A 137,142-nucleotide genomic window follows, 5' to 3' on the forward strand; every position below is an offset into this window, starting at 1 on the left:
CATAAACAAACAAACAAACAAATGAAGTCCAGGGCTGTCTGGGCATGATAGCACATGCTTTAACCCAGCACTCGAGAGGCAGAGGCTGACAGATCTATGAGTTCAAGGTCAGCCTGTTCTACATAAAGAAATTCAGGCCTGCCAGGGTTGAATAAAAATAAAAAGAAAGGAGCTGGAGAGATGACTCAGCAGTTAAAAGCACTGGCTGTTCTTCCAGAGGACCGGGGTTCAATTCCCAGCACCCACATGGAAGCTTACAACTGTCTGTAACTCCAGTTCCAGGGGATCTGATACCTTTACATCAATGCAATAAAATAAAGTTAAATAAATAATATTTAAAAAAATAAAAAGGAAAGGAAAAAGAAGTCCAAGGGCTGGAGAGATGACTTGGTGATTAAGAGCACTGGCTGCTCTTCCAAAAGACCTGGATTCCATTCCCAGCACCCACATGGTGGCTTCTAACCCTCTGTAACTCCGGTCCTAAGGAATCGGATGTCCTCTCCTAGCATCCTTGGTCATTGTGCAGACCAACATGCCAGTAAAACACTGGTACACATAAAATAAAATTAAAAAAAAAAATACAGAAGTCCAGGGCTGGGCACATAGCTCAGTGGCAGTGCATTCATCCTCGGGTACATTATGTACCAAGCCTGAATCTGTCTGTCTGTTTGTCTGTCTGTCTGTCTGTCTCTCTCTCTCTCTCTCTCACACACACACACACACACACCACACCATGGTGGTGCACACATCTATAATCTCAACACTCACAAGTCTAGATGCTGAGTTCCAGGGCGGCCTGGGGTGTTTAGATAGAACATGTCTCAAAAATTAATTAATTAAATTTTAAAAAAAGTTCAATGGCTCAGAAAGTGGAGAGGACTGTCTTCTACCCTCTCTTCCTTCTTTCCTTCCTCGCATCCATCCTTTAGTCATCCACTCAATATCTTAGAGAGCACAGCCCCTGCTCAGAGCCTGTGAGCAGAGCCATGAGCACGTGATGCTGTCTGCTCACAGATCCTCTCCTGGAGAACACAGTGCTGGCCGCAGGGACGGGGCTGTGCCCAGCGCATGCCTGCAACAGAGAAAGCATTTAATAAGATTTGTGGCATGAGTGACTAAATGCCCTTTTGAATCAGAGATGACACCACAACCCTTGGGCTGATGGGAGAAAAGAACCACTTGTTTAACCCTTTCCTGGCATGTCCCCTATCTTCTCTCTACCCTCAGTGGCTCTCGAGCCAGAGTCTGACTAGAGGGTGTAAAGGACAGGTGAATGTGGCAGCGTGGGCAGGTACCAGGCTCTAAGACTGCCAACCTGGCACCACCACTTGGCGAAGGGCACCTTCTTAAAACAACAAAGCCATGTCTCTAATTCAGTACTTCCTGTCTGTCTTGATAACATCACTTGTCGTGGAAGCCCACAGGTAGGTCCAGGGGTTGAGCAGACCTCTGGAACTTCGGGGACTGAGTAGCCAGGTAAGGGTGCTCTCCACAATAAGTTTCTAGCTGTGCCCAAAGGCACTGGGCAGAGGTAAGGTCTAATGCTCCAGGGAACAAGATGAGAGACCTGAGTTCCTTTGACATTGCCCTACAGGGAATCCCTAGATGGCTTCTAGTTGTCCCAGGTCCTTAGATGCTTCTCTGTGTGACTCTCAGGTTTCCTGAGACTGAAGAATAGGCCTGACACTGATTAGGAACCATCAACCTCAATTCCCAGTATGGCTGGGAAGTTCTTTGATAAGTCTAACTTCAGTATGCTTTACCATCTTGTGAGAAATTCCTGGACTTTTGGGGTACTTTATTACCCAATTCTCATCTAGCTCCACTTCCTGACTCAATTCTGTATGTTAAGCGTCTTCTTATACTTTCAAGATACTGGGGACCCATCAAATCAGCTCTACAACAGTGTGAATATGTCCATCCCGGTAGACATTAAGATGGCTGCCCCGTGGGTGGTAGGACCCGGGCAGACTCCAGACAGGCCCCCACCCCGGCCAGAGGGGCAGCCTGTGCCACCCCCAGAGCTCCAGGTAATAACCTAGGGGCCACGCCAGGCTCGCCAGCACCTGAGCCACCGGCAGCAGATAATGACGGGGGAGCTGGGCAGGCAGAGCCAACCCCTCAATCAGGAAGCAAATTAAAAAGGGGAGGAATCTCCCAGACAGACCACAACAATGAGGCCGGCCCCCTTTGCAGGCCATTGCCCGCTCTCCCCTCCCTGGCCCATTCTGCCTGCCATCTCTTGATACCCAACTCCTCTTTAATTGATCTTGCATGGGATCCAGCTCAGGGGGCTCTGAGTGGACCCTGGTTGCAGGTTAGCGGCTCTGCCTTGCTGTTGAGGATGGCGGCCTCTGATGGAGCCTTGTGTGCCAGACTGGCTTGAGAGAGGGCACCACATAGGATGAAAGATTATGGGTGGCCGAAGTGTAAAGATTCATAGAGAGACCGCCAATCTCTGGTTTGGCTGTCTCTTATACTCTATAAAGGAAGCCATTAAATCCAAAGCAACTCATAGCCATTACTTACGGACCCAATATCAGCCATTGAGACACCAAGGGAGAGCCAATGGCTAGCAGAAAACAAAAACCTCCAGTCCCTCAAGCTCACTTCTGTCCGATCAGCCATCAGACAGCTCGGAGACTAGGAGAAGACTTCACAGAAGGAGGGGGATGGACATGAGTTGAGTTTCAAAGGCTCTACATAGGTTCATACAACAGAGATCTGGAGGAAAAATGGGGAAGAGCATTTCACACAAGGGGCAATGTAGAGAATGGAAGCGTGTGGTCTGTAAACGTGGAGCCTGTGTGCCCTGTGGCTGGGCACTGGACAGTCAGAGGGAATACGGCTGGAAAAACAGCCTGGAGGCAGATGGGGGAATGGCACTTAAATTCCAGGCCAGAGAGCCTGGGTTTTCTCTAGTAGGTAGTGGGGGGATACTGAATGGTTTTGAGCTGCAGCATGACGTGAGCAGGCTGAGGCAACATTAGGAGAAGAGTTTTAACTTACCCAGAGGGGGGAAGTGATTTTATTTCTGCTTCTGCCTTTTTCTGTGGCTGCTGCCCAGCTAGCCTTTATCCCAGATCCCATTCCCCCCACTTTTGGTTGGAATCAGACTGACAACATGGAAACTTTCAACCTCCTTCAATTCTCAACCAACCCTTTCTGCCCCTGATCGCCTCTGGCTCCTTCCGCCTCCATCAGGTGATACTATCCCGCTAAAGGAGATAGGGGAGCTATTTGTCCACGCTCATGATAGATCTCTGGGGTTCAGACCCCCTGCCGTGTCCCCAGAGTTCTGCCTTAACTGCCACCCTCTCTAACTGAGGGGCTTTTAGAAGCTTGGGTGGCAAAGAGGCCTTTCTCTTTCTCTTGGCCATGGCTTCTCCACTCCCTTCACTAAGGAAGGCCCTGGAAGCAGACCTGTGTGGTATGAAGAGATAGTTCTTGCCCCCAAGGAGCTGCAACCAGCCGGGGAGATAAGACAACAGCCCCGTGGAAACAGAGCATGAGGCAATTCAGCTAGGGAAATTCCAGGAGCAGGCCACTGATGTTTGGATAAGAGCAGATTCCTAGAGAAGCAGACTCGGAGCCTGGAGCTTGGAGGATGGTCGACTTTCCCCAGGCCGGGACGGGTGCCAGTGGTAGACATGGCCTGAGCCACAGAGCGAGGACCACCGGGTGGGTGTATGGGAGAGCACCAGGGGATCCAGCCAGCTGGGGCCGTGGGTTTTTAGAGGAAGCGGAGACTGCAGAGGTTTTAAGGTCAAACCGTAGAGTCTGTGGTGTCACAGCAGAGCAGAGCACTGGCTGGGTTTGTTCGCAGGAAGGGAGTGGCATCTTAGGATGATGAATCTGTTTTTGGTCTGCAGGACAGCTTAGGTGGTAGGCAAGGAGGTTATGGAAAACCCATAGGAGGGGTTAGGGAGGTAGCCCGGTGGCTGAGTGCCTGATCAGACCTGATGTTCTGTCCTCAGCATGGCGGGGACAGACAGACAGACAGGCAGGCAGGCAGAGATGACATAGGCAACCAAGAACCCCATCAGGCAACTAAAGTTCCTCTGGCAGCAAGTTGGCACGTTCCTAGAATTTTCCCAGGACAGTGCCTAGTTCTTCTTCATTTGTTCATTTAATAAATAATTAAGAAATACAAAATGCCAGGCACTGGTTGGCTTTCTTCACCTCTAGCTGTCTGAGACCAGGTGAGAAGACAAAGACTTTCCCCCACACACACCTGGGGGACTTCAGCACATACCCCACTGCCCCCCCCAGCTAATCCATCAGCTCCTCCTTAGGAGCTGACCTGTGGAGGAAGCTCAGAGACATTCAGGCAGTGGGGAGCTTTGGGGGCAGGAGGCAGTCAGAGGGCGGGAAAGCAGAAGGGACAGCAGGATGCAGGAAGAACCTGTAGGTCATGGGGCCTGGAGAGCAAGGAGAGACGGGGATGTTACAGATAGGCCTCTGGGCTGATGGCAGGGGGGTGAAGGGAGGGAGGGGGAGAGGAGCGATAAATTAGAGATCTGGAGAAGGAAGCAGAGTCTTAGCAGGTGGGGTGGAGGGAGGGGGACAGGAGGCAAGCTCAGAGGAAATGGGCCCAGGCTCTGGAGACAAGAGTCTGGGTGTCTGAGCTGCCTAGGAGCCACCTGGAAGGTGTAGGCAGCGGCAACATCAAACTTGAGTTGCAGGGTTGGCTGGGGAGCGAGCTGGGGCTGGGGCTGGGGCTGGGGCTGGCTCCAGTGGGAACTGAAAGCCAGCTCCAGGGACCCGACTAGACCATTAACCATGCTGGTCTTCTAGCTGCTTCTCATTCTTCCCTTAAGACCAGGATGGGACTGAGGGTAAGGGCTGACTCCGGGGTATTATCAATGCCTCGCTCTCCCGCTCTGAGCCCCCTGGAGCCCATCCTATCCCCCTCCCATTGGTGGTGGGAAGACACATTATTAGGAGGGGAGGATGGAGGTGGGAAGGGAGAGGTCCCCTGGCAATCAGGGTCCCCTCCCCACCAGGCCGGCTGGCTTCACACCTCTGCTTCTGGTCCACTGGCCCTGGGGGAAGATAAACAGGCCCTGCAGGTCCACATCCAGAGCTGCGTCCTTGTCCTCTCTCAAATTCCCCCAGCCCCAGATTCTCCTGTCTTCTGGACTGGACCTGCTACCTAAGCATATGGAACCGATTGAAAGAATTTGTATGCTCACCTTATAATTTATGCAAATCAACTCTGTAATTAACTATAATTTGGAGGCATCCTTTGGTATTTCAGACATTTATCCATGAGGAAATGCCCTGGTGATAATACTCCTGTATTAACATTATTTACTCCACCTGTGTGGTCTCCTGAGCGCCGTCCCCCCCCTCACTGGGATTTTCTGGGCTGGAAGGTGGGGAGGGACAGGGAAGCCCCTCCTTGGAGCCAGCTTGGGTCTTGCCACACAGTCCCCTCTGTGCTGGCCCTGTCCTTTTCATTTTGTAAAAGACTGAAGGTGTGGCTTTGCCTCCCGAGTCCCCCCATCACTTTCTTCTCTCCTGCTTGATGGGTGGCTTTCTGCCACCTCGGTTTTCTCATCTCTGAAATGGGGAGAGGAAGAACCTGTTGGGGCCTTTACTCGATAATTACTGAAAAGCTAATGAAAAGACTGGGAATCCCCAGTCTGGAGACTGCTGGGAGGAGATGGAGGAGGAGTTAGGGAGAGGGTTCCCTGGCTCACCTGTGGGAGGGAGGTAGCAAGCTAGCTTGGGGATACTGGGGGTTCTGTGGGGGGGTGCACTGAAGCACCTGTCTTCAATGTTGAGGAGTGTGTGTGTGTGTGTGTGTGTGTGTGTGTGTACCCTACATGCCTATTCCCCGTGGTTGGGAATGGGACATGTCCTATGGGAATGCTCTCCTGTGTGGGTCAGAATGCCCAGCTTCAGAGACCTTCAGGAGGACAGCCTTAGGTATCACCCCCATTCGGCTTCCAGTCTCTCTGCTCCAGGCCATACTCCAGTCAGCCAGTGGGGCACTCTAAATTAGGCTCCTCTAAACATCTGGATTCACCTCTGGGCCCTTGCTCCCTTTCCAGCCTCAATCTCTTTGTTTTCCTGTGGGTCAGGGCCCACTGTCTGTAAAAGTCCATGGAGGGCATCAGTCTTACTTAGGGGACCCTTTGTCTATCCCAAGCCACCCAGTCAGTCTATGGGGCCTCTGTCCCCATTTGAGAATGAGAGGTTCCAGGCTCAAACAGTTTTCCATTGGCTCCTCCTAGGGTCTCCAAGTTGGGATTTGAACAAAACACTGCAGGGTGGGGGTGGGGGGAGGAGAACAGGCTCCTAGAGGTAAGCAAGACTTGTTGGAGTAACCAGAACTCTCTGGCTAGGAGCTTTTTGGGAAAGCCTGGCTTGGAGCCGTGTGTGTGTGTGTGTGTGTGTGTGTGTGTGTGTGTGTGTGTGTGTGTGTGTGTGTGTGTGTGTTTCGGGTCTTAAGAAAATGGAACTCCTTTTCTTTCCCACCAAGTCCAAGTCAATGGAAGAAAAACCTCAAAAGCCAGGGAGGCGGGGGTGGGGGAGGGAGAGAGGGAGAGGCTGGAATTCCGAGAGCCCCAGCACCACCAGTGTCCTCCCCAGCAATGTGCTCATTCCCTCCATCCCACAGGAACCACGGGGGCCCCTCTCCCACTGCCCACCCTGGACCCTGGAGAAGGAAGTCCTGTGCAGCACTCTGCCCCCACCCCCCAGCTGCCTCTTCCAGCTGCAGCCCTCCGTGCCTGGCAGCCCCGACAGACTCAGATCTCACTCACTACCGCTCCCCCCATGAGAATCAGGCCACTGCTTCCTGGATTATCCTAAAAGCTTCTGAGGCCGTGAGGACTTGGCAGCATCCGCCAGTGCTCCCACCTCCCTCCTTGTCTCTGACTGTCGCCTCCTTTATAAAGCCTGGCTCTCCTGTCACCCCACCTGCCCCTCACTGCTGCTGCCAGCTCCGGGCTCCATGGACTGGTAAGAAAGGCTGTGCCCTCTCTAGCACAGGGGACCTCTGCGAAGAAGACCAGGTCTCCACTCTAAAGAGACCACAGAGTCGAGTCTGGAGAGCTTGATGCTTCCTCAGCTGAAGAAAGGGGGTAAAAGGGAGATCTGTAGGGGGAGGGTGGACCCAAGAGGATACCTGGGAGGTTTTCAGAATGGGTTGGGCTGAGATCTGGGCAAAGATGTGGGGCAGGGATTCAAGACTGGGGACTCCAATTTGAAAAAAAAGTTATGAGTATATGTGAATAGGCATGCAGGGAACACACACACACACACACACACACACACACACACACACACACACACACGGTGTTCTAAGAGGTGCTCATCCTTTAGACTAAAAACAGAAGATAGAGTCTAGTGATATTTGGATCTAGCCAAGAATCAGTACCCAGCACACTCCCTGACCCTACTGGACTCCCGATGTCTGTTAGATAAGTGGGGGGTACATAAAACAATTTGACCCATATCTGGACTGTGCCTGGTTTTCAAAGAATCTGGGAGAGTTGACAGAGACAGGAGGAAAGTGCTGGTGTCCCAGGTCACCAGCTTGGGGAAACCTGTGTGGAGCTGGGAGTGAGGGACTAGGAACCCAGGAGGTAGGTAGGGTCTAGCCTGCTCTGCCTCTAACTTGATGTGTGACTTTGAGCTACATGTCTCCCTGTTAAGGGTTTCAATTTTCCTGTCAGTACTCGGATCAGACCATTTTTACTGTTAGAACAATTTTGTTGTTGTCTTTTGAGATAAGGTTTCATGTAGCGCAGGCTGGCCTTAAACTTACTCTATAGCTAAGGACAACCTTGGATTCCTGAGCCCCTGCCTCCACTTCCCCAGAGTTGGGATTCCAGGTGTTCATCACCACATCCAGTTTTCTTAGGCGCTGGGGACTGAAACCAGGGCCTCATTCATGCTAAGTAAGTGCTCTGCCACCTGAGCCCCATCTCCAGCCCCGCATGGGGTGATCTCTACAGGCAATATGGGAGTCTGGGAAGGAACACCTGTGTGGAATGTGATTTGTTCAGTAATTCAAGGTAGATCAATCCACCCTATCAGACACGAGATGTCAGTGGCTTGGACCCAGGGATCTGCTAAGGATGCTGTTCCCTTCATCTTAGGGACCTAGGGAGCAACTCCCAGAGCCATCACTTCCGTCATGGTGAAGCCAGACAGAAGAGCAGGTAGAATGTGGGTTTTGGAGCCTTACCTATCTGGACTCAGTTTCCTCTTTTATCTGTTAATATCGCTCTAATCTTGGGCAGGTCACTTAGCTTCTTTGATCCCTAACTTCCTCATCTGTACAATGGGAATGATAATAATAATTACTTTGTTGCATGCTCATGAGAATTAGAGGTATTTGTGGGAAGTGAGTACCTGGACTACACATAGTAGGTGCTCAATAAAGAAATGCTGCTTCTGATGAACACCCCGACCAAGGAGGCTGCTGTGGCACAAAGTGGATCACTTACTATACAAGAAGTTTGAGATAAGGGCTGGCAGAGACTTGGGAACATCTGTCTAAGACTGAGAGAATGAGAGGAAGAAATAGAATCGGACCACGTTCTGAGCACACCTTGGTTTGTGTGAAGGGCAGTTCGATACGGAGTCAGGATGAGCGCACAGGCTGTGGTGACCTTGGCAATCAAGTCAGTATTGGATCACAGCTCTCATTTGGTAGGAAAACATCGAGCAAGTAGGAAATGGAACTAGTTGGAAGCAGAGGAATGAGGTCCAGGTTGTCTGAAAGAAAGAGAGCTAGGCAGGACAGAGAGGTGGAATGGCTGAGCGGTCCTGGGGTGACTTCCCCACAGCTGAAGTTCAGGCTGAGGAGCCCCGCGGGCAGATGCAGGGTCTCTGCTCCAGGATGGGGCGGTGTAAAGGGGAAAGCGAGGTGGGGTTTCTGCCGTTCTTTTCCTAGTTGCTTCCCAAGAAAAGATGGACAGCGCTGGGGAAATAAGGCAGACAGACACCTGTAAATGGACCTGTGGGGATTCAGGCTGACCTCAGCTTAGCTCATGCCTGCCCGGCTGGAAGAACAGTAGAGCGGCGGTTCTCAGCCTTCCTAATGCTTCCATCCTTTAATACAGCTCCTCATGGTGTGGTGACCCCCAACCATAAAATTATTTCGTTGCTACTTCGTAACTGTAATTTTGCCACTGGTATGAGCCATACTGTAAATATCTGATAGTCAGGGATATCTGATGTGCAACCCCCAAAGGGGTGGAGACCCACAGCTGTGGGGACTGGAATATCAGGGTCTGATCAATATTGCTCCAGGAAGTCTTGCTCCATATTCACCCAAGTCAGGCTCTGAACCCCCCCACATTATGACCCCTAACTGGGCTCTAGAGGTAACTAAGGACTGAGAATGAAAACCCCCGCTAGTCAGGATTTGGAGGTTGGTTGAGTACACCAACCGTGTTGATAAGAAGTGTGAGTCTGGACACAAAGAGCCAAAGGAATTCTTAAGAATTTTTGTTATGTAATCCTAAGGGCAGGGAAGAGGGAAGAACAGTAGATCCCAGATGATCACCAGTCTCTCCCTAATATGTCTTCCGCTTCCAAACGCCCATCCTTCAGCCCGCCAGGTGTGCTGAGGAACCCAGGCATAGAACAACCTATAGAACAACCTAATCCTCGAGGGCTGGTGTAAAAGACGTATTGATGGGGCCAGAATTTAGGTTTGTGAACTTCGAGTCCAAAGATCTTTCTGAATGTGCTTGAATCTGCACGTGTTTCTGGGAACAAATTTATTGTGAAGATGTTTAAGGGTTTATTCTGTTTCTAGCAGGGGCTTCGAGGAATTTGCTCTTCTAGGTACGATTTATTAAAGCCTCCGGAACCCCTCAGAGCTTGTACCCACGTTGTCCAGGTGAAGGACTCCAGTTTTAGAAAATACAAAGGTGTTCAAATAGGTAAAGCGCTGACCGCTGGGTACACGCATTGCCGGTGAGAAGGCGGATGGATTCAGTTAAGCTGGATGCTTCAGTGTGTCTCAAAAGGGAACAGAGGGCAGATAAACTAATCGGAGTGAAATGAGGACTGAAAACCCGGCACTAGTTAACACCCGTGATCCTAGAATTTGGGAGGTTGAGGCAGGAAGATTGGTGCATAGCGAGGGCAAACGAGTGATTTCCCAGCCAGCCTGGGCTACAGAGTGAGAGCCAGCTTCAAAAAGCGAAGAAAGAAAAAGAAAAAGAGTCCGTAGTGGCGAGATTAAATCAGTTAAATTACAGAAGTCTCGGAAATGGATTGTAAAGAGGGCGGAAGGAAAGCCAGCCGCGATAAGGAAAGAAACAACTTCTGAAAATCGCTCAGAAATTCCGTGTCAAAAAGGGTCACCTAGGGAGGTCAACCTGCGGGATTGGGAGGCAGCGGGAAAGACACGGGAGCTACTTCTATTCAGGCCACCAGGGCAGAGAGTTGGGGGGACTCTGGAACCCACCTGAGTTCGAGGTAGGGATCTCAGAATTTCCACCAATTCGGATCTTGAGAATTTTGTTTAGGCGAGTGGCGCCGTGGATGCCCTGAAAATGTGGCTTTGCGTACGTGCGTTTCTTTCCTCCAAGGAATCCAAGACCTTTCTCTAAACTTAGATACTCGGCTGAGACTCGGAAAGAGCCCGTGGCAAAAAGACACGCTCAGTCCGTTGCTGAACTGTTCCTTCCCAGGGCCATTCAGGTGCCTGCCCAACCCTCGGATCCAAATGCGCGGCAGCAACCCCGCGTAAGGGCTGAGCAACCCGGACTCGGAGGAAGGCGGCGGGTTTACGCGGTGGACTACGATGTCGCTAGGCTGGTCACCTGAGGGACAGTGGAGAGGGCACACTGAAAGGATCTCGGGACCAGTGAGACCGGAGATTGGGGAAGACATTGAGGGGATGGTGATCACCCAGAAAGTCCAGTGACCAGATAGAGAGGAGGATCTCAGGAAAACGGGAGGGAAAGTACGGCGCACTGTGGTGGCAGAGGGAGGGCAGCGGCGTAGCCAAAATACACTTCTCATGGCCTAGGCCTGGGGGTGGGCCAGGCAGAAACTTGGTCTTTAAGATTCCTTTTTTCCTCAGTTCTAGCACTGCGAGGCCAGGACGCGTGTGTCAAAAGCACTGGTAGCCACACGCGTCCTAGGGTAGGCTCGATAGCTCTGCCAGGACCCTTGGTCCTTCCTCCCATCCGGGGTCTGAACCGTGTCCCCCGCCGGACCGAACCAGCTGCGGGCTAGATTTCCGCGGGATCGCACGGGTCTTTGAACATGGGAAAAACTCTCAGCTCAGGCCCCTAACTCGGGGAGTGGTGGGGACCTGGGAGGAGCGAGGGAGAGGAAGGGAAATGGCCTGGTGAGCCAACCTTCTCGCCCGCCCCCTCCTCGCACTGGGCTGGGCCTCGCCTCCAGCCCAGCCAGCCAGAGCCAGCAAGGGTTAAAGGCGGCGGCAGGTGAGGTGGGCGGGGCCGCGGGTTCGGGGGGGAAAAAGGAGCGCAGGGGAGAGGATGAAGGCACAGAGCGCGGTGAGTCACGGGCGGAGCTGGCCTCGCTTGCTCGCTTACTCGCTCACCGGCGCCCGCCCGCCCTCCACCCTCCCGCCGGCTCTCACCGCCTCCACCGCCGCCGATCGCCGGGTCTGGTCGCGGCCCCAGCTTGCCCTCGGCTCCTGTCCCACGTCGCTGAGAACCGGCCAGCGCGCAGGGCTCATGAGCGCCCGCCTGTAGCGCGCCAGCAGCCTGCGGTGCCCGGAGCCCGAGCGCAACCGCCAGGTAGGAGCCGGGGTCCGCTGGGCCAGGGGCGCGCGCGCGCGGCGGACATCCGAGGGGAAAGGTGCTCCCAACACATGGCAGCCTGCGCTGGCCTCATGGGGAGGGTGGTCTTAAAGGATCCGAGGGGCTGAGAGCCCAGGCGGAGGAAAAACCGGGAGGACGGGAGGGACTGGAGGGACCAAGGGAGTTTGGGAACTGGGGAAACTCGAGCAACTGGGACAACCGGAGGACTGGAACATTGAAAACGATGTTTGAACGGAAGTCCCCACCGCCTGGGCACTGGGAATCGGGAAAGGCAGACGATCCAATGGAACTTAAAGACGTCTCTACCCTCTTTCTCGAATTGGGGAGTCGGCGTGCTCGCTCTGCTTTCTGTTAGGGCAACCTTGATTGCAGGCCACTGCACTCTAGGCCTGGGCTCAAGCTCTCGGTCCAGAGAGGCCCCTCCGCAGCCTGGGTCATCTTAGCCTTCCCATCCCCCCCAGACCCTGGGGCAGTTCCCAGGCGCCAAAAGCTATTAGGGTCCCAGGCCTCACTGCTCCAGCCCAACCCCTTCTGGGCTACCCCGCCCCGGCCTAAGGCTCCGTTCCTGCTGCTTCACCCTGTTCCTTTCTTGTGGTAAGGCTGCCAGAGCCTGAGTAGGCACCCGGGTCCTCCTCCTCCCTGCCTCTCCCAGACTACCAATGCTACCACCTTGGTCCCAGAGGCCCGAGATTGGTACGGTCAGCTGAGCCCTGCTAGGGGAAGGCCCTACCTAAATCATTGGCCTCCTCCACGTCAGCCCACACACAGGCAAGATTCCAAGGCTCTGGGGAGAGATGGAGAGAAGACTGGGACCTTCAGGTCATAAATTTGTGGTGGAGAAAGCGGTGGAGGTTTTAAGGTTTCTTTATTTTATTTTATTTAAAAAAAACAAACAAACAAAAAAAAAAAAACAAAAAAAAAAACCAGGGTCTCATTTCTGAGCCCAGGCTAAACTCAGAAGCCTTCTGTCTCAGCCTCCTGATGCTGGGATTATTTATTAGATGGTCCCCAGCATGCTTAGCAGCTTCTCTCTTCCTTCTCTTCTTTTTCTTTTATCTCCCTCTCCCTCACCCCTTCCCGGGCTGGCCTGGGACTCTGCGTTCTTCCGTTTCATTTTCCTGAGTGCGTAGATTGAAGGCTTGCATCACCACACCCAGGCCAGATCTGTAGGTTTCTGCTGGGGCCCTTGGGTTTCTAATGTTTTGAGAAAGAGAACTGATTCACAGAGGTACTGCACGGTGTAGGCATGTTGACTGAACGAGTCGATAAACATTTTATTCTAGTCATTGCTTCACGTTTTGCTTTCTTAAATAAGCGCAGGCTCAGGACAGTCGCCCTCAACCCTTGGCTGGACATTAGAGTCTTCTAAGGGAGGGGCTTTTCCCAGCGCTTGCCTGCCCTTGAGTTCTGGGATGAGGGATGCCCATCTCCTCCGAACTCTGGTGCTGCCTTCCCTAAGGGAAGAGCGGTTATATTTTTGTGACTTTCTAACAAGCTCTTCTCTGGGTGACCCCTTTCTCTGGTAACCCCTCCCAGATTCATATGGGGGGGGAGGGAGTGGGTTTGGTGGGCAGAGTCAATCAAACTAGGCAGGGAGCCGGGGAGTGAGTGTATGGAGAGATTAAATGCTGTTCCACATCGCTACAGCAGGTCTGTGATTGGCTTTGCCAAAACGCTCAGGACCTGTTCTGTTCTCAAGCAGCCAGAAGCATATGCCCGTCCTATCGGTGTCCAGAGTTAGACTTGGGCTAAGACGAATCTAGATCATCCATTTAGGTTGGTAGCAGGTCTGCAGGGGGAAATCCCAGGCACTATGTAGAGATGGTTCGGGCAGCATTGGGACCAAGCCAACTCCTGGAGGAGCTGAGTCCTAAGGGCGGGGTCACTTAGAGGAAAGGCCATTCTGTGCCCTGACCTGGACTTTCACATTTCTCCTTCCTAGCATTCCCAGGCTCTAACTGATTTGCAGTATCCACCCAGAGGCACGCCCCTCTTTTCCTGTTAGGGGTTCGGAAGGAGCGCTTTGCTGGGAAGGGGTCTGGGTTAGGAGGGAAAGTATGCAGGTCACCTTCCTTACGTCTCATTTTTGCCTCCCCTAGGTCCCACCTGAGGTGCCCTTGACCGTCCCTGCCCTCACCCCACCCCGGATCCCGGCAATGCTAACCGCTGTCTGTGGCTCTCTGGGCAGCCAGCACACCGACGCGCCTCACGCATCACCACCGCGCCTCGACCTGCAGCCTCTCCAGACATACCAGGGTCACACGAGCCCCGAGGTCGGGGACTACCCCTCCCCGCTGCAGCCTGGAGAGCTGCAGAGCCTCCCGCTGGGCCCGGAGGTAGACTTCTCACAGGGCTATGAGTTGCCAGGGGCCTCCTCGCGGGTAACCTGCGAGGACCTGGAAAGCGACAGTCCCTTGGCTCCGGGACCCTTTTCCAAGCTCCTGCAGCCGGACATGTCACATCATTACGAATCGTGGTTCCGGCCGACTCACCCAGGCACGGAGGATGGCTCGTGGTGGGACCTACATCCCGGCACCAGCTGGATGGACCTCCCCCATACTCAAGGAGCGCTGACCTCACCTGGCCACCCGGGGGCGCTTCAGCCCGGGTTGGGAGGATACGTCGGAGACCACCAGCTCTGTGCTCCGCCGCCCCACCCGCACCCGCACCACCTCCTGCCAGCCGCGGGTGGTCAGCACCTCCTAGGGCCACCCGACGGGGCTAAGGCCTTGGAAGCGGCGGCGCCAGAGTCCCAAGGGCTGGATTCCAGTCTGGATGCGGCGGCCCGACCCAAAGGCTCCCGGCGGTCTGTGCCCCGCAGCTCAGGGCAGACCGTGTGTCGCTGCCCCAACTGCCTGGAGGCGGAGCGACTCGGGGCTCCGTGCGGGCCCGATGGGGGCAAGAAGAAGCATTTGCACAACTGCCACATCCCCGGCTGCGGGAAAGCCTACGCCAAGACGTCGCATCTGAAGGCTCACCTGCGGTGGCACAGCGGCGACCGTCCCTTCGTGTGCAACTGGCTTTTCTGTGGCAAGCGCTTCACGCGCTCCGACGAGCTGCAGCGCCACCTTCAGACCCACACCGGGACCAAGAAGTTCCCCTGTGCCGTCTGCAGCCGAGTCTTCATGCGCAGCGACCACCTGGCCAAGCACATGAAAACCCACGAGGGCGCCAAAGAGGAGGCGGCGGCGGCGGCGGCCCAGGGCGAGGCCAAGGCCGGTGGCGCGGTGGAGCCGCCCGGGGGCAAAGGCAAACGAGAGGCCGAAGGCAGCTCGGCGTCCTCCAACTGATCCCCGGGGATGTCGCATCCCTGCCGATCTTTTTAGAGGGGCGGCCTGAGTAAGAGGGGAAGGTGGTTATTTATTGACGGTGAGGGGATGGGGAGAGGGGCGCTAGGGATTTTTTTAGTTTCTGGGGCTAGATGGGAGGCTATTTGAAGGTTTAGGCTGCCCGGAGCTAAACGTGCCCCTCGCTTCTTTTCTTTCTCACTATTTCACCCTCCCCCGAGTTGCTGAAGGGTTAGGATGGATCACCCCGACCGTGTGGAGGGGTTTGATTAGTAGAAATGGCACGTCCCAGGAGCTGAGGGGAAGGGAGACTGGCTCGGGGCGTTGGGGGTAGCTGTCTGGACATGTCTTTCGCTCCTGGGAACCCGGACATAAAAGCGCCTCGGAGCCGCCCTAAGGCCTAGGCCCCTTTCATCCCCCTTCGAGTGCTTCTCCCTCTAAAATTTCCGGAGAGAGAGCGGAGATGAGGTGGGGGAGCCTGGGGTGGTTCCCCTTAAGGGGCTGTCTATCTAGCTCGGAGGGTTGTTACTATAGAATGAACTCCCTTCCAAGAATTCCTTATAAGCCCTTCCAGATTCCGTCTACGAGAGCCAGGGAGGGCACAGCTTCGCAGCCGGAGCTGTGAGCCGGAGGTCAGAGTTACATGGAGGAGAGGAATTTAGCGGAGAGGTCTTCTTACAAAACGGAAGACGTTTGGCATGGTGGGGGGGGGGGTAAGGGACGGAAGAACGAACCCCTTCTTCCCTTTTCAATCTAATTCAACCCTTAACTCTTAGACCTTTTAAAAGAAATCAAATTCAGTCGCCTACTAGGTAGTTTTCTGAACCACCAGCATCAGCTCCGGAGTTGACATGGACCCCCCCACCTCCCCCCCACAGGTCCCCACCCTTTTCTTTCCCTTTAGGGATGGAAGGGAGAGGGGTCCTTCCACGGTTTGGGGTTGTCCTAGCAGAGGACAGTGGAAGACCCTGCCCCTGTCTGGACTCCCCTGGCCCTCTCTTTTTAGATTGACCCTTCCATGTCCCCTCCACGCTGTAGAAACCTCCCCCCTCACCCCCGTGGGAAATCTTCCACACGAGTGGGTCTCTACCGGAGGGATTCTAGGAAGCTGTTTCTTTGTACCCCTTCTTAGATGCTAGAAATACATTTGGGTTTTGATCACAGGGTGGGGAGGGTAGACCTCTGCCCGGCAGACCGCAGGACCCTGAGGCTGGGGGCACTCTCAGGTTTGAGGTAGAGGCCTGGAGTGCCTCCCACCTCTCTCTTGCTCGTTTCTCTCCACCCAGAACCCTCTGCAGGGAATAGCTGTGTGTTAATTTTTAAGTTATAAGCAAAGGGTATTTTATTTAAGAATTAGGGCGTGAGTGTGTATATGTGTGTGTCTGTGCCTGTCTGTCTGTATGTATGTGTTTCTCTACTGAGCCTGGGGTCTCTTGAGACCCCATCTTGTTCATCCCGTCCAAGGTCTGGGGCCTAGACCCACAGTATCTCTTTCTCCATTGGGGATGCTGGAGCCCAGTCCAAGGACTGGGAGCTGTATGGGAAGTAGGGGCTGGGATCTGGGTAGGAATATGTGTCTGTGTAGAAAGGGCCCCTCCTCAAAAGGGACAGGGTGACTCCCTGTGGGACTTAGGGGCCTGAAGTAGTTTAAGAATAAGGTTCTTTCTGTACCCCCTCTTTTCCCCACCTCCTGCTCACCTAGCCAGAGGTCCCCTTTCTTAACCAAGAGGGCCGAGGGAAGAGCAGAGCTGCCAGGCCTGCAGGCTGCCTGGCTAGGTACAGAGGGGAGAAAGAAGGGCACCGTGGGTGGGGTGTGGGGTGCTTTCTCCTCCACCCATCGAAACCAGCCACCCTTCTCCCTGTGCGACCAAGACAACTTTTTCCAGTGACCATTCTTAGGGGAACTCCTACATGGGTGTGGGGGGGGGACGTGCATGCTCCCCATCATAGATGCCCTGAACCCTAAGATCTGCAGGGGGGGGGAGCGGGGGGCTTTGGATAGTTTTTGTCTGCCCTGCCCTTTACCAATCTAGGTTTCTCAGCTGCCTGCCCTTCTAGGCAGCCCTCCCTAGAGGAAAATGTAGGAATTTTTTTTTCTTTAACTGCTGTGAACCCACTTGGGGGGAGGGAAGGAGGAGGCAGAACAGCCTGTGTGTTTTTTTATGCAACAATAAAGTCATCAACCAACCACATTCTTGCTTCATTTGTCGTCCAGCTCAGCATCCTCTTTTTGACTCTGTCCCTCCACAGTGACTGGGTAGGGGGATCCTCGGGCAAGCATCACCTCTATTCAGTTGGTTGGGTCAGAGCTTGGATCTGATCCTATCTTGAAGGGGCTAAGGAGAAAAAGGCTGCTCCTGAATCAATAGCCTCTGGTATTCACCTCATAAGATGTCCTCCCTCCCCTGAGATCCCCTCCCCTGAGATCCCTTCCCCCGGCTGGCCACTTGGCTCTCTCTCCCCACCCCCATGGGAGCATGCATGTCAGCCGGTCCCTCTGGCTGGGAGTGAGATGGGGGTGACTGACGGCGATTTCTTCACCCAGGATGATCCCTATCAGAGACAAGGCGATGAAAGGCAGCCATGGTATCTGATGGGCGCCTGCCCAGCTGGAAAGGCTGAGGGAAAGGTTGCTTCTACTACTCAAAGCGAGAATCCTGCCAGGGTTACGCAACCGCCGCCGTGTGCAGAGACGCACCCTCACGGGACTCACTGGCTTCAGAGAGACCAGAAATGCCCACCCATAGTTGGCACCTAATTCGTGTCAAGTGAGTGAAAGCCTTATGGAGGTGATAGGGGGGTCAGCTTTTGTTTTGTTTCCTGTCTCTGAAGGACAAGGTTGGTCACGGTGTCCTTTCACCGTCCCAACTTTTTACTCATTTTTTTTTTTTTCCTGCAAATGTATTGTTTTCTTCTCATGCGATTCCTAGCCCTAACTACAACCCCTAACATTTCTCCAGCCGCATCTGGTTCTCAGATTGGCCCATCCTATCAAATGTCTGAGAGATTTTGGGGTTTCCGTGTTTAAGGGAACATTGGAAGGGGGCATCGGGATGATTTAGGGTCTGAGGTTGGGGGCCACAGCGCACCTGTTTCCATCTGTTACTGGATTTTAACAGCACAGAGCCTTTGTTTACCTGTGGCTTCCTGCCTGAGGCACTCCTGCGGGGTACCTCTTTTGTCTTCCTGGTTCTGGGGGGAATTAGACCCCAGAAACCTGGTGAGTCCCTCCTCTCCATAACTGCCTCCAGGGACAGGAGGGCAGCTGTAGGGCCGGCTTGGCTTGTCTGGGCAGGGCCAGGGCCCTGCCTGCCTCCTTCTCCTGCAACTCCTCCAGCTGACCTGCATTCTTAGCAGGGGCCTTTGGTGGGGCTCTGATGCATGCTTGATCCTCTGCAATGCTGCCTGGCTGGCCTGGGTCCCCCGAAGGAACCCAGGGTCACCTATGACCCCTCAGAAGTGGCGCCCGAGCAGGATTGTAATGGAGAGGCTGAGAGGGAGGAAAATCATCCCGCCTGGACTGACCCTCTGTACGACCTCTCTGAGTCTTCTCAGCGGAGAAGTGAAGTTGAATACCTCTAGGGCAGGTGAATGAAGTCAAAAGTGGAAACGTGACAGCAGGCAGGCCCGGAACGCAGCCTCCACCTCTTCCTGCTCTTCCGGCTGCCTCCTTCTCCTTCGGCCTGTCCCGCCCCCCAGCGGACATCTGGGGAAGTGCGGAAGAGGAACCCGCTTTCCCCGTGGGGCGCCTAGAATGCTGCCGGCAGGTACAGCCTTGAGGTTTGAGGTGGACCCATGTCCCATGGCAACCTCGTACCCCTCCTCCAAGACGCACCGAAGCAGCTTTTATATCCCCAAGAATCCTTTACTGCCTTATGGGTATTACCAGCAATGTAAATTTAAAAATTATCTTAGGAACAAAGCCAAAGAACTGTCAGACTAATCAAATAATAAAGTCAAAGAAAACAGTCAACAGACAACAAAAAGAAATGATTTCTTTAAAAAAAAATTTTTTTTAATGTGGCTTTTAATCCTAGCATTTGGCCAGGCGGATCTCTGTGAGTTCAAGGCTAGCCTGATCTACAAAGTGAGTCCCAGGACAGCTATAAAGAGAAACCCTGTCTTAATAATAATAACAACAATTTAATGTGTACGATGTTTTGTCTATGTATATGTGTATACACCACATGAATGCAGTGCCCTTTGAGACTAGAAGAAGGCGTCAGATCCCTGGAACTGACTGGAGCTACAGATGATTGTGGTATCTGAAGATTTGAAAAAACCTCAGCTGCATCCTGGTTTGAATTCCAAAGATATAATCCTAGTGAGGCAGAACGGGAAGCCAGGAGCCATGAGGATAATTTAAGTTACTTAGCTATATTGTTTGTTTTATTTTTCTAAAGTTTTATTTTTATTTAGTAATTATGTGTATAGTGTGCACTTGACTGCAGGTACCCACTGAGGCCAGAAGAGGGCGTTGGATCCCCTGGAGACTGATGTGAACTACCTGGTCTAGGTGCTAGGAACCAACTTTGGTTCTCTTTGCAAGAGAAGCAAGTTCTCTTAACCAATGAGCTGTCTCTCCAGCTCTTGAGAAATATTTCTAGTGCAGTGGTTGGTGGTGCACACCTTTTAATCTCAACACTCAGGAGCCAGAGGCAGGTGGATCTCCCAGTTCTAGGCCAGCCTGGTCTACAGAGTGAGTTCAGGAGGGCCAGGACTACACAGAGAAACCTTGTGTGTGTGTGGTGGGAGGGGTGGGAGGCTGGAGAGATGGCTCAGAGGTTAAAAGTACTGGCTGCTCTTTCAGAGGCCCTGAGTTTGATTCCCAGCAACCACACGGTGGTACACAACCATCCATAATGGGATTTGATACCCTCTTCTGGAATAAAGGTGTACATGCAGATAGAGCACTCATATACATAAAATAAATAAATAAATCTTTAAAAAAAAAAAAAAAGACAAGAAAGACCAAAGTGGGAGAGATTTCTATATACTATCACCAAAAGATTCAAAAAAGGAAATCAGAAAACAATGCCTTTTACCCACACAAACAACAACAACAACAAAAGTACAAAGGAATCAAAGAGGGAAAATCTGTACACTGAAAGACAAATTTCTTTTGACTCAGAGACTTCTGCCCAGGATGGCATTGAACTCCCTCTGTAACCAAGGATACCCATGAACTTCTGATCCTCCTGCCTCCTGGAATTGCAGGTGTTCTCCACCACACCCAGTTTATGCAATGCCTAGGACTGCATAAACTTACATGCTAAGACAAATGCTCTACCACCTGAGCTCCATTCCCAGCCCCAGATATAAAAAAAATTGATTAAAGAAATTGAAGAATGCACACACACACACACACACACACACACACACACACACACACACACTCTGTGTTTTTTGTATTGCAAGAATTAAGGTTGTTGAGGTATTACAGACTGACAGTATGTAACCCCTAGAAGTAACTCCCAGAGGTCATAGGAGCATAAATGTATGAGATGTATTTTCTTCAGAGCTGCCTACAGAGAAGATTCATAGAGGTAAAAGGAACTGAAAACCCAAAACATTTGAGTTCAGAATCTAGCTCCACACCACTGTACATCCCTCTTAGTCCAAATTTCTCCTTTGCTATCTGATTTTCTTAGCACGTAGAAGGATTTGGAATAGAAATTTCTAAGTTTCCTTTCAAAGTTATCTTTCTATAACCTTAAGCACATGTGGGGCAGCAGAGAACCTGGGTTTCTGGAGACAGGAGGCTTGGTGTGTGTCTCCTCGTGACATGGGGGGACTTGGGGGCAAGGGAGACAAGGGTTCAAACAATAAAGTGACTGCCATATGAACATGAAGGCCTGAGTTCTGTCCCCAGAAGCACAGGCACTTCTGATCCCAGCCCCGCGAAGGTGGAACCAGGAGACTCCCTGGGCTTGCCGGCCAGACGGTGGAGCAGAATCAACAAGATTAAGGTTTAATGAGAGGTCCTGTCTCAAAAAATAAGATGGAGAACCACTGAGAGAAACACCCAGTGTTGACCTCTAGTCTGCACTGGCATGCACACACATGTGCACTTGCACACGTGGATACACACAAATCATCTCCCAAAGTCACATTATAAACTATATTAAAAGACAACACCACCAAGGTGGACTGCCCCTAAGATATGACAGCCAAGACTGAAAATCAAAGGAGAGAAGATTCAGCAGTGAAGAGTGAATACTGGCCGGGCGGCGGTGGTGGTGCACGCCTTTAATCCCAGCACTCGGGAGGCAGAGGCAGGTGGATCTCTGTGAGTTCAAGGCCAGTCTGGTCTACAGAGCGAGTTCCAGGACAGCTAGGGCTGTTGCACAGAGAAACCATCTCAACAACAACAACAACAACAAAAAAGTGAATACTGATCTTGTAGAAGACCTGAGTGTGGTTTTCACAACTCCTGCCAGGTGGCTCACAACCACCTGTAATTCCAGCTTCAAGGGATGGAACACTCTCTTCTGGCTTCCTCGGGCATTTACCCTCCCGTACATGTAATGCGCGCGCGCGCGCGCACACACACACACACACACACACACACACACACACAATTACAAAATTTAAAATTTTAATTTATGTGTATGGATGTTTTGCCAGTGTGTGTGTGTGTGTGCACCACACATGTGCCTGTTGTCTGTGGAGGCCAGAAGGCATCAGATTCCCCGGAAGCGGAATTACAGATGGCTACGAGCCACTGTGTGGGTGCTGGGAATCAAATCCAGATCCTCTGCAAGAGCAGCCAGTGCCCTTCAGCGCTGAGCTGTCTCTCTAGCCCCTGAAAATAATTTTTAAAATAAACAGTACTTAACCTCAGCTATCCCTATGCCTCCTGTGTTGTGCTGTGCAGTTTCCCTAGGATTGAGTCTTTGTAATTCTAGTCGGGATTCAGGCCGCTAAAGTTCTTCCTTAATCTCCAGAACCCCCAGCAGCGTTGGCTATTTTATGAATAATCTATTTTCACACAGGCTTCTTTTCTCCTTCAGCTCCACCTCCTAAAGTGACTCTCTCCGATAAGCCTGAACTGGAAGTCCAGGACACCTAGGCAGGGTTTGGAAGGCCAGCTACTTGGTTCCGAGAAGCAGTGCTAGCTAGCGCGCACCCTCGTGGGAAATGGTGGGATTGCAGGTGTTCAGTTCCGGCCCCGCCCCCGGGGACAAAGGCCTTCCAGGTCACCTGGGAATCTGGGTCCAGAGGAACAGATCTGGCCTGAAACAGAGGAGGTGGGGCCCAGAACCGAGTCTGAGGGTCTTGGAGGCAGAGAGGGTGAGAGGTGGAGGTACTGAGGACTTGGAAGTGGTTGGACGGAAGGGGAGCGCGAATGTGGACATGCGCAGGAGCGCGGGATTCTTGGAGCCGGCGTTAGTGCCTAGAAACCTTACAGCCTGGAAGGGCTGAGACTCCACGGCGGACGCTCTGCCTTGTCTGCTGACTCTTAAGCCAAGTGCACGTTTAGTGCATACCGCGCTCTGAGTGTGCGCCCGGTGCCGTTGTCCCGGAGCGTCTGGCATGGACTCTGTCTTCTCTGAGTGCACACGTGGGAGGGAGCGTCCTAGGCCCCACAGGTGGCCAGGATTGTGGAGAGGCGTCACTGGAGGGACCTGATCATCCCCACCTCTTCGCAGATGGCCTCCTCGAGCCCGGATACCCCTTGTTCCTGCGACTGCTTTGTCTCTGTGCCCCCGGCCTCAGCCATCCCGGCTGTGATCTTTGCAAAGAACTCGGACCGCCCCCGAGATGAGGTGCAGGAGGTGGTGTTTATTCCAGCAGGCACTCACACCCCTGGGAGCCGGCTCCAGGTGGGTTAGGATTTAAAAGGAATAGGAAGGTCTAGACATTGTTCCCAGACCTTCGTTTTCTTACCTCGGATCTTGGCAGATGCTGTGAAAAGACTAAGGACTTCAAGTCCACCTGGACCTTGAGTCTCGTTAGCCTCTGCTAACACAGTTTACGCATGCGTGACCTGAGAACAAGCCCTTTCTTAAGGCCATTATATAAAGTGGCTGACAAAGTGCCAGAGCAATGCAGGTTCTGGATCTTTTTTTTCCCCCGTGAATTCTTCTTTTCTCTTCTTTACCTCCAGTGCACCTACATCGAGGTGGAACAGGTGTGGAAGACACATGCTGTGATTCTGAGCCGCCCTTCCTGGCTGTGGGGGGCTGAGATGGGAGCCAATGAACATGGTGTCTGCATTGGCAATGAAGCAGTGTGGACCAAAGAGCCTGTTGGGGAGGGGGAAGCCCTCCTGGGTATGGATCTACTCAGGTACAGACCCGCTCTTCACGCCCCCCCCTCTGCCCCTAACACTCAGGTTCATTGGCCTTGCCTCTCTCTTGGCCTTGTCCTGTGGCCTCTCTAAGAAGGCTGCTGTTTACCTTCTATCTTCTCCTTCTCCTTCTCCTTCCTTCTCCTCCTTCTCCTTCTCCTCCTTCTCGTTCTCCTCCTCCTCCTCCTCCTCCTCCTCCTTCTCCTTCCTCCTCCTCCTCCTCCTCCTCCTCCTCCTCCTTCTTTGATTTGTCAAGACAGGGTTTCTGTGTGTAGCCCTGGCTGTCCTGGAACTTTGTAGACCAGTCTGGCCTTGAACTCAAAGGATCCCTCTGCCTCTGCTTCCTAAGTACTGGGATTAAAGTCGTGGGCCACTAAGCCTGATAAAGAGCCTCCTTTGGCCCAGAGCGGTTTAATTTTTTTTTTTTCAGTACTATTTTTGTTAACTGAAATCTCCCATAGAATTCTGGTTTGTAGAAATTAATAAAGGTGGGGCAGCTCTGACTGAGAAGAAATTCAGGCACTTCTTCCTTGGAAACAGTGTTCCAGACCTTTCCATGGAACTCTCAGTTCAAAGCTTGGAAACTACTGGCGTATGGCTTTTTCATTTTTTTTTTTTTCTTGCTTGTTGTTTTATTTTGTGTTTTGAGACAGCTTCTCATTGTGTATCCCTGATTGGCCTAGAATTCACTATGTAGACCAGGCTGTCCTTGAACTCAGAGAAATCCACCTGTCTCTGCCTCCCAAGTGCTGGGGTTAAAGGTGTTTACCACCACATCTGGCTGGTTTTTCATTTTGCCTTGAAATCTTTCTCTGTTTTGAGATAAGGAATCTTGTAGTATGTAGCTGAGTGTGGAGTTGAACTTCTGATCCTCCTGCCTCCACCTCTGTTGGGCTCACAGGTCTGGGCCGCACACCATCATTGCTGCTGGGTTCGCTGTGTAACATGGGCTTTTGTGAAACCTGTCTGGATCACCTCTGTCCTCTGACCTCTCTGCTAGGCTGGCTCTGGAACGGAGCGGCACTGCCCAGGAGGCTGTGCACGTGATCGCAGGCTTGCTGGAACGCTACGGGCAGGGGGGCAGCTGCCGGGAGGATCCCGTGCCGTTCTGCTATCACAACACCTTCCTACTGGCTGACCGCACAGAGGCCTGGGTGCTGGAGACAGCTGGGAGGCTGTGGGCTGCTCAGCGGATCCAGGGTAGGAGTCTAGTGTGGAGCCTGCCTCCGAGAGGGAACCTAGACGTCCCCAGGTACTGCCCTCCACTTCTGGAGGCTCCCACTTTTGTTCCCCCGACAGCCTTGGGCATTGGGACACCCCAGAAAACTGGAAATGAACCCACTTAGGAACATCCTCCTTCCCCTGGCCAGATGCTCCCCTGCTTCTGCCTGCCCTTTCCTCTGGAAAGCCTTCCTGGGAGGTCATATGCGAGCGACTACCACTTTCCCATCCTGTTCGTCCCTATGACATAGCTCTGATTGATTTGTCTGTCTCCTCCTCACCGGAGGCCCCTTCTGGGCAGGTTGAGTTTTTTAAAACCGTACTCTAAGCTCCTCACCCAGGGCCTGGCATATAGTGGGTGCTCCGTGATAGAGGAATATAAGTTCCTCTTCTCCCGCAGGGGGTGCCCGGAACATTTCTAACCAGCTGAGCATCGGCGCCGACATCTCAGCGGAGCACCCCGAGCTCCGAAGCCACGCCAAGGCCCAGGGGTGGTGGACCGGACAGGGCCCCTTTAACTTTGCAGAGGTCTTCTCCTTGGCCCAGCAGCCTGTGCGGATGGAAGCTGCCAAGGCCCGCTTCCGGGCTGGGTGTGAGCTGCTGCAGCAACAGGAAGGTCTGTGAGTGGTGGGCGAGAGGGTGGCCACGGCACCCTGGCCTGGGGTCTCTCTCGCGCTCTCGTCTGCTGGGTCCCCACCACCTCCTCCTTTGCAGGAAGTATCACGGCAGAGGGGATGATGGGCATCCTCAGGAACAGGGAGAGCGGCATCTGCATGGACTCCGGGGGCTTCCGCACCACGGCCAGCATGGTGTCGGTCCTGCCCCAGGACCCCACAAAGCCCTGTGTCCACTTCCTCACTGCTACGCCAGACCCGTCCAGGTGAGGGCGAAGAGGACATACTGGCCGGGGGACGTGGCCGCACCTGTCCCCCGCTACTACTTCAACCTGTCTCGTCAGGTCGGTATTCAAGCCCTTCATCTTTGAAGTCGGGGTGGCCCAGGCCCCCCAGGTGCTGTCTCCCACTTTTGGAGCCCAGGACCCTGTTCGGATCCTCCCCCGATTCCAGACTCGGGTGGATCGTCGACACTTACTCTATCGTGGACACCAGGCAGCCCTGGAGCTGATGGAGGATAAGCAGGTAGGAAATACCTTTACCTTCTTGATATTCCAGGGCCTGGGGCTAGAGGAGACTGCAGAGCTGGAGGCGGGTGAGGCCTTCAGCTAGTCTTGGATTTCTCCTGCCTGGAGGAGAGGGTCCACATTCCTCGCCTCTGCCTTGCCTGGCAGGATCAGAGGAAACAGATCCGGCAGAAGCAGCAGAGCCTGGAGCAGGAAGGCCTGGAGGTTCTCCGAGGACTCCTTACTGGTGACCAGACCCTCCCTCCCCAGGGGCTGGGCAGCCTCTTCCAGGCCTTTGTGGAGAAGGAGCACCAGGCCTACGCTTAAGCATGTAGCACCTCTTGGCCCACTGGGTGCAGGAGCACTGGGCGGCTGCCATGAGCTGTGGTGGTCGCGGTGGTGGTGGTGGTGGTGGATACAGGCATCCCTTCACTCTGCTCATCCAGGGCCTGGATGGCTGGTACAGCCTTTGGCTTAATAAATGTTTTATTTCCTTATTCAGTGAACTGGATCTCAGGTCTTTTGGGGAGAGCCGAGCCAGGGCAAAGGGCAGCTCCCAGCAGGCTGTTTGCCAGAGCTGTGGTGCCAAGCCATAAACCCTAGTGATGGGTGCAATGGGACCTAACTCGTGTGTCTTTGCATGAAGACCCAAGATCATGCCTCGTGAGAGCTGGCTGCCATCTGGGGACAATCAGGATCCCAAGGTTTAGTCCTTAGCTTGACTGAATGGTGGCATGTCTTTGATCCAATTACTCAGAAGGCAGAGGCAAGTGGATTTCTGTGAGTCCCGGGCTAGCCTGGTCTAAATAGTGAGTTCCAGGACAGCCAGGATTACACAGCAGATCACTATCTTAAAAACAAAACAATAAGCACACACCTTTAATCCCAGCACTCGGGAGGCAGAGCCAGGTGGATCTCTGTGAGGCTAGTCTGGTCTACAGAATGAGATCCAGGGCAGGCACCAAAACTACACAGAGAAACCCTGTCTCAAAAACAAAACAAAACAAACAAAAGAAACCAAAACAATAACATGGTGGAGCTATCTCACCATGAGACAGCATCCTTTGTGAGGTGGTCCTCACTTGTTGCTGAGGCCCAGCAAGCCAGCTGGGGACTCAGAGAGATGCCAGCCCTTTGGGTCATTTCTGAAAAGTTAAGCTGCTTTGGGGGATTGTGTTTTTGACTTCTGGTTTTGGTTTCTTTCCTTGACTTACCCCATGGGACATGAAAAGCATTCCAAAGCCCAAAGATATTTTATTGGGGGGTGGGGCCCCTGCCACAAGTGAGGGGCTGTGCACTACTTCGTGTTCCTTTTGGCTGTAGTTTTTGTCATGCTGGGGGCTGCCCCGGGAGAGGTCTTGGAGGCTGTGGCTGCTGGAGCCCCCTTCTTTGCTGGGACAGAGCTTTTCTGACTCTTGGGAACTGGTTTCTTGGTAGAAGAGGAGGTCTGGGTGGAGGAGGTGGCCCGAGGGGCCGCCTCTTTCCCAGGCTGCGCGGCGACATCAGGGCTGCAGTCCCCAGCCATGGGCACTGCAGGCAGCTGGGGCAGGTCAGTGAGGACAGGCCGGATCTCCATCCTGGACAAGTGCTCTGCCAGGACCGCCTGCTGCCTTCGCTCTTGATGCTGCTGTAGTTCCTGGTCCAGGTCCTTGAAGAATCCTGGGGGAGGAGAGGGAGAGCCCTGGGCTTGGCAGGAGGGCCTGGGACCAGGGATGTCTCTGGTAAACCTATTGGCATCCCTAGTAGAATACATATTGGGCTGGGGCTGGGAAGAGATGGGTCCCCCGCATCCTCTCATTAGATCCTGCTGATTCCAGACTGAGGTGGGTCATTGACACTCTGTCAGGAGTGGCAGGTGGCCCTGAGGCTGATGGAAAGTGATCATGTAACCCCAGGGACCGAGCCAGGCTGGGAAGATGTCACCTTCCACCGTCCTGGCTGGCACTCTGGAAACATGAAGGGCCTGGAGTGGAGGAGACCACAGAGCCGGAGAGAAGGTCCCAGCAGAGCTAGCTGCCTAGGACAGTGACAGTGTCATCCCCGTCTCCTAGGGCAGTGCGAGCCGGGGCAAGCTATAAGGTGTGGACAGTAATCACTTCGCTCTGTGCAGAACGGGCCCTTCAGCTCCGGAAATTCCTCATCATCATCCAAGGATTCCTCATCATCGTCATCCTCTGAGGTCCAGCGCTCCAATATAGGCTGCTTGTCTAGGTCCAAGAGCAGCGGCAGGGCCCCTATCACCATCTTCCTGTAAGGCAGGGCAGCAGAGGTTACCCCTGAGGGCATCCCTGGTGTGGAACCTGGGAGGATACGGTGGCATAGGCTTCAGTGCCCATACCAGGGTGGGTATGACTCCGAGACTAGGAGATGGGCCTGGGGTCAGCCCAAAGAGCAAAAGGCTGGCTCCTGTGAGGTGCTGAATGTGGGACTGGGACAGACTCAGTCTAGGGGGCAGAGGGCACGATGGATGAACCAATCAGGGTTGCAGGCAGAGAGTGACTTCCTCCCCTCCTCACCTGTAGCCATTTTGGTTGGTGCAGGCGTTTCCACACAGGTTGAGGATGAGAAGGCTCTGGGGGAGCTCATCTGTGCCGTAGAAAGAATGAGTGAGGGTCTCGTGCTTGCTCTGCCCTCCCTCCACTCCCGCGGGGGAGGGGGGGAGAGCAAGATCACAAAGAGCTTGGAGCCAAGAGGAGAAGAGGAGGGAGGACACCACATGGGACCCACTGCGTGAGCCAGGGCACGGTGTTCCTACCTAGCTTTAGCACGTCTATCAGGTTGTCAGAAAGGTCCAGGAACTGGAGGTACTGGAGGTCAAGGAGGTTTTCCACCTGCCGGATTTGGTTTCCTGCCAGAGACAGGAAGCTGCCGGGGAAGAGGGAGGGATGAGATAAGATACAGGACTGCTGGAGGAGGGAGGAGGGGGAGGAGGGCACCAGGTCCCCCGGCTCCCCTGTGTAGGCAGCTGGCTAAGTGGGGACACAAAGCCTGTGGGGTGAGGAGGGCAGAGCTAGACTTCTCATCTGACAAAGAGCCAGGCTGAGAGAGCCCCAAGACAGTTCTAGGGGCGCAGCCAGTTTCTCACCACCCACTCCTTACTCCTTTGCTGTTTTGGTGCCACATACCGCAGAGAGGTGATGCATGCCAAGTTCTCAATTCGCTGGATCTTATTCTGTGGGAAGAAACCAGGCGGGGAAACCAAGTTTAAGTCAGCCGGGTGGGGAGTCTTTTTAAGGGACGAAGCCCTGAGACCATGTCTGTTCTCAGCTGCAGCCACTGCACGTTGAGAATGAGCACTCAACCTGACTGTGGCTGGCTGCCGTTACCTCGGGAAGACGATTTGTTTTCTCTGGTCAGTGGTTCATGTGTGAACTTGGAGCTAGTCCAATGAGCAGAACCAAAGGGCTGCAGACTCAAAAGAAGAAAACCAAGGGGCCAATAGCAAAATGGAAATGGCCTCATTGATGGCGCGTGTGTGTGTGTGTGTGTGTGTGTGTGTGTGTGTGTGTGTGTGTGTGTGAACACACATGCCAAGGATGTGTGTGGAGGCCAGGGAACAGCCTGACCGAGAGTTCTCTCCTACTGCGTGGGTCCTAGGAGTGAACTCAGGTCACCAGGCTCGGCAGCAAGCACTTTCGCCCACGGAGGCATCTTGCCAGCCCTATGTTTTTATTTTATTATTTATTCATTTTTATTTTAGTTTTTGAGACACAGTCATACTAAGTAGCCTTGGCTGGCCTGGAAATCATAGACCAGGCTGACCTCCAACTCACTGAGATCTGCCTGCCTCTGCTTCCCCAAGTGATGGGACCAAAAGCGTGCACCACAACACTTGGATCTCTCTCTCTCTCTCTCTCTATATATATATATATATATATATATATATATATATATATATTTAAGATTTATTTATTATGTATACAGTGTTCTGCTTGCATGTATGCCTGCAGGCCAGAAGTGGCACCAGATCTCATTACAGATGGTTGTGAGCCACCATGTGGTTGCTGGGAATTGAACTCAGGACCTCTGGAAGAGCAGCCAGTGCTCTTAAGCGCGGAGCCATCTCTCTAGTCCCTTGGATCTATTTTTAAGACAGGGTTTTGTGTAGGGTAGGCTGCCTGGAACTTCCTCCGTAGCCCAAGCTGACCTCAATGTGATCCTTCGGCTTCAGCCTCTTGGGTACTCAAGAGACTGGCATATGCCACTGTGCCCAACTAGAATGGTGGAATGGCGACTCAAGAGCATGTTCAGGAGTTCTTGGCGGGACTGGGGTAGGAAATCAGTCTTTTTGTTTGTTTTTTTCAAGACAGGGTTTCTCTGTGTAGCCATGACTGTCTTGTCTAGTAACTTGCTTTGTAGACCAGGCTGGCCTCGAACTCAGAGATCTGCCTGCCTCTGCCTTCCAAGTGCTGGGATTAAAGGCCAGCCTGGGCTACAAAGTGAGTTCCAGAACAGGCCCAAAACTACACAGAGAAACCCTGTCTCGAAAAACAAAAAATAAACAAACAAAAAGGCATATGCCACCACTGCCTGGCCAGGAATCAGTCTTTCAGTTCAGGAGGATTCCTGACTCATTTGAGGAGTGTTCTGCTTACCTAAACGCCAGAAATGCAAAAAAGATGAACCCTTTAGCAGTTTTCAGGTTAGACAGACTAGGTTCACAACAGGGAGGGGACAGGAGGCATGGGGAGGCAGGAGGCATGGGGGCAAGATTTACCGACTGCAGGTAGAGGCTGTGAATATTCCGGAGGCACTCTAAATTCCTGATAGAAGTAATCCCTTCCCGATCTAGGCGCACAGTCTCCAGTTCATCCAGAGTACAAAAGCTGGAGAGAGTAAACAAAATGGATAGATAGGGCCCCCTGCACCTGTGGCCTCTTGGTGGCCGATGGGAAGGAGCGGGGAGAAGACATGTCTCAAGGAAAAGAAGGGGACTGAATGGTTTTGATGAGACGTCGAGAACAGCTGCTTGACCCAGGTAGTGGTGTCTAGGTCATGAGACTGGCTAGTCTCAGACACATGGTTCTCTTGGTGGAACTGAGAAAGAGCAGAGTGGAAGCTGACAAGGGCCCTCTGGATAACTGGTGGGTGGCTGCCACGGTCCCTGGAGATTCAGGACAAGAGAAGCCTTCCTTGATCAGTTTGGATGGTGGAGGCAGGGTGGGGATAGATGCAGAAATACTCTCATTTCTTCTGGAAGAATCTTCCTCGCTCCCTTTTGAGTCACCCACTGAGGGGAAATCACTTGTTCCATTCATACCTTCAGTATTTCCAAATTTACGGAGGATCCTCCAGGCAAATGACATAGGTCCTTGCCCATCATTATCAGGGAAGCCAGGCAAACATCTGTGGCCAAGTGGATGCCAACGGCAGGTACAAAGAAATAAAGTGGTTACATGGGCTGTGTACCAACTCCAGAGTGGAGGAACCAAGAGCAGCTTCCTAGAGGAGGTGACCAGTGGGCAGGCCATGGGCAAGGGATCGGGACAGGGCATTTCAAGCAGAGCATGCATGTGCTAATCTAGTCTGTCTTGAACTTGAATGTGCCTGTGAATCCTTTGGGTACCGGAAGATGCAGATTCTAATTCAGTAGGTCTGAGATGGGTATCTTTTTTTCTTTCTCTTAAAGCCAGGGCTTCATGTAGTAGCCCAGGGTGGCCTCAGACTCACTATGTAGCTGCGAAGGATGGTCTTGAACTTCTGATCTCCCTGCCTCTACCTCTTGAGCGCTGAGATGACACCAAGGCCAGTTTTACATGGTGCTCAGCACTCTGTCAGGCGAGCTACATCCCCAGTGGAAAGTCTCCATTTCTAACAAGCTCTTGGGTGGTGTCAAGCTGCTCTCACTTTTGAGCAACAAGGGGCAAGAATGCAGTGTGAGAAATTGCACACTTTTAGAGTGTGGAAAGATTTTTGGTTCGCGCTGTTTGGATTTTATTCTGGATGTAATGGGTTGCTGAGAAAGTTTCTACCAGGGAGTAATTAGATTTATAGTGTATAAAGATCACCTGGGCAACAAGAGTGTGGGGAGGCCAGACTGAGGACTGAACAGAAAATTTTTGAGTTTGCTACAGCATTCTCTAAGGCAGGTGAGGATGACGAGAAAAGAACCATCTTTAAGAAGTAAAAAGCATACCGAGAAACCCTGTCTCAAAAAAAAAAAAAAAAAAAAAAGGGAAGGAAAACCAAGTGGGAAGTACTACTGATTGGAGTGTGGAGTAACTAAAGAGACAAACACGATTTACAAAATCATACAGCTCAGCAAACCCAACATCTGTGCTTTCCTTCTCCACTCACATCTTTTCTGACAGGTCTTCATCCTCAGGGAAGGTCAGGTTCCTCTTGGTGATCAGGGCTTCGGTAATGCAGACTTCCCCTTCCTCTGTACCCTGGGCAGCGTTCTTAGCTGTGAAAAGACCAGCCTCTTTTCGTTTGCCTTCGTTCTAGGGAGACCTGACCTGACTGTCGTCCAACTGTTCTACACGCCAACTCACCTTCCTGCTCGCCTCCTGGCATGACCTAAAACAAACAGCGGCTGATTGAGGCAGGAGACAGACGAAGGGGAGCAGAGAAGCTTAGAGCCGGCCGGTTGGGATGACTGCGCCCAGCTTGGAGAGAAGACGGGAGGGAAGACGGAGGAGGCGGCAAGGACGGGGATGGCTGGTTCAGAGTCAGTTGCTGGGGGTGCGGTGGAAGCCGGAGTAAATCAGAGCGAAGGATCTGGAGTTACAAGTGTGTAGCGTGGCTTTACTGGTCGCAAACTGGAGACCGGAAGGATGAGAAGAACGGTCCCTCGCAGGCTCGCGTCGTTGCTAGGAGACTGGACGCCAGCTCCGCCGGACGGGCAGGCGTGGGGGCGGGCACCACAGGCCCGACTCTACGCATGCGGCTGGCGGCTCCATCCGGTGGCTCTCCCACTGGTTCCGGCCCTGGGCTTTCCTTGCTGCCCCACAATCCCTAGCTCCTTCCGCCTCCGCGCCGCGCTCGTGGGGACTTCCTGTAGCGATGGCTGCGGCGGTGGCGGGGAGGCTCCGAGGAGGTCTCCCGCCCCGGGCGGGTAAGGAGAGGCCCCGGGCCTCGCGGCGCACGGGCCGGCGCTCTCTGGCCCCCGCCCCTCCCTTCCCTCTGACCTTTCCCGTAGCCTGGCAGCTCCCGGTGACCCTGCCGCTAGCCGGTCTCCGATTTGACCGGATCCAGTGCCCGGTGACATCCCCTCCATCCCCGCACACACCCAGGCAAGGACAGCAACGGCGTCACGGACCACAGTGTTTATTTCTGCTTTGGATTTTTTCTAACTCTTCGCTCGGTTCTTGTCCCCGACCCTGGAGCGTCCTTGCTGGGGTTTTAATATATTGTTTCTTAAGGTCAGCGGAAACTCAGCCTCCGCGGATCTTCTCGCGTTATAAAGCAGGTTCCTCAGTGAAATCTTTTGCTTGTACCCTGTTTATTGGCACCCCCGCTCGGTCAATTCTCAGTCTAGTTTTACGTTTTGCCCCGGCGCCTGTCTTCGACTGTGAAACCCCGATGGAGGGACGCACTGTGTCCATTCATCTTGGCTAGTCGGTGGCGTTAGGCATTCAGTGAGTAGATTTGACACCGTACCGTAGTCCAGGGATTGTGGTTCTTGTTTTACACTCACTGCCTGGTTTACATCTTACAGCGAACGCACCTTGGGAAGAAGGCACTATGAACCCCTCGTTACAGATAAGCACACTGAAGTTTGGACCAGTTCAGTGCTGGGGCAAAAAATAACACTAATAATATGCAGAGCAGGGCTTAAAACCCAGTTCCATCTCATTCCCAAGGCACTCTTAACAGGTCTTGTGGCTAGTAGCCGTAAAACCTCTTACCCTGGTAATCTAACATAGTCTCCAAGAGTCTTCTAGCTGATCCTTTTCCAGCCGTACCTGGAAACTACAGTGTTGGTCTTTTTGTTGGGGATGAAAGAGTCACTCTGGCTCAGGGCTTCGGAGTGTTTCTTTGGTTTCTGAGAGAACCTTTCAAGCTTTTCTTGTCATCAGAATGTGCCATTGGGTCACACAAAGGTCAGAGGACAACTTGCATGAATCTTTTCTCCACTATGGGGGGACCCAGGGGATTGAGCCCAAGTCATCAGGCTTGGCAGTAAGTGCATTTACTGTACTGGACGAATCATCTCCCAGACCCTCCATTTTGCTTTTTGAGTCAGGGTCTCACTGCTGATGTTGGCCTTGAGCTCCTAATCCTCCTGCCTCTATTTCCTAGGAGCTTGGATTACTGGTGTTCACCCCCATGTCTGACAGGAAGAAAGACTTGTTTGGGAGGGTCGTGAGGGTGGTGTAATGTGTCTCTCCTCCCTCTTGCTTCAAGTCCTAAGGGCAGACCTCAGGCTCAGGGTGTGTGTGTGTGTGTGTGTGTGTGTGTGTGTGTGTGTGTGTGAAGCCATGCATTTTACCAGAAGGACTTCTTAAACACAACTAGCTGGACTCTGCTCCAGAGTTGCTGATTTCGAAGGTCTAGGGCAGGCATGAGAGTGTATTTCTAGATGAGAGTGTATTTCTAGCAAGTTCCCAGATGAAGCTGATGTTGGCTTGATCCAGGGGCTTGTCCTCCAAGAACTGCCGCTAAGACCGAGGATTGACATTTACAGTAGAGCTGGTCACAGTGTCGCTTTTTTTCTTCTTCTTATTGCTTGCTGGGGAAGAAGGGACCTAGGGCTTGGCACCTACACCAGTTCTGCATCTCCCAGCTGCAGTCCCAGCCCCTGATGACTGTTTCATGAGCAGAGTTTTACTGGAGCATAGTCTCATCTGTTTATGTATTAGTTGTGACCTTACTGGTTTTGGTTGGTTGGTTGTTTTTTTTTTTTTTTTTTTGTACATCTTATTTATTTATCTTGGGACTGGGTCTGACTATATATCCCCAGCTGGCCTGGAACTCACAGAAAATCCACCTGCTTCTGCCCTCCAAGCCTTAGTAGTAAAGATATGCACTGCCTTGCCCAACTTGTTTCCCCTTCCTTCCTTCCTTCCTTCCTTTCCCTTCCCTTCCCTTCCCTTCCCTTCTTTCTTTCTTTCTTTCTTTTTCTTTTTTTTTTTTTTTTGGTTTTTCGAGACAGGGTTTCTCTGTGTAGCTTTGCACCTTTCCTGGAACTCGCTTTGTAGACCAGGCTGTCCTTGAACCCACAGAGATCCACCTGCCTCTGCCTCCTAAGTGCTGGAAGTAAAGGAGTGCACCACTGTCACCCAATTTAAAAATATATAATCTTTTAAACGTCTAGCACTGCACCTAAGAAAGACTTTGAAGGCTGGGTCTGTAGTCCACTTGGTAGACTTGCCTAGCACCCACAGAAGCCCTGCATTTAATCTGCAACAACACACTTACACCCACCCCCCGCCACACACACACACACACACACTGGCAAACACCTGTAATCCTGAACACAGCACTTGGGGAGTGGGCGGACCAGAAGTTGATCTTCAGTTACTCTGTGAGTTCAAGGCATCCTGGGCTATGAGAGACCCTGTCTAAAAACCAGCAAAAAGCAGCAGCAGTAACAAACCTGGAGAAATGAGAGTGGTAAGGGACTGAGCCGCTGATAGCCACTAGAAGGAGAGGAGATAGTGCCGTATCTAGTGCTGTGAGCCGTGTCTCTGTGGGAGTGGGGTGTTCTTTGTCCATCGCAGACAAGCTGGGTCCTCCATGGGGCTGTGTCTTACCGTGCTACCGTCTCCTCCTCCAGCTTGGCTGCCCACCCTCCAGACTGTGCGCCATGGCTCCAAGGCTGTGACCCGCCACCGTCGCGTCATGCACTTCGAGCGGCAGAAGTTGATGGCTCTAACTGAGTATATTCCTCCTAAGCCTGCCGTCAACCCTCGATGCCTACCACCTCCTCCCAAACCCCCCAAGGAGGTAAGGAGACTTGCTTGTGTTACTTGGTGGGAGGCTGCTGAAGTTGGACTCCAAGCCATGTAGTTACTTACATCATTAGTTCACTTTCCCACTTGGAGCCGTGTGTGTGTGTGTGTGTGTGTGTGTGTGTGTGTGAATGTGAATGTGGGTACACACTTGCCACTGCTCATGTGTGGAGGTCAGAGGGCAGCTTTTAGGTGTCCGTTCCCTCTTCCACTGTGTAGTCTGGTTTCTACCATGCTACATAATCCACACTGCCACACTGCCCACAAGCTTCTGGTCAGACAAGTCCTCCTATCTCTGCCTCCACATCTCGCTGCTGGAGTGCTGTGACTGGCAGACGTATCAGCCACATCAGGCTTTTTCTGTGGGTTTGGGGACTGAACTCAGATTGCCAGACTTACACAGTAGGCACTCCAAGCCATCTCACCCAGCCCTGCTTCTTTATCATAAAATGTGCACTGGGTTCTGCATGACGTGGGCTCTGAATCACCTGGGCTGTCTGTCTGCATTTTCTTTATTTATCTGTCTCCAAAAACATATGTGAAAACTCTACAAGGTATGAGGGGTGGGGGGTGGGTTCACTCCTGCCTTTTTCTTTTTTTTTTTTTTTTTTTTGAGATGGGGAGTCTCAGGACCAAGCTCTTCTCAAACTCCTGAACTCAAGTGATCTCCTGGATGCTGAGCTTACAGTGTGAGCTCCCACACCTTGCTCTTTCCAGTTTTCAAAGGAGCCGAAGCATCCCTGTTTCTCTAAGGGGCGATAGAAGTGTTTTGTCTTTGGAAAAGAACAGGAAGAAGCTAGGTGTGGTGCCCCAAACCTATAATCTTTGGCATGGTATGGGCACGTAGGAGGTGGAAGCTGGAGGATTGGTTGTTCAGAGCTGTGTAGAGAGTTCAAGGCCAGTTTACACTATAGTACAAGCTGTTTTGAAAGAGCAAAAAACCTGGGCAGACTGGCACATACCTGTAATTCCAGCGCTCAGGAAGCCCAAGAAAGAAGATTGCTTACGAGTTCAAGGCTAGTGTGGTATATATAGTGAATTCCAGATCGCCCAGGACTGTAATGAAACCCTGTCTTAAAAAAAAAAAAATAGGGCTGGAGAGATGGCTCAGCGGTTAAGAGCACTGGCTGCCCTTCCAGAGGTCCTGAGTTCAATTCCCAGCAACCACATGGTGGCTCACAACCATCTGTAATGAGATCTGGCGCCCTCATTGGACTTAAAAAATAGATAAATAAAGCTTGTTTAAAAAAAAAAAAAAAAATAGTCTATGGCCATACCACCCTGAACGCGCCCGATCTCGTCTGATCTCGGAAGCTAAGCAGGGTCGGGCCTGGTTAGTACTTGGATGGGAGACCGCCTGGGAATACCGGGTGCTGTAGGCTATTTTGCCGGGCGGTGGTGGCGCACGCCTTTAATCCCAGCACTCGGGAGGCAGAGCCAGGCGGATCTCTGTGAGTTCGAGGCCAGCCTGGGCTACCAAGTGAGCTCCAGGAAAGGCGCAAAGCTACACAGAGAAACCCTGTCTCGAAAAACCAAAAAAAAAAAAAAAAAAAAAAATAATGAGGGGCTGGAGAAATGTCTCAGCAGTTACTTGTTCTTACAGAGGTGGGATCCTCAGCACCCACGTAGCAGCTCCCAACTGTCTGTGATGCCAGTGCCACAGGATCCAGTGTCCTCTTCTGGCCTCCTAGGGCACTGCATGCATGGGGTGCAGACATACATACAGGCAAAATACTCATACACATAAATTTTGAGAAAGAGAAAGTGAAGTCCTGGGGTGGTAAGGTAAAGGTACCCTCACTGCCCAGCCTGGGTCCTAGGAATTGGACTCATTTTGTCCAGGCTTGGCATCAAATGCCTTTACCCACTGAGTCATCTTCCAGCCTCCATCACATATCTAAAATTGGTAAAATAAACTGGGCAATGGTGGCACACTCAATTGATTATAGCACTTGGGAAGTAGAGGCAGGTGGATCTCTGAGTTTGAGGCCAGCCTGGTCTACAGAGTGAGTTCCAGGACAGCCAGGGTTACACAGAGAAACCCTATTTAGAAAAACAGTAACAACAAAAAATAATAAAGTTGGTAAAATAATTCACCATTAGTACAGTGTGAGATTGATAACTGAAGTAATTATGTGTGTGTGGTACTGGGAATTGGATGTGGTTTGTTGCATATACTAGTGTTCTGCTAAGCTCTGTCCTGAGCCTTTATTTTAACTTTTATTTTGAGACTGTCTTACTAAGTTTCAAAATTTAGCCTTAAACTCACTTTTCAGTTCAAGCCTAAACTTTTGATTCTCCTGCCTCAGCCTCTTGAGTAGCTGAGTTAATTTTACAGGCTTGTATTACCCAGCCTGTAACTGGACAATCTTGGTTAACTGTGATAACACAGACTGCCTGCCAAGGTGTCTGGAGAAGGGCAGGTGCTCTCAGGTACTCTGAAGTCTGCAGTCTCCAGTGGAAGTAGAAAGCAAGCTCCCGTCTGTTACCCATTCTGGCATCACCACCCCAGTGCCTATTTGGGGAAAGAGAGGGGACCAGGAGACCTTCATATCTCCTCAGCCATCCTGTCCTGTCACAGGAGTCAGGACTTATCCAGCTCCTGCGTCGGGATATAGCAGCAGTTTTTCGAGATAACCGAATGATAGCTGTCTGCCAGAACGTGGCCATGAGTGCAGAGGACAAGCTTCTCCTGCGGCACCAGTTGCGGAAACACAAGATCTTGATAAAAGTCTTCCCCAACCAGGTAGGGTTGCCCTGGCTCAGGCCTGTCTTCCTCCCATGCCTGCTGAATGGACCCGGCTCTGCTCCTCTTGAGGGCTACTTCCAACTTCTGTTCTGGTCAGCCTAGACACGCTGCCCTAGTCTGGTGCCTAAACTGTGGGTAGGGACTGAGGGGACCCTACGGGTGTACTTTCAGCTTGGTACAGCCTGTGACTAAGGTATGTGGCTTTTCCCTCCTCTTGTTCCCCATTAGCCATTCTTTCCTGTGATCCTAGGTCCTGAAGCCTTTTCTAGAAGATTCAAAATACCAAAACCTGCTACCCCTTTTTATTGGGCACAATCTGCTACTGGTCAGTGAAGAGCCCAAGGTCAAGGAAATGGTTCGGATCTTGAAGAGTGTTCCTTTCCTGCCACTGCTGGGTGAGTGGGCAGCCCTGCCAGTTAGAGCCGGGTGAAGTAGGTGGGTGGCACAGAGCCTCTGGCGGATGAGCCTGAGTCAGCATGGTTACTGGGGACTCCCTGTGTCACTCACCACCTGTGCTGTATCTCTGCACACGTCAGTCTGCACTGAGGAAAGGGAGCATAGGGCGTCTCCCGGTGAGGAGACGGGAGGGGACATCAGGCCTTCCGAGTCTTACCTGTCAGGTAGTGGGTACTGGTGAAGGTATCAGTATCTCTTGGACCAGCAGTATGGCTCAGCAGGAAAGGTCCTGCTGCCAGAGCTGAGGATCTGACATCAATTGCCATGACCCACGTAGTGGGAAGAGAGAACTGAGTCCCAGGAGTTGTTTGTGGTACGTGCATGCCCCCCCAATAAATAAATAAAAACATTTAAAAATAATAAAACAAGTATCTCAAATAAAGAGGGCCGAGGGCCAGTGCTGTGACCAGTGTGTTTTGGGGTTCATTCTGTGGAGGAGACTGTCTGTGCCCCCAGAAAGTTCCTGTTTCCTAGGAACTTAGATTTATAGTCATACATACCCCCTTACACTCCAGGATTTTCTTTCCCTGGCATTTCATTGCAAAATACACATAGCATGCGATCCACCGTCCCGTTTGTACGTGTTTAGTTAGGTGGTGTTAGACAGGTCTGTGGTGCTGGGCAGGTGACACCTCCCTCCGTCCCCATGATTGTGTATCTGTGTCATTTAGATGGCAGCTCCATTTCTTCACTCCAAGAGCCTGTCGTCAAAGAAGTTCAGGAGCCACTGACTTTAGGGTGTTTGAGATTAGGTGCACTTCCTAGGCATGTTTTCAGGGGAAGAGAGGAGAGGGGATTGATGCCCAACGGTGGGAATGGGGTGAGGCACAAGTGTGACCCCGATTTTAGGGCCAACTGGGAGGGGAGAAGGGCACTGGAGAGCAGGTTCTTGGTTGGGATGATGCCTCTCAAGAAGAGGAACATTTGCAGGGAACCCTGCTGACCCTCCGTTCTTCTAGGTGGCTGTGTTGATGACACCATTCTCAGCAGGCAGGGCTTCGTAGACTATGCCAAGCTGCCCAGCCTGGACCTGCTGCAAGGGGAGCTGGTAGGAGGGCTTACTCGCCTCATGGCCCAGACCCGATGCCTGCTTCAGCACCAGCCTTCCCAGCTGACCTCCCTGCTGGATCAGTACCTCAGACAGCAGCAGCAGGAGGAGAAGTCTGCCACGTCAGCCGCTGGCCAGTCAGCCACTGGCGAGCCGCGTCCTCCTGACCCCGCTCCAGATTCCTAGCCCACCTGTTTTACCCAGCTCTGCCCAGAATATACTCTGTCCCTGTTGTCTGGCCAAGATCTAAAAGAATGTGGAGTGTGGGAGGGGCATGTGTCACTTGGCTCTCATTCACAGTGACCTCCTTGGGGACAGGCCTCTTGAAGATACAGAGAAATTCCGTTTCCGAATGAGGCTGTCCGTTGTCTTCAGTTTCACTAGTCACACTGTCTTTAGCTGTCCCAACCAGGGACCTGATAGGAACAGTCTCCTTCGGCTCTCCAGGCACAAAGCAGAGAGAATGGAGATTATCTTGCCTGGCCTTCTCGTCCACTGCCCCTTGCTCTGTGTCTTCCCAGCCACCCTCTCAGTTCCTCTGCCTGCTGTGGTGGACCTTGTGATGGCACCCGCGGTGTCGCGTGCCAAGCACTTTACCAGAAATTTACATTTACCACAAATGCCAGCTCCTTTATTCCTGAATGGTGATTCAGGAAAGGGCAGAGTTTGAAGTCCTGCACGAGGCCTTGAACTTGATTCTCTAGCCTCAAATTTCCATAGTAGAACTTTATAAAGTTACCCACGAGTGGGTCCTGAGTGGGCTCAGAGGTTAGTGGTCCACCCTAGCTAGGGTGTGCTGGATTGTGGAAGGAATGGGAAAACTTATTATAAAAATAAAATACATTTTATGGACTCTTGTCTTGTTTTTTAAGATTTATGTATAAAAATGGGCCAGAGAGATGGCTCAGCGGTTAAGAGCACAGGCTGCTCTTCCAGAGGTCCTGAGTTCCATTCCCAGCAACCACATGGTGGCTCACAACCATCTATAATGCCCTCTTCTGGCATGAAATCGATAGAGCACTCATGTACATTTAACAACAACAAAAAAGATTTATGTGTAAAACTATGCCTGCATTTACATCTGTGTACCACGTTTGTGCCTCATACCCACAGGGGTCAGAAGAGGCCATCAGACCTCCTGGAACTAGAGTTGGTTGTGGTGGTGAGCCACCATGTGGGTGGGAAATTGAACCTGAGTCCTCTAGAAGAGCAACAAGTGCTTGCAGTCGAGTCTCAGCCCTGGACTCTTGATCTTACTGTGACTCTCTGGCTTATCTCAAGTCATCTCTAAATTCTCACTTTCCTTCCTAAAAAATCCTCTTCTCTGGTCACCTGCCCTTACAGATACCGTGTCTTGCATGCCTTTCCTTAGGAAGGCTGTGGCAGGGAGCACATAAGATCTAGGGGAACTAGAATTCATTTAATATGGCTCTGGGGGCTGTCGCAGGAGGCCTTCCCTGGTCTTAGAGATCAGCGCCTCGAACAAGGAAGATGCTTGGCCTGTGGCCTGTGTTGTCCTTGGTTGGAACACATCTTGGGTGGATGGGGTTGAATGAGGAGCGGTTCCTCAGCATTCCTTCCCAGACTTGGAGCAAGGCCACACATCTTCAGTCCTGGACGGACACTGGTGTTGAGGATCTGCTGCAGCTGTCCTCTGGCCTGGGCCGGGACCAACTTCTTACGGTGCCCAGCTCTGCGGATGCCCAGGGATGCTCAATCATTTAAAAGGCCCTTGAGGCTCTGGATGTCAGAGCAGCTGCCCGGTGCTTCCAGATGCCTGCCTGGTCCTGCCCACAGCATCCCTCCCTCCTGGAAGGCTCTGTCTATGCCGGGGTTCCGAAGGGAGCCCAGACAGCAGGTATCCCTGAGGTGTGTAAGACCTTGAATCTGACAAGGTAGGGCAGACAAGTGGCCCACATCATTTCTGAGGCCGTACAAGGGTTCATAGCCACAGCCTGCTGGTGCCGCCGTGTCTCGGGCACCAAACCTGTCACTTGGTGTACATCCATTTGGATGAATTGTAGGTACTTCTCAAGAGTCAATTCTTAATTACTTCAGCAAGTGAGCACAGTGCTCCAGCAGAGGGTGAAGGTGTCCGGGGGTCAGGGGAGGGACCCTAAGTTGGCTTTCCTTTCTAACAGCCCCAGGTGACTGCCCCCAGAGCTGCTCCCACCCCAAAGCCTCACTGGCATTTCCTGACCCCACAGCCGACCTGATAGGGTCGCTCCATCGCTCGCTCAGGGTGGATAGCCTCTGTGGGGCTTCAGCTGTCCCTCTTCCCTTGAGTGCCCTGCTGACTCTGCTTCTGGCAGTCGGTCATGTCCCAGAGTATGCAGGGGTGGTGTGAGGTGGGAGGGTGTCTCTGTCCCTTCCCAGTCCACTTGATAGCTTCGCTAGTCAAAATGTGCCATCTATTTCAGGTGTAAACCGAGAGGCAGGGTGAATAAGGAAATGGCCTTGAGTGCTCACCGGGGTCAAGGCCACGCTGCCCAGAATAAATCCTTTACCTCCAATGGCTTGAAGCCAGGAGTTTTCCAGTCCCCTGATCCGTGTGGAGCTATGCCCAGTGGGGACTGTGCCCCTCACTTCCAAGTCATTTGGTACCACTCCGTCCGTCCGTCCTTAGTCCTCCCGGGAGCAGGGGGGCAGAGCTGAGCGGCAGCCCGGAGCTTGGCGGGAGGAGGCGACGGGGGAGGGGCAGGTGGGGAGATCCGGCTGGAGGGGAGGCTCCGACGTCTCCTTCCTTCCTGGTTCCTGCAGCAGCTGCTGCCGCTGCTCAGCTCTGTGAAGAGGTAGCCGGTGACTCGGGGACAGTGACTCAGAGGCGGATCGGTGTACGGACCAAGAAGCACTGGCGTCCATGGACCCTGGGGTAAGGGGGCCTTGCTGGCACCACCTGACATTCCTGGGAGGGTTTCCTCTCCTCTGCAGCTGGTGGGTCAGCTCCTCCAGGAAAGAGGCTGAGAATGGTGGTGGTTAGAAGACACTCACCTGGCTCGTCTCGACTCTCCTTCCTACGGGTAGACACCTCCCACCTCTGCGGGGGGCCAGCATCGAATGGCCCGAGTCCCAGGGGCCCCCGACAAGGCCGTAGACATACCCAAACACCAGAAGAGTTTGGAAACTTTGAATGGCTGAATGCAGGAGTTTCCCCTTGGGTCAGCCTCTTGCAGCCTGGGTCCTTCTGCTGTGACCTCCTGGCCACACTGACACTGTCACTTCCCTGTCCCTTCTGGGCCTCAACTCCTCAGGTGCTTGCTAGCGGCATAAGCTGTGAGCCGCTTCCCCAGACACAGGGCAACATCACCCCTCCGGTCCCCTCCCCCTTCTCATACACACATAGAGCCTCATGCATTATTGATCTCCTGGCGGAGCCAGGATGGCCAGAGCCAGTGCCAGAGGCGCCTGTGGGTACGGCTGCGGGACCTGGACATGTTCCTGGCCACCTCTTCTCCCACCCACAGTGTCTGAGCCAGCCAGTGTCCTGCTCCTTCTGGGTGGGAGGGAGGTGCTTCTCAGGAGCACAGAGGACATTGTTGAAAGGGGTGGGGTAAAAAGAAATCCAAGGTGGGTATCCTCCAGGCATGTGAAAACAGGACTGTCTCAAACCTCAGTTTCCCCATGCAGAAAATGGGAGCACAAGAACTGGCCGCTAAGAGGCCGGTTAGTAGAAGTTGGAGGGGTGGTCTGCAGGGCAACTGTGGCAGAGGAGTTGCCAAGCCATGGAGATAGGCAAAGAGATCCCAGAGGGAAAGGCAGCTGGGCTGAGGAGTCCTTGGCCGCCCAGACTCTGGGCCCTTTCATCTCTTCTTGGACCCTCTTCCTTTTCCCTGCCCAGCCTCAAGAAAACAGCATTTCCTGGATCCCTGGGGTGTATGCCCCAGGTGGAGCCACAGGCTGCCTGCTAGCTTACCCCTCCTGGCAGTGGCCACAGTGGGGTTGAGTTGGGCGCTGCTGCCTAGGCTCCTGGTGGTGTCAGGGCATGCTGAGGGTGCAGGCATGGCGTGTGAGGGCAGGATGTGTATCTTAGTGCAGGAGAGACCAAAGGTGGGAACATGACAGCAGGGGGGTATTCACGGGTCTTTCTTGTGTTTCAAGGGCTCCCACAGGACAAAGTGACACTCTTCCCTGTCCACCCTGCTCTACCCTCCTCATCAGGAAGTACCCTCTCCTTCCTCATGGACTTCCAAGAACGGGACACTCCCTCGCTGGCTGAGAGTACTCAATCGTCAAAGCCCAGTAGCACCCAGCAGGTCTGAGCAGAAAAGCAGTGACGGGTGGGCCTAGCTTGGGTCCCTGGGGGATGGACTGAGGTCGTGGGCTCACCAGCCGCTGCCCTCCATCTACGCTGGATTTCAGGCCTCCGAGCTGTGGGAGGTGGTGGAGGAGCCTCGGGCCAGACTGGGAGCAGAGGACACCATGCCCGAGAGACAGGAAGGACACCTGCTCAAGAAGAGGAAGTGGCCTCTTAAGGGCTGGCACAAGGTAGGATGTCAGGGCAAGGGAGGAGCTCCATGTGGGAGACTGCGAGACAGCCCCGGCATTCATGTGTGGTGAAGGAGGAGAAAAAACGTGTGTTTGTTTGCTCTCTCCCTGCCCCATGCTCTTGGCTGCCCGGTCCTGTCCCTCCCATACAGAGGTACTTTGTGCTCGAGGATGGGATCCTTCACTATGCCACGACTCGACAAGATGTAAGTCAGGTGCCAGGTTTGGGGTGGGGAGGAGCCTGCCCCAGAATGTTCTGAGCAGGTGGGGGGAGTCTTGAGTTAACCAGAGCAGGGTCGACTCTCAGTTCCACTTTCAGGAACCTCTTGGCTTTCTGCAGCCTTAGGTTCCACATCTGCAGATTCAACGATTTAAGCGCGCGCACACACTTTGAAAGTATACCTGTACTGAACACACAGAGGTTTTCTTCTCACTATGATTCCCTAGAGTTACCATTCCCACAGCAGGTACATAATGGCATTCGGTCTTAGACGTCACCCAGAAATGGCTGACGGGCACAGAGATGGGTATAGGTTGTGTGTAGAAACTGTCCATTTGGTTTCCTTTGTGGCTCCTAGAACCCAAAATACCATGAGACAATTGCTTCCCCGGGCCTCAACCTCCTTCCTGCTGACTCGGGGTGGGGGACACACTCAGCCTCCTGTGCACTTATCTGGATGATGCCCGTTGCAAACCAAGCGCCCCAAAAGTGGGGGCTTTGTCCCCCTGTCCTTGTCGTCCTCTTGTGCTGGGAACAGGAAACAAGGCTGAGCTCCCAGGTTCCCTCCAAGGGGTCTTCTTTCTCCCACCATGTAGTGTTCCGGGGGGGGGGGGGGGGGTTGGCATTTTTTTTCTTGCTTGCTGACTTCTCAGACCTGTAAGAAGTTGGACATGCAGATGAGGTGATGAGCAAGCCCCTTTATATGTGATTTGAGGTGTGTGGCCCTTGAGTCTACAGTGGCCTCTAGGAGGTGGTGACCTTGTGCTTCCGGGACCCTCAAACCAGTCCCCTGTCTCCCACCAACCCTCCACTCCAGATCGCCAAGGGGAAGCTCCATGGCTCCATCGATGTCCGGCTCTCAGTCATGTCCATCAACAAAAAGGCCCAGCGCATTGACCTTGACACTGAAGACAACATCTACCACCTAAAGGTGACATCCGTGGGAACAAAGTATTCTGGGCACTAGCCTGGCAGAAGTGTCAGGGCACAAACGTAGGAGCTGAGGGGTCTTCTCTGAGTCTGATGAGATGAAAGTTTCCACTGTCTGAAACAGCCAGGAGTGGGCCCACTCTCACGGTTGACTGTTACGGGAAGATACAGAGCTCGGCGCTCTGATGCTTGGGGCGTCAGACTGTCTGTCGGAAATGGGGTTTTTTGTTTGTTTGTTTGTTTTTTGTTTTTTGAGACAGGGTTTCTCTGGGTAGCTTTGGCACCTTTCCTGGATCTCGCTCTGTAGACCAGGCTGGCCTCGAACTCACAAAGATCCACCTGGCTCTGCCTCCCGAGTGCTGGGATTAAAGGCGTGCGCCACCACCGCCCGGCTGCAATAGGGTTTTGTACAAGCTGGGTGCTCTAGGAAATTCCCTGCTTGCCTAGAGATCAGAGACCTGACGTTTTGCTCCTGGAAAGCAACCCTTCCCTTCTTATCTCTCTCGATCGTTTCTACAGATCAAATCCCAGGACCTGTTCCAGAGCTGGGTGGCCCAGCTCCGAGCCCATCGCTTGGCTCAGCGTCCGGACATGCCCGGTGCCACTCACCGAAAGGTAAGATGGGCCCTGGAGTGAGGGCAGGGGATGTGAAGATTTAGGAATGGAGGCTGTGGGGAACGGAGACCCAGAGAGCTGGGGACCATCCTTCCTGACCCTTGGCTTACCCCCACAGGTTCCTGGTACCCAGATGCTAACAGCGGGTAGTGCCTCAGCCTTACCTGGGGTTGGCCCTCGAGAGAAAGTGTCATCCTGGCTGAGGGACAGTGATGGGCTAGACCGCTGCTCTCATGGTGAGGGTCCCTGGCCCAGAGTCTCTGTGGTAGGGCCCATGTTCTTACATCTGGGCAGGAAACACCAAGGAAAATGTTACCTCCATCACCTTCTCAGAGGGACCCCCTCTGCTGGGGGAGACACCCTTTGCCTCTAAGATGATCAAATCTTAGTGCCCTGAGGAGCCCCAACTTACAGAAGAGAGTGGGTTCATCATGCCCTAGGTACGTAGCAGGAACAGAGACTCCTGCCTGAGGCCAGTGCGGTAAAATTCTAGAATTGTGTTCCTGTAGTAGGAGACCACACAGTGACCCAGAGAGAGCAGTGTGTGTAAATCAGGAGAGACAGATAGTAGGACACCCAGCCTGGGCACAGGCAGAAGAGGTGAGGGGTAGTCTGTGAACAGGGTGGGGTAGGCTACTGGCCTCCCAGAAAATCAGAAGCGACTACGCCACAGGACTGGAAATGCTCTGGGCTCCTGAACAGAGAGGAGACAGTGTCAGGCTCTCCCTGGCTGCCAGCTTTATCTTTGGATGTCAAGGAACTGAGGGGACAGACCGGAAACCTTGGTACCTCCAGGAGAGCAATGCCCCTCCTTCCTTCTCCTCCAGCACTCTCGGAATGCCAGGGGAAGCTCCAGGAGTTACACAGACTCCTTCAGAGCCTGGAGTCCCTACACCGAATCCCCTCGGCCCCTGTGATCCCCACACACCAGGTAAGGGTCAAGGGAGGAGGCAGGGACTGCTCAGGGCCCCTCATCCCCACCCCTTCGTGGGGCCGGCCTGCCTGCCTACAGCTGCCTCCAGGCTGTCTCTTTGCTCCTTTTATCTGGGTCACTGCCAGCATGCCACACCCATGTGCTTGGGCGATCTGTGCTCTCCTCCATGGCTTTTCCCAACCCGGTGGGTGAAATTACTCTTCCTCAACTTGCCAGGCCTCGGTGACAACTGAGAGACCCAAGAAGGGGAAACGGACCAGTCGCATGTGGTGCACACAGGGCTTTGCCAAGGATGACACCATTGGACGGGTGAGCTGGGGTGCCAGCCCATGCAGGGGTGCCATGCCCTGGAGGAAGCGGTCCCTTCACCCCTCCTGTTCGCCGACAGGTTGGTCGTCTCCATGGCTCTGTTCCCAACCTGTCTCGGTACCTGGAGTCTCGGGACTCTTCTGGCCACCGTGGGCTGCCACCTCCAGACTATGCCCACCTGCAGCGCAGTTTCTGGGCCCTGGCCCAGAAGGGTAAGTACAGGCTAGGCGGTGGTCAGGAGTGGGTCAAGAGGTCAGGAGAGGAAGAAGGGTCTGACCGTCTGACCTGCCCCTGGCAGTGCACAGCTCCCTCAGCAGCGTCCTGGTGGCCCTCACCACAGAACGGGATCGACTGAGAGACCTGCATCAGGGCTCAGAGCTGTCGAGGATGGCGGTGAGCCTCCGGGACACGGCAGCTGATCAGAGGGAGGGCCCGAGACTGAGGACTGCGGGTCCCATGGGCAAATCTGTGCCAGGGCTCGGGGTTGACAGAAGCCGTCCCTGAGTGGGTGAGGATGGCAGGTGGGGGGGATTTCACCTTCCCACACCTAGTCCCTCACCCTCTGCCTCAGGTCTCTGAGGCCCCAGATGGTCAGAGACGCCTCCACTCACTATCCATCTCCTCAGACACCACAGCGGACTCCTTCAGTTCCCTCAACCCGGAGGAGGTGAGGATCTAGGATGGACAGTGGGTGCTTGCTCACTTCCCGGGGCTTTCTCTTCAGGGGTGAGGGCCAGGGGCAGGGCACAGGGCTGATGTGGAGTCTAGAAGTAGGTGGTGGACGGGTAAGCGGGGCTCCAGCTTGCTCTTCTCTCACTTAGCATCACAGCTCTCTTGGCGAGTTCTGCAGATGGCTTGTGCCTCATGTCTTGTTCTGTTTGCCGTACCGAGGCTGGAACCTGGGGCCTTGCACATGCGAGGCATGCGAGGCAAGCAGGCTACCCTGAGCCACACGTCCAGCCTCTGAGAACTTTTGCTTTTGCTTCAGAGCCCATGAGGCATTGGTTCTTACCCCTCCACCAGGCCTGCCCAGCCTTTGACATTCCAGTGTGGCATTGTCGTGTACAAAATTCACACTCAAGGACCACATCACCGAGTTAACAACCACAACAACAAATATTTTTTTATGATGTTTGAAGTCAGTTCATGACTTGGTATTGGGCTGCGTTCACAGCCACTCTTGGCTGCATTCAGTCATGGACAGCCCGTGGACCACAGGTTGGACATGTCTGCATCATGAAACGAAAGCCCAGAGGATCTAACCGATGGGCCCGTGGTCCCGCAGTCTTAACCAGGCTGAATTAGAGTCTGCGTGTGGTGCCACTGCATGCCAGCTGTGGGTTCTGGGTCCCGGTCTTCTAGTCTTCATGGTGGGGACACAGCTGTACCTGTCCATGGCACGGGGGGGGGGGGGGGGGGGGCTGCGCGGCAGTGATCCTGACTTAGTGGGCCAGTACAGGAAAAGGGTTTAGAGCCAGGTTCTGCTGGTGCCCACCACCTCTTCCAAGTCCAGATTTTCCCCTGTCCCTCAACCTTTCTCTTCCCCTCTGCTCCTCCTCCCGCTTGGCAGGAGTCTGGTGGGGGAGGTGGGGTGGCTTGCCTCTCCAGGAACTCACTCCAGTGGCCTCTGAGGTCTCACGTCCATCTGGCCCCCACAGCAAGAAGCTCTGTACATGAAAGGCCGAGAGCTGACCCCCCAGCTGTCCCAGAGCAGTGTGTTGTCCCTCGCTGATTCCCACACAGAGTTCTTCGATGCCTGTGAGGTTCTCCTTTCCGCTAGCTCTTCTGAGAACGAGGTGAGGGAGGAGGAGGAAGCCGGCAGCAGGAGGGAGGGACGGGGAAGATGGGCTTGGGTTCCAGAGATTCCTGTGTCCTTCCCCCCACCTTGGCAGCTATCTGAGAGAGAGAGAGAATACCCATGGTGTGACTCTTCTGAAACTGCTTCCCCCGCTTGACATATCTCACCTTACTGTGGTCTCTGACGTCGTCTTCCCACGGCCCCATTCCAGCTTTCCTGCTCCATTGACCCTGTCCCCCAAGACCCTGGATCTCAGCACCCCTCAGCTTCCCTTCCTCTATGTCTTTCTGAGTTCCCCAAGTTCTTTCCTACAAGTCAAGCACCAGTCGGGACAGGACGATATCTTAGGGCCAAAAGTCCTTCTTGCCCAGCCTTGTCTCTCTCCATCAAGGGCTAGCTGGTCATAATCTTGCCAGGTCCCGGGCACTGCCATTCCGTCTACCCCACCTATCCACTCTCCCTGATCAGGGCTCTGAGGAAGAGGAGTCATGTGCCAGTGAGATCACCACCAGCCTGTCTGAGGAGGTGTTGGACCTCAGGGGAGCCGACTGCTATCAAAAAGGTACCAATGGGATGAGCGGGGAGTGGGACAAGGGTGAAGCGGGGTCCCATGTAGAGATGCTGTTTGCTCATGGTCCGGGTCCCATGTAGAGGCAGTCCTTTGTGTCTGGTGGGCTTTGGGTAATGATTCCAGAATTGACCTTGGAACCATGAGCTGGGGAGTATTTGGAGGACAGTTCTGGGAGGTTGACCAGGCTTGGGAATGGTGCTGACTTTCATTCCAGTAGGCTGGGAGGGCTTAATAGGGTATGACATGTCCCTTAAGAGGGACAGACAGTTCTGCTTGAGTCCTTCATTAGCAGAGGAGCTTTGGGCCTGCCATTTTACTTTCTACGGCCCGTTTCCTTTCCTTTCTTCCTTTTTCTCTCTTCATTTTCTGGTTTGTTGAGACAGGGTTTCTCTGTGTAGTCCTGGCTGTCATAGAACTCAATCTGTAGACCAGGCTGGCTTCGAACTCAAGAGATTCGCCTGCCTCTGCCTCCTGAGTGCTGGGATTAAAGGCATGGGCTTCTGGGCAGTGGTGGCACATGCCTTTAATCCCAGCACTCGGGAGGCAGAGCCAGGCAGATCTCTGTGAGTTCGAGGCCAGCCTTGGCTACAGAGTGAGTTCCAGGAAAGGCGCAAAGCTACACAGAGAAACCCTGTCTCGAAAAACCAAAAAAAAAAAAAAAAAAAAAAAGGCATGGGCCACCACTGCCCAGCTTATTTCTTCTTCTATAAAACTGGCTGAGGACAGGAGGTGTAGCTTGGTTGGTAGTGTTTGCCTCATGCACAAAGCCCTGGGTTCAGTCCCCAGCACTGCATAAACCGAGAGCAGTGACACTGGCCTGTCATCCGAGCACTGGGGAGGTGGAGGCAGGAGGATCAGATCAAGATTATCCTCAGCTATATAGTGAGCTCCAACCCAATGAGACCCTGTCCCTGTACAAAATAGTGGGGGGACAGTGGATGATCTGCATCCCAGCATCTGTTTGTCCATCAGGGCACAGAGGCCAGGATGAGACTCAGGCCCAACTTCTGAGCACTTGTGCATGGCGGTGGAACTGTCCTGCCTGGGTGGCTCTTAGCTCTGCTGCCCCTCCAAATCCCCAGGAGCCCACAAGCAGTCAGATCCTCAGTCACCTCCCCTAGTGGGCAACGCTGGGATGCCTGAGGAGGTTAGGAGGTAGTCCTGTGCAGCGGGCCTGGCGCATCTGGACCACCAGTGTCCAGAGGGAGACTGAAGTGACTGCATTGGCCCAGGGGGGTGTGTCCCAGGGATCGCTGTAGGGCCCCCTCGTCGCCGCTGCCTGCCCGCCGCCAGCGGACCCGGAACCGACGTGAGCCTGTGGAACATCCTCCGCAACAACATCGGCAAAGACCTGTCCAAGGTGTCCATGCCCGTGCAGCTCAATGAGCCGCTCAACACACTGCAGAGGCTCTGTGAGGAGCTGGAATACAGCAGCCTCCTGGACCAGGCCAGCCGCGTGGCTGACCCCTGCGAGCGCATGGTACCCACCCAGGGTCACTCGTTCCTCCCCAGGGTTCTGTCTGTCTTCCCCATCCTGGCTGGGTGGGTCCCTACTGCTGAAGCACCGCCTCAAAACCCCGGACTTAGCTTGCGATGGGCTGCGGTCCCCTTCCTGGGGTCCCCCGGCACCCGGGGCACTCACTCTCCGTGGCCTTCCCACAGGTGTACATTGCAGCCTTTGCCGTGTCTGCCTACTCCTCCACGTACCACCGGGCGGGATGCAAGCCTTTCAACCCGGTCCTGGGGGAGACCTACGAGTGTGAGCGGCCCGACCGGGGCTTCCGGTTTATCAGCGAGCAGGTGTGAGCCCCGAGGTGGGAGGGCTGTTTCCACTGCTGGGGCAGGGGCAGGCCTGGGTTTGGGGACCAGAAGGTGGGCCAGGGGAAGGGGGAGAAGAGGAAGCGGTGGCCCTGGGCCAGGCACATGCTAATGGGGCAGAGCTCTGCTCTGCATATGGGAGGCCGAGCGAAACAACTCGAGAGGGGCGCGGAAAGGCACAGCCCAAGGTGTTCTGTGCGGGGCATCGCTGCTAAGCTAGGTCTGGAGGGTGGGTTAGAGGAAGTCCAGGTAAAGAGCTGAAGGATTAGTTTGTTCCATGTGTGTAGGATAGGGTGTTCAGCAAAGTTACAGGCGGCTGAAGGCAGGACAGGCTAAACCCTGTGCTTTGTAGGTGAAGGTGAGGTGCATTCTGGGGTTTTATTTGCTTCTAAATCTGAAGGCAGTGGGAGGCATGGGGAGCGCAGAGAAGTGGTGTGCTCACCGTGGCACTCCGTAAAGAGCACTCAGGCCGTGGTGGGCAACAGTTGGCAGGAGCCATTATCAGGCCATTAAGGTCTTCTGCCTGAGAGCCGAGGACAGCAGGCACTTAGCCTGTGGCATGCTGAATCCAAGAGCTGTGTATGTGCCACCATTGACAGAACTCAGCAGCCGGGAGGATGGAGAAGAGCGTGGCGAGCAACCATGTACCAGGCACTATGGCACGGGATGGGGTGGAGGGCTGCCTGCCCCAAGGAGCTAGCATCATGTTGCCCCCGGGTGGGACTTCCGCAGGGAAATGTCCTGTCTTAAAGGAAATGTTCTTTAAGGCCTGTAGACCTGGGGCTGGGAAAAGGGGACAGATCAGTGGGGTCCCAGCTTAGAGGGCAGGAAAAATCAGGATCTCCTGTGGGGTGTGTTACTAGGACCTGGGGGTGCCAGTGACTTCTTGAGTGAAGGACAGAAAGGACAGGGTAGAGATAAAATTATACAGAATGCTGCAGGTATACCCAGCTTGCAGCCCGTTGGCTGAGAATGCAGCCTGACACATTTGTAGATGACAACATGATATTGCCACATCAAAAGCTTGGAAAAGGCTGGATGTGGTGGCACATGCCTTTAATCCCTGGGGAGGTAATGGCAGAAGGAACTCGGTGAGTTCGAGACCAGTCTGGTCTACATAGTGAATTCTAGGACAGCCAGAACTATAGAGACCCTGTCTCAAAAAAAGGAAAAAAGCTGGGCGGTGGTGGCGCACGCCTTTAATCCCAGCACTCGGGTGTCAGAGGCAAGTGGATCTCTGTGAGTTCAAAGCCAGCCTGGTCTCCAAAGCAAACTCCAGGAAAGACGCAAAGCTACACAGAGAAACCCTGTCTCAAAAAAACAAAACAAAAAAAAGGAAAAAAAAAAAAGTGGAAATCCCCAATAAGAGTGAAAGTTTTAAAAAAATAAAGCCTGATTGGGAGACAGAGACAGGGGGATCTCTGAGTTCCAGGCCAGCCTGGCCTACAGACTACAGAGCAAGTTCTGGGACAGTTAGGGTGACACAGAGAAACCTTGTCTCAAAAAAAAAAAAGGGCCAGTGTGATGGCTCAGCATGTAAGCATGCTTGCCACTAAGGCTGCTGACCTGAGTTCAAGCCCATGATTTTACTTGGTGGAAAGACAGAACCAATTCCTGCAAATTGTCCTCTGACCTCCACATACATGCTACTGTGGTACACATGCTCCCATGCACATACACACATAAAATAAACACACACGTATGTAGATATGTATGCATATATATTAAATTTTATGTGTGTGGGTGTTTTGCCTGCATGTATGTCTGTATAGTATTTACATACATGGTGCTGTAAAGGACAAAAGAGGACATCAGGTCCCCTGAAACTGGAGTAACAGATGTGTGTGAGCTGCCATATGGGTTCTGGAAATGGAACTTGGATTTATTTGCTTGCATAGGAAGACCCCTGGGAAAGCAGCCAATGCTCTAACTGCTGTGCAAACTCTCCAGCGCCACCCCATTTACATTTTTAAATAGTGTATGTATATAAAAAATGTATGTTTATATGTGTGTGTGAGCATGTGAATGCAGTACCCTGGGAGGCCAGGAGGAGGTGCTGGATTTCTTTGGAGCTGTAGCTACAGGATGTTTTGGGAGCTGCCCAGTATATGCTCTTAACTGTTGATCCATCTTTCTACCTCTGAGTGTGTGTGTGTGTGTGTGTGTGTGTGTGTGTGTGTGTGTGTGTGTGTGTGTGTGTGTGTGTTTTAAACTAGAGAGATGGCTCGGGAGTTAAGAGCTCTCACTGTTCTTGTAGAGGACCCAGGCTCAGTTTCTAACACCACAATGTGGCTCACAACCCTACTATAACTCCAGTTCCAGGAGATCTGATGCCCTCTTCTGTTCTTTAGAGGCGTATGGTGCTATACCTACATACAGACCAACATACATCTAATAAATTTGTTGTCGTTGTTTGTTTGTTTGTTTATCGAGACAGGGTTTCTTTATGTAACCTTGGCTGTCCTGGAACTCGCCCTGTAGACTGGGTTGGCCTCGAACTCACAGAGATCTGCCTGCCTCTGCCCCACTGAGTGCTGGTATTAAAGGTGTGTGGTACCACTGCCCAGCCCAGTTAAATTTTTTTTGTTGTTGTTTTTGTTTTTTGAGACAGGGTTTCTCTATGTAGTTTTGGAGCCTGTCCTGGATCTCGCTCTGTAGACCAGGCTGGCCTCGAACTCACAGGAGGCCTGTCTCTGCCTCCTGAGTGCTGGGATTAAAGGAGTGTGCCACCACCGCCCGGCAGTTAAATTTTTAAGAAAAAAAATTTTAATTCAAAACTAGAAAAAAATGCAGACTATTTTCAAGAAATGTTATCACAAGGGAAAGAGGAGAAAAGGGTAGTCACCAGAGGAACCTGAGGGGCTGAGACAATTTCTTCGTCTGTTTAGTTTTTGTTGGTGTTGTTTGCTTTGTTTTTTGAGACACAGTCTTACTGTGTAACCCTGGCTGGTCTTGAACTTGCTAAGTAGACTTGCCTCTGCCTCCTGAGATCAGGGCTTAAAGAGGGTGAAAATTTTACGTAGCAGAATAGTGTGTACAAGAGGAAGGATCCTCCCATTCTGACCTATAGAGGGGGCTTCTGTACTCATATCCTGCCAGAAATGATGGGCACAGATGCCAGCAGAGACTGAATATCTAGAAGGAGGAAGCTTAAAACGCACTCATGGAGTGTGTACTCCTGGGGGCCTCCCTTCACTCAATATAAAGCCTTATTCATATTGTCGAGTGTGACAATAGTATATTCCTTTATTAATGAATATCCCTTTGTGTGGAGGGACAACCATTGGCTTATGTCCTTTTTGATTGACATTTGAATTGTTTCCTGTTTGGGGTATTATGAATAAAAGTGCTATGAATGTTTATGTGGGACATAAAAGGAAGGCCTGCTGCTTAGGATGGGAGGAACAGGAAATCCTTCTGTTCATAGAGAAAGGGCCACATAGAAGGAAAGACTGGAGAGAAGTGGTGTGGGAGGGCTGCTGCTCCGGGCAGGGGAGCCAGCCTGGAAGGGAGGAGGGAGCAGGGAGCAGGAATGAGGCCAGAGTGGGAGGAGATGCCTTTTCCTGCTCTGTTCTCCCCCGACTACAAGGGAAAAAGGGTATGACAGGGTTGGCTCAGGTTTAGGACCTCAGAGGATTTCTGGGTGCTCAAGGCCTAGATGAGCTATGTGGAACTGGCTGTCCCCTCTATGGGTTGTGTGTCCAGGTGAGGTCAAAGCCAGGGGTACACAGAGTGGCTGCGCTGCCAGTTTTTAAAAAGATTTATTCATTTTATTATGCGTGTGTTTGCCTGTGTGTGCCTGTGCACGTTTATAAAATGCCAGTGGAGGCCACCAGAGGGCGTCAGAGCTCCTGGAACTTGGAGTTACAGGCTGTTGTGAGCCTCCATGTGGGTGCTGAGAACCGAAACTAGGTTCTCTGAAAGAACAGCCAGTGCTCTTAACTACTGAGCCGTCTCCCCAGTCCCCAAGATTTATTTGTTATTTTTATTTATGGTGTCTGTGTCTGTGTGTGCTCCAGGTGGCAGGTAGCACGAAGGCCAGAAGAGAGGTTAGAATCCCTTGGAGCTAGAGTCACAGGCGGTTGTGAACTTTTGTTTTTGTTTTTGTTTTTTTTTTGAGACAGGGTTTCTCTGTGTAGCTTTGCACCTTTCCTGGAACTCACTTGGTAGCCCAGGCTGGCCTCGAACTCACAGAGGTCCGCCTGGCTCTGCCTCCCGAGTGCTGGGATTAAAGGCGTGTGCCACCACTGCCCCGCAGTTGTGAACTATGGATGTGAGTTCTGGGAACTGGATTCAGATCCTCTGCAAGAGCAGCCGGTGCTTTTAACTGCTGAGCCCTCTCTGCGGCCCCTCATGTCAAAAAATGTCTACTCTGTTTATTTACGTGTGTGTGTGTGTGTGTGTGTGTGTGTGTGTTTGTGTGTGTGTGTGTGTGTGTGTGTGTGTGTGTGTGTGTGTGTGTGTAGCACATGTGCACAGCACAGATCTGGAGGTCAGGGGACAGCTTGTGAAGTCTGTTCTCTCCTTCTACCATGTAGAATCCAGAGAACTCAGGGTGTCATGGTGAAGAGCACGTTTACCCACCTAGCCATGCGCACTGATGTTTCTGGCTCGTGGTGGGAGCAAGCGGCTGAGGGTGCTGGGTGAGAGGATAGAAGTGCTGGTCAGAAGGGAGGGAAGCTGGGATGGTGTCTGCAGACCACAAGAAAGCAGACTAGTGAGAAATCTTGGCTGCAGCTAGCGACAGAATGACAGGCAGCTGGGAGGCATGGAGGCAAGGCTGCGGGAATGTCCGAGTTGAAGGTCGCAGATGTGGAGACATTCCAAGTCAGGATAAGGCCAAGAGTTCCTAAGAGGGTGGAGTAGAGCCAGCAGGATGTGAGCAGCTGTCTGGGGAGGAGGCGGATGGAGAGGGTCCTTGGGGAGGGCTGGGTTTCAGAGCAGAGGTCGGAGGCCCTGTTTGGTGTGTTGGGGGAATGTCTGGCCAAAGGTGCTTAAGGCTCCATCACCAGGGTCAGTCGGTGGCCAGCAAGGCAGAACACAGGGGTGGGGTGGGGTGGGGGAGGGAAGAGGGAATAATGGACTTGGATGGTGCCTGGAGATTGCAGGAGCAAATGACTTGGAAATAACTGATTCAAGCTGTACAGTGGTGGCTCAGGCTTTTAATCTCGGCACTGGGGAGGCAGGTCAACCTGGTCTACAGAGAGTTCCAGGACCGCAGGGAGGTTACACAGAGAAACCCTGTCTCAAAAACAAAAGCAAACAAACAAACAAAAAAGAATTAACTGATTCCCCTGAAACTAGGTAGGAATCGGAGAATCGGGGTCAGGGGGGAGGTTTAGGAGAAGACCCCAAGCTCCTCAGGGGCAGTGTTAAGGACTTCTTTGCTTATCAAGGTCTCCCATCATCCCCCGATCTCCGCATGTCACGCAGAATCTGAGAACTTCATCTTCTGGCAAGGTAAGGGGTGTGGGGCTGGATGGGTACAAAGGTCATGGGCAGCAGGGTGGGGGTGGCTGGAACACTCCGGATCACTCTGGCCTTGTCTCTGCTTCCCTGCCCGCCCCCCTAGACATGAAGTGGAAGAACAAATTCTGGGGCAAATCCTTGGAGATCGTGCCTGTGGGGACAGTCAACGTCAGCCTGCCCAGGTGAGTACTGGAACTCCCAGTGGCCAGGCCTGCCCATGGGCCTTCTCCTGGCTGCCAGCGGGGCCCGGGCTGGATAGAAGGCTCTAGTCTAGCCTGAAGCTGCTGGAGGTGACAGCAGGCTGTGTTTGTACATTTTACACCTACATTTGCTTCAGTTACTGTAAAGAAGGTGAGACACCCGAGAACCGGGGTGGGGGCCTAACGAGGTCATCTGACTAAGTGTCTTTCACAACTTTTTGATCATCACTCGCATTAAGAAATGCACTTGAGACTTCAAACCAACATGCATGTGAGGCACCCCCACCCCCCCAGACACACACACAGAAATCTAAATGGATGCTGGGACTAACGGATCACAAACCATGTTTGAAGACCCTCATCTCAGCTGGGTGTGGCGGTGCATGCCTTTAATCCCAGCCCTTGGGAAGCAGAGACAGCCCTGTCTACAGAGTGAGTTCCAGGATAGCAAGAGCTACACAGAGAAATCCTGTCTCCAAAAAACAAAAAACAAAAACAAGCTAACAAACAAGAAAAGAAAAAAAGAAAACCTTCATCCAAGTTCATCTTGCAGATGGGCATCAGAAGCTGAGAAGGAAAGGGGGCCTTTTACTTAGAGTGGCAGGGTCTTGGTGCGATGGTGCACACTGATTTTAGTCCCAGGGCTTGAAAGGCTGAAGCAAGTGGTTATCTGTGGGGTCAAGGCAGCCTGGGCTGCACAGTGAGATCCTGTCTCAAAAAAAAAAACAGAACTAGCCAGGTAGCTGTGGTGCATGCCTTTAATCCCAGCACTTGGGAGGCAGAGACAGGTGGATCGCTGTGAGTTCGAGGCTAGCCTGGGCTACAGAGTGAGTTCCAGGAAAGGGTCTAAAGCTACACAGAGAAACCCTGTCTCAAAAACAAAAACACCCAGAGCTAAAGCGTGCCAGTGACCCTTTCCTAGTCTCTCATTTCCGTGACTTAGGCACTCAGGAACTTTGTTGTGGGATCCAGACATGCTCAGTGGGGCGTCCTGTGATGGCAACTCCACTTGACGAACAAGAGTCGTGCCTGGCAGAGCTGGTGCCGGGCTCGGTGGTTCTCCTTTCAGGCCCGTGAGACTCGATACAGGAAGACAGGAGCTTTTGCATCCACAGCCCACTTGTTTCCCAGGGCTGGCTGGCTGCTGCCCTCATGTGCCCTGTCTCTCTCAGGTTTGGGGACCACTTTGAGTGGAACAAGGTGACGTCCTGTATTCACAACATCCTGAGTGGCCAGCGCTGGATTGAGCACTACGGAGAGGTGCTTATCCGAAACACACAGGATAGCTCCTGCCACTGCAAGATCACCTTCTGCAAGGTAGGCGTGTGTCCCCCCCCACCCCCACCCCGACCCGCCTCTCCACCCTGGGGGAACCGGGGAGCCCCTCACTCAGGCCCTGCCTTCTCCGCCCTAGGCCAAGTACTGGAGTTCCAACATCCACGAGGTACAAGGTGCGGTGCTCAGCCGGAGTGGTCGCGTCCTCCACCGCCTCTTCGGGAAGTGGCATGAGGGGCTGTACCGTGGCCCCCCACCGGGTGGGCAGTGCATTTGGAAACCCAGTAAGTGGGGTATCCAGGGAGGGCTGGGGAGGGTGAGGATGGCTGCGACCCAGTCCACCTGCCCCAGCCCCTTGCCTCCCCCAGATTCGATGCCCCCAGACCATGAGCGAAACTTCGGCTTCACTCAGTTCGCCTTGGAGCTGAATGAGCTGACGGCAGAGCTGAAGCGGACACTGCCTTCCACCGACACACGGCTACGGCCTGACCAGAGGTCAGTGCCGGGCCGATCTCCCCAGGAACTCCTTAAAATGGGGACGGGGCAGGGGCCTCAGCTTTGGGGACCCCCCTGGCTAGCCAGCGCGCTGACTGACGCCCGGATCATCAGGTATCTGGAGGAGGGGAACATACAGGCCGCTGAGGCCCAGAAGAGGAGGATAGAGCAGCTGCAGCGGGACAGGAGGAGGGTGATGGAGGAGAACAACATAGTGCACCAGGCGCGCTTCTTCAGGTGCTTCAGCCCCGCCCGCCCGCCCGCTCCTCTGCGTCCCCCTGCAGCCCGGGTCCCCCTGCAGCCCGGCCGGCTCCTCACTACCCGCTTCGGCTTTGACTAGGGTGATTGTGGGAGGCATGGGACCTGCCTGCCTTCTACCATCCTAACCCACACCTACTGCCTCTCTCCCCCCAGGCGGCAGACGGACGGCAGCGGCAAGGAGTGGTGGGTGACCAACCATACATACTGGAGGCTGCGCGCTGAGCCAGGCTATGGGAACCTGGATGGCGCTGTGCTCTGGTAGCCCTGGCCTCGGGGCAGGAGACTCTGGGTCCTTACTCCTGCCCCCACTCCTACCGTGGACATCTGGGTGAGGTCAGGCTCCCGCTCACTGCCCTTGAGGGCAAAGGGGCCGCCCAGCCTCCCGCCCTCTCCCCTCTGCTGGCCAGAGGGGCTGTATCTCAGCACACTCCCATTCCACCATCGGGGTGGAAGTGGGAATCTGCTTCCCAGTCTTGTTACCCCAGCAGCTGGCATGTCAGACCCCGCTCGCTCAGCCATCCTCCTCATCTGGGAGTGTTTCGGGGAGATGCCAGGTTCCTCAGATTTGCTCCCCGTTTTAGTGCCTTCCTAGGACACAGGGGGCCCCCTTGATGCTACCCAGACTTTCTGTGCCCAGAGCGCTGGCCGTGCTGCAAGGTTGAGTGAAGGAGAGGAGATGCCCTTCTTCCCCTCTGTCCTCTCTTCAGCATCTTCCCTCTGCCCTGACCCGCCCCTTGTCCTGCATCCCCTTCTCCAAAACTGCAAAGCACCTGCCGCTCCCAGCGCCTCCAGCCCAGGCCCACGACTGGTCCCTTCAGGCTCAGCTCAGCAGATGCCCCAGAGTGGACGAGCCTCTCCAAGAGGTGTGGAGCAGGCTGAGGTGCCTGGCCTCAGACTCACCCAGGAAGGAGGGAGCCAGTGTGAGTTTGTGTAGGTGTGTGTGTGTGTGTGTGTGTGTGTGTGTGTGTGTGTCCTGCTCGCCGGCGAGCAGGATTCCTAATGTAGCCAGGACACCCCCGCTGCTGGTGTCTGCCACTGTTGCTGCTCATTTTCTCAGTTTGCCTGAGTCAGGTGAATTGCTAGAACATTCCAAGCTCCAATAAAGACTGTCCTACTCTTTGGCCTGTGTCACTGATTGAAAAATAGAGTTCTGGGGAAGGCTCCTAGGCACTGCTGTGTGTTGACTCCTGTCGCTCCAAAAGGTCTGTTTCCAAAGGAGTAGGGATGTAGTGCAGGGGTAGAGCGCTTGCCTATCATGCAGAAGGCCAATCCTGGGTTCAGTCCTCAGCACTGACCAAGGACTGGGGAAGAGCTTGACGAAAGTTAACTTATTTGGGCTACCAAGATGGCTCAGAGAGTGAAGATGTGTTGCCTTGCCTCTGATAACCTGAGTCAGATCCCTGGAGCCCATGCAAAGGTGGAGCGAGCTGACTCCACAAAGTTGTCCTCTATCATACATGTGCCATGGCGTGCACACACACACACACACACACACACACACACACACACACACACACACACACACAATGTTCCTTGTTCCTGAAACTGTGCTCTTATTTGGAAGCAGGGACTTGGCAGATTCAACTGGTTCCTTGTGAGAACAAGGGAAGCTGGGCATGGTTGGGCACAGGGAAGAGCGCTATGGCAAACGGGTCATCTGGGAGCATGCCCTCTGGGAGGTGGGCAAACGGGCTGGACGCCCCCACAGCCAGGAAGGTCTAGAATGCTGTAAGCCAGCAGAAGCAGAAGATGGCTCTGAGCCCCTGAGAAGGAGTGGGCCCTGCTGACATACCGGCTTTCAGACCTCTGGCCTCAGCTGTGTGTTTTGTTTGCCTGGTTTTTGTATGTGCATGGTCATGTGAGTGGGGTGTCTGTATGGTGTGGGTGTGCACACGTGTATTTTCATGTGGAGATCAGAGGACAGCCTCAAGTGTCCTTTCTCTGGCACCTTCCATCTTTTCGTTTGTTTGAGACAGGGTCTCTCGATGGCCTGGGATGTCACTAAGAAGGGTGTAGGCTAGCTGGCTGGTGAAGTCCATGACATTCCCGGTATCCATCTTCCATCTTGTCAGTGAGATGACAACATGCATTTTCATAGGGTTCTGGGAATCCAAACTCAGGTCCTGGGCACTTGAGAAGCAAGCAATTTAGTTACTGACCTATCTGTCGTCTGTCTCTGTCGTCTGTCTGTCTCCTTTCTCTGGGTGTGTCTCCAGTTTGTGTCATTGAGACAGAGTGTTTATACTGTACCCCGGATCCCTGGACCACCTATGTAGCCCAGCCTGGTCTTGAACGTTCAGTGTCCAGCAACCCCTTTGCCTCAGCCCCCTGCACTGCCGTTACCTGAGCCACCACACCCAGCTGCAGGCTGATGTTTCAGAAGGAGCATGTTTCATGCTTTTAAAATGCCCTCACCCACTGGGCGGTGGTGGCACATGCCTTTAATCCCAGCACTGGGTAGGCAGAGGCAGGCAGATCTCTGTGAGTTCGAGGCCAGCCTGGTCTACAGAGCAAGATCCAGGACAGCCAGAGCTACACAGAGAAACTCTGTCTTGTAAATAACCAAAAAAAATAAATAAATAAATAAAAAAATAAAAGCCCTGTCACCTCCTGGTTCCCAGAAGCCGCTGTTTGGCTGAAACAGAGGTCTCGGTCCACGTTCGGACCCTCCCTTCTCCCTCGGGGCTTCTTTGAGGAATTCTGGGAATCAGCTTGGCCTCTCACTTTCTCCTTCCTCTCTTCCACCCCCACTCCACTGTAACAAGAGCCCCCAAGTCCTCCTCTGCGTAGGCAAGTGTCCCAAGAGGAAGTTCCCGGGGGGCCAAGATCAGGAGACCCTGAACTGTGGCGACTTCTGATCACAGGCTTTTTCTCCTCTTCTCTGGGCTCAAGGAAGAGTGGAATTTGCCTTTCTAGGGGCTTTTGGTGGTGGTGGAGGATTTTGTTTGGATCTGTTTTAAGAGATGTTCTACTGTTGCCATGGCTGGCCTGAAACTATGTAGCCCAGGCTAGTCTCGAACTCAGAGCACCCTCCTACCTCAGCCTACCAAATATTGGTATCACAAGCAAAGCCGCTATGCCTGGCTTTTGACTGTGTGGTGGTCATTTGCTCAGTTCTGTTTTGCTGTTGTCCAATTAGACAGTTCTGCTGTATGGCCTGGCCTTGAACTTGTGATCCTCCTGCCTCACATCTCCAGTTTATTTATGGAGACTATTAACATGAGCACACTTGACCTAGCACCATATGCCAGAAATAACTTCAACCCATCCCCCAAGCCAGCTGAAGCCTACATACATCAGGACCTTTTTATAACTGCGAGCACACCCTTCCCCCCCCCCCATCCCTGCAGAGCAGCAAGAACCCCAGGAGGACCAGCCTGGGCTCACCCTCCCCCACACAGCCAAAGGGCTGGAGACTGAGATAGACCCAGCGCTAAATTCCCTGCAGACACGGGGACCAGGCCCTCTATGGCTTTTGTCATCTCCACTGTCCCCTCTCTCAGTCTGACGCAGGTGCCGGGGGGCATAGGGGAAGGAGATAAGATTGTGGCCATTTCTGCTGGTTCCACATTCCCCTCCAAAAGGCTCTTTTCTTTCTTTTTCAGTTGCCTTTGGAGACGGTGTTGCTGTGTACCTCGGCCTGGACTTCAGCTTGCAGTCCTCTGGCCTCGGCCTGCCAAATGCTGACAGGCATGGCAGCCTCAGAATTGAGCTATAGTGGGGCTTCCCCACCCCCTCTTTTGAGACAGGGTTTTGTTCGATAGCCCAGGCTAGCCTTCTCCTCAAGGCAGTCCTACTCTCAGCCTCCCAAATGCCGAGCAATAGGTGTGTGGAACTACACCACCCCGATCCAGCCAGGGTCTGGTGGGCTGGGAGGCTCAGGCTAGCTCAAGGAAAGTTTGGCTCCTGGATGGGCTCTGTGGACAGTGTCAGGGGCCCAGGACAGCCATTCAGATGGAGGGTGAGTGTCTTTCCTCCAACAGGAAGGAGGGGTGGCCTCCACGCTCAGGCTCCTGTCAGTCTGGTCAGGAGGCCCTCTTAACGGCTGGGCCTCAGGGCAGACCTGAAGATTTGACTGGCTGGAAGACACGGCCAGTCAGGGCAAAGAGGATGAATGTGGACTTAATGATCTAAAATCTTGACTCGGCTGGAAGCAAAGCTGTGAGTTAGGTCAGGCCCGGCCCACGGATGGACGACGGGGAAGAGAGGAGACTGGCCATCGGGGACATGCCTGGGCAAGCCACTGGAGAGGGGGGAAGACAGGTACAGGGGGTCAGCACCACCTTGGGACTTCCAACCCCACACAGCTTTGCCCGGAGACACGTTTATCATTTTAAATTTAGTTACTGAAGAGATGATGGAGGTACCTCAATTGCACTTGGGGGGGGGGGGAATGCCAAAAGTATCCTAAGTGGAAGGGATGCTTAATTACATGGTAATTCCAAATCAGTGGCGCCAAAGCCTTCTGGTGCCAGGACAGGGTCTGGTGCACCCCGGGTCCTCCAAATGAAGACTCTGTCTCCTGGAAGAATGGCGGCGGCGGCGGTGGCGGCGGGTGGGCTGAGCTATGCGAAGGGTGTGGGTGGGGGAATGAACTGCAAGGGCTGGGACAGGGCTGGAAAGAGAAAGAGCAGAGACAATACTGTACACACACACACACACACACACACACACACACACACACACACACACACACACACACACGGTGCAATTCTCCAAGAATCCTCAAGAGGGCGCCTGGCACTCTAGAAAAGAGCAATTCCGCCACACACTGAGTCCCAAAGTACTCCAAGCTGAGACCAGCACTGCTAAAGGACAGTAACCGAAACTACAGACAGCCCACATTCCTACCAATGCCCAGTCAGACCACTTCTGCCCTGTCCCAAACCAGAGCACTCAAGAGTTAGGAAAGCTCTTGGTCTTGTAGGCAGGGGTGACCCCAACCACATCCAGAAGCTGCAGGAGGGTAGTTAGGGCCCCTCAGTGCCAGTAACGGGGCTCTGGGGCAGCTGTACCAGGGACCTTCCACCCATGGGGCCCTCAGAAGAAGACTCTCCTCTAAGTTAGATGAACAACTTTCCTGAGCCACAGAACCCGTCACATACTGGGATTGGGACCCTAAATTGAACCTTGTACCTTAGTTTTGGACTTTCTTTTGGGAAGGCAGATAAAGCAGGACATAGTTCCGCTCCAAGAGTGCTCCAAGTTAACCAGACTGTTAGGTCACAGTCTCTTGCCCCAGCCACCTTAACAGGCTACGCTTGGCCACTCATCCCCCCCCCCCCAATACACCAATGGAAGGGATGAACAATGGGGGGATGGGGGGGGATCTAATCAGTGCACACACTGAGAAACAGAACAAAGTGCTCCAGCGACCCCCAAGTTCAACTTCATGAACTGACATGAGCTTTTTTGGGTTAAAACAGAAGAATTGGGGATCGAGCAAGATGTATGCACAGCTAAGCCTTCCTAGCCAAGGTGGCCTAGCTGTGGATGAGAAGTCCTCATCGCCTGAGGGGACAATCTGATCTTCCGGAGCTAATTACTCTGACTCCAGGTGCTGCGTCCCTATGGCGGTATATAATTGCCCTTCTCGGGGACCTCATGGGGTCGTGCTCTGCCCTTCAGGGCTCTGCTGTTCTCAGAATCTAAGCTGTACTGCAGGTTTGGGATGGTGGTGGGAGACGTTAGGCGCCTTTTGGGGTCTGGAACAAGACAGTGTAAGATGCCTGAGTGTTCTTATCTTTCTGCCTTAGGCCTTGAGGAAGAATGAGGCTAGGTGTGACCTGTTTCTAGAGGACAGTTCCTGAGAGATAAAGGAGTCCACTCCAGAGGTCATCAGATAATCCTGAGGAAAGGTCACAAGAAGACTCCAGACTTTCATTCTTCTAGTTACCTGTGAATCCAAAGAAAGAAGTTTTGTGTGTGTGTGTGTGTGTGTGTGTGTGTGTGTGTGTGTGTGTGTGTTTCTGTTTTTTGCAAAAGTTGTTTCAAGGTACTTGTACAAAGGTACTTGTACAAAGAAGATCCCAGCTGTAAAGATGGGAGTTGAAGCGGGACAGAAATGGACCCCTGCACCATCATCACCCTGTCAACTTCATCCGTCACACTCTGGGTTGGATGTAGCTGGAGTCTGTAGACCCCCGTGCCAGGTGTCTGCACGTGACTGGGGAGAGACCCCCCCCTCTAGGAACAGCCACTTTCGTTAGGCACCTCCCCTAGAAGCACCCGTCTGTTGCAGCCTGCTGCGTCACGGAGCGTGGGACCTGGGGACCAAAGGCTCTGCAAGGGGGACCACACCTGACGACGGTCTTTGCTTCTTTGCTGGCTCCATGCCTGTGGATGTGGCATTGACCCCCAAGGCCCCTGAGGTTACCGGTCTCTGGGCATGCCGGGAAGGCATGAGGTCCATATACCCACACTCAGGACCTGCTGGAAGGGCCACTTATTGGGGTCCCAGAGGAAGGGCACCACTGGCCTGGGCCAGGACCAAGGGAGAGTCACTCCAGGAGGCCCTGAGCCCTGACCTATTCCCTTGCAGAGAGTAGGCGACACCCCAATCTCATAGGGATTACCTCCAGCCCCCACAGGGAGTGGGGACTGAGAAAGGCCATCTGGCAGTTGAAGCTATGGTTCAGACCAGGAAAGCATCAGAAAGCATCTCTTTCCTGAGGGAACTTGTCATGTGGGAAGTTGAGGGTTTTTCCTTTTTTTTTTTTTTTTTTCTTTTGAGACAGGATCTCACTATGTAACCTTGGCTGACCTGGAGCTCACAGAAGTCCAGAAGCCCATTTGCCTCCGGAGTGCTGGGATGAAAAGTAGGTACCACTGTGCCCAGCATCCTTTCTTCCTTTGAGACAAAGCCTGGCTTCACTATTTAGTGTGTGAAGATGGCCTTGAACTCCTGACCCTCTTGTCTCAACCACCTCCTAAATGCTGGGATTATGAGCATGTGCCTCTGAGTCCCCATCTCTCCTCCTCTTCCAGAATTCTCCTCTTTCTCTCCTAGTCCTGGAGCTCAAACCCGGGGCCTGCTGTGTGTGGGAAAGCCGGCCACGACTGACCATTATCCCAGCCTTCTCTTTCTGTTTGCATTGCCTTCACTGACTAAATCTTCCAGCACAAGAACATGACTATAAAACACCGTGCACTGGGGTTAGGGATTTAGCTCAGTGGTAGAGCGCTTGCCCAGCAAGCACAAGGCCCTAGGTTCGGTCTTCAGCTCTGGAAAATTAAAAACAAAAACACGTGCACTTTTTTTTTGAGGTGGGATCTTGCTATGTAGCCCCCACCAAACTTGAGCTCATTATCTTCCTGTCCTGTCTCCCCAGTACTGGGATTACAGGCGATGGTTTTTTTTTTTTTTTTTTTTTTTTTTAACAAGATTTGAAATAAAAGCTACCTATTGTAATTCTCACTGGACAGCACTAGAGTGAGCCAAGAGCATAAAAACATTTTAGCCAAAACAAGCATGAGATGTTTGTTAATACCTTCATTTTCTGAGGGCATTTCGAGGCACTGTTTATTTTGAAATAGGCAAACGGGGAATTACATGCTGTAGGACTGGGAGTAGGCTTCTAGTTCTTGAAAAAAAACATCAAGTTAGGAGCTGAAGATGGAGCTTAGTGAGAGAATGCTTGCCTAGCACATGCAAAGCCCCGGGTTCGATCCCCAGCACTGAATAAACCAGGCGTGATGGCACAGGCTTGTAGTCTCAGCATTCAAGAAGTAGAAGCAGGGGGATCAGAAAGTCAAGGTCTTCTTCAACTACATAGGGAGTCTGAGGACTTCCTGGGCTACGTGAGACCCTGGTCTTGAACAAACAAAATAGCAACAAAAACAACAGAAGCTGTCAGGTTAACTGACTTCACTGACTCACTGCCTCCCACAGCCCACCGATTCCTCGGGCCAAGATGTCAGGATTTCTCTCATTTAAAATGACAGCTGGGGGAGCTGGAGAGACGGCTCAGCATTGAGAGCACTGACTGCTCTTCCAGAGGTCCTGAGTTCAATTCCCAGCACCCACATGGCAGCTTACAACTGTCTGTAACTCAAGTTCCAGTGGACCCAACACCTTCATACAGACATGCAGGCAGGCAAAACATCAGTTCACATAAATAAAAAAAAAATTTTTTTAAGTGACATCTATCACAGAATTCCTACAGACACATTTTCTCAGGGTCGGAACACTCTTGGAGCCGGTAACTACTTAGAAGCTAGGAGCAGCTAGAGTGTCCTTCCCAGCAGCCACACCTGGCAGCTCACAGCCACTGTACTCAGGCTTCAGGGGATCCAACACCCTCTTCTAGCCTCCATGGGCACCCACATACATGTACACATAAGCACATACACCTACATATAAATAACAATGAAACGAATCTTTACAAATGCATTTCTATATGTGTTGTTTCTTCACAATTATCTTTGCCCCCCTTTCTGAATGCTGGAGATAAAGTTGGGGCCTTGGACATGCTAGGCAGGCACTCTACCATTGAACTGTATTCCAAGGCAAAGTGTTTCTTTCTCTTTTAAAATTTTTTTTTATTAATTGATTTTCCCAGCCCTATCACAGTTCCCCCCCCCCCCCCCCCCCGCTTCTCCTTCCTATTCAGAAAAGTGCAGGCCTCCCATGTGTACCAGCCAGTCATGGCATATCCATTTGCAGTCAGACTAGGCACTTCCTCTCCTATTAAGGCTGGACAGGCATCTCAGCAGGAGGAAAGGGTCCCAAGAGCAGGCATCAGAGTCAGAGACAGCCCCTGCTCCCTCTGCCAGGAGTCTCACAGGAAGACCAAACCACACAACTTCAACATGTGTGCAGAGGGCCCAGCTCAGTCCCGGGCAGGTTCCCTGGTTGGTGGTTCAGTCTCTGTGAACCCGGGCTATTTGATTCTGTGGCAACGATGTATGAGTATAGCAGAATAGCATTAGAAATCATCTCATTGACTTGTTTTTCTTTGTTACCAGTCACGTTTGGTTTTCTCCTAGGCCTCTGGCCTGTCCAGCTTCTGGGTGCTGACCCTCCAGGTAGTGCCAGGGGTGGGCTCCCTCTCACAGCATGGATCTCAAGCTGGACCAGTTGGCCACTCCCATAATTTCTGCGCCACCTTTGTCCCAGCACATTTTATAGGCAGGGAAAGTGTTGTTTCTTAAAAACCCAAATTAACATTGAATTGAAGAATATTCCTCTGCATCTATGGAGCTGATCATGATTTTGTTCTGTTGATCTCTTATAAGGAAGAAGGATTTTGTACCATTTTATCATTTCAAGTTCAATTCTAAGTATTTCAAAATTTCCACTCTGCTTTCTTCTTTGACCCATAAATTATTCAGAGGTGTTCTCATTTTCAAATCTATGGTGACTGACGTTTGTCTTCATTACTAAAATTTTAACGTAATTGGATTGTGGTCAGAGGTGAGATGAATAGGACTCCTGTTCTTTGAAGTCTGTTGGCATCCTCTGCCTTGGTCTTATGGGTAACTGACTCACCTCTCCATCAAGTTCAGCCCAGTGTGTGACTCTCAGGATGATGCGTCTCAGTGAGATACTAAAGTTTGGGTGGCGGGCTACAAGACCAGAGCTCCCCTGGGTTCTTGATCCGTGGGCCTCGTCGTAACTAGACACAGCCCTTGGTGAGCCAGAACCATGGACAGCAGACACTCCAAGCTGGGGTCCCCAGTTAGTGCGCAGGTCCGGCTCATGTGTTCCCTTTGTTCCTGTCCTGGCATCTTTGCCAGTGACTTGGGACTTCCCAGGGATGGCCTGAGTGAAAGCCTCAGTGATGGCCTGGACCATCACTTCTCCTGTGCTCTTTTTCTGGTGGCCCTCGAGGTTTTGTTTTTCCCCCAAATAGGTTCTTGGACCCAGAACTCTCCAGAGCATGTGGGAAGTGGACAGTGTGAGTGTAATTTAGAGGTGGATGATGATGCTCCACTTCTCCAGACTTCTGGAAACAGCAGAAGTCTCTCCCTGCCAGACACTGCTGTTCCTGAACAATCAGATCACCTGGGCTGTCCACCAGTGTCCACCTCCTGAGGGCAAGTGGAGTGTGCACCATAAGGAGTTTTGAAAATGTAGTTTTGGGACAGGCAGTTGGCGGTGCATGACCTTAGTCCCAGTGCTTGGGAGGCAGAGGCAGGTAGATCTCTGTGAGTTCAAGGCCAGCCTGGTCTACAAAGGGAGTTCCAAGACAGCACGACTGTTACACAGAGAAACCCTGTCTTGAAGCCCCCCCGCCCAAAAAAAAAAAGACAGAAAACACAGGTTTTGCTGTGTCCTGGGAGGGTTGAGGCTTGAATCTAGAGCCTTGTGCTGGGATTAAGGGCGTGCACCACTGTGCCCAGCCCTTATTTTTTAATGTTTGAGGCAGGTCATACCTGGATTTTCCTGCCTCAACTTCTGGGTGCTAGAATTAGAATGGTACACCAATATACTTGGTCTGTCTATCTGTCTGTTTAGACAGAGACTTACCATTTAGTCCAAACTGGCTCAAACTCTCCATGTAACCCTGGCTAGTCTCAGACTTGTGGCAATCCTCCTGCCTTAGTCTCAAGTTTGGGGTTTATAGATATGCACCAATCCTGGATGAAGTTTTCTGTATTCTTTCATTTATGGGGGATCAGAAGTTCAAAGTCATCTCCAGCTACATAGTAAGTTTGAGGCCACCCTGGGATACATGGCGCCCTGTCTCAAAACAAACTAACAAACAAACAAATGGCTTGATGGTTAAGAGCACTTGCTGCTTTTCCAGAGGACCTGAGTTCTGTTCCTGGTACCCACATTAGGTGGTTCAAAACCATCTGTAGCTCCAGCTCTAGGAGACTGATACCTTCTGACCCCTGATGACACCTGCACTCACTTGTACATACCCACATGTACACACACACAACAACAACAACAAAACATTTGAATGAAGAAAAAAAGAGCCCAAGTCCATATAATCTGCTAACAGATGAGGATTGATTGATTGATTGATTGATTGATTGATGCTAATTGATTCCTTGCTTGGTCAAGTTACTGAATGTTTTTTAAGCCTCACATTTCTCTTCTGTAACAGGGATTGTATTCATCTGGAAAAGGGGTATAAGGAGCAGGGGAAAGGCTCCTGGAATATTGTAGGTCATAGCTCCTGAGACAATGACCAGCCCCTGAAGCTCTGATTACACTCTAACTCCAGGGACCTAAAATGTGATAGCTGACCACTGAATTAGGAGCTGCACTGACGTGTGAGGCCACTTGCCTTGACTGAGGGAGTCCCCGTCCTTAGGGTTCACTGAGGAGCTCAGCAGTGCCCTCAGGGCTGGGGCAGAGTTTCTGTAAACCCTGTGCCAGACTTTCTGTTACACAAGTCATCTCTTTTTAGCAAAAAAGTAGTAGCCAAGACCCCTGATGCCCAGGCCAATGCTTGTCCCAGCCCAGGACTCCATTACTGCTCTGTGTTGCTACCTACCCATTTTAGCCTCCTCACCAGAATACAAGCCCAGGGTGGGCAGGCCCCTGAAAGATTGCCTTTCTGTCTGCAAAAGCCAGAATGGGGCTATCAAGAGTCCAGACTTGCCTTTGGGAGGCGCCCAGTGCAGTTAGATCTACGGACACCCAGAGTCCAGAACATGGTTATGGGCCAGCACCTGCAAGGCTGGAGATCTGGGGTCCCTGGCTGCTTCCACAAGCCCCCTTTCTCCTCAGCAGTCTCTTCAGCATCACATGACAATCTTTCTCGGTCCAGCACCTTCAGGCTCCCCGCTCTGGAAACTGCAGAGAAAATACCGACAGCCAGTAGGGGACACTGTCCTGGTGTGCTGAAGGCATGCCCGCCTTCAGGAGGAGAAATGCATGCTGTGGGGTATTTGTACACTGTGTGAAGATGTGCTGCTGTGATTGGTGTAATCAAAAGCTGAATGGCGCTGGGCGGTGGTGGCGCACGCCTTTAATCCCAGCACTCAGGAGGCAGAGCCAGTTGGACCTCTGTGAGTTCGAGGCCAGCCTGGACTACAGAGTGAGTTCCAGGAAAGGAGCAAAGCTACACAGAGAAACCCTGTCTCGAAAAACCAAAAAACAAAACAAACAAACAAAAAAAAAAGAGTGACTAGTTGATCCCTGTGCCGTATTGAAAGCTGAGTGGGGCAGAGCCAGCAACCAAAGCCGTACTTCTGTCCCAGCCATGCAGCTTAGTCTAAAAACTCTCCTAGTCAGAAAAGGATTAAAGATACACAATAAAACAGATTCAGATGGAAAAAAAATCTCTAAACGGGTTACAATGTGTTTAAAAATGTATGTAGGCTTGGGAGAGAAAAGAAAAGGGATAGAGAAAATCCTTAAAAAAGAAATAGAATAATAAAAAAACAGCCATGTAAAGATGGAAAATACAGAGTCTGGATACTGTATCTTATTGTGTTGTCTTTGGGATTTTTAACTGCAGAGAGACATTTGATTGTGGGGGCTGCTAAGTTAGACCAACATATATATCCTAAAAGGTATCTTGACTTCAAACTTTGGGTCTAAGGATATGTTGCTTTGGAAAAGAGATTCTGCTTTGTTTCCAACAAGATGAGAAGCCTGGGATTCCTTCCAGGTGAATATGGTTCCATCAAGGAAGACCCCCTAAGAGGTCTCCAGATGATCCAACATCTAGAACAGCTTCAAGGCAACTGGCTGAGATGATGCAGCCTCATAGACTACTCCAGTCAGGACTTGACCATAATCCTAAATTTTCTCAGGATCCCCATAAGATTGCCGATGCCCCCAGTCAGCAGAAAGTAGTATAGGAAATTATGCCCAAATTCCCAAAATATTGTTTTTGAATGTTTGTTTCCATTTAAAGGGGGTTAGTTCTAAATGGTTAATGGTCATGGTCAATCTCTTTCTAAACAAAAAAGGGGGGTATGATATAGAAATGATGAAAAATGGTGGATTATTGGGTCTACTTTAATCCAAGAAAACAACTGTTGGTCTCAGAATACTTTACATTGGTATGGATTTTGGTTTATTATTATAGGTTTAGGGTCAATTTTGTTATACTATATGTATATTTCTGCTCCTTAAGGTATTATGTTTATGCAGTTCATTTAAAAATGTAATATATAGTTAAGAAATACAAATAGTCATCTATAATAGTCAAAGTTATAGTCATATTAGGTTTTATAGATAGGCAGAGATATATTTCAGATGAATAGGTAATCTTCGAACACTTAAAAGACCTACAGAATATGACATTTAAAATGTTTTAATCATTTAGACTTTTCTGGACAGTGAGACATGTCTGCTCCTGGCAGCACTGATTAATTCAAAGAGGATGATGGGCATTGAAGAAACTCATTATGAAGTTTTCTTACAATATAGAAAAGGCTAGCCATTTGGGCAAGAAACTGCTCTTGCCTGGACATGCTTGATAAATCAGACATGCGGGACCCATAAGAAGGTGACCACTGAACTTTACCAAAACAAGGCGAGATGGTCCTTCTGGTTCCCGTTTCACAGAAGAAACTGCCAGACATTCTGCAGGACACAGAGAAAAACAACTGATGAATTTGCCAGTAAGAACAGTCCTTCAAATTTTCTGCTTCACTGAAAAGTAATCTAGAGATTCTAGGCCTGTAGGCTGGAGATAGATGCCCCAATGTCACAGAAGAACTTTGTATGACCATCCAGATGTCTTTGTCATTTCTAGAATTTTAGAAGTTGCTTGCAATGCACTTCCTCAGTTTACTCAGATAACATTATATCCTTTTTCTTTAATTTTGTCAAATACAAATAGACTAGATAGTATAACTGTAATTCTTGCTTGATAACTGTTTTGCTATACATAATTTTACTATGTGAAAGTTAAAACCTTCCTTTTTGATTAGATAGAAAAGGGGAAGTGCTGTGGGATGATCTTTCTGTACACTGTAAATATGTGTTGCTACTATTGGTTAATAAAGAAGTTGTTTTGGCTTATGGCAACACAGGGTACAGTCAGGCAGGAAATCTAAGAGAGATACAAGGAGAAGAAAGGTGGAGTCAGGAAAGATGCCAGCCCACCGCCCAAGGAGCAACAAGATGCCAACAGACCAGTAACACCACAGCCACATGGCAAAATATAGATGAATAGAAATGGGTTAATTTAAGATGAAAGAGCTGGCTAGCAAGAAGCCTGAGCCATAGACCAAACAGTTTGTAATTAATATTAAGCCTCTGACCGGTTATTCAGGTACTGGCAGGAGGGAAAGATTTATCTGGCTACACTCTTTCTGGGCCCTGGTTGGTTACTACTTTTTTCCTAGGTCTCAATGAAGTGTCCCTGCCAGTGTGAGAATCAGTGAGAGCATGGCTATCCGGAGAGACCCCGCACACAGCCATGATATCCAGGGTCTGCTTAAGGAGGAAACAAATGAGACAGCTGAGCACAGGTGGCAGTGGTCCTGGAGTCCCTCTCGCTGCCTTCAGGCTGCTCTGAGAAGCAGTGTCCTCACCTGGGCGCTGCAGCCCTCTTAGGGTCTGGGTGTCCTGGTGACATGCCATCTCCGGTAATACCTGTTGTATATCAGTCTCCTCCTAGATTGAAACATTCCATCCTACGGAAATCTCCTTAAGCAGAAAGGTAAACAACTCAAAACTGCTTCAGGAAGTCCCTGAAACTGACTGGATTCACTAGGCCCCTCCCTGCCAGAGTAAACAATAAAAATTCATCTCAGACAAGCAAAGCTGAAAAGATCCAAGACCAGACTGTTGTAGAATGTTATTTTAAGGTGTGTTCCTTTTGTTTATGTTGCATTTGTTTAAAACTCTGTGAAGCTGTGTTCCTGTGCCTGTCTGAAACACCTGATGGTCTAATAAAAAGCTGAACAGCCAATAGTGAGGCAGGAGAGAGAGATAGGAGGGGCTGGCAGGCAGAGAGAATATATAGAAGGAGAAATCTGGGAAGAAGAGGAAGGAAGAGCAATAGAACAAAGAGAGGAGGACATCAGGGGCCAGCCACCCAGCCACAACCAGCCACAGAGTAAGAGTGAAAATAAGATTACAGAAGTAGAGAAAGGTAAAGATCCAGAGACAAAAGGTAGACGGGCTAATTTAAGAAAAACTGGCTAGAAACAAGCCAAGCTAAGGCCTGGCATTTATAAATAAGAATAAGTCTCCGTGTGTGATTTATTTGGGAGCTGGGTGGTGGGGCCCCAAAAGAGCAAAAGAACAAAAACACCACCACCACCAGACCAGCTGCCTAGGAGAAGCAGAAGCCAGCGAGCTGCCAGGAAGAGGTTTAGACCAACTGAGGCTCCTGGAAGAGACACTGCCCAACCTGTCAAGCTGCCTGCAGGCTGTGCACTGTGCTCCAGGTTCCCAGCTTTGTGAGCTGTCACCCACACCAGGGTGGCCCTCGGGGACGCAACTGTCTTTGAGTAAACCCTCACCTACACTCCTGTAAGTAACCCCAATAAAACCCATGATTTATCGAGTACTTTGGTCTGCTGTGGGCTTCCTATCTGTTCTGAATAGACAGGTGTGTTGCATTTGCCCAAAATAGTTTCATCCCATAACACTCCCATGTGTGTTCCAGAGTGTGCGCTGACGGTGATGTCTAGAAGCAAGCGTCCATTTCTGCTCCTCGACTTCTATCTTTGTTAGTAAGGGCCTTCCTGTTTTTCCAGAACTTCCTCTCTGCGCTCGATGGGGCAAGACTCTCTATAGCCCTCAGCTCTGTAACCGCAGAAGGGATCAATGAGCCACAACATGGAGAGTGTCTTCTCTGGTGATGAGTGACCACCATCCCGCGGGATCCCGTCGTTGTCGAGGGTGATGACGGACCTTAGCTCACATCAGCTGTCTTATCTGTTCTTTTCCTGCTCAACAGTCAGTCATTTTTCGGAACTAAGTGTGGTTCTCACCTGCAGCCTTCAGGGCCCTGAGCTCTCTCTCCTTCCAAACCTTGATTCTGTTCATTTACCCGGCACTACCCTCCCCAACTTAGCGTCAAGGACACCCCTTCTCAGGAAGGTGATGAGAGAGAGCAGTGCCTGGGCTCTCCAGAGAGGCCAGCGCTCTCCCTCTGCCCTTCTGTCCTTCCGCAGATCTGTGGAAGGATCGGGAGAGCAGCGGTGTTCTGCCTCCTTCCCAGATGCAGGCTACAGGAGAGATGATCCTGGGCTTGTTCTGTGGGGGGTGGATTTGTGTGACCTGCCTTCCTCATCCTCCACCGTCTCTCCTACTCAGCAGTGGGGACCCAGGGACAGGAGGGTCCCTTGTCAGGTATGAGTGTTCTGCTCCATCAGGCTCCAGGCCTAACTGCTCCACCCCACTTCTGCCCTAAACCTGTCCACAGCAGGTCAAAGGCTTAGTTCTTATCTCCCCCACCCCGACCCTTCTTACAGCTCCGTCTGGAAAGCCAGAGGGAGGACCAGTGTTACACTCGGAGACCATCCCAGACTGTAGTCAGGGTCAGGCATCTGGGGAAGCGGCAGCCATGTCTAAGATGCCAGGGATCCGAATCATGAAGGCCCGTTAGGGAAGGTCAGCCAAGAACCCCGACTCTCTGAGTGGGAGGAGGAAGATGAGCAACCAGCAAGTCCAGATGTGGAAGCAGCTGATGCCCTTCTCTCCGGTGTGCTGACAGCCCTCGAGGTAGCAGATCCTGGACATTCAGAAAAGCTGGGTCAGCGGTAAAGGAGAGTGTGTACTCCCAGGTACCCACAGCCTGAGTCTGGAGGTGTCTCTATAGGAGTTATTGATCATCACTCAGCAGAACTTTCAGCCACGGTCAAGTGTCTGAGGCCTGGATTGGCCGGGCTTTGGTGAAGATACCCATATAGAGAGCAAAGGAGATGGTGTGGGGTCCGCGGGTTCCATCATGAAGTGGGAGCTTTGGGGAAATTAGAGTGCCCTCTTGTGGGTATAGGCGGAATTTCACCCTATTCTTCTGTAACCATTTGCACGCCGTTGACAGACTTATACTGGAGTCCCTTTTATTAAAGGACCTACTTATCGGACTTCAGCATACAAAGCCCTACTGTCCTATAGACAAGCAATCACGAAGCCGTTGCTGTGTGCTTCATAAGCCGTCCATTTATTCCTCACAACCACCCTGGGAGGTAAGTGCTACTTGCAACCTGATTTTACAGATTGTATCAGTGAAGTGGATCAGAGACAGAAATTAAATGGGTTGCCTCAGGCCACACAGCTACTGTAGATTCCAGATGCCGAACCGGTGAGCACTCCCCTGCCCTGCCTGTCACTGCTGTGAGAAAGCCTCATGTGGTCAGAATCCTGCCATGTTTGCGAGCCTGCGACACAGTCTCCTCAGGCCTAAAGCTCATCCTGCCACCCCACCCCACCCCCCAGCTCCCCAGGACTTTTCACGGGGGTGAAGAAGGGTCGGGAGCCCTCCAAGAGGCCTCCTTCTCTTACAGAGTATTTAGATCGCTTCTTGTGGGAAACCAGAGAAGATGTGGCCGATGTTTGAGACTCTGGGGGTGGGGTGGGGGTGGGGGTGGGTCCAGAGCCCAGTAAAGGAATAGAGACCTGTCACTAAGGAACCAGAAGCCGGTGTGCACAGTGGCCCCACACGCTACCCTCTCACCCCCACTCCATTCCTCAAGAGTGTCCTAGCAGCGGTCACAAGGCTCGCCTCTTTTCTGAAACCTGAAACTTAGGGGTGTGAGGGGCCAGGAGGAGGAAGTGAAGCCTCTTCCGGAGGAGAGCTCTCTCTCATCACGTGCTTGCTGGCAGAGCGCTGTGGGTGTGTGGAACCCCCGCTGCAAAGGTGGCTAGGGAGCGGAGCTCGGCCTCATGGGACCCCTTCAGGAGAGGAAGGAGGATGAGTCAACGTGGCTGTGATTCAGCGTGGCTGTCTTAGGGGCAGCGGTAACGGCAGAAGAGAAGGCTAGGCTCCTCTGGAGTGGGCGGGAAGGCTTCGTAGGGAGATGGGATCAGTCAGAGTGGGTGGGGATGAGGCTTTGGAGAGCTGCGCCAAGCAGGTGAGGCCTGTGCAAAGACCTGCAGCCTGAACACGGGGAGATTCAGAGACAGTGCCTCGCAGGCTGCCTGGGAAGAGGCGGGTTCGCTGGGCAGTGGGGGTCCGTGGCAGAACCACAGTGTGAGCAGAGCATGGGATCCCGTCTAAGCATGCAGAAATGCTTCCCCACACTCCGAGGGAACAGGACAGGCAGGAGACACTGGAGATGGTCCACCTAGTTTCTAGTGTCTTCACTAAGCTTTTATGGAGTTCCCTTTCAGTCCGGACTCTTGAGGCTGTAAGTGGCAGGAACCAACCGAAATAGAAAGAGAATGTGTTAGCTCACATAACTGGGGGAGGCTCTGTGAGAGGCGACTGATGCTCTAGAAAGCACTGTCACTGGGGACGTGGGAGGCTGTAATTAACCTGCTGGTCACAAGTCCAGTTTTGTAGAGGAAGCAGAAGCAGAAGGCAGTCCACAGCTCACCCAGCACTCACAAGGCTGAGGCAGGAGTATTGTGTTCTGGAGGCTAAATCGGTGAAGAGCAAGACCTTGCCTTGAAAAAAATAAAAACAAATAAAACCCCTCATGGAGTGAGAGGGGTCTCTAGAGAAAAGGAGTCATAATTATCAAGACGACACAGAAATGGCCGGCAAGCAACGGAAGCCACCATTTCCATGTGCCACGTGATCTCCATGTTGGGAACCCAGTCTCTACCCTCAAATGGAGTCCAGTCCAGACAAGGTCGGAGTGTTGAAAGGGTCACAGTGACTGTGGAATACAGGGACTGAACAGTGCATTGGATCCTCAAGAGAAAGTCACCCGATCTAGAAAGAGCCCAAAATGTTGCCCTTCCACAGAGTTATGAAAAATTAGGGGGATTTAGCCAGAGAAAAGAAGAAGGGAGTTTAGAGGCAGGTGATGGCACTTAGAAGCCACGGGCTTCCGGTTTGGGAAAGGGGGAATATGGTTGTGTGGTTCTCCGAGAGAGCCACAGGGAGATGAAGAGCCCAGCTGGGTACGGGAGAAGTGAGGGCTGGGGGGTGGCTGGGGGTCCTACAGCTGAGACCCCAGCAGGTGACTAGGTTATGTTGGATGTTGAGGTTCAGGAAGAGGCATAAGCCATGGAGATGGATTTGGATGCACCCCAGTGAGTGGCTGCTAACAATGTGGGAAGACGCTGGGGCAGGGAGGGAGGCAGAACTGCATCAGCACAGCCGTGGTTTGCTGAGCAGTGAGCGGGGAAGCAGGCTGAGAGAGCGGCACAGGTAACCGGTGACTTGCGCTGCCTTGTGATTCTCATTTGCAAGCTTCCAAGCAAAGCAGATTTTCTGCCACGGGATGAGCATCAGATGGTCTGTGGCACACATTTCAGCTGCAGCACAATGCAGTCGCAATGCAAGAAGTCACAGCAAAACATTCAAAGGGTAGAAGGTATGTCCAGATCATCGGTCCCCAAAGTCCGTCTTCTGGTCCTTCATTAGAAAAAAAAAAAAAAAAAAAACTTGAATTGGTAGTTGGGTGCAAGGATCACTAGGAAGGAAGCTCACCTCTCCGAATCTTTTGCAGCTACACTGTCGTGTGACTGGATTCCAACTGTCCCTTCTTTGCACTTCCATCTCATTGTGTTTGTTTGGTTGCTCGTTGGTTTTTTGTTTGTTTTTCAAGGTTTTACAGGGTTTCTCTGTATAGCCTTGGCTGTCTTAGAACTAGCTCTATAGACCAGGCTGGCCTCAAACTGACAGAGATCTGCCTGCCTCTGCCTCCTGAGTGCTGGGATTAAAGGCATGTGCCACCACTGCCCAACATCCATCTCCTTGACTAGAAAACCAATCTGAGACTATCATTGTGGACTATAAGAACAGTGTGTTGTCTTTGCTTAAGTAAGCGTATGTATGCATTCTTTAGTTCTCAAGGAGGCCAGAGGAGGGTGCCACATCCTGTGAAACTGGAGCTACCAATGGTTGTGAACCACCAGTGGGTGATAGAAATTGAACCTGGGTCCTCTACAGGAGCAGCAAGTGCTCTTAATCGCTGAGCTATCTCTCCAGTCCTATTTTTAAAAATTGTTTTAAATTACATGTATGTATATTATGTGAGTCGGTGCACACACACCCACACTCACATGTGCTTGGTTCCTTGCACATGGTATCCCCAGAAATTCAAATGACAGAGAGCCAAGTGGGATTTATTTCAACCAGTGTCATCAGAGAAATTCCAACCTAGAAAAAGGGGGCCTCAGATACATATTTGTTGTTTGTTTGAGATAATATTTCTGTGTAGCCTTGGCTGTCCTGGAACTTGCTCTGTAGACCAGGATAGCCTAAAACTCAGAGATCTGCCTGCCTCAGTCTTACGAGTGCTGGAATTAAAGGAATTAAAAATATGTCTGGCCCCAACATATTTTTTAATATATAGTTTTTTTCCTTTGTGTCTAATTTTATGTGTATGGATGTTTTGCTTATTCATACACCTGCATGCAGTTCTTGAAGAGTCCAGAAGAGGGCATCAGATCTCCTGATGGTTGTGAGCCGCTGCCCCAGTGTGTTCTGGCAACTGAACCCAGGTCCTCTGGAAGAGCAGCCCGTGCTTTTTTCCTTCCTTCCTTCCTTCCTTCCTTCCTTCCTTCCTTCCTTCCTTCCTTCCTTCCTTCCTCCCTCCCTCCCTCCCTCCCTCCCTCCCTCCCTCCCTCCCTTCCTTCCTTCCTTTCCTCTTTCTTTTTCTTCTCTCATACAATGCATCCTGACTGCAGCCTCCCTTCCCTCCACTCCTTCTAGTTCTTCCCTCCCCCATACCTCCCCTCTCCCCAGATCCTCCTCCATTTCCCATCACAAAAAAGCAGGCCTCCCAAAGATATCAACATGGCATAACAAGATGCAGTAAGACTAGGCACAAATCTCATTATCAAGGCTAGATAAGACAACTCAGTAGGAGGAAAAGGGTCCCAAGAGCAGGCAAAAGAGTCAGAGACACCCGCATCCCACTTTTAGGAGTCTCACAAACACCCCAGCTAAGCAACCACAGCGTACACGCAGAGGACCTAACATAGACTCAATGCGGGCTCTGTGGTTGCCACTTCAGTCTCTGTGAGCCCCTACGAGCCCTGCTTAGTTGATTCTGTGGGCCGTGTTCTCCTGGGGGCCTCACCCCCTCTGGCTCCTGCAATCCTTCCTCCTCCTCTTCCAAGGGGCTCCCCAAGCTCTGTCTAATGTTTGACATTGGGTCTCTGTATCTGTTCCCATCAGCTGCTGGAGGAAGCCTCTCTGATGACAATTGGGCTACTACCTAGCACCCTTAAAGATCTGAATTCAATCCCAGCACAGGATGTAGAAAAAGAGAGACAGACAGACAGACAGATGGACAGATGGCATGTAAATTTCCTTTGAAGAGCTCTCTGTTTCCACCATCTTGTTGTCAGCCAGGATATTTAATCTGGGGTCCTGTTTGCTCCTAGGCCAGGACTGTGTCTAGTCCTCTGTGTCCAGTCCTCTGTGTCCAGTTCTCTGTGTCCAGTCCTCTGTGTCTAGTCCTCTGTGTCCAGTCCTCTGTGTCCAGTCCTCTGTGTCCAGTCCTGCTTCCATCTCCACAGTCAAGGTGACTGCTCGTGGGGCTGGAGAGATGGCTCAGAGGTTAAGAACATTGACTACTCTTCCAGGGTCCTGAGTTCAGTTCCAGCCCTCACATGGCAGCTTGCAACTATCTGTAAACTCCAGTTCCAGGGGACCTGAAACCCATGGCAAAACATTAATGCACATAAAATGAAATTTAAAAAAGGTGATTGCTCATGACTGGCAGATCAATCAGAATGAATCACAAGTCATTTTCTGGGAGCAATAAGATAAGAACCTGTACTTGCCGGGCAATGGTGGCACATGCCTTTAATCCCAGCACTCGGGAGCCGGATCTCTGAATTCCAGGCCAGCCTGGTCTACAGAGCGAGATCCAGGACAGGCACCAAAACTACACAGAGAAACCCTGTCTCGAATAAAACAAACAAACAAACAAAAACAACAAAAAGAAAAAAGAACCTGATCTTAAGTGGTTGTTTCTTGAGATTTCACTAGGTAGCCCTAGCTAGCCGGAGTTCCATGTGTAGACCAGGTCAGACTTGAACCCACAGCACACACACTCCCAAACATTTTTATAATAAAAAAATTTAAATCATATAATTTTTGTGTATAGGTGTTTTAGCTGCATGTATGTGTGTGCATCATGTGCATACAGTGTATGCAGAGACCACAAGAGGATCCCCTGGGACTGGAGGTACAGCTGGTTGTGAGCTGCTGTGTGGGTGCTGGGACTTGAACTTGCATCCTCCAGAAGAGCAACCTCGCCGAGCCATCTCTCTGGTCTTTAATTCCACGGTCAGGAGTGTCTAATGGCAAGCTTCCTGAGCTTTGCTGTTCACACAGAACCGTCACCTTAGCACTGCAGGAAAGCCGGATGTGCTGGTGTCCGGTGTAATCTGCCGGCAGAAACGGGAAGGTGTGAGTTCCGGGCAGCCTGAGCTATACAGCAAGAGCCTGTCTCAGAAGGAAAAGGAAGAAAACCTTCCGCAAGATCTGGGAATGACAAGACCACCTGTTTTCATGGATCAGAAAATAACGTCCACAGAGGTAAAATGTGGTCTGTCTCCATCCCACTCCCACTCCAGGGTAGTTGATACTGCTGTGGGAAGAGCTAGGCAACCCATAAAAGGAAGTGAGCACATCACATCTTCATCCTCTTACTCCCAGAGACGTGTCCTGCTTCTCAGGACTGGGAGAGGATGTCTTCATTGACAGGCTCGGGGCACTCTCAGACTCCTACTCCAAATCAAAGGGAAACTGCGTCAGCGTCAGGGACACGGAGGCCTTGGAGGACCTGGGAGGAGCTGGGCCCAGGGAGCTCCCGGGGCTCCTGCTCGGCTGTCAATCAATGCTAACACGGCATTCCCATACGTCTCTGAGTTTAGATGGGTTCTCACACTACACCCCAGGCTTGCTTTGAATTCATGGCAGCCCCCTGTCTCAGCTTCCAGAGAGATGGGGTCAGAGATGCCTAGGAACTGCTTAATTTTTTGTCTATTCGACATAAGCTGGAGTCTTCTGGGAAGAGGGTACCTCAACTGAGGGGTTGCCTCCCTCAGGCTGATCTGTGGGCAAGTGTGCAGGGCATTTTCTTGATTAACGATTATTGTGGGAGGGCCCAGCCTACTAGGGGTGGTGCCACCCAAGGGAAAGTGATCCTGTGCCTTAAAAATAAAACAAACAAACAAACAAATAAACCTTTAATCCCAGCACTCGGGAGGCAGAGCCAGGCGGATCTCTGTGAGTTCGAGGCCAGCCTGGTCTACAGAGTGAGTTCCAGGACAGCCAGGGTGACACAGAGAAACCCTGTCCCTCCCCCCCCCAAAAAAAAAAATCAAACTGAGCCAGGCCTATGGCACATGTCTTTAATCTCAGCACTTGAGAGGCAGAGGCAGGCGGATCTCTGGGTTCAAAGCCAGTCTGGCCTACATAGCAAGTTCCAGTCTAGCCAGGGCTGCTATATAAGGAAATCCTGTCTGAAAAAAGAAAAAAAGAAAGGAAGGAAGGAACGGAAAACCAAGGGGCTGGAGAAATGACTTGTTAGTTAAGAGCACTGGCTGTTCTTTCAGAGGACCCAGCTTTGATTCCCAGCACCCACATGGTGGCTCCCAACTGTCTGTGACCCCAGTTCTAGAGGATCCCGCCCTCTTCTGGCCTCCAGGGCACGCCACACTCTCAGCGCACAGGAACACACGCAGGTGAAATGCCCGTGTACATCAAGTTAAAAAGAATAACCACCGAGCCAGCTGTGGGGAGGCCAATAAGCAGCATTCTTCCATGGTCCCTGCTGAGTTTCTGCCTCAGTTCCCCTCAGTGATGGACCAGGACCAGAATGTGTAGGCCAAATAAACCCTTCCTCCCTCCCCAAGCTGCTTTTGGGGTCATGGCTTTTTTTTTTTTTTTCTCACAGCAACAAAAAGCTAAGACACCACACACACACACACACACACACACACACACACACACACACACACACACGCTCCCTCCTGCATGTTCATATACTTGGCTGTTCCATTCCGACACAATTCACCCAGCCTCGATTAGAATGCCACCCAAACTCACTACTCTCAATCCCAGTTTCTTCATGTAACAAGCCTCTTCCAGGAAGCTGTGCTACGGTATGGGGTGGTGCATGAGATGGGACATGGTCCCACCGTATAAATCTGGCCTCCTTGGAGAGAGGGTGGGACAGAGGTTTCAGAAGAAGGGACGATGATCTGATTATCTTGAGACACGGTCTGATGTAGGCCGTGCTGGCCTCTAACTTACTATGTGGCTGAGAATGACTTGTGAATAACGCCGTTACACGAAATGGGGCTGAAGTTTAAAACGCCTTCCGAAAGGCCTATCAGTAAGTGAACTAACTCATCTCCAAGGGAACCGTAGAGTCCCCAGACTTGGGACAGTCAGAGGCGGTGGAAAGAGGGGTTGCGGCCCCTGCAGAGAACTAGTCGACCGTCAGAAGTCTGAATCCAGACATGTCAAGATGCTCGTGTCTGCCTCTCCCGCTAAGCACCGGGAGCCGCCTCCCCACCACTTCCTCCCAGAAGCAGAGAATGTCCTTCTCCGGAGAGAAGAAGGACAAACACAGGACTTGGGGACACTAGCAGCAGTAAGAGGGATACGGCAAGGCTTGGGGACACTAAGAGGGATACGGCAAGGTGGAAGAAAGGAAATCCCAGTGGAGGCCTAGAGAGACGGCTCGGTGAGCAAAAGCACCTGCCACACAAGCGTGAGGACCTGAGTTCAAATCCCCAGAACTCATGTAAAGGCTTGACACGTAGTTCAAACACCTGTAACCCCACCTTTCCCAGGAGATGGAAGGTGGAGCCGGGAGAATCCCCAAAAGCTCAAAAGCCAGCAAGTTACATACACAGTAGAAAAACAATACAATCCTTGTCTCAGACAAGGTGGAGGGGATGGACTGATGCCCAAGGATGTCCTCTGACCTCCACAGCACATGCCATCGTACACACACATGCACACACCCCACAACCACATACATGTGCACACACTTGCATGCTCACGCATACACACACGCACACATCATATAGATGGGGGTAATAATTGGGGCTCAGTTTTCCAGTCTCATGCCCCACTCACAGAATGCTCTCGGCTGGTGAGGGATTTCCTCTGGAGAAAGGATCATCTCAGGAGGGATCTGTATGCCCACTAATATTGCAGGGGATGCCCGCTCTCTACTTTGTGGTAGGAAACAAGCTCTTTGGGAGGCACTGTGCCCTCAGTGTTGTATGGGCTGATTCCCACGGTGTAAATACTCCCACTGTGGACAATGTCAAGCTACCACCCGGATGCCACTGAATGCCATTAGGGGAAGCTATGGCCGTTCTGTTTCAACTTAAAAGAGAGTCGACAGGTTCACAGAAAGGAGCTGAGGTACCCTTCCCAAGAGCCTTCTTAGATGGGGCCCTGAAAGGTGAGAGCTGCCTCCAGGTCTGAAGAGGGGCTTCATTAGGAGAGAGACTCACCAGGTATGGCATGATGGGGATGCCCTGAAGGGACACTTAGACCCTTTAGTTCACAGACGATCAGGAGCGATATGATATCACAGCCATAGATAGCCACATTGGGACCCTAAAGAGGGGAGGAGAGAGACTTTCCTTCAAATCCAGATGACCAAAGCAGTTTCTGATTCTTAGAGATTTTCTGTGGATGGTCAAGCTTCATACCCCATGGTCTAACCTGGCCTACCTGTCAAGGGGTGTAGAGCAAGCACCAGGCAGGACCATAAATTGGAACACTAAGAGCATAGTCCATTATTTCTCATCAACTCTGTGTCCGAGAGAGAGAGAGAGAGAGAGAGAGAGAGAGAGAGAGAGAGAGAGAGAGAGAGAGAGAGAGAACGCTGCGGGAGGGAGAACAGAGCTGGGCTTGCTTGTCCCTCAGAGATCTCAGGACTCACAACAGTCACAACAGGCATCTGTTAGTTCTTTGTCTTGAGGGACAGATTGCATGGAAGTGTGACCTGATTTCTGGAAGAGAGAGGCATCCAGAGGGTCTTAAAAAAAAAAAAAAAAGACAGGTTTTTCTACTACACAGCCCAGCTATCCTGAAACTCACTACATAGACTAGGCTGGCCTCAAACTCACAGAGATCCACCTGCTGGAATTAAAGACGCCACCACTCCCAACACATCCAGGCTTTATCAGCTGCCGAGTCAGCTCCAGCGGCCCATTGCCAGCTCCTCTACAGGATCACCCTTCCAGATCATTCCGACAGGAAGCCCATGCATGATAACCACCTCTCCTATACACGCAAGTGCTGTTAAGGGGACTAGAGAGCCTTGTTATTAGATGTGATCTAATTGCTAAGGATCACCCAGTGTTTAAGAGTCCAGTATGAAAGAGGATCTGAAGAGGGACCGCAAAAGGAGCTCTCTGGTGGAGTGATTGCCTGGCACACCTCAGACTGTAGGTTTGATCCTCAGTAACACCCACCCACAGCCACACCCACATCCACACCCACAGCCACACCCCCACTCCCACTCTGCCACACGACTGCAGACCAAGACATGCAGCACTCAATATTCAGAACACTGAAGGTGAAGAGAGGACCAAAAATTTCACACGAGTGAATCAAAATGTCTCTTAAGAGCGATGGTGTAAACCAAAATATAATGGAGAAATGCCTCAAGAATTCATGATCTGGCTGGCTGGGTGGTGGTGGCGCACACTTTTCATCCCAGCACTCGGGAGGCAGAGGCAGGCGGATCTCTGTGGGTTCAAGGCCAGCCTGGTCTATAGAGTGAGTTCCAGGACAGCTAGGGCAGAACAGAGAAACCCTGCCTAAAAATAACCAAAAAAAAAAAAAAAAAAAAAAAAAAAAAAGAAAGAAAGAAAGATTTCATGATCTAGAGCTAGAGAGATGGACTAGTGGTTAAAACATTGGCTGCTCTTCCCGAAGTCCTGGGTTCAATTCCCAGCACCCACAAGGCTGTTCATAACCCTCAGAAATTCCAGTTCCAGGGATCTGACTCCCTCTCCTGACCTCTGCGGACATCAGGCACTCTACACAAGTATATAGTCATACATGCAGGCAAACACTAATACATATTAAAAACATGAATAAGTAAATAAATAAATAAATAGAAATGTAATGAGCTGGAGAGATGGCTTAGTGGTTAGAGCATTTGTTGCTCTTACAAAAGGCCTAGGTTCAATTATCAGCATCCACATAGGGCTCAAACCATCTATGATTCCAGCTAAAAAATCTTTCTTCACCTCACCATGTTCCTTTCAAAAACTTTTTTTTTCTTCATTTCAGGAGTGTCTGTGCAGGAAATAATTTTGCTAGTGAAGAAATTTTAATCTCAAATAAACAATTCTCTTATTTCCAGTTGTATTCTGAGGGGTTTCTGTGTTTGTATTATTCAACTATAAAGTAAATTGCAATAGATTTCATTAAGAAAAAGCATGATTAGGGCTGGAGAGATGGCTCAGAGGTTAAGAATACTGGCTGTTCTTCCAGAGGTCCTGAGTTCAATTCCCAACACCCATATGGTGGCTCACAACCATCTGTAATGAGATCTGGCTCCCTCTTCTGACCTGCAGGGATACATGAAAGCAGAACACTGTATGCATAATTAGTAAATAAATTTTTAAAAAAAGAAAAGAAAAGAAAAAACATGATTATCCCTGCACTCGGGAGGTAGAGCCAGGTGAATCTCTGTGAGTTCAAGGCCAGCCTGGTCTACAGAGCGAGTTCTAGGACAGCTAGGACTGTTATACAGAGAAACCCTGTCTCAAAAAAATCAAAAAGAAAAAAAAAAAAGAAAAAGCATGATTTTAGTAGGTCTCAATTTTATATTCCATTTCTGCTTATCTAACCCATTGAATGTTATGCTAATTATTCACGTGTGGTGAGATTTGAGCTAATTTTTAGCTGTTATTCTTTTCTTCACTATTTGAATCTTTATCTTCTTGAGATGGGGTCTCACTATACAGCCCAGTCTGGTCTCCAGCTGTTAGTCCACCTGCCTCAGTCACCCAAGTGCTGGGTTTACAGCCGTTTGCCACCACAACTGGCTTGAATTATTTTATCTTAAAAATATTTATTTGGAAGCCAGGCAGTGGTGGCACAGGACTTTAATCCCAGCACTCGGAAGACAGAGGCAGGCAGGTCTCTGAGTTTGAGACCAGCCTGGTCTACAGAATGAGTTCCAGGACAGTCAGGGCCACTCAGAGAAACCCTGTCTCAAAAAAATGAAACAAAAAAAAAAAAAAGTTATTTTGGGCGTGTAGAAGTGGCTCACCAGTTAAGAGCACCTACTGATGGTGCAGGGGACTGAGTGTGGTTCCCAGCACGCATGTCAGGAGGCTCAAAACCACACCTACCTCCAGCTTCAGGGAATCCGATACCCCTCTGGCTTCCATGGCACCCCTACAGATAAACACGTAGCTGGGTGTGGTGGTGCACACCTTTAACCCTAACACTCAGGAGGCAGAGGCAGGTGGATCTTTGTGAGTTTGAGGCCAGCCTGATCTACATTGTGAGTTCCAGCACATCCAAGGCTGCATGGAGAGACCCTGTCTCAAAAAACAAAAACAAAACAAAACAAAAAACCCACAAATGTTATAAACATTTTAAAAATCATTTATAACCAGGTGTGGTGGTGCACACCTTTAATCCATCACCTGGAAGGCAGAGGCAGGTAGATCTTTGTGAGTTCAAGGCAAGCCTGGTTTGCATAGAGTTCCAGGCCAGCTGGCTACATAGTGATACCCTGTCTCAAAAAATATTAATTTATGCTGGTTAGGGTAGTGGCTGCCTTTAATTCCAGCACTCAAGAGGCAGAGGCAAGTGGATTTCTGTGTTCGAGGCCAGACTGGTCTACATACTAAGTTCCAGACCAGCAGAATGAGTTCAATTCCCAGCAACCATATGGTGGCTCACAACCATCTGTAATGAGATCTGGTGCCCTCTTCTGGTGTGTAGGCACATATGCAGATAGAACACTATAAATAATAAATAAATCTTTTTAAAAGAACCTAAAAATGTTTATTTACTCTGTGTGTGTGTGTGTGTGTGTGTGTGTGTGTGTGTGTGTGTGTGTGTGTCTCTCTCTCTCTCTCTCTCTCTCTCTCTCTCTCTCTCTCTCTCTCTCTCTCTCTGTAGGCATGGAAATCAGAACAGTCCTCTGAGATTGGCTTTTTCCTACCACATTGTGGTGGGGTCTCTGTCCCTTCTCCTGCCATGCTTCACACCTATGACTTGCCATCTGGTGAGCTGCCAGGACATCCTCCTGTGCCTGCCCCCATCTCCTAGGTGCACTGGGACGACAGATGTGTGCCACCAGATGCAGCGTTTACATAGGTTCAGGGCGTCAAGCATGGGTGGTCCGCAGTTAGCACTTTTACTCCCTGGCCTAAATTCTTTTTAAAAGAAACAGAGCTAGAAAGCTCAGCATGGTGGTTTGTGTCTGTAATCTTAGCACTTGGGAGGATGAGGCAGGAGGATCACCATGAGCTTCGAAACCATCCTGGGCTGCAATGTGAGAACCTGTCAAAAATAAGTAAGTAAGTAAAAGAGGAAGAGAGAGTGTGTGCGTGTGCACCAGCCCATGATGGCGGCTCTCACGCGGAGGACCTTGTCCAGCGCTCATCCTCAGCCCCCCCCCCATGTACTAGGTTGATTCATACGAAATTGCTAGTGTTTGGATGATCTTGACCTGGAAACAATGGCAATGTCACATCCTAGCCCCTGCTTATGCCTTTAACACTTGAACAAACCTAGAAATGGGGAGTGTAAAAATGCAAAGATAAATCAAGAGTCCTCTCTCTCCTGGGCTCCCCTCCCACCCAGCCCAGCCTTGGCCTGCCTTCCCCCAGGTGCTGAGCAGGCAACACAGGCTGAGGGACTCCTTGGTCACAAAGACACCTTTGGTCACACGTGGCAGCATGAACCAGAGTGCTGAGGAGCAGACATGCTCTAACTTAGTTTATCCCTAAGTGAGGTCATGTTCCGTTCCTAACGGTTATCCCGCAAAACAAGAGCCAGGGACCAGCAAACCTCCATCCTCACACCCCCTCCCACCAGCCACAGAAGCAGGACAGACTCACCAGTTTCATGTTTATTTTCAGAAAGTGATGAAAACAAAAGAAATACATCCAGACATCACTCTCCCTACAATAAATAGCCTCCCCATCCCAAAGAAATAAAAAAGGGAAAAGCGTGTGTGTACACCAGTTCAAAGTGACCTCTCTCGGTGAAGTGTGCACCCCCCCAAGCCTTTCCTCTGCACCCAGTCTCTTGTCTCCTCGCTGGTGGACCCAGTCCACCCAAAGTCACCTGAGTCCTCTCTCGGTTCCTGGTTGGCTGGCTGTTATAAAAATCCACGGAACACAGGCGAGAGACTAACAGTTCGAAGTTGCTCTGCAGGGGACGGGGTAATGTCTCCAGTCCTGGCCTCTCCCCGACCCTCCCGCCAGAAGCCATGAAGTCCCTCTGGGGCCCAAACTCTCTGGAGTCCATTTTCCATTCTCCACGGAACCATCGGTCAGAAGCAGCACCAGGTACGTGACTGTAGTTCGGGCAGAGGAAAGGGCAGGGGACAACATTCCTGTCACATTTCCTTGTGGGCCAGGAAGCAACACGCGAAGGCCAGAATCCTTCTTGCCCCTTGTCCTCCCCCAACCAATCACTACACGGGGAAGGGATGGCTCGGGGCTTCTCGGCCCCGTGTCTGTTTTCTAAGTTAGTCGGCGCCCTCCGACCCAGTGGCATCTTCTCAGTTGGGAAAATAGTTATAAAAGTGGCCGTCGGTTTCCTTATCAAAAGGAGAAGGGGCCCCAGCAGGAGAGGGGCTGTCGCCGCTGGAAGGATAGGGGGATATCCGTCTCCTCTTAGATTCTGCTTCGCCTAGTCCCGAGTCGCTGGGCTCCTGCCGGAGAGGGGTGACCTCAGTCCACAGCGAGGGGGAGCCCTGTTCCTCCGGCCCCCGGCCTTCGGAGGATCCCAGGCCAGGGTCCATGGGCAGAGTTCGCATGGGGCGGAACCAGCCCGCTGGGCTCATCTTGGGAGGGTACTGAGGGGCCACCGGCCAGCCAGCTCCGTGGGCCAGGACTTCCTGGCCGCGGTAGTAGGGCACCGTGGGACCGGGGGCAGAGGGCAGGAATGTGGGCTTCATGCTCACTGCTCGGAGCTCGGCTTCATAACTGTGTTCCCGAGGTGTCCCCAGCCAGTAAGGCTGTGAGACCATATCCTTGGGTTGGCCGGGAAGGTCGGGGTAGAAACGGCTGGGGACGGGGTACTGGTTGGACAGAAGAGGCGAGTAGGGGTCTCCCCCAAGCAGTTGGCAGTTGGGTCCAGGCGGAGAGGGAACACTGGTGTCAACAGATGCATACATGCTAAAAACAACAACAACAAAACCAAACGGAAAATGAGAAAACAAGTCACGGGCACAGCTCTTCCTCCCCTGGTCCTCCCTCCCTGGCCTGCCTGCGCCCCAGATCCCAGAGACAGGACATGTTGACCACTGATCTACGGTCCCATCTCAGAGAGCCCAAAGACGAGTTGAATCCAGTTCACTTACGACTCAAAGTTCTCCCGGAATCCTTTGGCAAAGGGGTTGTTGTCGATTTTCAGCTGAGTGATCTAGAGAGGGGAAATAGAGTTGCCCGAGTCTGAGGCTCAGGGACTCCAGCCCCCGACAAGAAGGCTGTGACTGTCCCCTAGCAAATGCCTGTCCCCAGGCCCCTGGTGCCCCAGCCCTCACCTCGGCATTCTGGTAAGCAGTCACTGCAATGAACTGGGTCTCTTGGAAAGTAAAGATGTGTGTATTAGAAGCATTGCAGACGGTCTCCGGCTCTCCCTCATTGACCTCCACGATGTGCAGCCGGGGCTGGTACTTATGGAGGGACTGCAGGACAATCATCTGGAGAGGGAGTGAGGTGATGTCAGGGTCCCGGAAGGAGCTGGAAGTTTCCTCCTGACCCCACTGTGGTCTCATGACCGGATGCATTCACCCACCAGTGACTGCTAGCCCTACAGTGGGACTAGAAAGAATGCTTGAGGACATCTTGTGCCTTTACCCATCCTGCACCATGCAACTTCTCTTTGGGGCACCTAATCTAGCCTCTTGTGACTTTCTTGATCCTTCATGTCAGTGAGACCAAGGTACTAGCGCTGGAGGTCATGTGTGCACATGCATGCCTCTGTGTGCTTGAGTGTGAGCAAATACAGATGGAGGCTGGGGGACAACCTCAGTCACCATCCACTTTTTTAAGACAGGGTCTCTCACACAGGCTTGGACCTCACCAAGGATGCTGGTTGGCTAGTGAGCCCTAGGGATCCACCTGTCTCTGCCTCCCCAATTTTAAAATTCCTGGTTCATGGCATTACAGCTTTTCTTCTCTTTGTTTAACACGAATGGGTTCTAGGGATGAGACTCAGGTCCTTGTCTTTGCAAGGCAAATGCTTTACCCACTGAAATCTCTCTCCAGCTCAAGATTTAAAAAAAATAAACAGGATTGGGTGTCGGACAGTGGTGGTGCAGGCCTTTAATCGCAGCACTCAGGAGGCAGAGGCGGGTGGATCTCTGAGTTTGAGGCCAGCCTGGTCTACAGAGCGAGTTCCAGGCTAGTCAGAAGTACACAGAGAAACTCTGTCTCAGGAAAAGACAACAAAACCAGGATGGAAGCTGTAGGGGTGGCTCAGCCGGCCAAGGCCCTTGCTGCCAACCTGGGCAACCTGACTTTGATCCCTGGCAGCCACCTGATGGAAGAACAGACAACCCCAGCAAGTTGTCCCGCCTCCTCCGACCTCCACAAACACAGCATAGCACTGGTGCACCCCCACAACAAAATCAATAAATCTGTTCAAAACAAAACAAAACAAAAAACCTCGATTGTTCAGTGTGAGGATACTTTGTATCCACTCCCTGGGACTCTGGGACCCACCAAGGTTACAAATAGTGATCTGGTGAAAAAGCCCCCCAGGCTGGTTTGGCCTGTGTTGACCTGAGGGTAAACCCTGCCAAAGATCCAGTGTCCTTCCATCTCACTGTCTTCCCAAGGTGGATAGGAAAGAGCCAGAGTTCGGAGAGGAAGCTCAATTAATAGGATGCTTGTCTAGCATGCACCAGTCCCTGGGTGCAATATCCAGAACCATACAAACCAGGCTTATTGGTACATGCCTGAAATCTCAGCACTCAGGAGCTAGTGGCAGGAGGATCACAAGTTCAAGGTCATCATTGGCTGTGTAGGGAGGAGAGGAGAGGAGAGGGGAGAGGAGGGGAAGGGAGGGGAGGGGAGGGGAGAGGAGAGGAGAGGAGAGGAGAGGAGAGGAGAGGAGAGGAGAGGAGAGGAGAGGAGAGGAGAGGAGAGGAGAGGAGAGGAGAGGAGAGGAGAGGAGAGGGAGGGGAGGGGAGGGAGGAGAGGAGAGGGAGGAGAGGAGAGGGAGGAGAGGAGAGGGAGGAGAGGAGAGGGGACGCCAACAGCACAGAGGGGTCGTAGGAAGTGTCAGAGGAGAGGATCTCAGATTCAGGGGCAGGTGGGGCTCACAGTCCTACCTGGGTCACATTGTTGGAAGCCCCCTTGTTGTTGGTGAGCTTTAGTTTTCCAAACGAAACTTCCTGGCGCATCCAGTGGGCTCCGGTGTTGGGGGAGTCTGGGTGGACGTATAAACGGTTTCCTGTGGACAGTGAACCTTATTGCCAAGAAGCCCTTGAACAGCCCCTGGAGAGGTGGGATTTTGCTTGTGCTGAGAGGAAGGTGAGAAAGATGCAGGGGAGGGACGGACAGGCTGAGCCGCGGCCACTGAGAGCAGAGGGCTGAGCCGACTGTCCTCTGCTGAGTTAGAGAAGATCTGAGAAGCCCAAGGCAGGCTGAGGAGGTGCGTGGGCTATAGAACCCAATCTTCCGCCTCAGGGCCAAGAGCTTGAGCAACCCACCAGGGGGCCCCAGCCCGGGAGGGAAAGCATGCCCACCGCTCCGCTCCGAAAGGGGGTCGTACCTGGCATGCTGCCTTCTGCCTTGCCACACTGCACCCACTTGCCACTCTGGTACCGCCAGTGGTGCTGGTCCACCAAGACCACATCCACAAACATCCTGTAATGGCTCGTGGGCTCCAGTCCAGCCACAGTAAAAGAGAGGAATGGGAACATGCGCCTGTGGGGAACAGAGAAGCCCCAGCGTCCATCAGCCCCGTGGCCAGTCACCGGTGTGCATGCGGTGTGCACGCGGTGTGCTGCCTCCAGCCCCCACCTGTCCAAGAGCCAACTGGCAAGTGTACCCCAAGTTAGCCTGTCAGTTGTTAAATGTAGATGGAACAAAAATTAGTTTGTAGGGCCAGAGAGATGGACTCAGCGGGTAAGAGCACATACTGCTCTTCCAGAGGGTCCGACATCAGTTCTCAGCATCCACATCTGTGGCTCACAACGGCCTGTGACTCCAGCTCCAAGGTGATCCCTCTGGCCTCCACAGACGCCTGCATGCACAGACACACACAGACGCACATAGAAGCACACACATACACACAGAGGCACACACAGAAATTATTAAAAATAAATCTTTTTAAAAATTAAATTGTACTAGCTGGGTATGGTGGCACACACCTTTAATTCCAGTACTTAGGAAGTGGAGGCAGGAGGATCTCTGAGTTTGAGGCCAGCTTGGTCTACAGAGTGAGTTCCAGGACAGCCAGGGCTGCAGAGAAAAACCTTGTCTCAAAAAAACAAAAAAAAAAACAAAAAACAAAAATTGAAGTGTACAAACCTAACAATTACATACATTCTAAAAAGCCACGGCATTCACTCCTCAAGTCTCCTTCCGTTTGTGCTGTGGCCTGAGCTTGAGGTTATTTGTGTCTGTTGTACGAGGTAGCAGAGGCAAGACAGCTGTGCCTCTCCCCCTGCTCTGTGTTCAGCCCTGTCATGTTGGTAGCCTGGAATCAACCACGGTGAGCGCATTTACACCCTGGGAATCGGCAGACACTATAAATCAGTGCCTATCTTTTTGTAGGGCTGATGACTTGATGTGTGCCCGGCAAACACTGAGTACATCCCACCCTGTAGACTCTTGAGAATGCTTTCCTCTCAAAAGATCAGTGACTAGATATTTATCTGGAAACCACCATCTCTAACATCAAGATGCTTCCTGTGTGGGCCAAGGGCACCAGCCAACTCTCCAGAGATGGCTCCCAGAAGGGTTGGGCCTCAGGTCCACGTTTCCACGGTGACTCTTCCACGCCGTACTCACTGACCAGCCCTCCCTGCCCCCCACCTCTACAGAACGTCCTGCCCCAAGCCTGGGTCTTCAGAAACTCAGCAACACCCCAGGGGTCCAGAAGGCTCTAATGGTCCTCCTGCTTCAAGTCTTGGGTCCCAGCGAAAGGAAAGTTAGTGCGCTGGATCCTGCACCGTCCCCACCGCTCTCGGGTAAGAGTCAGCAAAGGAAGCCCTCTCTTGCAATGGCCTCGCCACCACTTCCACCAGCACTGCCCCCGTTATCGTGATCATTACAACCACCCCCACTATCACAACCGCCATCACCCTCACCGCTATCTCCACCATCGCCTTACACCGTCTCCACCATTACAACCTCCATTGTTGCTACCTCACCGCTTCCACAATCAGCACCGTCACCATTACCTCTCCACGACTACAACCGCTCTCCCTGGAGCCATCACCTGGCTAGCTCCACCACCTCCGCCATCGCCGCCATCACTCCAGCCACAATCTTAACCATCCAACAATGCCACCATGTCTTCTGACTCTCAAGCCGCCACCTCCATCAAAGCCACCATCACTCCAGCAACCATCGCCACCGTCGCTCTAAGTACCACACCCACTGTCCCCATCATAGCCACAGCCACTGCCTTCTTGTCTGCCATCACAGCATCACGGCTTTCATCACCACCACCGTCTCTTCCATTCACTTTAAGCGGCAGCCTCGGAGCCATCACCAGTTCCAATGGCTGAGCTCCTTCTTCACGCCCCAGCAGACAGAGCAGGGCTGTCAGAACAGCAGTGGCAAATCGTCATTGGATGTCCCTTCACATCCCTCCACCCAGGGGGCCATAGAGGATAGGAAAGCACTGATCTCTCAATCAAGAAACCTGCAGACTGGACTAGCCTTGAACTCACATTATAGATAAGGATGACTTTGAACTTCTGGTCTACCTGCTTCAACTTCCAAAATGCTGGGATTACAGGCGTGCACCATTATACCCAGTTTGTATAGTGCTAGGAATCCATCCAGGACTTAATGAATTCGATACAAGAATCCTACCAACTTAGCTACATCTTTAGCCCAAGAAATAAGTATTGAAAAACTGTGGGAGGCCAGGCGATGGTGGCGCACACCTTTAATCCCAGCACTCAGGAGGCAGAGCCAGGTGGATCTCTGTGAGTTCAAGGCCAGCCTGGTCTACAGAGTAAGATCCAGGACAGGCACCAAAACTACATAGATAAACCCTGTCTTGAAAAACCAAAAAAGAAAAAGAAAAACTGTGGGGTGGCGGCGGGGGCGGGGGAAATATTTTCAATCCATTTCTCTCACTAACTCATTGTAAGGTCACTCAGATCACAGTCTCTAGAGCCGGAGAGATGGCTCAGAGTGGTTAAGAGTACCTGCTCTTCCAGCGGATGCAGACTTGGTTCCCAGCACCACATCAGGCAGCTTGCAAGTGTCTGCCATCCCAGTTCCGGGGCATTCAACAGTCCATGGCCTACATGCATATGGCACATACACTCACAAAAGCACACATACACATAAATAAAAATAGATGAGTTCGAGGCTAGCCTGTTCTACAGAGTGAGTTCTAGGATAGCCAGGACTACACAGAGAAACCCTGTCTCAAAAGACAAAACAAAAAATTAATTAATTAATTTTAAAAAATAGGGAGCAGGGTGCAGTGGCTCACATCTTTATTTTATTTTTGAAACGGGGTTTCACTATGTACCTCTGGCTGTCTTGGAACTCGCTATGTAGACTGGGCTGGCCTCAGACTCACAAAGATCCACCTGCCACACCTAGCTTGGCACTTTAATCTCACTACTTTGAAGGCAGAGGCAAGTGGATCTCTGTGAGTCTGAGGCCAGTCTAGTCTACATATCAAGTTCCAGGATGGACAGAGTTACATAATAGAAAGACCTTGTCTTAAAGAGGGGGGGGCGGGGGCGGGGATGTGTGTGTGGAGAGATGGCTCATCAAAAAAGAGCACTAACTGCTTCTCTAGACAACCTGGATTCAATGCTCAGCATCCACGTAATGGGCCCAAACCACCTGTAAGACCAGTTTCAGGGGATCCAATACTCTCTCAGGTATTAGGCATGCATGTGGCACACATAACATCCATATACATATGGTTCACATTCATATATGCTGACATAACATCCATCCACACACACACACACACACACACACATACACACACACATATATATACATACATATGTATATATACACATATACATATATATACATATATACATACACACACACACACACACACACACATATGCCAGGCATGGGTGGCCCACAACTTTTATCTCAGCACTCAAGGAGTGCTTCTCATATTGTGACCAGCTCTCATTCCAACTTCCTATTCTAAAGAAATAGAAAGGAATATCTTTTTTGGTAGCGCTAAGTATAGAATCTGGGGCCTTGTGCATGCTAGGCAAATGCTCTACCACTAAGCCACACCCCCAGCCTCAGAACATGTTTAGCAATCCTCTATTTATACACTAGCCAGTTCATCAAGCAGACCTTTGAGATATAAAATGTTCCTCAAAACTTTATACTGGAAGACACTGAGGCTTGTAGATGGATGTTGATGACAGTCCCACACTACTGTCCCTCTGTCCCTCTGTCCTACTAGTGGGTGACACCCTTCTAGTGGGTGACAAGAGACACAGGAAGGTTGTGGGCAAAGCCAAGGAGATGGGAAGTCTTACTTCTACTTAAAAAGATGGTGAGATGTTGTGCAATCATGAAGACCTGAGTTCTCACTACCCACGTTACAAAAGGAGGAAGAGGAGAAAGAGAAGCCTCATATGGTGGCATATAACTATAATCTAAGGACTGAGGAGGCAGAGACATTTAGATTCTTGTGGTTTGCCAGCCAGCCTAGCCTACTTGATGAACTCCAGGCTAGTGAAGACCCTGTCTCAAAAAAATAATAAGCCAAGCGTGTTGGCGCATGCCTTTAATCCTAGAACTTGGGAGGCAGATGGATCATTGTGAGTTTGAGGCCAGCCTGGTTTACATAAAGAGTTCCAGGACAGCGAGGGCTACATAGAGAGATTCTGTTTCAAGGAAGGAAGGAAGGAAGGAAGGAAGGAAGGAAGGAAGGAAGGAAGGAAGGAAGGAAGGAAGGAAGGAAGGGAAAGAGAGAGAATGATGACTGAGGAATGACTTGCTAGGTTAACCAATGGCCTCCACACACGTGTGCACACATGTACATGTAAACACACACACACACACACACACACAGCTAACACTACAGTAGAATCCTCAAATAACTCCCTGATTTACATATCACTTTGCTGGGGAGAAAACAGTAGTGGAAATGGATGTGGTACCATATTGACCTCTGTAAAATGACTTGCCACACCACCTTCAGGGGACAGTCATGACCCCATAACTCTCTGCTGCTCCAAGGGCTAACTCATCTAGAGATGATTTGAAGGGTCGTGGGACATGGCTGGGAACAGAGTGAGTTCCAGGCCAGTCAAGGCTACAACAAAACAGTGACTCCTTTCAGACATCGACCAACTGTCTGTAGGGCTGACTGGCTACGTCTTCCTCGGAGGAGGCCAAGAAGAACAGCTCTGCATTTCTGCGCAGCCATTTGCAAGTGGTTGTGTGATTCCTAGTCCATGGGTCCAGACCTGGGGGCAGGGGGAGGAGGTCTCTGGATGCCTGAGAACATTTTGTATTCTGTAAGTATAAGACATTGCCAAAATATTTTCTGAGGTCACAACAGTAGTTGTCTCTGAGAGGATAATTTTTCAATAGCTGCCTCAGCATTGGATGGTACACAGTGTATATATATATATTTACTTATTTATTGGAGAGGGCATGGCACACTTGGGGAAGATGACCTGTGGGAGTTGGTCCTCCCCTTCACCATCTGCGGGTTTCAGGTATAGACCTCGGGTCATCAGCCTTGGGAGTAAGCAGCTTTATCCACTGAATCATCTTGCTAGCTCGACATCATCCATTTTGTTACAACAAACTATTCTGCTTTTTTTTTTTTTTTTTTTTTTTTGGTTTTTCGAGACAGGATTTCTCTGTATAATTTTGGTGCCTGTCCTGGATCTCACTCTGTAGCCCAGGCAGGCCTTGAACTCACAAGAGATCCACCTGCCTCTGCCTCCTGAGTGCTGGGATTAAAGGTGTGCACCACCATCTCCAGGCCTGTTTTGCTTATTTTTTAAAGAAAGGGTCTCAGTATGGAGCCCAGGTTAGCTTTGAACTTAATGATCTTCCTGTGTCTGAGTGCTGTGATCATATACATGCACCATGGGTGTGCCCAGATTTTAAAATAAGTAGGGTTTTTTGTTTTGTTTAGTTTGTTTTTTGCTTTTTTAGATCTGAAAAGTTGAGCTAGGAATGTAACTCAGCATAAGAGTGTTTTGCCTAGCACCCATGAGACCCTGGGTTCAATATCGCACCACCAATAAAAATTTAGGAACTGGAGAGGTGGCTCAGCAGTTAAAAACACTTGTTCTTGCAGAGGACCAGGGTTCAATTCCTAGCACCCACATGGTGGCTCACAAGCATTCCAATATCCTCTTTCTGACCTCTGAGGGTACCAGCCATGCACACAGCTCATAGACATACATACATGTGAGGAAAACACTCATGCACATAAATAAAATAAATTTAAATGAAAAAAATCTAAAAGGTTAGTGAAATATAATGGCTCCCACCAATAATCCCAGCACTTAGGAGGCTGAGGAAGAAACTGTGCCTGTCCAAGGGCAGGGCAGCCTGGACACAGAGAGCTCCCGGCTAGCTACAGAGTAAGCCTCTGTCTCAAAAATAAAATAAAGCCGGCTGGCTGGTGGTGGCACTCTCCAGCACTCCAGAGGCAGAATCAGTTGGATCTGCGAGTTCAAGGCCAGCCTGGTCTACAGAGTGAGGTCCAGAACAGCCAAGGCTACACAGAGAAACCCTGTCTCAAGCCCCCTCCCAAAATAATCATTAAATAAAAAAATTAATAATAATAATAATAATAAAAGTAAAAGGCTAGAGAGATGACTCAGTGGTTAAGGATACTTTCTGCTCTTGCAGGGGACCTGGGTTTGATTCTATATGAGCTCATAATGGCCTGTAATTCCAGTACCAGGGGCTCTGACCTCCAACCTCCATAGGCTCCCTCACACCCACAGTTAGTATACACACACACGCACACACACCCATAAAAATTATATAGATATTTAAAAAGTAAAATATTAAGTTAAACCATTAATTACAAGTTGTGAGGGTCGGGAATACGGAGAAAGGAAAAAAGCGGCGGCTGCGGCGCCACCGAACACGAAGCCGAACACGAAGAAGCCGAACACGAAGCCGAAATTGCCTTCGCCGCCCTGGCTTCACATTACTGCAAACTGAGCTACTTAACAACAGCTCTCCCCAAAGTTATCTTAATTATAATAATCAACCAATCACGCTCAGAAAAAGCGGGGATTACCAGCAATTAATACCCACCCACACGCCCACGGAGACCCGGCCTCTCTCCCTTACTGAGAATATCTGCTCTCAGCTGTTTGTATTTACCACCCCATTCACAACACACACCGCACACAGAAACACTGGCCCGGCCTCTATGCAGCACTCCCAGGTTGCTCCATCTCCAAAAATACACAAAAGGGACCCCAGAGTCTCTCTCTTTTTTTTTTTTTTCTTTTTCTTTCTTTTTCCGAGACAAGGTTTCTCGGTGTAGCTTTGGAGCCTGTCCTGGATCTCACTCTGTAGACCAGGCTGGCCTCGAACTTACAGAGATCCGCCTGCCCTGCTTCCCAAGTGCTGGGATTAAAGGCATATGCCACAGCCACTCGGCTTCTTTTGTCTTTTTAAAATACTACCTTTAGCGGGGGTGGTGCACGCCTTTAATCCCAGCACTCGGGAGGCAGAGGCAGGCAGATCTCTGAGTTCAAGCCAGCCTGGTCTACAGAGTGAGATCCAGGACAGCCAGGGCTACACAGAGAAACCCTGTCTTGAAAAACAAACAAAAAGAAAGAAAACAAAGAAAAAAGAAAAGCCTTACATTCTGTTATTTTTATTTTGTGGGTTTGTGTACGTCTGTGGGTGCACACGGGCACGGAGAGATCAGAGGACAACCTGCAGGAACCAGTGCTCTCCTTCCGAGTCGGTCTGGGGATCTGAACTCAGGCCATCAGGATGGTCAGGAAGCTCCTTCACTGCTGAGTGGTCTCTCTAGCCTGCCCCAAATGCTTGCTCGTCTCCATTTCCCTCTCTGAGCCCCACTTGAGTGCCTACATCTTCATCACACCAGGCATCATCCACCTCCCCCCACTGGTAATCTAATGCCACAATGCTACTGAGCCACACCAGTAGGTGGGTCCAGGGTGGGTGGGAGAGGAAGGACCAGGGACCCGGTGAGTCAGCCAGAGGAAAGGCTGAGGGGCTGTGGGTGGGTCTGGGATGGAAGAATTTTTCAAAAAGAAAGAAGGTCTGTGGGTGATGTGGTGGTGACTCGCAGGTCATTGGAACCACAGAGGGACAGGCCAGCCTGCCAAAGGAGGAGGACAGAAAGGAAGCTGCCCTGAGCCCAAAACTCTACAGCAAAAGGAAACAGCCCTGGGCTGGCCCGCTCACCGGAGCTCAAGCCGAGAAGACAGCAGAGGCCGTGGGGCTTGGTAGGGCTGAATTTTTTGACGGTGGTGTGTCCTGTCTTCTTCCCAGGAGGCAGCCCCTGGGAGCCTGATCCGAGGGGAGGCATCAAAGGAGAGGATGAGCAGCCACGGCCCCCATCCACCAGGGACCCGGATCTAAAGTGTGAGGACCACCACACACACGATGCAAGCAGACTCTTAGGAAACACTCAGAAGGCATTTAGGGATTTCTTTTTCAGTTTTGCTGATGGTATTTTATTATTTGCTTGTTTGTCTGTTTATTTGTTTATTTACTTATTGGTGTGTGTGTGTGTGTGTGTGTGTGTGTGTACACATGTATGCATGTATGTGCATGTCCATGTAGAAGCCAGAGGACAACCTGGGGTGACATTCCTCAGGCACTATAATTTATTTATTTATTCATTCATTCATTTAATTTACTTATTTATTTATTTATTTATTTATTTACTTACTTACTTACTTACTTACTTGCTTACTTATTTACTTATTTGGTTTTTCAAGACAGGGTTTCTGTTTGTTTGTTTGGTTGGTTGGTTTTTCAAGACAGTTTCTCTGTTTAACAGCCCTTGCTGTCCTGGAACTCACTCTGTAGACCAGGCTGGCCTCGAACTCACAGAGATCTGCCTGCCTCTGCCTCAAAAGTGCTGGGATTAAAGGCCTGTGCCACAAGGCCTAACTGATGTTTTCTTAGTATGGGTTCTGGGGCTCAAACTCCGGTCCTCATATTTATAAAGCAAATACTTCACTCACTAAACACTCTCTCCAGCCTTGTTTTTTTGTTCTTTCTTTCTTTTTTTTATTTTTCTTTTTTCCTTTTGCAGATGGTGGTGGTGATGGACAGGACCCATGTGCCAGGGTGCGTGTTTGGAGGTCAGAGGACAATTTGTGAGAGGGAGTTCTCGCTTTCAACCATGTGGGTCCTGGGAATCAAGCTCAGGTCGACAGGCTTGGCAGTAAGCATCTCTACCCACTGAGCCATTGTGCCAGCCCATTATTTTTTTACGTTCCATTTTCAAGCCAAGCATGGTTGCAGTGCACACTTGTAATCCCAGCATTTGGGAGGCTGAAGCAGGTCAGTTGAGAATTCCAGGCCAGCCTGAGTGACGTGAAGTAAGACCTCGTCTCAACTAAATCAACAAAAATCCGCTTTCAGAGGAACATACAGATTCAAGGCAGGAAGATCACCAATTTCAGGCTAATTTTGATTGCATGGCAAAAATCCTATCTCAAGATAACCACAACATGATGAATGCCTTTATTGGCAACACTCTGGCAGGGCAGGCAGATCTCTGAGAGCCTGAGGCCAGCCTGGGCTACAAAGTGAGTTCCAGGACAGCTGAGCCTGAATAGTGAGACCCTCACTCAAAAACCAAACAAAAACAAATCAAACAAACAAAATAACCACAGGGGGCAAAAAAGACCAATACTGAACATTTTTTAAGCTAAGCCTGCTACATTTTTCTACTTTTAATTTTAATTTTGTTTTTGCTTTGGGGGGGTTGTTTGTTTGTTTGTTTGTTTTTGTTTTTGTTTTTGTTTTTTGGAGGGTTGTTCTTGCTGTATTTCTTTTTCTTTTTTTCTTTTTTCTTTTTTTTCTTTCTTTGGAGCTGAGGACCAAACTCAGGGCCTTTCACTTGCTAGGTAAGCACTCTACCACTGAGCTAAATCCCCCCCACCCCCCACCCCCTTTTTTTTTTTTTTCAAGACAGGGTTTCTCTGTAGTTTTGATACCTGTCCTGGATCTCACTCTGTAGACCAGGCTGGCCTGGAACTCACAGAGATCCACCTGCCTCTGCCTCCCGAGTGCTGGGATCAAAGGCGTGTTCCACCATGCCCGGCTTTCTACTTTTTTATAGTGGGATTTGTCAAGATAAACAGCTGCTTAAGGTTGTGGCTCAGTACCGGAGTGTCTGTGTCTGCACAGCCTGCACAAGGCCCTGGGCTAAATTTTTAGCATAGAAAAGAAAAGTAAATCAGCATTGGTTCTTTGAGACAGCATGTCAACCAGGCATGGTGGCACATACCTATAGTCCTAGCACTGGGAAGGCAGAGAAAAAGATCTGGAGTTTCAAAAGAAGCCTTTGCTATATAGCAGAGAAAAAGAAAGAGAAGAAAAAAAACCTCACTATGGAGCACAGGCTAGTTTCCAGTTATGGGTATCACCCCTCTGTGCATTATTATCACAGCTTTCCTAAAAAATATGTCTAGCATACACTAGACCCTGGGTTCCAATCACAGCCCAAAAACAAAAAGGGGAAAGGAAAGGAAGAAATCCCAAGTGGTCCAGTGGAAATTCTGCAGCAGGAACACACAGAGGAGGAGGCCGTGGGAGTCCAGACAGTGACAGTCAGAGTGTGCCTCTCCTAATGCCTCCCCTAACAGCTCACAGACAGACAGGCCCCAGCCAGCCCAGCCCAGCCCAGCAGTCACTAAGTTCTGGCTGGTGCTGACCACCCCATCCCATCAGACTGGAGGAGCTGAGGCCTGACAGTGCATTGGGAAGACCTGGCCAGGCCCCAGGATGAGAAGGCTCCTGCTCCTGACACACTGCAAAGCACAGAGTTGGAGGTCCCACCTAGTCTGCTGTGTGGGAGTGTAAGCCGCTGGTTATCCCTGCGTCTCTCAGTGTTCGTAACTGTGAAATGGGGAGAACGCCTGGCCTGCCTAACCCACTGTGAAATAATGAAAGCATGCTGGGTGCGCCACAAAAGGCCTTCAGACGGTGTAGGTGGCTGTTTCTACTCGTGACTGGGGAGACTGGAGAAAGGAGCAGACAGGTACCATCTCAGCTCTAGTCCCAGCTTCACCAGCTGTGGAACCTCAGAAGAGTCCCTCGCTGTCTCTGGGCCTGTTTCCCTGTCTGTGCAGTGAGCGGCAGGAGTGTCTGGATCCTTCCAGTTCAGACACTCTAGGACTAGAAACCCGGCCAGTGCCTGGTGACACCCAGAGACCGGTCTGGGGAGCAGAGAAGAATTATCAGAAGGCTTTGGAGATGAAGGGTGGGCCGTAAACAAACACATGGTTTATCCTCGGTTCATCCCAGTGAGAAAGAACAAGTCAGCAGCTTGAAACCAGTTGAAGCTGGCAGCTAGGTCCCTCCACCCGCTACAGACATCATCTGCAGGGAATATAGTCTAGTAATGCCACTTTGGGACTGAGCAAGAACCCCACCCTTTCAGTCTCTCAATTACTTCCTGAGTCTCCATCCCGACACCCCACATCCTAACCCACTAACGGCAAAGAACATATAGAGCCCTGGCTGGTCCCCACTGCCTCTTCCCAGAAGACACAGAGGGTCCACTCGGGTATTGCATGCTCAATGACCCCTCACAAATTCAAGTTTCTCTTTCTTTCTTCAGCAAAGAGACTCCATCCGGAAGCAGCAGGCTGAGCGGCAAACCTTACTACTGAGGCAACAGCCCAGGGGAACCCTCCATCTTCTCCCAGGCTGGACTGATGAATAGCTGGGTTAGGATGTGGGCACATTTTTAGGGACCAGCTTCAAAGGGTACAGTTCAGGACTGGACACCAGCTGGGACTGGTTCTGAGTTTGGCCTGTTCAGGATGTGGGCATTTGTGCCTTCATAAGTTTTCCTGTCCCTACCTCTACACAACACAACACACACACACACACACACACACACACACACACACACACACACACACACTCATCTCTCTCTCTCCCCTCTCTCTCTCTCTCCAGACATATGATATCAAAGTAAGACCGGAAAAGAAACTTGGCGACCGTTTCTCCATGTCACCAAATCCCAGTCTGTCCCGCCACCCCCCCCATACACCAAAGCTACCCTGAGCACAGCAGCAGCAAAGAAGACACCTAGATCCCAAAAGATTCTGTCCCCAACACTTCAGTTTCCCATACCCAGGGACTGAGAGGTGGCCAGGATCTGTCAGGCCCAGAATACTCTCTCCCCACACTGCCCTCTGCGACCCCAGGCAAGGAGCAAGTCTGGGACCCTCCGGTCAACTCTTGGTGAAGCAAGAGTCACCCTTTCCTCTGCACCAAAGTAACTTCTAATCGCGCCCACACCACCATCTCTGTCCTTTTTTGATCTGACTTGGTGTGATGCCCTCGGCCTCCGCGGCTCTCCAGAGCTTTGCGGCGTCCTCACTGCTATCCTGCTTTCTCCTAAGACTGAAGCTCAGACTGCGAACACGAAGACTCAGCAACGTGCAGCTTCAGAATTTGAAGAAGAAAAAAAAAAAGAGGAAAGTCCTTGTTCCGGCGGGCCACTGAGGCCAGACCCCCGCCTGCTCCGCCCTGCGAGCTCGCAGCGCTCTGCGCGCGCCACACTCACCGTCCTTGCTTAGTGATGATCATCTCTGTCTGGTGCTGGTTGAACTTGGACCACAACAGGTGGTTGCTGAGCGCGACTCTCAGCTTCCCCGACACCTCCAGCCCCGCGGGCAATGCGTAGTCCTCTCGCGGCCCTGGGTAGAGCCCGGCACGCGGGTCCGGGGCCGCGTAGCCATCCCCGGGCGGGTAGCCCTCGGCACCCGCGGGCGGCGGGAAGGGCTCGCCCGGTCCAGGGAAGCCGGCCGCCTGGGCCCGGGGCGGGTAGGCGTAGGCGCCGAGGAAGCGGCCCGGGGCGGCAGGCACCAGGGCGCCCCCAGAATAGGGCGTCCCCAGGCTGCCACCTGCACGGCGATCGGTCGGGTCCTGTGCGCCCGGCTCCGGATAGAAGAAGCGATGCTGCTGATCCGCTCCGGGCCCCCGGCCCTCGTCACTCGGCATCGGCTCGGTGCCGGTCAGCATGTCTCCGCAGCCCGGCTCCACGATGCCCATCCGCGGCGGGCTGGGCGCCTTCCCGCAGCCGTCGAGGAGGCCAGAGGGTGTGGGGGCAGGGGAGACGGGGGGGGGTCGGGGGTGGAGTCCGGGGGAGGAGTGGAACGCCACTCGAACCCGGGCTGGGACCCCTGGCCCCTGAGCGCGCGTTGGGGAGACGCGCAGCGGCTCCGGGGCTCCCTCTCCAGCGGACCGCTGTTACTAGCGGCGCGGCGGCCTTCGCTGTGGCTTTATGAAGCTCCTTGGGTCCCCTCACCCCGCCACCTCGGCCCCGCCCCGCCTCGCCCCGCCCCCTCGTGGCTAATACAGCGCGAATTCGCTTTTGGTGAGGACTGAAGCCCCCCCCCCCCCCAGTGGAGACCAGTAAGTCTCTGTGCGCCCCGAATCTGGGAGAGTCAACCTGCCACCTGAAACTCGAGCGGGTTCTCTCCCCAGGAAATTCCGCCCATCCTGGAAGGTACAGCAAAGGCCCTTTCCCCAGATGGGACCATCTGAGCATTCTCACGGCTCTGGCAGGCTCGGAGCTACTTAGACTTTACATATTCAACAGATATTTGTTGCTGCCTCCTGTATGCCCAGGCTCTGTGACTTTGCACGAAATGTTTGCCTGCTTTCTTTTGGCTAGAGCCCCCTCATCCCAGGCGGAGGATGATTTTTATCCCCCTAGCCCAAGGGCTGATTTGAAAGCTGTTGGACAACAAGCTCCCAAAAGCATTGCACCCAAAGCAGCCCACCGCGGGCTGGGCTGGCTGAAATGCTCGCACAAAAGCTCGTTCACGTGGCGAAGCAGCCAGTTAAAGACACGGGAAGTAGCGCTTCTGGCTGTCAGTGTTCCGAGTCCCAGGGCTGACTCTGCCTGTGTGTGATTCGGGTGTGTGGGACCTGGGTAAGTCACTTCCTTTGCCTGAAAGTCAGTCCCTCAGGCCTGATGGGGTAGGCTGGGGGAAATAAACATTCGTATTGGGGGCGGGGGGCTGTGAACCTAACACCAGCGGCTCTGTGTGCTGCATTTTCCATTCTGTTTGAGAGGAAGCAGTGGCTAGCAGGCACTCAGAGCTGGTTGATAGCCCAGCGCACGCTCTGATGGAGGAGTGTCCTTCCTCCACCGTTCTATTCTGCTAAGGTAAGCCACACGTTTTGAGAAGTATCCCTCTTCTCCCAGTTGAAAATGAACCCCATTGGGAGTTTTCTTATGAAAGAAAAAAACATCCTTGGGGGCTGAGGATGTAGTTCGGTTGAAGAAGTGTTTGCCTAGCATACACACCAAGCTTTGGTTCCATTCCCCAGCATTGACCAGATGGGGCGTGGGGCCAAACCCTGTAATCCCAGCACTTGAGAGGGGAGGTAGAGGACCAAAAGTTTAAGGTCATTCTCCACAATTTGGGCCAGCCTGGGTCACGTGGGATCCTATCTCAAAAATAAGTAAATAAAAATCAAAGCATCATTTAAAAGTTATATAATTATTGTGTGTATGTGTGGGCATGTGTGCATATTCGGAGTTCAGAGGACAACAGTGTGGAGTCAGTGCTCTCCTTCTGTCTTTTTGTGGGTACTGGATCTCGAACTCGGGTCATCAGGCTTAGACAGCAAGTGCCTTCACCTGCTGAGCCATCTTGCTGGCCCCAATACTAAGGCATCTTTGTATAGGAAATCTAGGCAATGCAGAAAAGCAAGGTTATACAGATTACCCCCAGTTCTAATTGCCCAAAGCAGACAGTATTAACATTTTTTGAAAGAACACCCTTCCAGATGTCCCTCCTGTATAGATCCTCCCTGTGTTTCTGTCTTTGCACGCTCACATGCGCGCACACACACGCACACACACACACACACACACACACACATCTAATATCATACAAATATTGAAGTCTGTTTTGTCACATGGATTCTTTTTTTTTTTTATCAGCAAGGTGTAATGGATTCTTTGCACGTCAAATATATAAAGATTTACATTTTAAAGAATGTTCCGGAAAAATACTTCCACATAGTTTTATTTTGTTAAAAGGGTGACTTCTTTCCCTCACCTCTGCTCCACCCCACTCCTCCCTGGGGGTGGAGGGTGACCTCATCACTACATTTCTGTCCCAGCCCAATAGGGCTTCACCCATAGGGGCCCAGAGGGACACTCTCCTCTCAACTAGAGCTGAACCAAGAGGCAAGCTGGCAGGTGAAGGTGAAGTGAGGGACCCCAGGAGACGGCCATGACCCAGGGAGGGTGGGGGAGAGACAACCAGTCATCTCTTGAGAATGGGCCTGGATACAGGATAGCACCAGGAATTGAGGTCTGGCATCCTCCTTGCCCCCTTTCCCCTGTTCCCCCATGCCTGAGAAGGTGGAGTGACCCTGGGACCCTTGGCTACCTGTTGTGAAAAAATTGGCTTCTAAGATTCATCAGAAAGACTGATTTCCCCAGGAAGGAAAGATTTTGAACACCAGGCACTTCTCGGGGGAACATTTTTAGTAAGTGTCCCATAGTGAAAGGCCAGATGGGGTCTCATTCCTCAGTCCTGCCCCTCTTCCATGCTGATCCTCAAGTCAAGTGATCCATCCCCCTGCTTCAGAACAGAATGTTCTAAGCTCCCAAAAGAGCTGTGCAGGGCAGAAGGGACTATGCTTGTCATAGCTGGGTGGTCCTGGGAACATGTCGCTGGAAGAAAGGGGGCCTAAGCGTGGTCTCCCCATAATCCGGCGGGTTCATGGAACCTGCCTTATTAGCCTTAGATTCCTCACCATCCTCACCCCCCCCCACACTCCCTCTAATTTCTTCCACCCAAAAAAGAAAGTGCTTGTGAAAAGCGGGGGCTGAGTGGCCCTGGTGTCACCACTGCCAGTCCCGCCCCTCTGCCAGCTTGGGTGAGAAGAAGAGCCCTAGCACTGACACCTCCTCTTCCTGCCGCCACATCACCCCCTTCCCGGTCCCCAGGGTTAGAGAGGTGGGAAGAGAGACTGGAAGAGAGGAGGCCCCATGGGATCCCCTGTCTTCCCTGTGGCTGCTGCTCCCAGCCCCTCTCCCATTCCGCCAGCACATGCTACCCACAGGCTGGCCCTGATGGGGAAGGAGTGAAGACACAGGACGGGTACCCAGGGTGGACCCAGCCAGCATCCCCTTGCAGAAGTCAGTCTGGATGGGTAACATGGGAGACAGAAGGCTTCCAAAGTCCCACAGCCTCTTTGCCACTGAGCTAGGGCTGAGGGTCCGGTGCAGACTCCCAGTCCAGTGTTCTTCCTAGAACTACCTGGGGCTGGGGTGTGACTTAGCAGCGAAGCACATTCCTGACATACCGGACATGTGTAAGAGCCTCAGGTCCATCCCCAGCACCACAGACAAGGAAAAGTCTGATAGTCCCCTAGAAAAGATCTGAAAATCGGGGACCAGGGAGAGGCTGCTGCTAAATGTGACACTGGCTCTCCGCAGCCTGTGGTGTTCTCCAGGTGTTCAAGACTTCTTTCCAGTCTGAGACAGAGTTCCAGGGGCTCCCGCAAGGCCACACAGCCCCGTCATCCCTCTAGGCCACAGCATAGTCTAGCAAGCTGTCATGTGGATTTCTGGGACTTGCTCCTAGACATGCCGATTCTGGGGCCTCACATCCCCCTTCTAGGTCCCCTCCTCTTCGGTTTGCTATCTCCAAGTCAGTGTGCCAGAAACTCGCAGTGCCAGGGACTAAGGGATGGAGAACGTTGGAAGCCACACTGGCTGCAGGCATTTCAGAGTCCTGGTCAACACTCTAGACCCAGATGGCTCCTCTCCTGGGCACCAGCGGGCCTTGTCCTCTCCTGAACATGTGCAGGGCCAACCCCTCCGTCCCAGGGGTTCAACGAAGGGAAGAAACAAATAGAGCGGGGACGGGGTGGTGGTGGAGGGTGGGGGTACAGTCAGTGGCTCAGAGCTCAGGGCACCGGGAGCCAAGTCTCTGCCTTTGGAACCCCAGAGGCTAGAACCGTGTGTGAGGCAGGCAGAGGAAGGGCATATGCCGGGCTCAGGATCTGCTCATGAAAGATCAGAGTCAAGAAACCATGAAGTCAGATACTTAACTATGACTCAGTGAGAAAGTCTCAGGCCCCAGAGCGGGGAAGCAAGGAAGAGGTGGCCCGAGAGCAAAGACCTCAGAGGCTAAAGGCTTTGGGGGGTACCAGAAGCCCAAGATTGGAAAATGGCATCTTCCACAGGGGGCTTGGTGGGAACCCCCCAACCTCAGCCTCACTAGCCAGGTGATCGACTGGTTTCCTCGTCAGAGAAAAAGACTCTTGGACTGGAAAGGCTAAGAGCCTTGACCTAAGGCAGGAGCAGAGCGGAGGCCCAGGCTGTGCGGAACTATCCGTCCGTCCGCCTGTCTCTTGCTTCCCTTCCCCACCCTCTAGCTCAGGTGGCTGCTCCACTCCACAAAGGGCCCCTCACAGTCACCCCAGTCCCCCTAGGGCCTTGGGCCAGAAGAGAACTCCTCTGTCAGAAGACTGGTCTCAGGACGGATAGGCTTGCCTCCCTCCCGACCCCATACACCGTTTCCCACCCCGCCACCCCCATTCCCCAAGGGCTGTGATAAACTAGGCCCTGGGAACTCTGGGGACTCAATTCAGGATCAGTCCGACCCCAAAGGCTCCTAGCTAGGTAGATGACCATGGGCTCCAGACTTGTCCAGCACTTCAGCCCACTTCAGCGTCCCGTCCCCCCCCCCCCCCCCCGGAAGCAGACTGGCAACCCATCAGCTTGTGCATGGACCGGTTACTCCCATGTGCACAGACATGCCGTGCAGAGTCTCACTCAAGATCAGCCCGCAAGCCAGGCCCCACCTCCATCCAGCTCTACTCCCACATCTACCCAGCCTACCAGAGTTCTCTGGGCATCTCACTCTGTTATCCGCCCACCCTGGAGCCTGCTCTGGGTCCAGACTGCCAGTCCTTCAGAGAGTATTGCTGTGGCCGGAACCATCGGATTAGCAGGGAGGGGGCAGGGCAATGACAAGCACCTGGAGAGCACACCCCACCCCCCACAGTGACAGCTGCAGGAGGTCGGAATCCCCAGCACCCAGCACCCAGGGCTTACTCCAAGGTCAAGGACTCCAGGCTCTCATTCCTGGGCTGGGGTCATTCTTTGCCACTCTGAACACCTCTCCAGATGGGTAACTTTTACCCTCTGGTCCTAGACACCACCCCAGTCCCGCGCTGCTGTGCCCCTCCCCTAAGTTTCCCATTGCTTTCCACCGGCACCCCAACCTTAGGGATGAAGGTCTCCTTAACGTTAGTTACCACAGGAGCAGCCTGTAATCACAAGGATTGTTAGGGTACTGAGGGCAAGCACAAGCTTTGGAAGGCCCTGGGGGAGATGGTGCCTCTTCCCCCCCCAGGGAATCTGGCAGGCTGGCCTTAATCTCAGCAGGAAGCAGGGTCTGGTTACCAGGGGTGGGGGTGGGGGAATGCCAGGGCCTTGGGTAAAGGGAGCTGAGCCGGGGAGGGAGAGAGGAGCCAGGGCAAGGGCTGGAGAGGTGGCCTTAACTCCTGTGTAGCTGGGCTCCTCTGTCCCCTATCCCTTCTTACACATAGCTTCTGGAACAGTCCAGCCAAGCCCCTTATGCTTCTCATGGGCTAACCTCAGGGCTCTGGCCACAGACATCTCCTGCTTGGGCCCTGATTTCTCCAGGCCCCTGAGCTTCCCTAGAGCCTATCTGCCTGTACCTGTCTTTGTATTTTTCTCTGTTTCCTTCCTTCCTTCCTTCCTTCCTTCCTTCCTTCCTTCCTTCCTTCCTTCCTTCCTTCCTTTCTCTCTCCCTCCCTCCCTCCCTCCTTCCCTCCCTCTCTTCCTTCCTTTCTTTTTTGAGACAAGGTCTCACTATTAAGTACTGGCTGACTTAGAACTAGGTAGACCAGGCTGGCCTTGAACTCACAGAGATCTGCTGGCCTCTGCCTATCGAGCGCTGGGATTAAAGTTGTGTGCCACCATGCCTGAAGCTTTTTGAGTTGGTGTTTCTCCGCCTTGTTGGGTTTGGCCTGTACATGTCTCTAGGTCCTTGTGTCCTAGCGTGCCTTGGCCACATCTACCTCTACTTCTGGATCTATCCAACTGCTCCATCTTGCCAGCCTTGATGGTACTTGTCTATAATGCCAGCACTTGAGAGGCAGAGGCAGGATGATGAGAAATCAAGGTCATCCCCAACTACATATCAGGTGGAAGGCTAGCCTGGACTACATGATACCCTACCTGAAAAATAACTAAAACCAAAACAACAAATACACCTGCTGGACTGAACATAGGGTCTCTATTTGTCTGTCTTGGGTTCCTGTCTGTCTGTCCCTGCATCTCCAACTCTGTCAGAGTCTCAAGGTCAGTCCAACTCTCAGGGCCCTACTGCACATCTGTGGATCTGGGATGGCGCCTCCTTTGAGACCCTTGGCTTTGCCCTTCTCGCTAATGTGACAGGATAAGGTGATGTGGGGCAGTTGGTGACCTGCCAGGGAAGGAGGGAAGAGGGACAGCAGGTACCTGTCAGGTGAGAGATCAAGAAACTGCTCAATCGGTTTCTAACGGTGTGTGGAACAAGCTGTATAGCCCCAGGCCTGAGGATGGAGCTCATGGGGGACACAGGGTGGTGCCTTGCTCAGGGGGTCAGGACTGAGTTATATAGAAACCAAGGCGGGAGTATGGTGTCACACGCCTGGATCCCAGTACTCAGGAGGCTAGGATAGAAAGATTCTGAGTCCCGGGCCAGCCTGGGCTACACCGCGAGACCCCGTCTCAAAAATAAAAAACGGAAAACAAAAAAAACCAAAACAATGAAAAATGGACTGTTGGGCCTGAGTAAATCTTCACCCCTGCTGCACACACTTGCATTCCCAGCACGGGAAGGAGACAGGAAGGAGAATTCCTGGGGCCCAATGACCACCAGGCAGTGTAGCCAAATTGGCAAAGTCCAGATTCAGTGAGAGACCCTGTCTCCAAAAATAAAAGTGTGTGTGTGTGTGTGTGTGTGTGTGTGTGTGTGTGTGTGTAGTGGGGGGTCTAAAGACACCGCTCAGCAGTTAAGAGCACTGGCTGCTCTCGCAAAGGATGGAAGTTTAGTTCCCAACACCCACATGGCCGCTCACAACCATCAGTAACTCCAGTTCCAGGGGAACTGACACCCTCTTTTGGCCTCCAAGGGCACCAGGCACTCATGTGATACACACACACATACATGCAGGCTAACACTGGCACACTTTACAAAATAAAATCTTTGAATAAATACATATGGAGACACAGTTGAGGCAAACAGCTAACAAGGACCTGCGCACACATGGGGAGAAACTGAAACAGACAGAAAGACAGACAGGAAGCTCTGGGCCCTGATCCTAGCTCCCCCACCAGCCCCACATGACCTTGGACCTGTCCCTTTCTTTCCCTCAGTTTTCTGCCCTGTAAAATGAGACACTTGGCAGAGACCATCCTCTACAATCCCGTGAGAGCCAGAGGGACATCTCTAAATTCAGGTCAGAAGTCTGGTACCTTTCCTGTCCCTAGAGGAGATGCCCCAAAGTCCCTTCTAGTCCAGACCATCAGTCCTTGCGTCTGCCGTTCAGCACCACTAGGGGCAAGACAGAGGAAAGAATGGAGGTTAGACAGCAGGAAGGACTTCCTGCCCTGTCCTGCCCTGCAATAGGAGAGTAAGGAGGTCCTAGCTTCTCCCAGCAGCAGGCCTCCAGGGCCCCCTCTCTTGGGGCTGGGGGTAGAGTGGCAGGGGTGGGGGGCCACTCAGCAGCTGGGTAATTAGCCTTCGCTCTCAGGCCCCGAGGGGAGGGGCTGCTGGACCAAGAAAGCAACACAAAGTGACAGGGGTGGTTTTGACACGCGGTGGAGCTGACGGGCCCAGGGGGCCAGGGTTTGGTTTGGGAGGGGGGGGGGATCTTATCAAATGATTAAAAAATAGGTCAGAAGGAAGAAGCCACAGCCAGCACTGGGTCCGTGGTGAGAAGGCCACACAGCTTCCCCAGGGCTGTGGGCTTTCGTGGGGCGGGGGTGCCGAGGAGGACTTCCAGGGGCGGGGGCGGGGGGAGCTGAGCAGCGGACAAGACTGGGGGCCCGGCGGGCCTCTGCCTCTCCAGCTCTGTGCATGGGTGGGCTGGAATTGTACTTTCAGGCCCCTCTGGCTACTTTCCTCTTAAAGGCAGGGCTCCACAGCGCTTCCTCCGTCCACCGCGCCCTCCCTGCACACCAACACCGGAGACCCCGTGTGGAAGTCCTTCTCACCGGCCAGCTTCTGGTCGACTGCTGCAAAGACAGCCAGCTCCACCCTGTTTCTTCCCTCTCCAGACTGCCTCCCCGCTCTCATCTTACCAACTCTGCGTACTGTTTGGGGGCCACCTTGGCACCCCGGCTTATTCTGAGAGCTTCCACGTTCCCCTTCTTCCTGTGAACACCATAACGGTAGTGACCTGGGAAAGGCAGAGCGTGAGATGAGTCCTGGGAGCAGAGGGTGATCTCCAGGAGCAGGGCAAACAGGGGCTGGGTGCCCGGTAGGTAGTTCAGGTCTCTACCCTTCCCCGAGGCTCGGCATCCTTTGAGGCCTCCTCCCACAAGCCTTCACTCTGAAATCCCATCTCTTTTCTTGAGCTCTCTGAAATGGGGAACAGGAAGGACTGTCCAGGGTCCTTGGAACTCTAGGTACCGGCCTAAAGATAATGATAGAAAATAGATAATTACAGTGGAGGGACAAGCCAGGCATGGTGCCATCTCTAGTCAAGGGGACACCTGAGTCTCGGCTGCTACCATGCAGGACACCCAGGGCCATGTTGGCATGAAAATGGATTGGCTGGACCTGACCTTGAGATTAACCCCACTTATCACCCCAGATGTAGATCCGCTCTGACACACAAGCCTGCGATCTCCCTGGGGCCTGATGTCTACTGTTCACCCCTCTCAGCGACCCAGCAAGTGTCACAGGGAGTCCTGGCAACCTCCTCCCGTTAGGGCATGAGCAGCTGGCACTCTGTGCGGGACCTAGAAATGGCCTGAATGGCATCTCTGGTTGCGGGGGGGTGGAGGGGGGGGCTGGCTTGGTGGCCCATCAGTGCCCCCTCTTCTTGCCTCCCTCCCCTCCCCCACCCGCCCGTCTGTTTCTTCTCTGTCACTGGCAGCGGATTCTGACACTGTGGGCCAGGGAGGGGAGGTTAGCCTCAGGGTCAGGCAAGTCCTTAGCAACTGAGGCAGTTGAGATGCCAGCCCGTTTCCTTGCCCCTCAGGGGCATGTGGACACTGACCCAGGCTCTGAGGCCTTGGACATGGCTTGTGTTCCAGAACACCTGCTGCTCTGGATGTCTCTCCACAGCTGGCTTCTGCTTCCACTTACTCCCTTCCCCTCAGTGGACTCGGACACAAACCCCAGGTCTTCTGCTTGCCCCCTCCACCCTTGAACTGCTGCTGGGGTGTAGGAGAAGGGTGAGAGAGGAAAGCGGCAGACAACTGACACCCTTGATATCATTCTATCTGAATTGGGCAGGGACAATGCCGCCCATTTCACAGATGGAGGGAAGGGAACAGAGGCACAGAGACGTTAATAGATTCTCAAGGTCACACAGTGGGTGACGCAGGGATACGCCTCTCTGGGACTCTGGACCCCGTCACTGGGGCCTCCCTCTTCTGTGTGAAGGGGACATTGCTACAGTTGAGACGCTGAAGTCCAGGCTGAGGGGGTGGCACAGGCTTGGAATCCCAGCACTGAGGAAGCTGAGGCAGGAGGATGGCCTTGATTCCCTGGGCCAGTTTGGGCTACAGAGCAAGGCGTTAGGAGAAGAGAGGAGGGAGGAGCGTAATGGCCCCAGGTCCTGAGGCTGGAGGAGCCGCTTCCGGGAGCCTTGTCCAAGTCAGCCTTGGCTGGGGAGTCCTGCGGAAAGGAAACCTGGAAACCTCCTTAGATCACCATCTCCACATCTCAGAGTATCATCTCCTCCGCCACTCCCGTCATCCTCTTGTCTGCTGACCCTGCAGAACTGGACCCCGTTCCTCAGTCTGAGATGAGGGAGAGCCAGGGTCAGAGATGAGCACAGTCATGCAGCTGAGAGCAGGCTGGACAGGGTGAGAAGGCGGGAATATAGGTCCAGATGGGAAAGGCCCTGGAATCCTGAGCAGGAGTGGGAAGCTGAGATGCTCCTGGCCCCTCTGAGATACCTGTTGTCGGCTGCCTGCCGAGCCCACTCCGGACATCTGGGCGGGCATGCGCTTGCATTAGAGTGGAAATGTCCTGAGCAGGCCTGGGCAGCCCTCAGGAACGGGTGGTTCCCATGGGCCCTGTGGGTGGCGCTGCACTCCCTAAGGCTGGGACACCTTAGCCTGTCCTGCGAGCCAAACTCCTTTCTTCCTCTTGCTTCTCACCCTGGGACCTGGGAGTGGAGAAGTGGGAAGCAGAACCAGCCACCAGCCGGTCTGTCTCTCTCCACGCCCAAGGACTGGCTGCCATTCTGGGGGGCCTGAATGTCCTCACTGAAGCAGCAGAAGTAGCCTGGGGACAAACTGGAACTTAAGGACTATTATTAGGGTTGGGGGTGAGCAGGGGGCTTGACAACATTTTGGGGGGTCAGGGGCCCCACCCTCCGGCTCCAGATACTTCTCAAGATCTACACCCTTAACACGCCGTTCTCCTTCAACAAACAAGACTTCGAGAAAGATCCTCTGAGATAGTCCTTTCCATGCCCACGGACTACAGGCTCTTCCTCGAGTCGAGCCTCAATCCCTTAGAGACGGGTGGAAGAGGACAGAGATGAATCGCAGTTTCTTATAAACCTGGTGGCTTCTTGTTCTCCGACGACAGTACAGTGAAGGAGCCTGTGGTTCTGGCTTTGAGTCAGCCCCCCGTCCCGGGCGTCCCCAGTGCCATCTCTCTCCGCCCCGCCCAAACTGGAAAATCAGGCTCACGCCTGTGCCCGAGAGTCAGTGCTTCCCCACACCATCTCGCTTTCCGCTAAAAGGAGGTGTTTCCTCGAAGCTGGGAAAAGTCAACCACGGGGAGGCGGGACTCGGGGGGCACGGGCACTGGCGGGGGTGGGCCTACCTGCCTTCCTGTTCCTCTCCTGCCCCCTCCCCAGCGCAGCTCCCCACCCCCTCCAGAGAGCCGGGTGCTTTTGCGCCCTTAGCACGCGCTGGGGCCGCGGGGGAGGGGCTCCCGTAAGGGAGGGCGGAGCGGAAGAGGGAGCGATCACACTTCGAGTGTCACTGCATGACGCAAGACCAGTGTCCATACATAGGCTCCTGGTCCCTTCCTATGTCCATAAGTTCCTCTCGGTACGGCGAGTGCCCCTGCCCTTTGTTTGGGGGGAGTTCAATGTCCTCCACCCCTGCAGGGAAAAGGTCCGTCCACTCGCTCCGGAGGGAGACACTCCGAAGGTGTTTTGTTTATTGAGACAAATCTTATGAAATCCAAACGGGCCTCGAACTTGCTGTGTAGCAGAGGCTGGCCTTGAACGCCCGATTCTCGTGCCTCCCGGGTGCCAGGCTTCAGAGGTTTAGGAGGGGTGGGTACTTTCCAGATCAGAATACTACCTCTTCTTTCCCACGGGAAGCGGGGCACCAGCACTTAATTGGAAGGATTCAAGTCGCAGGCTACGTCCTGCGGACCCTCCACTTTCCCGCTCTTCCAAGGCTCCAGACATCACCCCCAGTCATCAGAAGCAGACCTCGGGACCTGGATGAGGGCACAGGAGTCTGGAGGGTCCCACGCCTAGGGGAAGCAGGGTCTTGCAGAGAGAGTGGCCTGAGGTTTAGGGTGAGGAGGCTGAAACAGAAAGAGAGATGGAGAGAGAATGAAAACAGGAAAGAGGAGTGAGAGAGGGAAACTGAAGATGGGTGGACAGTCAGAAAGAGAGCAGCACCCGGGGCACCGGAGGGGACCGCGGAGTTAGGTGCCAGGGAAAAGCAGGCACCTCTCCTCCCTTAGCAGGACAGGCACACCAAAGTCCAGCGCGTGTAAGAGCCCAAGCCTTTCATATCAAAAAGAGTGTATAGAGCGCTTAATGGGAACTCGGCTGGCTCAGAGTCCCCAGAAGAGGACCCCAGAGTCGGGCTGGAGCCCACTTCCAGGCGCGTGCTTCTGGTCGGTGGCGGGAATCTATTGCTGCAGGGAGCCTCTGCAGGGGCGGGGCAGGCAGGCCGTGTGTGGGCGGGGCCTGGAGAGCCGCCCCCTGATCCCGGCTGGGGACCCGACTAGGGACCCGACTAGCCTCCCGGCTGCGTTTGCTCAGTGGAAATGGCAAGCTCGCTAAAGGATGCCTTTGCGGAATACTAAGGGAAATACTACTTCCTCCATGTTCTCATCATTGCACCCCAAGGAGGCCAGAAAAGAGGCCAAGAATCCCAGGAGAAAAAAGAAAGCGTCTCTCTCTCTCTCTCTCCGCCCACCTCCCCTGAACTTAGGATCACCTGACAGACAGGCGACCCTGGAAAACCAGAGCTTAGGACCTCTCATAGGCCTCCAACCCAGGGTGGGGACTGGGCATGTGGAACCTGGCTACTGTCTCCTGCACCATTCCTGCCTGAAAGACCATCAGCAGAACTTTCCGAGAGAGAGGGTCTATCCAGGTCACGCGGAGGCATAGGGGCAATTCCGCCCTAAGGGTCGGTCCTTAGCTCCAGCACCACGCCAGAGACCTGGCTGGTACTTAGGCCCTAGACAGAGAACCCACCGTACTCAGCCCTGCCCTCATCAGGGGCTGATCCTTGGCAGGTGGAGCAGGGAGAGGCGGATGGAGATGAACTCTTCCAGGGACCCTGATATCTTCTGCCCACACACCCCTCCCCACTCCAAGCGCCAGGATACGGAAGCTAGGAAAAAGGAAAGAGGCTACCCAACAGCTGGAGGTATTGGAGATGTCAGGCTCTAGTAGATGCCCCCAGAGGAAACCTGGGGATTCAGGGGTCTGAGGAGAGGGGTTCTTAACCCCTTTAGTCATCTTGGGAAGCCAAGCTGAAGAGCGTTGACTGATATGCGCTCAACCACAAGCCAATTTTGTGGTTTCAGTTTTCAGAAGGCAGAGCGAAGCCTGGGCCCTGGGCAGAGGAGTGGGCTGTGTCCCGGACCAGGCCACCTGGAGTGGCCTCGTGCAACTGAGGCACAGTGAGGAAGAAGAATGTCTCCAGCTCAAGATCACACAACAGGATGGGTTGTGACACCTAGCACAACTTCTGACCTCCCTCCCCTCCCCCACACCTCTGCTAACTGCGTTCTGAAGGCAGGACCAGCTCCCTGCCAACTCCCCCTGCCTCTCCGTTCTCCCTTCCTTTCCCATTTTCCTTCCCTTCCTCCTTACATTTCCCCTTTCTCTCCTTTCTTTTCCTTTCCCCTCTCCTCCTGTCTTCTTTTCTTCCAAATCGATTCATTTTCACTTTCGTCTCCTCTTTATTCTGCTCTCCTGCCGCCTCATCAAGAATGATCAGTTTTCCCAACCCACCTTTCTTACCTCCTTATGACTTGGAGGGAAAGAGTCCAAGTTGAGTTCTAAGAAAACGTCTCACTGAGCAGAGTTTGGAAATATTCTAGTAATACAGAATATGTATGCAATGCCAATATGTCAGCTCCGGAAAATAGACTGAGATCACCTAGTCCAGTTTCTTCCTAGCTTCATGCTGGGAGTGGGGACCCTGAGAAGGGACGCCAGGCTTCCAGAACCTACAGCCTGCATCCTCAACCACAGACCATTCTGCAAAAGGCCTTTCTCTCTGGAAGCCGGCCTGGTTCTGCTGGTAGCCTGTGCCACAGTGGAGGAAGCAAGGTAAAAGAGGTATATGTGAATGTCAGCTATCCCTGAGGGCCTAAGGGATGCAGGAGGAGAAGAAGAAACGGGGAGGAAAGTGAGGTACATAAGAATAGGGCATGAGTGAAGTAGGGGGTACCCCCAACTCCCAGCTGACCCCATGAGTGACTGCTGCCCGGGTTCAGGACTCCCAGGGGCTCCCGGCTCCCTTAGTCACGTGATTTCTATTAAGATACTAGGGTGGTAGCTGCAGGTGGGCTCTCACACAGAGCAAGAACCCGCATGTGTGACTCTTCCCACCGTCCGAGTCACTGATCAAGTGGAGAGCTGATGGCTAAGTCTTTATCAGCACACCACTGGGTGATGATGGGGGCAGCCTCAAACCCAGGCGGGCCATATATGCGATGGTGTGCACTGTTTCTGATGTCCCTGTGACACTTGAGACGTAGTACCCAGGTGGCACTGTGATCTGGTTGGGGTGAGACTAAGTGTATGTATGCCACATGCACTAGAGGAAATGTGTCTCATATATGGTTGTCCTAGAAGGCTGTTAAGTAGAGAGAGGGGGAGAGAGAGAGAGAGAGAGAGAGAGAGAGAGAGAGAGAGAGAGAGAGAGAGAGAGAGAGAGATGAGTCTAGAGCATCTACCCGGCCATCAAGGGGAGGAGACCCATTTGTGCCCATCATGAGGGACAAGGACAGAGCTGGCATACACACTTTCTAAGCTCACAGAACTCCTGGGGTGTGGCACGCACCAGCGTCTCTGCATCCGGGAGGCAATGGGGTCCAGAGGCGGGCAAGGGGTGCTCTGAATCGGGAGAGCATGCATGCAGGACGCGCCACAAAGGCCAGTACAGGGGGTACGAGCCTCCCTCTTGCCCCTCACCCCTGCTGAGGAAAGCTATCTCCTTCACACCATCTCCTCCTCCCCTCCCCTCCCCTCCCCTCCCCTCCCATCTACAGTTGCTGTCTGTGGGGGAAGGAGAGATGGCTTCTGTCACACCCACGGTCAAGGGCCCCGGGGAGGGGGAGGAGAGTGCTTCTCCCTCAGTGGGCTTAGGGGGGGGGGGCTTGACAAAGAAGCCTTCAGCTCCTCTCCTGGACCACTACGCTCCACCGTCATCCCTTCCTGCCCTGAGGCCTCCTCAGGCTGCCGCGCAGTCCTGCAGACCTCTTGCTCCAGGCCCTCCAAGGAGCCACTGTCTCCTTCACCCCGGAGGCTGCTGCTTTCTTTCTGCCCCACCCCTCCTAGTATGTGAAGCGGAAGAGGAAAGGCCTGAAGACAAGAACCCAGCTCAGGAGGACCTGCGAAGACAGGAGGTCTGGGCCTACGGCCTTCTAAGTCAGGTCCCTGGTGTGGTATGGCTTTGGGGCCCATCCCTGTTCTGATACCTGGACCTACCGTCGCCCCTCCTCCTGTCTACAGCCTTCCGACTGCCCATCGTGGCTCACTGTGCCCAGCTCGACTCTCTGTCCCCCATTGTGCAGGTGCCAGGCTGAACTCCCCAGCCTTGGAGGGAGGAAGGGAGCCTCCGTGGGCCGTCCAGGGTTAGGCTCCTTAGCATCCTTAGCAGGGTTAGCATCCTTCTGGATGCTGTATTCCTTCGTTCTTCCTGAAGTTCCTTCTGCTACAACTGGTGCTGAGTTAGGAGGTGGGCTTCCTTCCCCTCCCAGCCAACCTTCTTCTTCAGGTGAATCCACACCTTTGGGGAGATAGATGGCCCAGCTCCAAAAATGAAAATAAAAGTCTCCACTCGTCTCCAGTCATACTCTCTGCTTGCCTTTTCTCCTTCTGCCTCAAGTCACCACAGAAACCCACAGGGCATTAGAGCTTTCATCCAAAAATGAGTCAGGGCCCTTGAGAGCTGAGCTGGGGTGCAAGAATGCCCCCCTTTGTGCCAAACAATGGCTCTACTTGACGGCACACTTCATCTAGCCCCCTGGAGGCCAAGGAGCAAGATGAGCTTCCTGGGTTGCTCGACACCCACCCAAGGCCCACGTTTGATGCTAAGAGGGGGTGAGGGTCCGGAGTGCCTAAGGAAAGCCTTCGGAAGCCCAGAGTGGGCAGCCTGAGGAGCTGTGCTCTGTCTCCAGTCACAGGACCGTCCACATTTTTAACCAAGGATTCAATGACAAGAGAGAGGTCTCCCCTCTATCAGGCCACAGGGACCGTCAGGGGAGGTGGGCAAAGGCCAACTCCAAACCTCCTGGCTCTTTCCTCGGCATCTCACCCGGGAACAAAAAAGGCTTTTCCAAGGGAGGAAGAGGTAAGGGAAGGTACTGCTGCGGTCAAGGAAGATGCTCGGGAGAGTGAGAGCAGCAAGCAGCTGGCTGACCCCTGGGGAAGCTGGCAGCCTCCCCCACTGCCCCTGCACTGCATATATTCTCTCCCCCCAAAATAGCATCTCTAGGGGGGGAGCGAGGGGGGTTCTCAGCTCATTGTTCACTCCTTCCCACAGTGCGTTCACAGCTCTCTCTGCTGTCTCTCGCGCCCTGGTTTCCCTGCCCAGCCCTTCTGCTCTGCCTGCACCCCCACCTTTTCATCCCAGGACCTCTTGCCAGGAAGAGAGCCTACCGACCTTGGCCCACCCTGCCCACTGTCTCCTGCGCCCCCACCCTCTGCTCTACCCTCTTCCTCCGAGGAAGACGTGGATTTAATGTACACAAGTCGAACATCAAAGCTGTCGGTGAGGGTATAAGCCACACGGTCTTTAGGTCAAGGAAAAAATGGCCGGCGGGGATGGCAGCCCAGTGGTAGAGTTCTTCCTACCACATACAAGGCCAACAGGAGTGGTCCCTCTGAGGATCTCATGAAGGCAAGGCCCAACATGTGGAGACCTTATTTAAATAAAGACGCTCTCCATCAGAACTGGGGGCCCCCAGGAGGGAAGGCTGCTCTGGGGCCCTGACTACACAGTTCTAGGGACTGGGACTTCATATTGAGCTCGGATTCATCTCCTGCCGCAGACTCTAACCATACGCTCTGCTGATATTGGCTGAGCTGTTTCCTATGTGGAATGTCCTCTGGTGTCGCTCATGGACAAACGGGAGTCAGGCTCAGGACCTAGGGAAGGTTCAGTCTGACTGGGAAGACAGGCCACAGACTGGGGAACATGGACAGGGGCCACTTCCCAGCTGGGAGGATTTCCCAGTAGCAAGAGGGGTTTCAGAGACAGGGGCTCACGGGGCAGGGATGTGGAGTCGTGCTGGGGTGTGTGGGGTTGAGAGCATCGAGGGCTGGGATGGGTGTCATCTGCTCAGTGTGAGGGTGGATGAGCAACAGTGGGTACACTTCCTCTCCCCCAGGCCAGCTGTGAGGCTGACCTCCTGTCCCTGGCACCGTGGGAGAGTTGGAGGCAGGGAAGGAGCCCCCTCAAAGTCATCCCCCCAAGGGAACCACTTTCTCCCCTTGTTATTTCTGGCTCCATCTTCTTGGTCAAGCAGGGTGTCGGTGGCAATGCAAATGAGGGGTTGCTGGAGGTGCTGGTGACACCCATCCTGTCCCCCAGCTCCTCCCTGTCCTCCCCTGTGCCCACACCAACACGGCAGCCTGGACTGGCTATGAAAAGCGCCCAGTAGCTCTGCCCTTGGCCAAAGCTGCAGGTGGAGGCTGCATCCTCAGGGACATCTGCTTTTGCCTCAAGGACAGGGTAGGCTCGGGGTGGGTCTCCAAGTCCTTCACTGCACCTACCCCTCCTGCCCTCAGCCCCACCGGGCCTCAGGCCACGAACACAGAGTTGTGTCCTGGCAACAACGGCATGGATGCTGGTGAGTGCCGTGGACCAGGACCTCGAAGCAGAGCTTCCCTCCCAGGCTGCTCCTGGGCAGGGCCAGCGACTTTATAACACTGGGCTCCCAACCCCCTGTGCATGGAATTAGATCTCACTCACGGGAACTTGTGGATGGGGTGGGGGGCTCTGTGGACCAGTGAGAATCTCCAAGTCACAGGAATGGATGTAGAGGAAGGACAAGAAGAGAACATTGTGGCTTTCACATCTCCCTGCTCTCTGTCCTTAGCTAGTCACCCCGTCCCACTCCTCCCATTGAGGCCCCCCCTCCCCTTTAATGCTTCTCTTCCACGATATCAATTCGCTCTGTGGTGGCCAAAGTTGCTCTGTTTATATTCTTGCTGCTGAAGGAGAGACGGCCTGCTCCCCCCCCTTATAAAGATGTCACCGAGTGAAAACCCCACCTCCCTGTCTTCCTCAGCCCTAATCAGCCGGGTGAGGTGTTTCTCATTAACATTTGCTCACTCCTGCACACACACCCCTCCTTTTATTATCAATCAGCTCCTTCTCAACAGAGGCCCCGGGTCTTACAAAGAGCTGTCACCTCCCTCAGCAGATCACCTGCCACAGCCTATACACCGACCCAGGACAGAGACAAGGGTCTGCACGACCTGGGACCTCGGGCTGGGGAAATCCTGGGGGGGCAGGGCAGAACTGGAGAGAATGTTGGACAGAGACCTGCCCTGGCTGACTTGGTATCTGCTGAGTTCTCACCCTCACCCTACACGTGGTCGTGGTCTTTGTGTCTGTGCTGAGGAGGGCAAGTGGGCCCACAGGATCTCTTCTCGCCTCTCAGGGGTCTCCCCTCCACCTCACTCAAGTGAAAGTTGTTCCAGTCTTCCCCCTTGTTTCCAGGAGCCTAGAAATGGTAACCCATTGGTCTCTGAACCCTGCAACTCCCAGCCCCCCTCCCGCTGCCCTCTGGGCTCCAGAGAACAGTTCAGAGCAAATGTCCTGCGTGATCACAGCCCTGCTGGAGGGCAGGAGGGGTGAGGGCCGCAGGTTCCCCAGCTCGCCTGCCCTCAGCTCTCTCAGGAGTGTCAGATGGAAGTCTGCGGCTGTGGAGGGGACCTAGATGGACGCACACTGCCTCTCCCTCCTCCGCCTTCCCTTCCAGCCCCCAGCAACGTTCTGCCCTGTACCTGAGCCTTTCCCGGGCCCCTAGAAATCAGGGAGACAAGCTGCCAGAGTCTGCTCCCTGTGTCCCCTGTTCTCTTCACCCTGATGACAGGGGAAAGCCCAGACAGGATACCTGGGTCCCCTCCCACCCTCGGTCACCCTCAAGGGCTGCGGGCAGGTGACCCGGGCTGCCTGTGCCCGTGTGCCAGCTCACTCAGGCCCTCTTCTGCCTCTTCCCAAGGCCCAGGGTTTCCCTTGCCTTCTGTGTCCCCAAGACACCCCTTAGTCTGTGTCACACTAGTCGGTGCTTCCAGAGCCATGGGGGCCACTAAGCACTCATATACCAGATGTTCTAGAATCTTCTTTCTCAGGGCTATGAGCCACATCTGCAAGGGGGTCTACCTTTCTTGGCACTCTGGAAGGTCTTGGCTGCAGACGGCAGTTGCTGATTTCAACACAGGAGTCGGGGAGGCTGGCCCTTGCTGTGACATGTGGAGGGACAGCTGCCCTGTTCTAGAGCTGAACTCAACCACGGACCAACAAAGGCCTCCACGTCCTGCAGTTTTCTTATTTTGTTGTTGTTTTCAAGACAGCATTTCTCTGTGTAGCCCTGGCTGTCCTGGAACTCGCTCTGTAGACCAGGCTGGCCTCGAACTCAGAGATCCCCCTGCCTCTGCCTCCTGAGTGCTGGAATTAAAGACATGGACTGCCATGCCCTGTGTCAGTATTTTCTTTCCAGTACCAGGGGTTCAAACCAGGGCCTTTGTGTATGCTGGACAAGAATCTTCCCACTAAGCCACACATAGTCCTCCCCAAGTCCCTTTTTCTGCTTTTTTTTTTTTTTTTTTTTTTTTGGTTTTTCGAGACAGGGTTTCTCTGCGTAGCTTTGCGCCTTTCCTGGAGCTCACTTGGTAGTCCAGGCTGGCCTCGAACTCACAGAGATCTGCCTGCCTCTGCCTCCCAAGTGCTGGGATTAAAGGCGTGCGCTACCACGCCCGGCAGCCCTTTTTCTGCTTTTAAGTGACCATTCAGCTAAAAAAAAAAAAAAAAGTCTTGTGGAAATAAAAGATTAAAATTAGAGTCAATGAATGAATAACTCAGACGTGTTTTTTTCTTTTTTCTCCAGAGAGCACAGCCAAGGCTGAGGCAAAAGTCATGAGTTCATGACCCTGCTCTGACCTCCTAAGTTTGGGGTGTTTGAGGTAGCAGTTGAGCCTGGCCTCTTCCTAGTGCTTCAGACCTGTTCTAAATGAAGACAGAAGCCATGTGTGACCAGCTGTCAGTATGATCAACAGGATCATAGAATGTGGGCATCCACACTTTCTAGTGCCGGCCCCGCAGTGGCTATGGTCCCGGAGCCAGTTTCCAAGACCTTGCAAGTGAGGGTCAAGGCCCCCCCCCCCCCCCCCCCCGAAGCACGGGCTGAGCGCAGATGGAACAGGTAAGTTTTATTTGGACTTTGAACTTGTTCAGAGAACACAAGGTCCTCTCTCCCCTCCACAGGCCCCCTTCCCCATGTCCCCTCCCTGGGGAACACTCAGGGTACAATGATGTGTCTCTGGAGTCCTTGCCCCTTCCCTGCTGACACACCCCTCACCCCCTGCACAGAGGAAGGAGGGGTGTGGGGAGAGGGCCTGGAAGATTTGGATCAGAATGGTACACGCGGTGGACAGTGGTTCTCACTGCCACCGGCTGGCCAAGGCCCCAGGGAGGCTCAACGTGAGGGGTGGATTCATAGTGGGCAGCAGGCTCCCTCAGGAGGCTCCCACCTCAGCCTGGGGCCCCAGCCTCCCGCTCCCCTGTCTTTCTGAGGGGACGGCTCTGAGGTAGATTTCACAGAGGGAATATAGGGGTGGGTGGGTGGGTGGGTATGGGAAGGGGATTAGCTCTTTTGAAGTTGATCTCCACAGCACCCAGGGCCCATTCTCAGGTTCTGGCCTGGGAGGGAGGGGCTGATCACACCCACCCAGCAAACACAGGCTGAGTCACACCTGGGCTCCGGGGCACCTAGGGTGTCAGGAGCTGCAATGGGGGAGCATGGAGGCATCGGCCTTGATGATCTGCACCTTAGTGCCAGGGACTCTGGAAGGGCCCAGGCCTGCGAGGGTGCCAGACAGTCACCCGGACTGAGGGTGATGGCCCAGGAGTCCCAGCCTCAAGGCAGCCCCTTTGGACTGGATCATCGAAGGCCTGCAGGGTCCTCCCACCCTTCCGCCACCTTCCCTGTTCCCCAGGGTGGGCAGAGGGGGAGAACAGAGCTGGCCTGCAGTGACTAGTGAGAAAAAAAAAGATGCCTCCTTCCCCAATACCACGAGCCCCAGGCTGGTTGAGCATGAGACAGAGGGCTGGCATCAGTGTGCAGGGCAGGCTCTGAGACCCTCTCGAGAGGTCTTCCCTGGAAGACCACTGCCCGGGAAAGACGGATACTGGGAAGGGGTTCCCAGGGCTCTTGACCCCTCCTCCTCTCCCTCCCACGAGCACTAGACTTCTTCTTGGATCCAACTTTGTTGAAAAACAGAAAGGCAGAGAGAGAGAGAGAGAGGGGTGGAGGGTTTGTCCTCCCCATCCCAGACCAGACCCCCACTCCCCAGAGGAAACCAGGAAGATAGAGAGAGCCTCGGTCAACCTCCGGGAAAGAGCCAGAGCTGGGTGGTGCCTGGACCAGGGAAGACGGCACGCACACATCGACTCGGTAGCTAGTGGAGGTATCTGGGGACCGCAAGGGGCAGGGGCCCCCCACGAGATTCATGCAGCATTCAAAGTGAGTGTTTGGGGGGGCGATGAGAGAGCAGAGAAACAGCCAGTTGCGGGAGAGGCGCCCTAGATCTTGCTGTTCTCCAGGTGGGAGTCGATGTGTTTGATGAGGGCATCGTCTGGGTACCCAACAGGGAAGCCCAGCTGGCAGAGGGGGCAGCTGCGGATGTCAGAGCCCACCGTCTCCATCAGTAGCTGCAGGGAGACAGTGACACCACTTAGAGTCGGCCTCACACCCCAGCCTGCTCTTTCCCGGGACCCGCAACAGGGAGGGCTACAGCATTCAGAAGGGCCTGGCTATCCTTGCTCCAGCACCACCCTCGACATACACTACAGCCACCAGCCAACACCCAGTGCTTTGCCCAGGGCTCAGGTCTTAGAAAGCGTGAATGAGAATCACTGTCCAGTGAGCTGGGGCACACCAGGGAAGAGGGAAACCAAGACCTCAACCTGCCTCCAGAGTCGCCGGGGCACAGCTGACTTAAAGCACTGGACAACTGCAAACAAGGTACAGACCCCAAGTAATTTCCTGTCTGGCTCTGGAATATATTCGGGTCCTTCCAGGTGGCAAGGGGTAGCTATGGCACTCAGGAAACTCATTATTTCAGTGAAATGATGGAGCTCTGAAACGGGTTATTATGCAGGACAGGCAGAAAAGAGCCCAGGATCTGAGGCTTGAAGTGGGGAACTTGATAGGCAGGCCTGTCCCGTGTGGGTCCATGTTCTGCCCCTTTTAGTATCCCCGTGCTTTGGCCCCAACATAATAGTATGCTTGAGACACCCATCACAATCCAAGAACTGATTTAGGATCATTGCCTCCTAAAAACTCACTAAGGTAATAGCATCATGGTCCTCATTCTGCTGATGAGAAAACTGACAGAATTTGCAAGAGGTCCTTCAGATACTACGCAGTGGAGTCGGAATCAAAGCTAGGGCTGTCACTTTGAGGACCATACTTTTTTTTTTTTTTTTTTTTTTTTTTTTTTTTTTTTTTTTTTGGTTTTTCGAGACAGGGTTTCTTTGTGTAGCTTTGCGCCTTTCCTGGAACTCACTTGGTAGTCCAGGCTGGCCTCGAACTCACAGAGATCCGCCTGCCTCTGCCTCCCGAGTGCTGGGATTAAAGGCGTGCGCCACCACCGCCCGGCTGAGGACCATACTTTTAATAGTGCAGGTGGCGGTGGGGGCTTGTTCCTACCAACTGGAAACCGAGGGAGAGGGAAAGGGAGGTCTCTATTAAGCTGGGGGGGGTGTTTGCGGGTCGCCCCTGCCTACCACGTATGAAGATAAGCAACAGGGTGGGACTCCAGAGGGAGAGCAGGTTCTCTCCTGGGCACCTCAAGGTAGCCCGGCTAAGGGAAGCAGGACACTACTCACATTGATGGATGGCCAGGACTGTGCGTGCTCAGCGTGGGCGTAGGCGGTGGCTGCAGGTGACTCCGGGATGGGGAAGCCCGCACAGAATGAGGCGCAGCGGATGGTGCCCGCTTCGGGACTGGGCGGGCTGGCGGGCATGGCCCACTCCTCCTCCTCCGACGGCTGCTTCTCAAAGCGCAGGCGGATGCCCTCGAAGGCGCGGCGCGGGCTGAGCGGCCTGCCGGGCCCGTAGAGCTCGCCGCCGTAGGCGCGGGGCTTGGGGAGCGTGGCGGCCTCGGCCTGCAGCCAGGCGGGGGAGGCACTGGCATAGGCCGCGCCCTCCGCCAGCTCCGAGTAGCTGCGGCGGCCCTGGAAGCCGGCCTTGGCGTGGTGGCTGGGCGGCTTGGCGTAGGCGCGCTCGGCCAGCGTCCTCTCGCCGGGGGGCGGCGGCGGCCGGGGCTGCGGGGCCGGGCAGCTGGGTGGCACCGGCGAGCGGCGCTGCGGGCTGGGTGACTGGCACGATGGCGGCACCGGCGAGCGGCGCTGTGGGACCGGCGACGGGCAGGAGGGCGAGGCGGGCGAGCGGCGCTGCTGAGGCGAAGGGCAATGGGGCACCGGCGAGCGGCGCTGCGCGGCTGGGGACTGGCACGGGGCACAGGGCGGCGGTCTGGCAGGCGGGGAGGGCGAGGGGCACGCGGGGGCCGGGGAGTGGCGCTGCGACAGCGGCGAGTGCCTTTGGCCTGGGAAAGAGATAGCGAGGTGGAGTGGCGAGCCAGGGGCTTGCGGGGACAATGCCCACCCAGGGATGGGGAGGTGGCTCCTGGGCCCAGCGCCCCTGCTCCCCACACTGGGGGCCTGTCCGGCTCTGGCAGTCTCACCTGCGTTTCGGGGGGCCTGCTCTTGCAGCAAAGTTCTCAAGATCCTCCCCTGCAGGGAACTCAACTCCCGAAGCCGACCCAGCTCCTCCGTCAGTTCCGTGTAGGCCAGCGCCAAGTTCACCCTGAGGTCAGAGGGCAAGGGGTGGGGAAGAAAAGGGATGTGGTTCTTCTGCCCCAGCCGGAGAAAAGAACCCGCTCTGCCTTGCATCTTCAGCACCTACCCCAGCTGCAGGATTCCTCTCTGCCTTTAGGGTCCACCTCTTCTGGGGGAGCCTCCCTCTGCTTCCAGAGACGTTCCCCACATTGGAGCCCAGGTTCCCCGCCTAGGGCAAGGATGTGGAATAGAAAGATTCCAAGGGGTCCCTGAATTCCATTTAGAGGCTGACCATAGTTCATACAGGTGTGTGTGAATGTTTTCCTAATTGGTGCAGAGACTGCCATGACAAAACAGATTCCTAAGAAAGCCACATACTACATGTACAGCGCACATTTTCTCAGAGTGTAAAATAGCACAGGCCCCTGGTGTCGAGGCCACAATCCCTGCTGCGCAGGAGGCTGATGCAGACGCTGACTGCCTGGGGTACAGAACAGGTTCGGGGTTAGTCTGGTGAGATCCTGTCGTAAAATGTAACTCTAGGGTAGAACACTTGCCTAGCAAATGGGAGGTCCTTGGTTCAATACTGGCTACAATCCCAAAATTGTAATACCCAATATCCAGTAAAATAAACAAGTGATCTGTGTGCTGGGAGAGGGGGACCCATAAAAACACCCTCAGCTGGGGAGTGGTGGCGCACGCCTTTAATCCCAGCACTCGGGAAGCAGAGCCAGGCAGATCTCTCTGAGTTTGAGGCCAGCCTGGTCTACACAGAGAGAGAGAGAGATCCAGGACAGGCACCAAAACTACACAAAGAAACCCTGTCTCGGAAAAAAAAAAAGTGTTTAAAAAAACACCCTCAACCTTGAAAACACTGGGGACCACTCTGCACAGGCTGTGATGAAGCCATTCCTTAGGTAACACTCGGCTCCCCTCCACGTTGGCCCCGTTCCAGGCCCACTGCTCTCGTCTCTACCTAAAACATGCCTAGTGCTCCTAGCCTCAGACCTCTCAGGACCTCGCTGTACACACCCGTCCTGCCCTTTCCATTCAGATCCTTATGAGAAGCTGCTGGGCACTGCCCACTTGGCAGGGTGTGCCACCCAAACTGAGCACTTCTCAAAGGCTGCCTTGCTGTGGACTTTCATTGGGAACCATATCATTGCATTTCTATTCCCAGCTCTTTGTTCAGGCTCGTTACTCGGTACAGGTTCAGAAATGGCTTCTTCCATCCAGTTCACTTCCTGCAACCTCTTCAACATCCGCTCTCCTGGAGCTGGGGACACCCATTCTCCTGGAGCTGGGGTAGACTCACTCCTAAGTTCAGCAAAGGACCCTTTTCTTCCTTTGGGCACCCCAGACACCCCATCCCAGGAGCAATTCTGACCTCACAGGAGTTCTACCATGGCCTTTGGACCTGCCTTCATCTGTGTTCTGGGCTTGAACAGGGCCGGGAGCAATCTGAAGGCAAGGGTGTGGCTCTCCTTAGCTCTTCTGCCTCTACAACTCCAGAAGGGACCCTGGAACTTCAGAAGCTGGGGGGTGGGGGTCGGGGGGAGAGTAACAGACGCTTTGGAGGGTGAACCTCCTCCCAGGAGCTCCTGCAATGATGCACCCAGAGGGAGCGGTGAGGGCAGGAGGCTGGGGATGCATGAGGCGGGTGTGAGGAGTGTGAGGCAGGGAGTGTGCTATCCGGAGAGCAGAGGCAGGGAGGGAGGCTGGAGCTTCAGAGAACAGGCAATGCCTGTGCTCCTCACTCTGGCTTAGGGGCTGGCACTCTTACCAGTCTGGGGGCAGGGTGCAACACTACTTTTAATCCAATTACAGTAGGGCATCTGGGTGCTAAACCTACTTCTTAGGGATAACCAGGCCTCACCACCCATCTTCCAAGACAGGAGTCGGCCAGGGAACCCTGACTTGGACTCCATGGCTACCATGCCACCATATCTCAGGCCTCGTGTCTGTGAAATGCATCCTCTGCCCCACCACCTTCATCCCACAAGTCTGTGGGAAGAAATGGCATTTTCCTATGAGAGTGGGAAGTCCAGGCATGTCCCACACCAAACCGGGGACTCTCCAGGGAAGCTTCAGCTTTCAGACTGAAAGCCATCTGAGAGCAGGAGCTGCAGTGTTCCTAGTCAGAATGGGGACCTCTGGGGACGGGATCATGCTGTCCACTCAGCGGCGGGAGCCAGAAGGAACTCTGGAAGGGGCAGTTATGGAGTGTCCCCTTTGCCACAGAGCACAGTTGTTTTCCCCATCCACCGTGCCTGCTGTATCTCAGGTGACAGATACAGGTCGTCTCTTTCACACTCTGCCTGGGAGATCTCACCTGTCAGTTCAGTTCCCCGGGGCCCCTTTCTCCCCTGCTGGCTCCCTTGTCAGGAGGCACCCTAGTTTCCACAGCCCAGTGCCTGGCACTCTCCTCGCAGTGAAAAAGATGGGGTTTCAAGAAACAGAAGGAAGAAAGCCCTACCTCAGCATGCTCAGCCTCTCTCTAAGCTGACACTGAGATCTTGGAGCAAGCTCCAGTCCTCCAAGAGCCCCAGGCCACCCTCACAAAGACCTCTGAGACCCTGGACAGGGTGAAGAGCTCTGGCCTCCTCCTGACACCTCACAGTCCTGTGGGACATGCCGCTTCTTTGGGCGTCGCTCTCCTCACACACTGATGGGTGAAGATGCTACGCCATCAGAATGACTCACTGAAAACACCGCCAATTCAGTGGAAAAAAAATCTCAACTTGACAACACAACCCAAGCCTCACATGTGCGTCTAAATAGACGCCCTGCTTCCTGACTTCCTGGCCACACCTGAGAGACTTTTCCACTATCATGACTCGAGGAGGAACAGGTCATGTGAGCAGCGAGTGGCACACGCTGCCCTGGTCTATACGAATGCTGGTCATGGGCCAGGCACAGTGCTGCGAACTTTATTTGGCTTCATGACCACCCTATGCCAATCTACCTCACAGGTAAGAAGATAGGTTCCCCAGACGTCAAGTCACTTGGCCATGTCCTAAAGCTGGAGAAGAGCACCAGCCTCCGAGATTCCAAACTCCCAGCTGCTAAGCATTACACACACACACACACACACACACACACACACACACACACACACACACCAAACCTCAAGAAAGCGGGAGAAATACAGTGGGAGAGCAGAAGAGAATGAGGAGGAGGAAGAGGCTGAAGGTTTTCGAGGCAGCCCAGGTGTTTCGAGAGCCACCACTCCTGCCCCGGGAAGAGTGAAGAGGGCGACAGACATATGAGGGAGCGGAAGATCAGAGTGGTTAAGAGCTGGCGCGAGGCAGTGATTCAACACACTTGCTCTCAGCGCCTCGGCCCGCTGGGTTGGCATCTGTGGAGACGCCGCCGCCGGAGCACAAATGGCAGAGCTGGCAGAGGAGAGGGCTTCTACTCTTCCCTGACTTAACCTGTCGTCATCCTTCCCACCAGTAATCCCGGGATCTCAAAGTCCCTCCCGAAAGCAATTGTCCCCACGGTCACTAATAAAGCAACTGCAATCCAGGAAGGTCAAAGGCCTGAACATCCTCTCCAAAGTCTCTTTCTGCCTCAAAGGAGCTTCGGAGCCTCACAGACAACCTACACACACACACACACACACACACACACACACACACACACACAGGCCCCGCTGCATTAGTGCAGCGAGAATTCAGGACTCCGGCCAGCCCTAAGGGACGGGGTGAGGCTTGGAGACGGACTTCAAGTCAGGATGAAAGGTACGGGGCTGATAGTTCTTCTGTGGCCATGGTTATGGACACAGTTGGGGGTCAGGATTAGGGATAGGGGCAAAGTCAGGTCCTGTGCAGTGTAAAGGCTGGGGAAAGAATCGGACTATAGCTGTCCTGTGGTCAGAACCGTCATCTGATGCAGACCTGGGAAAAACCAGAAACCCAGCATTCCCAGCCTGTCCATCCTTACCCCTGGCTGCCCCTAGCTGCCCCAGCCACCCCACCCAGCAGGGGAATTTAGGGGCCAAACTTTCCACCCACCCACGGGCACACCCAACACCAGTCTTCCCGCCTGCCAGACCCTCAGGGAGGGGACCACAGGCACCAGGCCGTGGAGCGGACTTGAGGTTGCGGGCTGGCGGAGGAGGAAGTCGCTTTGCAACAAGCCAGTGATCTACCACTTCCTTTCCGGAGCCTTGAGCCTTTCATGCTCCTCGGCCAGCTATGACTTGTGGTCCCCAGACCCAAGCTCTTCATGGCAGCCTCCACCAGGCAGTACTGGACGGCTATGGGTCCAGAAGCTTCCCTAGACACAGCGGGGCTGAGCAGCCCACAGTTGGACTGGAACCAGGGGCCCTTGTTTGCCCAGGCCTGTCCTTGCTCACACGAGTTGTTGCATAATTAATAGTGTCCCCTTTCACTTTCAAAAGTGATGCAATTTGGTCAACAAATCACATGGTCACCCTTGTATAAAAGGCCTCCTACCTGCAGAACCACCTCAACAGGCCAACAGTCAGCCTCATCACCCTGCTTGCTGGGACCTGCCTGGACTGCCCTTCCCTAGTGCCGGAACTGTTTATGCCTCGTGTTTATGAGAGTGAAGTGGACATCATGAGAAAGTCCACTTTGGGGCTTGGGCTTTTTTTTTTTTTTTTTTTTTTTTTAAGATATTGGCTTAAAAAAAAAAACAGAGAACTACTTAATCACACACTAAGAAGTTCCATAAAAACACTACAATGGAAGCCATAATATATATTAAAGGACCTATAGATGAAAAGAGAGAAGAGAAATAAATAAAATAAGAAAAGGAAAAAAAAGATACCGGCTTAAGATTTATTTAGCATGCTGGACATGGTGGCTCATGTCTATAATCCTAGCACTTGGGAAGGAGAGGCCAGCCTGGGCTATATAGCACTCTGTGAGTTCTAGTCCAGCCTGGTCTACATAGCAAGTTTCAGGACAGTCAGAGATACACAGTGTGACCCTGTCTCAAAAAGAAAAGCGGGGAAAAAAAAACCCCAGCTGGTAGTCCATGCTGTGATGTTCGCACATGGAGGGAGAGGCAGAACAGGAATTTAAAGTCATCCTCGGCTACACAGCAAGTTCAAGATGGCCTGGGCTATGTGCTGTCTTAAAAAACAAAAACCTAACCAAAGCTCAGACAAAGAACAACAAAAACCACTCGGTGAGGAGAGGGGAGGAGGATACACTGGTCTGCTGTGGGGAGAATGATAACCAGAGCGCCTCTTAGCTCTGGGCCCAACCGGCAGGCACCGGGCTGGAAATGCCTTCAAACCCCACGGTCCGAGGCCAGCAGAACCCCTGCCCACCCTCAGGGTGCCCTGCGGCCACAAGTGCTCAGGGTTGATTTTTTTTGTGCTCTGTGTCTCAGGCTGAAGGAGACTTGAGGGAAGGAAGTAGGGAGGGTGAGAAGCCTAAAGGAGGCGGCCTCGGGGCCTGCCGGCTCTGGGGGCAGGAGGCTGGGCTCAGGGTACAGGGGGTCTCCGACTTCCGTCCTGACCCACCCCACACTGCCCTTGACCTCTGTGCAGAGTTTCCATCCTCTCTCTTCTGAGTTCACACTTCCCCACCACCAAACCACAGCCCACGCAGAGGCTTGTGGGTGGAGAGAGGGGGTGGGGGGGTGGGCGGAAAAGGTCCCAGGTTGCAACCCTGAGCCCCCCACACTAGGAAAAAAGAAAGGTCTATAATTTATGGTTTCCCCCTCATCACCCATGTGTACCCCATCTTTTCACTGGATCCCCTCACCAATAAGACCCCATCTACCTTCCAGAGCCCTCTCTCCCTCAAGCAGTGACTCAAGTGTCTCTGGCTCCCAGCACTGGCCATACTTTCAAACGGTCCCACCCAGGTATCCACAGGCCAGGGGAGGGGACTGTCCCCACATGTGTCCTACACATGTCGCCTTGGCTGGGACCTTCCTGGGTCCTGGCCCTCCTGAACATCCTCCTCGCATGCTCGGTGAACTCCACTGCCTCCTCCAACCTCCTCTCCCTCATCATTCTTCTTCCTCTGGGGCCATCTGGCCCCTGAGCTCTGACCACCAGGAAGCAAGCTATCCGAGAGACTCGGAGCCCAGGTCAGACCCGGAGAACGGCAGCCGGTCTGTCTGGCTTGGTGTCAGTCCTGCCTGCTGTGAACCACTGGTGGCTAGAGTTTGTGGGCCCGGAGCTGAGAACGAGGGGCCGTAGCCTCCAAGGCCTGCTCCCAGGCACAGATCGCACAGGGTGGGGTTCGTACAGGGGAGACTGGGGTAAGGAGATGCTTTAACGGGGGATCCCTGAGACCAATTTGGCTGCCCCGGCGAACAAGAGAGACTGAAGGCACCTTTCAGGATGAGAAGATTAATTCCTAGAGGCGGACTGGGCTCAGGAACTGCTGCCCTCTTCCCCCAGATAATTTAGTGACAGCGTTTCATTCCCGGGAAAGCCCATCAATAAAATTCCCACTTGATCCGGAGTCAGCAGAAGCAGAGAGAAGAGGGGCTGCTGATCCTGGGAGAGGAAAGGAAGTGACTGGGCCATCCTTAGGTGGGGGGCGGGGCGGGGGGAGGAAGCCCCAGGGAATTGCCTACTACCAAAAAGGCTGAATTTATAAGAAAATAAAACTACCAGGGGAGTGAGGACTTCCTCTGAGAATTGATCCTGCCACACTGGGGCTGTCCCGGAGCATCGGGCAGGGCCTGCAGGGCTGACACAGGTCCTGGAAGCCTACAGAAGCCACAGGCTCGTGTAGCACCTTGGGAGAATTTCCTCAGCCAGCTCCCCTTGGTTGGGAGGGAAGGAGCTGGTTTGGCCAGAACAAGCAATAAGGCTGACAGAGCCTGCAAACACTTTCTGAGATGGTTTTCTCTGTCACTGGGCACCTGCAGCCCCGGCCCTGGAGGATCTGCTGGTCTCTCTGCCCCTTCCCACGCTTTTCCTCACCTCCCTCTCACATCCTGCAGCAGTGACTGACTCCTGAGCCCAGGAGGGGAACCCAGGGTCCAGAGGGGCAAAGGCCAAGTCAAGAACGGAAGGCCTTTTCCCAGGACAGGAAGAGTCCTGGGATCCAGCCCTGCCAAAGTCTACACTGAGTGCAGGAACTTTCACTATAAGAAGAGGTTGGAATCACTGACCCTAAGGGGACCTTCGGGGCTAGGCAAGGGTCTACTCTATGTGGGTACGTGTGCGTTCCAGGTTTGAACACATGGCGACAATGGTCCCAGAGGCCCAGCCACAAGCTAGGGTGGACCCTTTCCGCAGAACTCCCTCCCATCCCCCACAGAAGCCTAGCTGAGGGAGGGGTCCCACAAACTAGGTTCTCACCCTCTCAGCTGTCACAGCCCCACCCAGGCCCTCACCCCAGGGTGGGGAAGGAAGCAAGGGGTACCCCTAACTGGCCAGAAGCGGGTAGGATGCCAAGGAAACCTGTTGAGAGGGAGGACCCCTGGGATCCTGGGAACGGGGTATGCCCTGTGAGGGAAGGTTAATTCCTGCCCCTCTCAGGCCTGACTTCTCTGGTAAGGAATGTACGAAGCTTGTACCACTAACTAGTACCACTAACTGGCCTCCTCTCACACGAGAGAGGAACGAAGCAAAAGGAGGTTTAA

General features: G+C 52.7%; 7 protein-coding genes and 1 non-coding gene across 19 annotated transcripts in view; 5 read left to right on the forward strand and 3 right to left on the reverse strand.

Moving 5' to 3' along the window:
- The first annotated feature begins 11,473 nt into the window (after positions 1-11,473).
- Sp6 (Sp6 transcription factor) lies at positions 11,474-17,248 on the forward strand. The gene is made up of 2 exons (XM_006971881.4): positions 11,474-11,747; positions 13,871-17,248. The coding sequence occupies exon 2, from the start codon at positions 13,928-13,930 to the stop codon at positions 15,059-15,061; it is 1,134 nt and encodes a 377-aa protein (XP_006971943.2). The 5' UTR covers positions 11,474-11,747; positions 13,871-13,927; the 3' UTR covers positions 15,062-17,248.
- Positions 17,249-22,225: 4,977 nt separating this feature from the next.
- Scrn2 (secernin 2) lies at positions 22,226-26,189 on the forward strand. 3 transcript variants are annotated; one of them, XM_076543242.1, is made up of 8 exons: positions 22,226-22,308; positions 22,711-22,878; positions 23,163-23,350; positions 24,352-24,551; positions 24,973-25,188; positions 25,287-25,452; positions 25,531-25,711; positions 25,861-26,189. In XM_076543242.1, the coding sequence occupies exons 2-8, from the start codon at positions 22,711-22,713 to the stop codon at positions 26,017-26,019; spliced, it is 1,278 nt and encodes a 425-aa protein (XP_076399357.1). In that variant the 5' UTR covers positions 22,226-22,308; the 3' UTR covers positions 26,020-26,189. The 3 variants fall into 3 exon arrangements, with proteins under 3 accessions (XP_076399357.1, XP_076399356.1, XP_076399358.1); XM_076543241.1 differs by having other exon boundaries at positions 22,232-22,351; XM_076543243.1 differs by having other exon boundaries at positions 22,258-22,364.
- Positions 26,190-26,926: 737 nt separating this feature from the next.
- Lrrc46 (leucine rich repeat containing 46) lies at positions 26,927-32,377 on the reverse strand. The gene is made up of 8 exons (XM_006971877.4): positions 32,187-32,377; positions 31,990-32,098; positions 30,410-30,518; positions 28,818-28,864; positions 28,448-28,557; positions 28,209-28,278; positions 27,789-27,940; positions 26,927-27,351 (listed from the first exon to the last, which is right to left on the reverse strand). Exons 1-8 carry the CDS (start codon positions 32,206-32,208, stop codon positions 26,990-26,992), a joined length of 981 nt encoding a protein of 326 aa, XP_006971939.2. The 5' UTR covers positions 32,209-32,377; the 3' UTR covers positions 26,927-26,989.
- Positions 32,378-32,511: 134 nt separating this feature from the next.
- Positions 32,512-40,693, forward strand: Mrpl10 (mitochondrial ribosomal protein L10). Of its 3 annotated transcripts, none has more exons than XM_006971876.4 (5): positions 32,512-32,749; positions 35,414-35,583; positions 38,170-38,334; positions 38,588-38,732; positions 39,753-40,693. In XM_006971876.4, the coding sequence occupies exons 1-5, from the start codon at positions 32,698-32,700 to the stop codon at positions 40,025-40,027; spliced, it is 807 nt and encodes a 268-aa protein (XP_006971938.2). In that variant the 5' UTR covers positions 32,512-32,697; the 3' UTR covers positions 40,028-40,693. The 3 variants fall into 3 exon arrangements, with proteins under 3 accessions (XP_006971938.2, XP_042138646.2, XP_076399360.1); XM_042282712.2 differs by having other exon boundaries at positions 32,704-32,927; XM_076543245.1 differs by lacking the exon at positions 32,512-32,749 and adding an exon at positions 33,101-33,272.
- Positions 36,852-36,970, forward strand: LOC143267097 (5S ribosomal RNA). Its single transcript, XR_013042017.1, has one exon. It is a non-coding gene; the product is annotated as a 5S ribosomal RNA (ribosomal RNA).
- A 1,841-nt stretch (positions 40,694-42,534) lies between the features above and the next one.
- Osbpl7 (oxysterol binding protein like 7) lies at positions 42,535-60,340 on the forward strand. 2 transcript variants are annotated; one of them, XM_006971875.4, is made up of 23 exons: positions 42,535-42,713; positions 43,940-44,094; positions 44,201-44,326; positions 44,479-44,532; positions 45,364-45,477; positions 45,996-46,091; positions 46,210-46,327; positions 46,919-47,022; positions 47,242-47,334; positions 47,414-47,546; positions 47,633-47,727; positions 47,906-48,001; positions 48,993-49,130; positions 49,601-49,694; positions 50,936-51,183; positions 51,366-51,503; positions 56,918-56,981; positions 57,094-57,172; positions 58,363-58,507; positions 58,605-58,749; positions 58,834-58,960; positions 59,075-59,197; positions 59,375-60,340. In XM_006971875.4, the coding sequence occupies exons 2-23, from the start codon at positions 44,020-44,022 to the stop codon at positions 59,481-59,483; spliced, it is 2,514 nt and encodes an 837-aa protein (XP_006971937.1). In that variant the 5' UTR covers positions 42,535-42,713; positions 43,940-44,019; the 3' UTR covers positions 59,484-60,340. The 2 variants fall into 2 exon arrangements, with proteins under 2 accessions (XP_006971937.1, XP_015862996.1); XM_016007510.3 differs by having other exon boundaries at positions 42,536-42,713; positions 50,951-51,183.
- A 28,950-nt stretch (positions 60,341-89,290) lies between these two features.
- Tbx21 (T-box transcription factor 21) lies at positions 89,291-106,066 on the reverse strand. Its single transcript, XM_006971874.3, has 6 exons — positions 105,376-106,066; positions 93,187-93,341; positions 92,744-92,865; positions 90,950-91,108; positions 90,767-90,828; positions 89,291-90,581 (listed from the first exon to the last, which is right to left on the reverse strand). Exons 1-6 carry the CDS (start codon positions 105,861-105,863, stop codon positions 89,963-89,965), a joined length of 1,605 nt encoding a protein of 534 aa, XP_006971936.2. The 5' UTR covers positions 105,864-106,066; the 3' UTR covers positions 89,291-89,962.
- A 19,838-nt stretch (positions 106,067-125,904) lies between these two features.
- Positions 125,905-137,142, reverse strand: part of Tbkbp1 (TBK1 binding protein 1) — a 17,280-nt gene continuing 6,042 nt past the window's right edge. For all 7 annotated transcript variants that reach the window (XM_076543253.1, XM_076543250.1, XM_076543252.1 and 4 more), the window contains 3 exons: positions 129,462-129,583; positions 128,605-129,323; positions 125,905-127,425 (listed from right to left, as the gene is read on the reverse strand). In XM_076543253.1, the coding sequence (XP_076399368.1) occupies positions 127,297-127,425; positions 128,605-129,323; positions 129,462-129,583 (970 nt within the window). In that variant the 3' untranslated portion in view covers positions 125,905-127,296. The remainder of the gene's footprint in view (positions 127,426-128,604; positions 129,324-129,461; positions 129,584-137,142) is intronic.

This window comes from Peromyscus maniculatus, chromosome 8, assembly GCF_049852395.1.
Source record: "Peromyscus maniculatus bairdii isolate BWxNUB_F1_BW_parent chromosome 8, HU_Pman_BW_mat_3.1, whole genome shotgun sequence".
Taxonomy (NCBI): domain Eukaryota; kingdom Metazoa; phylum Chordata; class Mammalia; order Rodentia; family Cricetidae; genus Peromyscus; species Peromyscus maniculatus.

Excerpts from the sequence above, each read along its gene's own strand:
- Sp6 (XM_006971881.4), top strand. The coding sequence starts at position 13,928 with ATGCTAACCGCTGTCTGTGGCTCTCTGGGCAGCCAGCACACCGACGCG.
- Scrn2 (XM_076543242.1), top strand. The coding sequence starts at position 22,711 with ATGGCCTCCTCGAGCCCGGATACCCCTTGTTCCTGCGACTGCTTTGTC. Across the intron at positions 23,351-24,351 it reads CTGGGTATGGATCTACTCAG|GCTGGCTCTGGAACGGAGCG; the intron begins GTACAGACCCGC and ends CCTCTCTGCTAG. Across the intron at positions 25,189-25,286 it reads GCTGCTGCAGCAACAGGAAG|GAAGTATCACGGCAGAGGGG; the intron begins GTCTGTGAGTGG and ends CCTCCTTTGCAG.
- Lrrc46 (XM_006971877.4), bottom strand. The coding sequence starts at position 32,208 with ATGCCAGGAGGCGAGCAGGAAG. Across the intron at positions 28,558-28,817 it reads GCATGCATCACCTCTCTGCG|CTTCCTGTCTCTGGCAGGAA; the intron begins GTATGTGGCACC and ends CTTCCCCGGCAG. Across the intron at positions 27,941-28,208 it reads ACCAACCAAAATGGCTACAG|GAAGATGGTGATAGGGGCCC; the intron begins GTGAGGAGGGGA and ends CCTGCCTTACAG.
- Mrpl10 (XM_006971876.4), top strand. The coding sequence starts at position 32,698 with ATGGCTGCGGCGGTGGCGGGGAGGCTCCGAGGAGGTCTCCCGCCCCGG. Across the intron at positions 32,750-35,413 it reads AGGTCTCCCGCCCCGGGCGG|CTTGGCTGCCCACCCTCCAG; the intron begins GTAAGGAGAGGC and ends CTCCTCCTCCAG. Across the intron at positions 38,733-39,752 it reads TCCTTTCCTGCCACTGCTGG|GTGGCTGTGTTGATGACACC; the intron begins GTGAGTGGGCAG and ends CCGTTCTTCTAG.
- Osbpl7 (XM_006971875.4), top strand. The coding sequence starts at position 44,020 with ATGGACTTCCAAGAACGGGACACTCCCTCGCTGGCTGAGAGTACTCAA. Across the intron at positions 44,095-44,200 it reads AGCCCAGTAGCACCCAGCAG|GCCTCCGAGCTGTGGGAGGT; the intron begins GTCTGAGCAGAA and ends GCTGGATTTCAG. Across the intron at positions 51,504-56,917 it reads TCCGGTTTATCAGCGAGCAG|GTCTCCCATCATCCCCCGAT; the intron begins GTGTGAGCCCCG and ends TTGCTTATCAAG.
- Tbx21 (XM_006971874.3), bottom strand. The coding sequence starts at position 105,863 with ATGGGCATCGTGGAGCCGGGCTGCGGAGACATGCTGACCGGCACCGAG. Across the intron at positions 92,866-93,186 it reads GGCAGAAGGCAGCATGCCAG|GAAACCGTTTATACGTCCAC; the intron begins GTACGACCCCCT and ends CACTGTCCACAG. Across the intron at positions 90,829-90,949 it reads CTGCTTACCAGAATGCCGAG|ATCACTCAGCTGAAAATCGA; the intron begins GTGAGGGCTGGG and ends TCCCCTCTCTAG.